The sequence below is a fragment of the Atractosteus spatula genome, chromosome 6, assembly GCF_055471065.1.
Source record: "Atractosteus spatula isolate fAtrSpa1 chromosome 6, fAtrSpa1.hap1, whole genome shotgun sequence".
In the NCBI taxonomy this organism is placed as follows: Eukaryota; Metazoa; Chordata; class Actinopteri; order Semionotiformes; family Lepisosteidae; genus Atractosteus; species Atractosteus spatula.
Window position 1 is genome coordinate 21,392,062 of NC_142711.1, and position 144,179 is coordinate 21,536,240.

A 144,179-nucleotide genomic window follows, 5' to 3' on the forward strand; every position below is an offset into this window, starting at 1 on the left:
AGTTTCTACTTCTCCATTATCAAAGTATGTATGAAAATGTTTGGCTCATTATGGAACTCCTTTGGTATTTAGTGGGGTTTCTCTTGAGCATTCTTACTGTATGTTTCCTGTTCAAACGCAGGAAGCTCGGTTATAATTGCGAATTTAAATTTCCTTTTAATTTTGGTGATGTCTGCTCACAAATCAAATCTTGTCTATACTTAAACTATATGGGTTGGAGAGTTTCACTCCTGTACCGTTACGGCATTAGTTTGAACACCTTACTTTTTCTGCTTTTCTAAAATGGTGTCATGCTCGGTTACTTTCATCATGGTAAAGCTCATTGGAATTGTCCAACTTTTCTATGCCGCTGCATTGAACGTTAAACAAATTTTAACAGCCTTTCTTTGCTTACATTAAATAAAAGAAAAACATGTTTTAACAACCCAACATTATTTCAAAGGAAAACATTGCATTGTTTAACACTTAATGTAAGAACTTAGATTTAATACTCGGTGAGTTAAGCATTATAGTAAAAGTAGACCAGTTGTCTTCAGTTTTCTGTTTAGAAATGAAAAGTAATTGGGAGGTGTGGAATTGAAACATAATTGAGGATATAATACTAATAATGTTTTCTTTTAATCTCAGTTACACATTCAACTTTTCAAATTCGAAGTGTTAAACTATTAGGTGTGCAGTATGTTAGGATGTTCATTTTTAGCATACTAATTAGGTGATCTAATCCAATGATTTCCAACTTTTTTCCCTGCAACACTGTGGATGAAATGTTTATCCTTGTCAAGAAACTATTTTCTGACTAGAAATTTCATTAACTTAAAATAGGGTAGTACAGTACAGGCCATCTCAATGCACTTCAAATAAAAAAATAAAAGTAGACACTAATGTTACCTTTAAAACATTAAATATCGATTGAAAACACAATTTTGTGACCCTGTATTGGATAAAAGTTAGAAAATGGATGGATAGCGAAGATGGTTAATTCCCCGTTAATGAAATGGGTAGGCCTCCATGCTTTATGATCTTTGTAACTTGCTTGCCTTTCGTCATGTCATACTAATCACATGTCTTTGTAACACAATATGTACAGTACGTGGGTTGCTGTGAACTGCAGCAACAGAGCAATCTTACTTTACATTGGATATTCTTGGAAACATAAGAAAAACTGCAAACAAGTAGAAGTTTGCAACTCATTTGATTTGTAGTAGCTGACTGAATCTGGAGGGGACTCATTCAGCCATTTCTTGAAGGAAGCCAAGGTATTGACTTTGACAGTGCAGTTTTGTCACTTGTTCCAGACTTGGACAACCCTTTGTATGAAGTGTTTTCCATCTTCTGCTTTAAATGCATCTCCCCTTAATTTCTTTTTGCATACTGTAGTTTGTGTAACACCGATTCTGAAAACGTCCATTACATTGTTTTTTGCCTTTGATGGTTTAGAATACCTCATCTCTTCCACATCACCCTTGTTCAAGACTGGGGAAAAAAATCAGTTCTTTAGGTATATCAGTGACAATACGTTTGAGCCTGGGAATGTACTTTTCTTAATTAGGTCTTACTAGTTTTATTTGGAAACGATAAATGTAGCGACTTGTGGTCTGTTTACTGCGATATCATAGGTTAGTTGGGAGCAACTCTTTCTTGCTCAGGCATTGCATTATTAAAGATTTTGAAATCGAAAATAACTTTTTAACCCAATGCTTATTCAAGTTGTCAAATACATTTCACAGCCATTTGACAGTCTTTCTTATCAGTGGTGCTGTTCTGTGTGTTGTAACAGTGCTTGGGGCACACTGTAAATTGAACAGTTCCTTTTCTGTCATGTTTACCAACGTGCAAATAACTTATGCCATTTGCAGTGCTCTTCTGGGGTTGCCCCAATGTCCCTACGTTTAGGTCCATAAACTGTAAAACAATGCCTGTAAATTCTGATTAATCAGAAAGTAATGCTAAAATATCAACTTCTACAATATATATGTAATGTTCTGGATGGGGTGTGACATTGGGTGTGACCTGGAGTACATTCAATTAGCAGAGCACTACAGAGCATCACATAATAGGCAAGAAAACTCCCAGTCCTGAGTTCCTTGTCCACAAACATCTAAGCGATGAGCTTGTTTCTTAAACGGTCTTAATATTGCTTAAAATGTAAATATTATACACTGATACTAATGTTCTTTTTTAGAACTTAATTTTGTTTTGGTTCTGTCTGAAAGGTTTTTATCTGAATAAGGCCAGCCTGGGCCTCATTGCCATTTGCCTCAGATTTTTGTTACAGCTTTTTTCTGTCTCCTTCATATTTTCTGCACCATTACCTGTCATTCCATTGCACTTAGTCCGGGCCAAATTCTTTTCCAACTACAGTCATTGAGTGCTTTGAATATCCATGCTTCTGTTTGCTTTCTTGGTAAAATAAAACGGCAGATCCCTTGTAAAGTAATTCTGGCATGCATACAGTATATTGGCTAGATGGTTCAAATAAGCAAGAAGAATTATAACTTTTTCATAAACTAAGTTGTTGCACAATCTGAAGTATTGGTGCTCTTTGTCAGCCTGTATAGAAAACCCCACTGGAAACTGTAACTGATAATTAAGCCGGACTTCAAATTCTTTGCATCTTTATGCTCGCAGAGATTATTGAAAAGTATACCTCTCGGTGATACTGTATCTCTATTTCAGCAGGTGTCTTATTGGAAAAAGCACTACATCCAGAAATACTGGAAGAATGTTTTTCCAGCAGCTGTATAGGCCATTGTCTCTTTGGCTATATGGTAAGCAATCACATATCAGCTGTGTCTTCTTTCGAAGTAGTCCAGCTAGGAATTTGAGCTGATGACTTTATTTCCTGTTGCTTCCAAATGTCTTTTCAGCCTTTTACAGTTCTAAGCTCATTTACAACACGGAGAACATATTGTACATTGTCCATGGAGTTAGCACTCCAGGTCTGGAATTGAACCCAGGGCCCCAGCACTGTGAGCCAGTCTGCTACCAATGCCACCGCAAACAGTCTAGTGCTTTGAAGAACATTGACCTACTCCACCGTTTCCTCTAGCCAGCTGTCAGCTGCTGGTATTGCTTCTTACACTGTTCTCGTTTGCATGGGGGGTCCCAATCAAGATATTACTGGTGTGTTTTCTGAGACCAGTGTGCTCTGAATATTAATATGTGGCTTGTTTCTTCTCGCATGTATATAGGTTTGTCTTCATATTTGGCAAGCATTGGTACATTTCCTACAACTAATTTGGCATTACTTTTGTTATTAAATGCTTATTGCCGGGCTTATAAAACACACAAGTGAAAATTTCTAGAAGAAAAGCTACATTTGGATCGAAACTGCTTTTTTCAAAAAGCACTTGCTTTTTGCTCTTGGTGTAGAGGAAGTGGTTAATATGTCAAAACACTGCTGCAGAATTGGTGGGTTATGGCTATTGAACGTTGCAGGGTTATTAACTTCCCCTTTCAACAGCCTGCACTTGAATACAGAAGATAACACACCAGCTGCCTCGTCTGGTCCTGTTACTTTCCCTTATGAACCTGACCGTTAATCCCCACAGCAGGGAGCTCACCCTGAGTGAGCCGCCAGAGAGCAGCAGCCCCGAGAGACAAAGTGGAGACTACTGTTGGTTCAAATGGTCGGTCACTTTTCACTTTCTACGTCATCTCATTTTTCAGCATGGTGCGACACTGTCAATACATGGAGTATTTTAGAAGCAATCTTATTTTCGGTCTGGATGGTTAAGCCCCTCTAAATAGTGGAAAATAGTACAAGAAAGGTGAGCTGAAGACGAGCAATACCCTTCCCTTTAAAATGTGCAGTATTTGGCAATCAGTTTCTTTTTATATTCTGAACCTAACACGCGATTATCAGGGCTAAGGCTTTGGAAAGGGGACCGATTCGGCTCTTAAATAGTAATGTAAGGTCACATCTGGCTGTCAAGCCATTGGTGGTTGTTGTTAAATAGCAAGCTGGGGAAACCCTGGCTGACAACCAACCCATTCAGCCCAACAAGGTAGAATCTATCTATGTTGAATCTTGGCCACTGTACTGTAGTGAGGTTGCCCAGATTCAACCAGCAACACCGTGATTACCCTTTAAGCAGGTGCCTTTACGTGTTGAGCTGCTGCTTGATGTTATTTTACTTTTGTTTCCTTGAGTGTTTTCGGGGCATTTCAAAACCAGCCTAGAAAGCCCCTTTGAACATTCCCTGTGCCTTCTCCTGTGGGCTTCGTATCCTGAAGGCTGTATTGTCAGTCCGTCTACAGTACCCATTTATACACTGTCATCTAAAAAAACCACTGGGGCTTCTGTGTCAGGGGAAGGACAGGAACTGTCCTGCTTGATAAGTGTTGCAGAGGACTGACCTGTAACGGAACCACTAAGTCAGGGGTGTCCCTGCAGCATTGGAACTCCCGGCTTTAATTGTGCCTGCCCAGGTGTTTGCTGGTTCTCACAGACTTGCAGCCTTCACAAATGTGGTGAGAGTAGAGTAGTGTCATTTTGAACAAGTCAACACCACCCTGCTGTACTCAATCGTGCATTTTCAGCAACGTGGTTTTTCTGTGCGCTCTTGTCAGGGCTGATGTTGGCTTGTAAGAAGAACAAGTATTTTTGATAACGGTCGACTTTTGCACTTAAACATTCAAGGAACTGGGCTTTAAACGTTTGGTTGCAGATCTAATGGCAATATTTTTGATTGGTTTAAGTATTTGTTCTTAATGAAAACCTATGTCACGTAAATGTACCTATTGAACCATTTAGCTTCTTGAACAAATATTTTCACTGACATTGAAGGCAAGGAATCAGTCATTTTCTGAAAACAGCAGGCAAACAGATGTAGAAGCATTTTCAGATACTATTGGCTCTTTGCCATGAGCCTTAAAGCTTACAGATTTGGATGAGGCAGGAGACTGCAGTATTGGAAAATTGGGTCATGGAGTAAAATATCAAGGTCTTTTATAACTACGTTGGCTCTTTCCTACAGAGGATGTGGATGAGAGAATATGAGGGTTGCAGAGGTATTGACCAACAGAAGACGCAGGAGAGCATGGAAAATACTGGGAAGGTTTTAGGTTAATTGAGAACACTTCGCCTGAGATTTTGCAGTTCACCAGACCCATTCTGCCACTGCCCTACAAGGTAATCAGATCTTCTGTTATTGTTCCTTGCTCAGGTACTGTATGCACAGTAAGTTCTAATTTACTCTTCAAAGTTCACGTTCACCAGAGCCTAACACTTTGTAAACAGGCTTGTCTCAGCCTTTTTCATTACTTTGCTGAACCTGCCAACCCTGCGCTTTTAATCCAAACAGTTAATGAACGATTTAAATTTAAAAACTACATTTGCAGAAGAGGTGAAAGTGGGGGAACTGCATCAGCATGAAAGCTGTAACGGAGAGGTTAATTCCATGCTGAATAGTGAGAAAGTATGAGGCACTGTTTCTGCTGTGAAGAAGCTCAAGAAATGTCCACAACTCACTGGAGAGTTGATATCTAGTTGTTCGTTTTTTATATACAGTATTACTGGAGGTAAAAGATTTAAGACCGCTTATGGATCAATTCTTATTAAAGTTCAGAAACTGCTGTACAGTAATTAAAAATTAAAGATCTCAGTTTAACATAGTTACTTGGCAGTTAAGTCCTTTTGAACTTGGGTGGTCTATAATTTGAATTGCGGTAATAATCCTGAAGTCTTTCTGGTGCTACAACAGTGTTGACTGAGTATCGTTCATTGTATTAATATAGGTATTTTGAAAATTAGGATCACCCTTTACAGAAATCAGGGTTTAAAAGTTTACCCATAACATTTTTGAATATCTCCAGCTAGTCAAGTGTAGTTGGCAGTGAAAACCTTTGATTTCAGAAAAGAAAAAATGTCAGTTTGTTCTGCAGGAAACTTGTGTGGGCTTTGCCTTATTACAATAAGAATGCTGTTACTTTTAAGAGCTCCTTTGTCTGTAAACATGAATGAATACGCCTTTACTTTTTTTTTAAGAACCTAATTTGCAGACTGCGTTTGTTTATTGAGTAAAACTTGCTTAAATGCATATAGTAATCCAATTAGAGTTCTACACATGACTTCACGCATTCATAGAAGTTTTCACATTTCAGAAGATTGTGGTGGAAAGTGAAATGCTTTCTTAGTTTGCCTTGATCATAGGAAGTATTTTAATCAAGTGCTTTGAGTTTCTTTCTAATCATTTTTTTTCAAATGCCTTTATCAGTATATTGGAATACCAGCCCTTAAATGGGAATTTGGACAGTCATGTTTGCTGACAGCTCTAGCAGTAGACGCCCTTGTTTATGAAGTCTTACAGTATTCATGAAGTAGTTCTTGATTCAAGCATTTGAATACTCTTACTGCTGGAAAAAATAGCCAATTATGGATGTATGCATGTGCTCTGAAAAGTTTGCTTAAGTTTTTTTGTGCTCTGACCAAACTACCCTGATCTCAGTAACTGCAATGGTGAAAGCCTTAGTTTAGGAAGTGATGCACTTATTGAATCAACAGAGTACTGCAAGTTCATTTTGAAGTTGTGTGTAATAAAAAAACGACTATGCTGCTCTGGAATTTTTTTTGTTGCAACAAAACTCTGGTGTGGTATTTTGGCATAGACAATGTCTCAGCTGTGTTTTCAACAAACAGCTGTTCTACATTTGAAGGCAAATCTAAAAACCATGATTCTCAAAGTTCCCAAACACTTAATCTTATTTGGTTTCATTCCCCCACCCCCAATGTTGCTTGGCCTCATCTTACTTTTGATGTTTATCATCTGATTAATCATTGAATTGAAGGTCTTGTCTGGGACACTCTTCTAGATTAACTTTTCATTTTCCACAGACATTTAGAGTTAGCCTATTCATGGGATTTCAGCTTTGATTTCCTTTTCAGTTACCCTCCAGAGCTTTGTTTTGCCTTGGTGGTTGAGCAGAAGATGTGGGCGCTCAGCGATTAATACATTGGTGTTGACGTTTTTATTTTTGTGATATTGCTAGCGAAGTAAATGTGTAGCAGATCGTAATTAGTTCTAAAAAATGTGCAACTGCTCTAGAAAACTTAAATATCGTTTTGCCTTTATCTTGTAAAAATTTGTATACACTGTATATATGCATATATAAAATTAGCATAAGGTTAGTGTTTCCCCTCTGGAGGATAACACCTGAGACTCTACATCGTGGGAAGGAAAGATGGAATTTATACTTTGGTGTTGTGCACCATAGCATGTTAAACTTTTCCCAAATGTTCCAACAGGATATTGTGCTGAGATTTTTACATTACGCAATGGACATAAAGAAGCTCTTTGCTTTTGTGAAATCCCTCTTCGCTCCGCTAAACAAATTAGTTCCATCCTTTCAGCTGAATATGATCATTTTGTTTCTGCAGGAAACCGCAGGCATTCTTACTCTGCTATTCGGTTTTTCCGTAATTTTTACTTGGTGCTCTTTCCATCACTGGACTTACTCCATCACCAACTGTTGGTCCTTTTAACAATGTGACTGTTGAGGTCACGTATGAATTACATATTGGTATAATTTTTCAGATTTGACAAATCCAGTATGTGATAAAGGTTAAAGCTTTTCTGAGAAATAGTATCTGAGTAAATTCTACAAATACACATTTAATAAAATTCACAATCCTTGTTCTATGGTATGGTGCCTCATATACTATAAACAGTATTTTGTTCACTTTAACATACTAGATGAGAGTCCTGTATTGAGCATATGGTGTGTTTTGTTTAGCAGAGGTACAGTATGTATGACTGGAAGAGAGCTCCCCTGTTCCACTCTTTGTAATATAGAGTCTTTGGGCTGACTGTTTTGTAGGACGGTTTGCTGATTGGGCACAAAGAACTAGTTTTTTTTTTTCTAGAAAACCAAAAATCCTTTGGATAGAAAGGCATGGACCCGAGACGGAGTTTGGAATGTAACTCTTCTCAAGGAGCAGATCATTCTTTTAGAATTGTCCCGTGTTGGGAAGGGAGGAAATTGGATGGGGATGTCTTTTGCTGTAGTACCTGTTAAGTGGCCTTGTACAGTATATTTTTAAATCAATTTTTATTAGTGTTTCTGTGATAATTTATCCGTCGGGCAACCTCTTTGAATGGTTTTTCCTCAGCTCAAAACCAGGGCAGAGCAACTTTATTTCTGAAGTCACTTATTCTTAGGCTTAGACCAGTTTAGATGTTCCAGCAGCAGATATGCTCAAATTGGAAATAAACAGTAGAAGGGTGCACTTAATCTTTTGTCTTCATTTTTCTTAAAAGTGCAGATTGTCATTAATTATTTTTTCCATGAGCACTTCGTGGTCAAATGGGGTCTAATTGCTGTTTTTGACAATATGGGTGTCAGGCTAGTTTATAGGCAGGCTATTTTGGCTGAAGTTAATGGCTGGGATGCTAATGTTTTGTGAGGGTGAGCGACCCTATATCTCAATCGTTTGAGAAGCATCTTATCTATCTTCAAGCAGATCATCAGCCTGGCAAGCAAGATAAAATGCTACACCATAGTGTCAGGGGCTAGCTACAGTCTTAGGTACAAGAGGAGAAATTTGAGAAAACCAGAAGGCAAGATAAGACTTGCACAGATAAGGTGTAAGAGGGCTTTCTAAAGATGAAAGAGCATGTGTAAGCAATGTGAACATTTTCTTGTTCATCTAACCCCGACACCCCTTCTCTGAGCAGTAGGCTGGCACTGACATCTGCAGTCCCCCCCTCACGCCTGCACCTGCTGAGCACTGAGTTTCAAGTTTCCCTGTTTTGAATAAAAGGCAGCAACAGGCAAACTGAAACAATGCTGGTCTTGTGTAGAATAACTGGGATCCCCCAAAAAATGCTGGATCAGTATGTGCTGTTTTTATTCTGCCATGCTTTTGCTTGTTCTTTTGTAGAATTTAACATAGAAGGGCAATTCCAGAATCCCTGCCTCCCCCAAAAAAACAAACAGTTCTGGTCTTATGAGTTGAGACATGACAAGCTTTCTTGCCCCTCCTCAATAACTACTTTGTAGATGCTGTTCTGTATGATTAGACGGATACTGGACATCCTAATCTTACTCTACCCCTTCCCAGTAGTGCTTGCCCAAGTTTGCACTGCAGTATGGACCTCTTGATCCCTATTGGCAAGTGACGCAGTTTAGACTGAAATATGAATCTATAGTACAAGATGTAATACTCGTTCTGCTGTGCTCAGGCCTGAGGATACGGGCTCCATATACAGTACACCGTGAGCACATACTGGTTTTTAAGCTATGTTCCATATAGAATCATTAATATAGCTCCATTTGTTTGTGCCTGAAACGTCTAGTAATCAATGTACTGTGAAATGTCCTGCTAGATGTTTGAGGGAGGAGCCTTGATTTTGTAACTTGTTTATTAGGTACATCTTGAATGCAGCAGGGTGGTCTGTTGAAGAATGTTGTAAATAAGCCACAAAAGTTATTAATGCATGGGTGTTGTAAGCATAAGTGTGTCCTTTTAAAAGTCTTAAGATCTCAGATTGGAGATGAAAATTCCTCCTTTTTTGAGAAGGAAAGCTTATATACTATGTTTTGTTATTTTAAGAGGGTGTTCGTTTGAAATATTTAAGAACACATTATACCCAATACCAGCTTAGGCATAAGCAGTTTATGAAAGTTCGACAAAAACATAACCTTTTGGTCTGGAAATGGAGATCATGTTACATTAGTGATTTGCTGTGAACTTTGTGGTAGGGGAATAACTGATTTATTTTACAAGATTAGTTCCGTTGGCATCTATAATTAGTGCAAATTAGGAGGCCGTAATCCAGATGCTTGTGCTGGTTTTAATACAAATAAAACAAGATATAGAAGCAAGGCATGTATTATGTAGAGCACTAAAAAAAAATCAATGGTTTTGTTTTGTCAAAAATTTGCTTACCAGGGTTTAGTGTGTGCAGAGTGGATTGTTCTTAAATTATAAGCATTCCTTAAACTATGTAGCTAATGACTGCAGATCTTCATTGCTTGATTCTTTGAATTTCTGAAGGAACCCAAAAGAGGTGCATCTGTCGCAGCGACTCGATTCAACGTGCAAGACCTGATTCAATGGAGTCAATTATAACCATATTGATTCTACTGTATATTGGTTTCAGTGGTTTTGATTGAGTTGAGAAACTGCCAATGGTAGAAAATGTAGATAAAATGCCGAGATTGTGGGCCAGGGCCAGCCCTAGATCTAGGGGGCCCTAGGCAAGGCCTTGGAAAGGTCCCTCCAGATCACGATTTGCACAGACACTATCGGCTCCCAGCATGACCTTATTTTACAAGTAAAGGTTTATTCCAGGCTGGAAAGAGAAGAAAAGAAATGTCTCAGCTGTGGAGCCCCCCACCAAGAAGGCCCCACAGCCGAAACTGTTTTTCTTCTCTCTTCAGCCTGGAATAAACCTTTACTTGATCCTTTGCAGCCTACGCATGCTGACGCAGCCACCTACTTGAACTCCTTCAACCTTATTTTACTATGTAGAACAATTCAATTCTAGTGTATAACTAAAAAAAACGTTTAACCAGCTTTGAAGAACACAGCTTACAAACAGGAACACGAGGCATATCTTTTACTAAGAACTACAGTAACTTGTTGTTTGTTTTGTTTTTTTTTTACTCCCTTCCCATGCGGGAATCCATTTTTGGAAGTGGGCATATCCCTAAATTAAGTCTCTCTCTGGATTGGTTGAGTGGTCTGGTTTTAAATGCCGGTACGGGATGTCCCGAGAGGGTGTCTGAAGAGAGGCGTAAGAAGAAACGGTGGAAAAACGTGATGTCGGATTTGTTTTCTTAGCAGTGGTGTAGGGTTGGGATTGTTGTGGCACCAGTGTTTTTTTTATTTTAGTTTTCCCATTATAGCTTAGTTTAGTCTAGTGTAGAAAGATGGCTTGCGGAAGACCTTTGGCTTTGCCGCCCTTTTCTCGGGAGACGGGTTTAGTGGGTAATGGGGTTGTAGAACAGTGTAGTGGGGTTTTTTTGTTCTCTTACCCCCGTGTTTTTTTTACTTTCTAGCATTTTCCGCCATCCTACACGTAGTTGTGTGTATTCCCGTCAGTTAAACCCTGGCTCATATTGGGGCTGTAACAGTAATATATTGTAACATTGAAAGTAATAAAAAGGAACATTAATAACAATGTTAAACTGAGTCGGTTACGCAAAATTACTGAAACCTTTGAAGAAATATTTAGTTCTGCAAATCCTGAAATTAAGAAATAAAAAAAGTGCACTCAATAACAAGGGAGGTGAAATCAGTATGGCGGAGCAGAAGTTTTTTATAAAGTTCTTATAAATCTATTAATATATTTTCGACCTCTGGTACAATATATTTTAATCCACTTGAGCTCTGAAAAGCTCCTCTCTGTTCCTGCTGCTGTCACTGGGAGAGATTTGCCATCCGAAGGGCTCCAGGCTTAGTTCACAATAACGCCATGTAATGAAATACAGGAGAAACTGCAAGGAAAGTGATGCGTTTCAATGCCAATTATGTATAATTGCTGAATAGTCTTTTGTACTGTACATTTGCTTTCATACTTTGGTTTAGCCGGGCAACGCTAATTTTTAGCCACACTGCATGTATACGGTTGTGGGTTAATTTTTAGTAAAAACACCTAAACTAGTCTACTGTACGTGTCGAGCCTGAAAATGTGGCACATCCATGTAACTAGCGTACAGGAGATCTTACAGGCTCAAAGCCACATGAAATACAAGTTCTTGCATTATTCCAATGACTTGATTTGGTGTACCTCTGCTTTGAGATGGCTTATGCTGCTCTTTTATGAAAGTTGGGGGAAAAAATTGTCATCTCGTAGAAATTATCCACCCAAATAATTGTTCGAGCCATCTGGCCTGCACTCCGATTAGACATGCGGATCTACTGTAGCTGAATGCCATTGCGGCTGTGCGAACATGAACACCTGCTTTATCTAATGATTCCCAAATAATATACAGTATGTATGTTATTTAACACTCGCTACCACACAGCAGTATGTCCAAGAATAGATTGAGTTTGAAATTCAGTTTATCAATTGTACTGATACAAGCTATAGTTGGCATGTACAGTTCTAGTTCCGATGAGAATCCAAGATTCTGGACCAGCTTTACATTCTGTCAGGATTAACTTTTCACCTTAATGCCCCGAGTTCCAGCAGTGTGTTAGTTTGCGTCTTATCTTTCATCACTACTTTGTCCTAAATCTGAATAATACAACACAGAAGAACTACTGTATTTGCATGTATTTTCAACAATTTGAAAACTAATTTTCCATCCGTTCCTCTTGATAATGCAGTCGCAATGCGGCAGATAGTTGATCCTGTTGGTGTTGACTTGGTCAAGTACAGTAAGGTTGCCACTTGTTCTTGGGGCATAAGAGACGTTCCTGATCTTCTAGATGTAAGTTCTGTCCTACCCAGTATCGGTACGGAAGGTCCCATGTTTTTCAAATGTAACATTGGCAACTGTATTACCAGGATCAAATTCATTAATGGTAGTGTGATCTGGATCAATACTACCCCCTCTGATCGACAATAGGGCTCCATTGAGCAGCGTTTACCCTGCATTTTTTGAGCTGGATTAAGTGCTATTGAAGCATTTGATCTTGATCAGAAATGAAGGTGTAAATCCAGCTTTTACAATAATTGGTAGTCCTACTGATGGAAATAATTTTTAGCATATCCTGATAAATGCCAATACAATAGAGAAAATAAACGGTAAAAACACACTAAAGGGTCTTTAAGCTAAATATTACCATATTAAAAGGTCAGTCTTTGACCCTATAAAATTAACTGACTTTGAAGACATCAGTCATGCCCCATGCGTCCCTGCGCCTCAGGAATTTTAATCAAATTGGCAATTTTTTTTAAAGTTAATTTGAGCACTCCGTTTTCTGTTCTGCAAGTGGCTGTAAAAGTGGTCTAGCCTGAAGTAAAAAAAGGGTATCATTTAGTTAATGCCCATTCACAGTGTTGTGATCTGGTACTTTTGCCTCAGCATATGAGGCTTGCATAAATGTCGGAGCCGTATTGGTATGAACAAAGCTAAGACAACAGGCTAAAACTTTACTCAATTCTTCAAAAGGGATATTTTTCTGTGGTTTCAGTGCAATACTGTTTTAGTGGATGTTCCAAAATGAGTACTGATCTATGATTTATTTTTAACTGTTCTAATATTCAGACAAGTTTCACTACTATAGTATGGGTATACTAGATGGGTATTGCTATTCAGAAACGTGAAAGGCATGTTATTCCTGTAGTTTCGAATCTGCATTAACAACTGAAAGAACATGAAAAGAGTCACTGATTCATTCTAGAACAATGGTGTAAATGTTACAAAATGTCATTAAATATTTTAATATTTAGTATTCCCTATTTGCGTCACTGCAGTTGTTTTCTCCATTGAATGGTATGCTTCAGTGGGGGTTTCAAACCATCATGTTCCGAAAAATTTATGGATTCTTCCATTTTCTCCAGATCTGAATGGTTGCATCTGCTCTGTTGGATTTCAGATCAAAGTTTTGTGGTAAGCAGTTCAATGGTTCTTGAAGTCTTAACTTTAACTGTATTATCAGTACTGTTTGCAAGAAGTAAGAATGCATAAAATATATATATATATTCATTACATTGAACATACTTTGAAGAGGGCATTACTTTTAATTGTTGCTTCATAGTCTGCAGTTCATCTGTGCTGGAGTTTTATATGAGTACTGTTAATAATACACTAGGTGTCACTGTATGTCGAGGAAATACTGTATCTCTGTTGACCAGGCATTTTGTCAGTGAACCGCTTTAAAAGACTGATCAAGTCCAAGGGGTCAGCTGTACTGAACTTCAACATATACTGGTCTGTAGTCCAGTAAAAGCTCTTACCTGTTTTCATTTTTTTCATTTGTTTGTAAATGCAAGATTATCAAATTGTTTTGTTGAGGTGTTGCCAGAAGCTGTTTTGGGGCTCTTACAATTTCATGAAGCTTTGGGCTTACAAAGGCCACTCCAATATTGGAGAGCATTCGCATTTCTACTTATGAGCAATCATGCAATTTAAGTACTGCTTTTGTTCCCTTCTTTTATTTCACTTAGCTGTGCTCCCTGATGAATTAGTAATGGTTTTTGTTTACGGCAACCTTTGATGACTGGTCAAGTGATGTCGTGAGAATTTTCTGGACTGCAATGTTTAATAGCTCAGTATGGTTAATTAAAATTAGTTTCTTTAAAGTACTTTCTGAAACAACAAATTTGTGAAAGTTTGAATAATGAATAAAGCTTCAACAGTGTCTGTGGAATATGGATCTAGATGAAGACTGCTGTAACTGGCATTTAGAGGCGGTCTTGTTCATTTATATTCCAGCACTTCTCTGGTTGTTTATCTGATTATTCCAAGTTTGTCTAAGAATGTCCTTATATGCTCCTACAATTAACTTGTTCCAAATTACTACCATTGAAATCTCCGTAGTTGTTGTTGTTGTTGTTGTTGTTCCAAGTGGGGGAGATCAAAAGGCATACTGTATACAACACAAGCTAAAACGCATTTCTCTTTATGTGATCCTGCTAATAGCATATCAATGACCCATCACTGCATCATCTCTCAAGAAGCAGCATGAACTTTGAGTTGGTTTAGATCCAGAAAATACCATTCCTGCATTTTAAACGCATGCACTAAAATTGCAACTAACATCACTCGCATGCAGGTTGGCAGTCTGTTTGCTGTTTGCTTTTAGCAGCACTTAAGAATTCCCAGGGCTCTCTCGCACACATGCACACAGCCTTATACAGTATACTGTGCTTGTCCTATTAGGTTAAAGCCCACTGTGTGACTTTGGCAGGATGTTGAGAAATAAACCAAAAATTATTACGCATGAAAATATGGAGCCCTACAGTAGTTCACTTCCCCTAGAGGGTGTTGGCCCAGAGAATTATCTAAAATATCTTGCTTTGTGGTGCAACTATGGTGTTCTTGTAGGATAGACAGCATTAGTTAAAGCTTATGACACTAATGGAAGAATAAATGTCATTAACAAGAACTTTTGTAATTTCCTCCATTTAGCTGGACCAAAAAGTTGTTGCACACCAATAGTATTTTAGAAATTAAGACTTTTTAAAGTGTGACTTCATCTAAAAAGAATCTTGACTGCAGAACAATGCACTCTGCTACAATTCTGCCACTTCAGTAAATTGGGTTACATCTCTGGGGTTGTGGATTTAGTGTCTTCAGCGTGTAACAAAGAGAACGGTGAGATTAAATAGAATCTGTGTATGAAGATAGATTTAAGATGGATATTGTGATTTTTTTTAAATCACAAATCGGCAAAATGTGATCTGGTGAATAAGAACAACAATATCCAAGTCTTTGCTGTATCAGCCTCCTGTGTAGTACTACAGTAGGTCATGAGGTCTGCCATTACCGTTGCTTTGGGGATTGATTAGCAATCGTGGGATTGTTATTTTGAGTAAAGTTCAAGACTTTTTGGGGGTTTGTGCAAACAATTTTTAAATTTTTGTTAAAGACTTAAAAGTACACTTTTTTTACGCACTTTGGGGATTTCCCTTAAATGATGAGCTTGGCCAAGAAAATAATACAGTATACAAGAAACCATACATTCTGTTGAGGGTTTAAGTGCTTGAGAGCATGCTGAAAATCTATTTTGTTTATATTATATTTATTCCAATGAAAATTAAGTTTACAAATCTACCAGCAATTTCTATGTGACTGTTTTCCCTCTGGAATCTGGGCTTCATGTTCAGCCAGTATTGTCACCCCAGATTATATTCAGTAAATGTTTGGTATAGCTCTAGTTTCCTCCCACCTTCCACAGACATGCTGGCTTGGTTCATTGGAGTATCCAAATTGTCCTGTGGTGGAATAGCAGTTTGTCCAGGAAGCAATCCAGGCTTGTACCCAGTGCAGGACAAAACTCCCAAATAGGATGTACTTTAGGTTGCATATGTGAATATGCACCTTTTGGTAACATATGGAATGCTTTTGGTAATGTTCAAGGGACCAGTTTAACTCCTGGGATGTTCTTTTACAAAAGAAGGAACATACTGTTGGTACTGTAGAGTGACCTTATTTTTGACTAAAAATGGAAGCAGTGGTTTGATTGGGGGGAAATACAGCTCTTCAGTTCAATTCAATTCAGGGTAATATGAAATCTCCCTCCTAATGCTAAAGAAATACAGTGCGAACTCTTGTTCTTTTTGATGTATTCACTACAGAATGTGTTGTCTGAGAACTTTATGATGAAAGCCCACACTGCTAATGATGCTTTTAGAACAATCTTTCTCATCGTCCGCTGGAAAGAAGCCCCTCCAGCTTCCTGTCCTTTGTCAGGCCTAGTTCGCCGTGTTCCTGAATATTGACATCACACTTCCTTGATCTCTTCTCCATCTGCCGTGTGTAGCTTTATGCCTGGCTTTTTTTTTCTAGCCCCCTTTGAAGTGTCAGGGCTTGTTTTTATCTTTCTTTGTCAGTTAATTGTGAAGGTTGCGCTCACTCAAGTGTTCAGCAAGTGATGTAGCTAAACAGTAGAACTCCCAGTTTCTGGTCCTTGAGGTAAAGCAGTTCTGTAGTGGGCCACACATTAGATCATTTAAAATCAAAATGAATGTTTCATAAAGCAGTTTGGATTCTGATTATTTTCTGTTGGAAGGCATAGTGTTCTGGCATGTACATGCGTTACAACTCTAAGTGTCATGGTTCCTGATTTAACTACAATATGTACTTAGTTTTCATTACTCTTGTGTAAATTCATACCAAAATGTTTTCTTATGAGGAAACTCTGGGAAAAAAAGATGGGAAAGCATAGTAAAGCTTTTGTATTGATATGTTGAGTGCAGATCGATGAGTGAAATGAGCTATTCCAGGGTCAGACGAGGACTTAACAGTACCTACACTTTCCTACAAGACACTTTATTGTGAAGTGACTTCCTGACTTTTAGTGACAGGTGCTTCATGCAAGTTTTCTGTCCGAGCATTGTTCTGTTGTCAAAGGTCTTGGGACATCTGTAAAAATATTCTTTGACAGAATTGACAAATTGTTTTAGCAGGTTATATACAGTATGTAATTTCTGTCTCTTCCACAAATATATCTGTGGTTGGCATTTCATTCCACGACTGGAAAACAGTGTTAAAATATATACAGATCCATAATAGAATGGACAGCTGTCACAACTTTAATTTAAGGGTTAAATATTTGTTTTAGATTTGCAAAACCCTCCAATGGACTGTCATAGACAGCCTAAATTCTTTAAAAATTAACAAGGTCTGCAATTTCAGCAAGTGTATGAGTGTTCCTACTATAGGATGAATATAATGCAGCTTAACTTGTTTCTCTTCAGTTGTGTAAAAACAAAATGCAACCTTGTAGTCTAATATGTAAGTATGTTCTGCTTTAGGTTTTAAAGCTTGTGTTATTAGTGTGGTTTGGAGTAGGCTATTTGGGAGAAAGGGGAGCTGAAGAGAACTGCAGTCCGAGTTTGTTGTTATAACAGCTGATTTGATCCCTCGGAGTTTCAGAAGCTATTTATGGCAGATTTGCTGATATCAAAGCTCCACAGTTCAGCCCATAAATGGTTGGCCCTGTATGAGGTTACCACGCTGCATTTGGCCTTCAGTCCTCCGAGGTGGAAGTGAGCCTGCAGTTTGTTGTGTCGGGAGACAGTGCAGGACGGGAATTTAGACATTTGGAGTTGAAAACGGCAGAAGGCGAGCCGAGCTGTATGTGACATTCTGTGAAAGACTTTGGGGAAACTTTTTTATAGAAGCCTGAAGAGCAAGCACCTGGAACTTTAGCTCTCCCCCAGTCCTTTCAGTTTGGGCACCATCAACCCCCCCACCCCACCCCCAACTCGTTCTGATTTATTTTACCCAGCAGTGCTATCGGAAAGCACCGTTCTAAATTTATCAGGCCCTGAATCATCTTTGCAGATGTAGCTGCCAGGCATTGCTTCTGAGAGACCATGTTGTGGTATTGGCGCTCCGATTGATATCACTTGTGTCCTTTTAGCCTCCTGAAGAGTGACCTTCTCTGAAAAGGCCCGAGGAGTACAGGAAGGAGTTTGCCTTTTTTTCCCCACTTTGCAATTTTAAAGAGAAGAAACTCATGCTGATGCAACTTTCATAACCCCATTGAAACCTTTTCTTGTTTTTCCCATGTGTAAATCAACAGAGTAAGTACCACTTTTTTATCTTTTTTTTTTTATTGAACCAATTCTAGTAAATATTTCTTAACTTTCTGTGCAGCAAGAGCATTTATTTCTTAAGCTGTTTTTTGTGTCTGGAGGAGGGATATGCTGTAGGTTGAAGTTGTCCTAAGTGTTTTCAAGTGTCTCATGATAAATTGTTTGGCTTTCTGATGTGTTTTTGTGTTCACTGTCAGTACAAGAGATGTTAAAACAACTAGCATTTTAATTTTTAAATGTATCTCGCCATTCCTGCAGGCTAGATGCTTTGTGCTGTATATTAAGTTTTGAAATGGCAATTGTCAGCATGTAAATCGATTAACTGTATTCATCTTTGGTATTGCACATTTTTTTCCTCACTGTGCTGGTTGTAGAGATTCCTTATTGAAGATCAAAAATTGAACTCCAACAGTAGTTCTGTTAAAATGGATTTCTAAATTTGTACAAATGGGATGAACCAAGTCTTTTTCTATTCAGATGTGTGCACGGTTTTTATTTTTATGACGCAGAAATGTACAATGTTGTAAAATGGCTTGTTCACTTTTTTTGGGTCAATGTAGAAAGCCCCTTTGAAACTGCCAACAATTATGAATTAACGTTTGTGATGCCAATCCTTGAAGATCGTACCAGTGAACTATCTGAAAGTCAGTTTCACCTTTCTGCCATGCTTTCTTGTGATCTTATCCCCACGTCCGAGATCCAATCTGAGAACCCCTTACAAAACATCCTTTTCCTTTATCACCTCGAGCTCTGTAAGGTGCTGCTGGAGCTCTGAATGATCTCCAGTGTGAGACTGGAAGAGGTGCGTTATTGTCGTGTAAAACCATATCTGGGGTTAGGAAATGCAAAAATTGATGTCCTAAACCCTTGAACTGAGAGGTACATTAAAGCCTTTAACTTGAAACAAATACTGTATGAAGAATGTGGATATGAGAGGACTGATTTTTATGGAGAAGACATGGATTCAAAGGTCAATATTAATAGTCAGCTCAGAAGAGCAAATGGGCTTAAAATTAAAGGGCTAGCTCTTCTATTGAAATGGTGTTTCCTTTCATGCCGTTATCCTAAAATACAGCCTAACAGGTTACAGGAGTCTCTATTGCAGCTATGAATAGAAATGTGTTGTGTCCCTAATGAAGAAATTGAGTTGGATCTTTGCAATTAACTATTTTTAGGCTTAAACACACTGAGCAAGAGGAGGTGAAATTAATTTAGTGTGAGACCGGTGGACTGTCGTGGGCAAACGAGAGGAGAGGGTGGGGTGGGGGAAGAGGTGGTTTGTACTTCATTTTAATGTGGTCAGTGTGCAAGGAAGTTCCCACTTACCAATGATTGTTTTTAAAATCCCTGCCTTTAGCCTAATTTGACCCTTTTAAAAGTAGTTTTAATATAAGCTCTCAGCTAACTTAAAATAGAACAAAACAGTTTATATAGTGCTTCTAAATAGTCTGTTTAAATGAGTGGCTTGTAGGAGCCCATGATGTGTTGAGGCCTGATCTTGTAGCCGTTTGTACTATAACTGCCTTATCAAGATGTAGGCGCTCGAATAGCTTCAAATTGGTTAAGTTGGTTACACCTAAAGACGAATACTTGATTGTTCAGCATTGTTTACCAAATTTTCCTGCAGTAATGTCACTTTTTTTCTAACTTGGGTTTGGGCAATCTCTTATTGCCTTTTATCTTTAAGATTTAACACTGGTTTTAATGAAAGCAATGATAAGTGCAGGCAGTGTTATTTCTACTGCGGAAACCTGAACCTTAAGTCAAGTCTACAGAAAAGATTCATGAACCACAATTTCTTCAACTTGCATATACTGTATACTACAGTTGATTTGCCATTTACCAGAATGTTTATTTAAATTGGCCTCCCTATGTGCTACCAAGTTAAGCTTAACTGGTTGACAAGTTAATCTGAATTTGAGAAACAAGTCCAGTTTTTCCTGATAGGATTACAAGTGAATTCTCCAGTTACGTGGTCATTGTGGATAACCCACAAAATAAACCTCTGCTTTGAACTTAAAAGAAGCTGTTTAGATACATTTTTCAGCAATGACTTGGAATACTGTAGATTATCTGTAGGTGTTTCCCAGTTAATTCTAGGAGGACTAAAATGATCCATTTTAAATGAGGGGCGAATGAAGGTGATTTGCTAAGTTTCTTAGCAATTTTCAAGTTGTGTACTGTAGGCCTAGGTATTAATATTTTCATTGCGGTCAACTACAGTAATTATGCTGTCAAATATAAAGTACTTTAAGATTACTGATAAGAGGATGTAATTCCAGTTTTGCATTTTGTGGTTGAACGGTAACAGGAAATAATCCAACAGTGTCTTGAAGGTACTGTATCAAAAGGAAGCAGCTTCAAAAACATAACAGGTTAGTTTCAGACTCCCATGACCTCCATACATGTTTTTTTTTCCCCTCTTTCAGACCAGGAATGGTTTCTCGTCTTTTGCTGAACTATTTCCAGGGCAGTATGTTCTTATCAGTAATAATGAATAAATTGTAATGAAAATAATGGTAAAAGTTTTCTTCATTTTAGGACAAATTAGGCTGGCAAAACACTTCTCATTTGTCTAGAAAGGGATCAAAGCTGTTATTTAGTGGTCTATGTTTTCTTTTTCCCAATGGTGCATTTTTAATAGAAGGAAAAACTTAGCAATTGATTTTTTTTTTTTTAGTTTTGCTTAGTTCATTGCATTGTAAAAGACATTTAATGGGAAGAGCTGAGCACAAATAGTTCAATGTCAACTGAATTTCACTCATTCTGCTTTTGAAACGTTTCCAAATCCTGTCTGGAAGTTGAGGGTGGAGTTGATTTGAACCAGTGATGTTTTACCGCAAGCTGCCCTTCTTGTCCATCACTATGGGACAAGATTCTCGTTTTCATACAAGAATGTTTTGCTCAACCCTTTGGCTGCTTTCCTTTAATTCTGTAAAGTAGGCTCGATGAAGGCAAGATGCTTAATGTCCGCAAGAAGCAGTGTTCTAGAATGCTTGGATCAGTTGGTTAGGCCATTGTGTAGATGTGGGTGTTAAATTGTCAGCTGATAAATTCTCGGCCTGTTGCGTATCTGCAATCTGATCCATTGTAGCTGTGAAAAGAGATCTGCACTTGGGCATTGCCTCATTGAGCAGATGTCCTGCGATGAGAGGCTTCAGTTCACTGCTTGGCAAAGTGCTGGGGTGAAGCTCTTTTAGCCCTGATGTTAAAAAGTTTAGATTAAAAAGGGTAAAGTACAGAAGGGTACACCAAAGACATCACAATTTTTAAGGCCCTCTAGGTTGTTGATGCCATTGTTGCTTAATATGGTTTGTATTCCTGTTGAAACAGGGGAGGGGGGGAATAAGGCAACAAATTCTCCTAAAAAGTAAAAAACTGTTGGCAACAAATAGGCCTTACAGAGCCAGACCATTAATACTGTAGCTGTGAACTGTGATGGGTCAAAGTTGGAAAATGTGTACTGCTAGTAATCTTTTTTTTTTTCCCTGCTGAAATCATAGCTTGATTGCAGCACTTTAACTTTCTGCTGATTTTTTTAATTGGAATCCTTTCACTTATTTTTGGAATGAAGCTACTCTGTCCTGTCCTGCAAATTGGGCACCGTTTTTGATCAAATACTGCTGTGATGTCCAATGTAAAGAGTACAAGAATTAGAACTCTATGCTCTCATACAGTTAAATGTTGTTTAACTGTTTAGGGCTAGATATTGTTAAGGAAATTCAGAGACATGCACAGTTCTCTAAAGGAAACGTGTTTAAGAATAATCCTGAGGCCCACAGTGTCTTATTGTGTTGGATATAAAGAGTAACTGAAGTATATTTTAAAAGAAATCATGTATGTTTATCAGTCTACAGTATATATGCATTACATGTATGAGTACACTTTATGGGGGCTTTTCTGCTTTTGTATTTTGCAAGATTAATTCTGGACTTGATATTGAGCAACAGTGACTGACGGTGGGTAGAAGTTTAAGGAGCCACGGATATCTGTTCTTCTTGCCAGTGGCTGTGAAGAATAGCAATACAAGAAATCTCCGCGTCTCCATGTCTTGGAATTCTTTGCTCTTTGAACTGCGATATTGTGGCGTTGTTCTTGAATGCGGCAGGAGAGGTTGGCTTAACACCCTCTTGTTTGGCTGCTTTCCAGCAGAAACATTCATATTGGTAACCCCAGAAATAGATGGGGGGGGGCATCCTTGAAACTCCAGATGCTTTTTCTATATTTAAGTAGTGGTAGCCAAGACAAAGGAGCTGGCAGTAACAGATTTTTGAACTGCAAATGTTTGCTAAAGGTAATGCAGTGGGGGGAGGGGGGGAGTTCTTACAGTTGCGCAAGTTAGTTCTTGCTTGGATTTTTACTTTTGGTCTTTTCCAATTAAGCATTGTTATTTTCTTGGAAGGGCATTATTTAAAAGCTGCAGTAGTCTAGTGCTTGAATAATCGATATGCTTCCTAGATCAGGGTTTCTTTATTACAGCTTTCCTTTAACATGGAGTTAATTAAATTTTCACTCTCTCATTTACGCTTTTGGACCATGGGTCTTTGATGTGAAATAAGTCTGTTAATACCTATATTTCCTTCACAGTTTCTGTAAAGCCTGCAGTGTGAAGGTACTTGCTATTTCAGTCTCCTTATGAATTTATGTAGTTTCCTGCCAGGCGGATCAGAATACGGTGACCAACCAGCTAAAGAGGAAGGGGGTAAGCCATCTGATGCCTCAGCTTGACATGACTCTCCTGGCTTGAGCCCCAACTGAATTGTTGCGTTGAATAATTACAAGTGACGTGTGTTTCTGAAGGGTTTAACGGGACTGAGCTGGGAAAATCCATGACCGCTGCTGGCCACTGGAAGTCTGGGGCTTTTCCTCAGTGGGTGGCAGACATGTTGGAGGATTTCAGTTTATTTTGCTGCTCCATGTGTTTGTGGTGTGGGTCAGTAGGAATTAGCGGTTTCTAGGCTATCTCCTAACAAGTGCAGCCAAGTTGTTTTTGCTGGGTCTGACTTAGTGAACCATTTTACAAGGACTACTGCAAATGATTTTTTTCTGCAGCGGCTTCCCCATGTATTAGGTTCAGAAAATGCAAGTATGAAGGACGTGTATGTTAAGCCCATTGTGTGTGTTTTCTTTGAATAATGTAGCATATTTTTCAAAGTTAATCAAACTTAGTGACTTTAACGGAATTGAGAATGATTCAATAAGCAAACTGCAAAGAAATGTTAGTGGTTTTTTATTGCTTTGTAAATGCAAAACTTCTGAAACATGCTTTTTAATTATTCTTGCCCCTGGTTATTCTGTATTTCCTCCTATTCACTGTTACAACTTGCTTTCTTATTGTATTTGTGGTATTCATAGATTAAAAAAATCTTTGCTTATTTACAAAATGACACATTTTGTAAAGTGCTACTTGTGAATGGTCTGGTTTATCATGATTTAAACTCTACTAAAGCTATAGGACAGGAAGTGTCCATATGCAATTTCTAACATACTTCTCAATTCATAGCATTGAGATGGAAGTCAGTGTTGAGACAATAGAGATATATATGTATAAAGCCACCTTTTAAAGAACTTGCTCTTTTTTTCACACTGACTTTTGCTTCCAAAAAATAACTGTCATTTCCGAATGGTCTGAGAGTAGTAAAGTGCGAGTATTGTCTGGTCACTAACTGGAGTCCTTAGACGTAGCCAGAGTTGTCCTCAGAGGAGCATGGAAAATTTACTTAAAATAATTAAATTGCTGTGTCTAAGCATATTGGGGAATCTTTAATAATATGCTGTGCATAAAGATTAATTGCTTACACATTTTTAGAAAACAAATGTATTTTGGACTCTAGGCATGTGCTGTGCTACACATCTCAGAATCTCGTAAATCGCATTATCATGTTGGATTAGAATGTGTAAAGAAAAGTGCTTCTCTTGGGGAATTTGTTTTTCTTGCATAGACATAGAAAAACAAGTAGGAATGTCAGCATGCTAGACATGGCTAATGACTGTTTTCTTACTCCAGGTTAGAACATCTATAAGAGGGAATGTTTGTAGGTGAGAGGACTATTACGGAACTGTGATCATTATATATTTTCTACTGTAATTTTGAAACGTTCTAGCCAAAATAGTTTACTGATTTCAGGAAAGGAGACTATAGTATGAAGGAGACCATGTAAGACATCTAGAATGGGACAGGCTGTATATGGAATTCTGTAGAGAATGAATGTAAATGGTTGAGAATATATTGGGTTGTACCCAAAGTAAACAAAAACAAGTGGTTTACGGTCTCAAGAAAAATGAGAAGCAAATGGGATCGAGTTTGTGATAATACTGGAGATTTACAAGCAACTAATGAAGGTATTAAGAAGCCAAAGGGGAAGAAAGATGTTTTAATATTGGGGGGGAAAAAAACAAGTAAGGATTAAGTAAAAATGGATCTATGATAAGGGGAAGCTTGTAGAAAGGGAAGTGGCTGATGTATTAAAGGAGTTCTCAGGTTTTTACCAAAGAAGAAATTGAACAGACAAGCTTTGTCTATTAAATAGTATTGTCATTAAAGAGGTGAAGGTGGTCTAGAAGAAACACTTATTCAGGGCAGTTGTATTATGCTAATCCTAGTTAAGGAAAAGATCTTATTCCTAAAACCAATTAGAAAACAAGTCATCAAACATTCATTGACTGGGGTAATACCCAGTGACTGGAATGCTCAGTCAACATGCCCATTTGTAAAAGTGTCGAAACTGAACCAAGTAATAGACCAATAGTTTTACTTTTTATTATACATCGGATAATCAAAACAATTAGAACCAAGATAGAGGACCATCTATATGGGGGACAAATGCTAGGGGATAGTAAGCATGGATTCAGAAAAGGTCAGTCTTGCTTAACTAATTTGTTCAAGCAACGGTAGTACTGGACTAACAAAGTGCAAAATGGTATTCTAAGATTTTTGGAAATTTGTTTCATAAAGTTCTCAAATTAAAGGTGGCATTTAAGGAGTTTTCAAATTGAAGGCATTCAAGGTGTGTTTAGGGTAAATTGTAAATGGACAGGAAACTGTACTGATGTGGCGCATCAATGGGACTTGTATTCAGACCAAAGCTTTTCCTGATTCTTGTCAATGGTCAAGATTCTGTTATAGTTAAACTTTTAAAGTTGGCAGATGTCAAAATATGAAGAGTAGCAAATGCTGAAGTTACCAAGGAAGTTCAAAATGGTTGGTATTCAGCAATTGCACTTGGACCAATCTAGCAGATTTTAATATAGAGGGAGTATTGCATGTATAGTAAGTAGCACTCTTCTAGACAATTTTGGAAAGCAAAAAAAGGTAGTGTTTAGAATTGATGGATGTTATTAAAACTATACTATAAACTAGTAACACCTCATTTAGAACGTGCAGTTTTGGTCACCATATTGCAAGATTGTTAATATTGCTCCTCCAGAATCAGTCCAGATAAGAGACCCAGTGCACTCCTAGGCTTAAAGAAATGTCTTGCACTAAGTAAATTCGAACTTGTCTAGTCTTGTGAAGGCTATGCAGGAAATCATATTAAATGTTCTCAAAGGTATTGACATGGTCAACCCGATGGACTTCTTCAGAATCAACAGTGAAATATGAAACTAAAGGGATGTAAATTTAAAACTGAAAATGATTTTTTACACCAGGGTTTGTAGGACAGTCTATTATGATGTTGAAGCTGATGCCCTTGTCTTCCTTCAAGAAATAGTTGGATGAAATCTTCAGATCAGATCAGTTAGGTAGAAGGAATTGAATGAGCTTCATACACCACACAGCCTACATTTTTTAAACTTTTAGCTTCTCTTGCCATTTTGTTCATAACAGATTGATGCAAAAATACTACATCATTCCAAGTCCCTTTAGTAAGGAAGTTGATTGGACATACATGTAGGTAATGGTGATCTAACCTATTAGATGAGATGAATACAGAAATAAACAATACCCATACACTTTATCAAGTTTTGTACCATCTGTGTAGAGCCAAATCTTCTAGGGAGGTTTTTCCATAGGCAACCCTAATGGACGTCCACAATTGTGATGGCGACAGAACGATCTGCTCATTGTTTTGTACACTAGACCAGGCAATGAGGAGGTCCTTGTGTGATGCTCTATCCTGGAGTGTTGAGTTGCTACGGAACTCCACTTGGAGTGATTTATGGTACTCTGACTGCACAGTGCCCCATTGCTCAAGACTGCATTTCCTACAGGATCAGCCAGACGTGACAACATCTGAGCAGGACAACACACGTCCTTGTGCTGCTTGTGAAACAACTGCTTCCTTGAGAGATGAGAATGTGACAGCTATGCTATGAATGCCCAGTCCACCATACTTAAACCCTGTTGAACTTTTAGAGGAGGTTGTGTTGATGGGGTAATGGGATGATGTGTGGTATCTAGGGCTCATAGGCCAGTGAACAGGCAGGAGCTTGTCCATTTTCTGTGAGAAGGAACGTACAGAATCCCACAAGACGGCATCTGCAACCTGGTGCAAAGCAGTTGGAAATTCTAATAGTCGCCACAAGCTGCTGTTACTTTTCCAGTAGACCCCCTATTGGTCAACCATGTCGATGACAAATGTTAATCTGCATAATTGCTTGTCATGTCTCTTCAATAAAATATCAGTAGACCAACTGTAAAAGGAACAATTCAACTGTTTTGAATTACAGCTATTAGTGGTTTATTTTGGTACCTCTTATTTATTGCCAAAGAGTCAAATCTTTTTAAAAGAAATCAGTAACTTCATTTATGGCAAGTTGAAATTTGTACTGAGAAATGTATTTGTTTTAATGTAAATAGTTTGGTACATTTGAAGATAATGTTTATGGCTCATAGTCTAGGGGACCTGCACTAAACATACAATCTTTAAAAAATCTCATGTTGGAGAAAAGTACGTCCTGTGATTAGTAGGTCATTATAATACCGTACAAAGGATGTTCAAAAACATCAACAAAGTGTTTTTTCAAAACAAGTAGAGATTTTCTGAAGCACTAACTCTCATTTTAACACATTGATTCAATAACGTATAGCCCAGCTACGACTCTGGATGCTGTAAGTATTTAATATAGCAGGAGTTAGTGACTGTTAAAAGAAATAAAACATTATGAAAATCTTCAAAAGCTGATTGCAATCTGGAGAGTCCAGCTGAAGTCGGGATAGCATACTGTACATTAATGAAAGAGCTTAGCTGAAGATCCTTGATGTACTGCATGCAAATTAGGGATCATGAATGTGTTACAAAGCATTCATTTGACTTATTTTAACCAAAGTGATTTGCAGAGGTTACTACCTCCAGTATTTTTTCTTTATATGTTTTTGGTGCCCATTTGTAGATTGAGTACAGCACCTTGATCTGGGGTCAAGCACCTGACATGATTCAGGTTGCATTACACTTGACATTTCTCAAAAATGAGAAAGGCATATGATATCTTTTGGAATAGGGTTAATAATTCTTTAACAAAGGATATTTAGGCAATCTAATCTTATGTCAAATTTTAAATTTATAATCTATTGGTCATGATTTTGAAGATCTCATTGTTCTATATACTGTACATGCAGTATGAATGCAACAGTAATGGAACTGTAGTTCAGGGTTTCTCAGGTCCATGGGTACTAGGAATGCAGCCCATTTTCTGTGTCTCCTTAAGCTCGGCACCTGAGAAAGCTCTAAATGGAGCTAATTAAGGGTTATCTAGACTGATTTTTATCCGTTCTCCACAGCCTTAAGCGGTGGAGAAATTAGAGACCCAGGACATTCCAGGATTTCAGAACCACAGTATTGGAGTTGGCAACCTTTTTTGTTCCTTTAATGTATGTGGCAGCTTTACTACAAAATGAATTGTAAGTCGTGCAAACGTGATCCAAGGTCTAGTTTTGATGTACTGGCGCAAGGTTTTAAAAAGAAATGGTCGGAAATCTGCATTTTCTTTAATATAGTGAAAAGGTACAGGTATTTGTTACCGAGTTTTTCATATTTGAAATTCAAATGCATCTTACCCATTACTGGAAGATTAATAAACTCAATAAAAGGACAAGCATTTCCTACTTCAAGTCACTGCTTTTTAGTAACGCGGTATCGGTACTGCCTATAGAAAAGGCAGGGCTGATAAAACTTTCTTAAGAGCCCCAGTTGTACGAGCTGCCAGCAGTTGAGCAATGAGGTCGAAGGCTGTTGTAATACAAGAGTAATACTAGCCTGCATTTCGACCAAACACAATATGGTCTTGGTGATGGAGCTCTGCTATAGTGTGTTCCCTCTGCCCGGCACACAACACTTGGAAAAGCTGCCCTGCCTCAGCCTGCTCTTGCTGCTTCTCCTAATAAAGGCACGTCTGGGAAAAACAGTGGCAAGAGCGACGTGTTAAGCCTCCAGCTGTCAGACCTAGAGGCAGAGGTCTGTGTGGTGGGAGCTGGATTTGAGGTGAGTTGGCTACAGCCAGCTGTTTCCTGAAAACTTGTTGATGGCATAGTTGAATCGCATGAGATATATACACACCTTGGCAGTGGTTGCTTTGCAAACATCATTGTTCCTTCTATATAACACTTGTGGAGTCCTGAAATTCCGGCATGTAGGGCAACTGCTCTTCTGCATTGCGGGGAATCTGCAAGAACTAAATTATAAAGGGTAGGCTAAGTACTGTATAATAGCTGAATTTATGGTAATGCGATATAAATATGGATACAGTACATAGGGTTCAGGTTATTCTTAGATATAGTTAAGATTGCGTCATATGCCTTCCCCCTTTTGATGTGCTTTATTTCTGTAGCTGTTTTGTAACTCCTTCCTTGTGGTGGATTAGTCTAACCTTGAAAGCACACTGTAATATATTACAGCACAAAACCTATGAATATACCGATGAGTCCCTGCATGTCTTAAATTATCCCTGAAAGTGGCAGTAATAGAGAGAACTTGATAGTTCTGTTCTGTGGTTGGCTTTTTAAGTGGGTTATATTTTTACTGGTTTATTTTGATTCTAGTTACCTGCTGTCTTGGACTTAGACTGTTTTGAGAAACTGCAGACATATTGTAGGGCCCCTGGTGGTGCTGTTTATGAAGCAGAAGCCTGTTGCAAAGTCATCTGGAGGTTTAGTATTTTGCTATTGTTTTGGACATCAGAGCTGTTTAGTCCACAAGAAAGAACATGGGTCCATTTATTTCAGCATGGAAAGTAATCCATAGTGAAGTGCTTTCCTCCGAGGTAATCTTTATACTGTATTATGTATGCAGAATATTGAGCAGACTAACAAGCCATTCTCAAAGTAACAAGATTACAGTTTCTTCATAGAATTGAATTTGCAACAGTGTATATCACAAAGTTGTGCTGAACTTTTAAGCCTTTAATGAGTTCATATTGTAGAAGATGTACAAATCTTATTGGAGATTATTGATCACATCTGTTGTCGATCTCTGCAATGGTCAGTTTTTGTAATTGTCTATTTCTTTGAGCTGATTTTGGAATTGTGCTCTGCTGGATGAAACCTGCCTTGTTCTGTAGCACATTTGTGGTTTTATGTTTGTGACTTAATTTTAAACAATTGTTCTTTACTCCTTTCCCTTAATTATTAAGAGGAAACAGTCGTAATCCAGTGTAGACTGAATTTATTGTAAAGAAAGGCGTTTGCTCTGGAATGAAATGAAAGTTTTGTCGGGAGCCATCTGAATTAGTGTCATCTAAATCCAGTTACTGAAAGAGGTTTTAAGTGGGGATACTCCAGCTGGCCCTTACTAAGATTCTTGCATCACTAAGATTCTGCTTTGAAGGCAATATACTTAGGGTGTTGACCTACTTTCAAGCTATTTCAATTTTTTACCTTTAAATGCCTGTACAGTATTTCAGAAACTGAAGAATAAATCTTTATGCTTTACAATGTCAAGGTTAATTTTTGTCTAAGTCTCAGGTCATCTCTTTATGTAAACCAAAACACTAGTTGAAATGAAGACCATCTTTGCGTGGGGGGGGAAAACTTGTTCAAGTGCTTTTTTGACACTTCAGAAATGTTTTTATATGACTACTTTCACAGAGGAACCCAGGTAATGAGTACATCTTCCGAATGGGTTTGTTTACCTGTACCATTTTTTCATGTGCAAAAACGAATTTGAGGATGAAAATGTGACAAAAAAGGCTTGTCGATTTTTGTTTGTATAGTCTCTGTGCAACAGGAACATTTTGTGTATTGTGTGCCAAGCCTGGCATGAATGAATGTTGTATAGTGCATAATCACAGGTGAAGTTCAGGTCTTTTTTTATCTCTGCTAAACATACAATCTTAAAAAAATCTCATTTTGCAAAGCAAAATCTTTTTTTTTGTCTGGCTTCTGTTTGCTGAATGGCACTGATTATTTTATGCAACTTTTCTCCTCTTGCATCAAAATACTTTTTATCGCTTTGTGAAAATTAGTCTTTTCTTAAAGTACAACTGTGAAGGTTTGCAGCCAAAATTTCCCTTTGCTTGTGTGAGGTGAGGTTTCATACTGAGTTTACATGTCTTAAAGTACTGATTGCCAGCTAAACAGTCTGTCACAATTCTTGCTCCTTTAGATGTTGCACTTTTGTATATTCTGTATCCAAACCTAGACATATCCTGGGTTTAAGACCAAGTTGACACACTGGCTTAAGAGGAATATATTACTGGCAGCCTAATTACTTTCGCAGTGGGTTTCAAAGATGAGAAATGCATAGTTTTGGCCAACGGGATTCAGTATGTGCTTTGCCAAGGGAACAGATTTTCGTGTCTGGCTCAACATGCCTTCTGAGAGCTTTTTTGAAGTGAGAATGATATGGATTACAAATGTTACTTGCCAGTTTTCCAGTAATACCTTGTACCCCAATATACAACAGAAAAGCATTCAACTACAAACTGCAAGTGGTGTTTCTAATTTGTTTTGTCTACTTGTTTGTAGTTTTACTATTCAGCACTCTATTCCAACATTACTAAGCAAGGAATTGTCCAAGGCGTCATGGACAGGGAAGAGAAATGCTTGCTGACCAGCATTTAATTACAGTATGTTATGAATTTTGTTTCAAGCAATTTAAGAAGTGCTCAAACGTATCATACTTAAAAATGTATTGATGTTTTCGCAGCCTAGGAAACTTTTCTGTAATCTGTCTGGGGGGAAGCATGTTAAGATTTGTGTACCAGATTTGTTTTATTCCATGTCTTTTCTCTTGTAATGATGGTCCAGTTCCCCCATCTCATCATCTCCCAGCTGCATGGTACTTGTATTCCTTTTTGATAAAAAATAATGGCCATTGTTTTTACAAATTTATACATCTTGGTATACAATTGTAGACTCGGAAGCCCTTGACTTCCTTCTTCAGTTCCAAGGGTGAGCTGCTGTCTGAACAGGGTAGACAGTCCTCCGGTGGATGGTTTTCTTTGAGGACCTCAAGCACCTTGCAGCCTTAAAGCCTCCAGCTGTACTGACTGCCTCCATGCTGACACTCTCGCTTTCTCACTCACATTGCTAATCGCAGTGTTGTGTCCTGCCAGAAGACCTGCTGAATGTAGGCATGACATCTCCTGGCATTGATGACAGCAGCTCACTGCTCTAGAGCTGTGTGGAATGGCAGACTCGACCCAGTTCTCGGAGCCTCTGTAGCCTCTATAGTTCAAATCTAGGATTGCAGTGAGATTGTGTAGTATCTGTTTTTCCTCCCTAAGATGGCAAAAGCGTCAGGACACTGAAAACTGTGTTGTCTTAAAATGTAATGTAAATGGACGCTTCCTGTGACCATTATTTCAGGGATTACTGACTTAAATTTTAAAGCACCAAGAGTCAGGATATCTATTGTTAAGTCGTATCAGAGTTCATTTTTGTTCAAAGCACTATGGCATCTATTAATACTCATGATTTGAGGTGAACTTAATGTAAGCCAATTGTTTTACCACACCACTGGATACATGAGTGATAAAGATTAGAGATGGATGGGAATTCTTACCTCTGCAGTTATTTGCCTTTCAGACAGTTAAGATTTATTTTTATTCCTTTTGTAGGGTGGATAGATTATATTGGAAATTTCTTATGACCGCTTTAGGGGGGAAAAAGCATTTTACAGCAGGATGGTTTTCCACAAGGGCTGTTTTTTCATTTTATCCACTTTATGCAAACCCCTGTTAGCACAGCAGTGACTAAGTTTAGCTCTTACTTTATCTGTAAGCATAGATGCATATATGTGGCATATAGTAATATCAAATCGGTGTACACCATTTCATGAACAGTCTTTCATGGTTGTAAGGCATTAGCTATTAGTCCAGCCCCTTCTGTTGACTCTACAAGTAATTAGTCTCGTCTGATTCAGGGTCATCTCAATGTCAGAGTAGCCCTCGCCTTCTTTTCTTTTAAGCCTTACACTAGGGGGGGAAAAAAAGATTAGAAAAGGACTTATACAAACAGAGACAGATAAGAGATTAAATGCATCTTTTTTTTTACCGCAATCGTGAATGTTTAGCATTTATAGTGTTAATAGGTTGTTTTTAATAACATCTTTTATCTCAAAAGAATCCCAAAACACTTGAAAGGTGAGGAGGGACTCTTTTCATCCACCACTGTAACGCAGCTGCTACAGTTAACCGGCGACGGCTGATAACGCGCATAGTTTCCCATAAGGTGTACAGTGCAGCAGTGCATTCCACAGTTAATGTACTGCTTAGCAGACCTTTCATCTGGTTTATTTTGAGCTTGGGATTGGTGGGTGTTTGCCTATTTGTAGCAACAATAAAAAGCTTTAATGAGTGTCTGTTTTTAAACCAGAAATTTCCCTTAGTATGAAGGTAGTAGGACATGGATGCTTTTATAGCTGCTGACAAGGGTTATGCATGCACGCCGTCTGCCAGAAGGTACGGGGTCACAGGGAGCTAGCATGCTGTTCGCTTGCAGAGGTAAACAGTATACGACCTCTTAGTCAGCCAGTCAAGTTGCACGTTGCCTTATTAGGGTAGGCTGCTGGGAACGGAGGCTAGGGACAGTCTCTGCCGGTTTGCAGCTAATGGAGCTGGAACCTTACAGCTCTCTGCGCCCCTGAGAGGTATCCCGCTACTGGCACTGTTTCCAAAGCAGTCCCAGAATATGCAACTCTCAAGGCCTTCTCTCTAATGGCAGCTAAGATATTGCCATCTGCCCTTTGTACTGTATTTTTCTTTGACGTTGGTTATGTTTTAAGTTAATCCGACTTGAAGTCGCAAACTAATTGTGACTGTAGGGTGCACTGTGCTTTCCTTTATCAACAGCTGGACAGGCTTCATCTGGGTTCGTGTATTTGACATTCTGTCATCAGTTCATAGACCAAGACCTCTGGTACCAAGAGAGTTTGCCGGGAAGTGCTTTCTCCATTTGGAAAACAGTTTTGTTTTGAGAAGGTTTCTCTTCTGTTCTAAAGTCTGGTTTAGTGATTTAATTTCAGTTTCTAGTATACAAATTTACATTTTCAGAACCTTTTTAAACTCTTAAGCAAACTTAGTGTTTTCTTAAACCAGTAAAAAGGCATTGCTTTAAGTACAGTAAGGCTATTTTTAAAGGGCTTGAGTTAAGCCATTGTTGTATGTGCTAGGACAATCTGAGCTCCACTGTAGTGTGTGTGTGTGTGTGTGTGTGTGGTACATCTTCTAACCACTTCTTCCAGCCTACCTGGCAATTAACAGGCACAAGACAGGGTATACCCCAGACAGGGCTTCAGTCCATCGCAGGGCAGATGTGTAATGTGGTACATATCCAACTTAAAAGACGATTGCCACAAGAAATGTCATTAATCTTCAAAATCTACAGTAGCAAAGACTTTTCAAAACTGAAGTTGTTCATTTTGTATTAAATAATATTCATCGCCCCACTGAAAATTTTAAATGGTTTTTGTTGAAGAGCATTCTTGGCTTCGTCTTTGTTAGGTTGAAGTTCTTGGTTTTCAACAGTGGCAACCTTGTCTTTCCAAACCTGCACTTTGAAGGAGCCTTTTCCCCATGTTTTTTTGTGTAAAGCTTTATTGATTTTTATGCTTTTTGTGCACAATTCCCACCACACAACGGTGTATCACCACTTATCCCATCAGTTTTTGTTCTGTCCTGTTGGTAAATGGTACAAGATGAAAGTACTCAGTATTGAAATTTCAATTGGATTATCAGTGCCTGCCTTGTCTTGAGACCATTTAGTTGTCCGCAAGAGAACAGACCCTTGTGCAAATAAGCAGCCGTGTGCTTTTCTCTACTTTGATCAGGAAACACATTCTAAAATGACTGAAGGTATTTTCCACACATCATATTCAGCACTGATTGCAGCAGGCTGTGCATTTCGTTTCCATCGTTTCAAAAACGATGGCAGTTTTTTGTGAAATAGTTGTCCTTAAAGTTTGCCATATTTTATGTTTGCCGTTTTTAAATAACATTTTCTCAGAATGTCAAAATGTTTCTCATTCCATTTTGAGGTGCCTTTACAATTGTGGTGTAGTCACAATCTACTCTGTATATTTGCCAAAGCCTGTGATCTTTGTTATTAGCTAAGCTTGTAATATTTGCTAATTTATCATTTTCAGCATTTTTACTGTTGTCATGAAGAGAGGACCTAACTCATGTTGACATATATATATATATGCATACTTCTGGGTATTTTATTAATAAGTTTGCTATTCATATTTTTGCTAGTGTAATGAAGAAGAATGTACAGAATGAAAATTGTATTTCCCAGAATATTTTTCTACGTTTGACTGGGAATGATTATGAGTAAATGTTACAGCCAGGAATCTGGTTGGTCAGCCCCTTTCTCGAAAGTTTGAGTGCCTTTTGTTTCAAAAAGCCAGAATTTGTTTTCCCCACTGAACCTTGTGGAATAATTCTAATATTTTCTGCAGAACAATTGCTTTAAATGGAATGTACTGAATGCACTTTCGTAGAAGTGCTGGTCATGGTCATTTAATTGTATTAAATTTTAGAAAGCCAGTTACTGAATGTGGCACATCTCTTTATGCAAGTAGTTTTTTTTTCCCCCAAGTTGTTTGAGCCACAGTTTTGCTTTATGGTAGTTTTTCAGACTAATCAACCCTGCTCTAGAAGTTAAGTAAAAGTTGCTGTGCAATGACAGATTTTTAGATCTTTATTCTCTTTCAATGGTGCAATTGGAGTTATATATAGAGGTAAGATTAGTATGATTTTCCTCTGGAGAGATTCTTACAATATGTGGAATTCTCTTCCCAAGACCACACTCCCTCCTGTACCATTCCTATGTGGAATACCAGTATTGATTGTAGCTACAGTGCTAAGGGATTGGCATAGCAGTGTAGTGGTCTGGAATTTTGGGTTCCCAGACAGTGTTGTGTGTTCTTCATTGGGTTAACAGGCACTTGTGACAGATGATGTACTGCAGGTCTCTACTGTATCTAAAACAGACTTGAAAATTGTTATAGCTCGCGCTAATCTGGGTTTACCCAAAATAGTGTTCCTTTGAGAGCCTGCTGGCCCATGTTTTAACTTGTTTTTTACATTTCAGATGTTGCTTTTTTTATGTATGTGAATATACCATTTGATCAAGTCTTCTTTTAAGATTGCTAGACCTATTAGTCAATGCAAATAACTCGGTAAGATGGAAAATCCTATAGAGGTAATTGTAGATCCCCCTCAGATGTGAGCTGGCAGCGAATCTGTGTCTGTGGATGCATGGCCTAGATTAGATCACAGCAGAAGTGATTTCTAAGCCTGTCACTTCTAATAAGTTCCATCAGTATCTACTTGACCTTTTTTGACGTCAGTGAGTCAAACACTGCCATTTTTCTAGCGAGGATGGCAAATTATACTGTACGTTCTTTTCTGTTTTGTCAATATACACTTGCAGTTTAGACCCTTAAGCATGGATGTTATATTTCAAATAGATTTGTTTGTCCTAGCAGTAAATCTGTAGGAGCATGTTCTATGGTGAAAAGTGTAACTCTCAGCTTTTTTCGTATGGGGTTCTAGATGTTTGGACAAGCTGACCTTATCCCTGTCTGAGAACAGTTACTGTAGTTGTCATACCCCACTTTCCCTGTGAGGAAGCATTTCTGACCAAGTGGGTCACGAACTGTTCTCCATGGGGCTCGAATTGGGAGAGGGCCTGCACATTCGATTCTAAGATCAGTTTAACAGTAGTTGCATCTCGCAAGTTGAACGTAGCTGGGCACTCACCCACAGCTATCATTGTGGGCTTGCATGTTCTTAGAAGTACTGTATATATATTTTTATATATATACTTACTACTCCAGGTGCACCATAAACTGTGGAAAAGCTCATAGAAGAACCTGCTTCAAAATGAACCACTTAGCACTCACTTTCCAAGTAGTATTTTCATTTAAACGTTTGCAAAATTTAGGAATATTGTCTTGTTTCCAACTAAATTAGGGCATAGTTTAGATAATCACTTATTACGATACAGGAGAAAAGGTCCTGGTAAAAAGTATATCATTAAAGGTTTTCTTTTTAGGGAAAGACCAGTTTCTTTTGTTTGTTCATTCTCTTCAAAAGCTAAAATCATTCCAAGTAAATTTATTAAATACAGTAGCTACCTTCAGTTGTGAATCTGAGGGATCTGAAACATGGTCAACAAGCATGGCTTGTATTGGAATATCTCGGACCATTAAAAGGGTCCATTGCTTTCTTTTCAGTTTAACTCACATGTTGTCCATAAATCAAGACTTTTAACGGTGTGCTTTTTTGGCTTCTCCTGGGGTAGGCAAAGTATTTAGCATAATGATACGATTAGTCAGAGCCCAGTCCTCTGGCAGCCTGGGAGCTGATTTTGCGTTCTCTCTGAGCACTCCTTGCACTTTTTTTTTCTGATTACTTAGAGATGAGTGGAATTTCTTGTCCATTAGAGAAGATTGTTTCTCTTCTTTATTTGAGGAGCTGTGCCTCTGTTGCGCTGCGGTACTGTACCTCATCCAAGGGAGCAGATGTTGTGACTTCTTGCCCACAGATTTGCGGCAGTTTGGCGATTCGGGCTCTTGAACGCCCTCATCAAATCTGTTTTAACATTTTCTTGTGCCTAATTTTCGCCTGTAATCTGATTACCAGCCTGAGCTGCTTTAGCATGCAGCCTATTGCGATGCATGCACTGTATTCCCTGAGCCCATCGATAGCTTGACAGCTTCAGTCTGTTCAGGACTGCTAGTAGGAATCTCTACACACTGCCTTGTATGCAGGCCTTGTGCTGCATCTATACTGGTTGACGACTAGCTGCTACCTCTTTTCCTGTTGTTGGCATTTTCTCCCTTATTGCAACAATGTTCAGGAACCCCTGGATCTCTAATTACGTCGGAGCTATGAAGTATTGTGGACAAGGTAAGTGACCTGATGGTATGCTATTCAGAAACGCAATGTTTCCACTGTCCTTGCATTATGTAGTTTGAAATTCCAAGGACGCAGTTGAAAGGTAATGAATGAAATCGAGGGATAAGGATTTTCGTCTGTGAGTTTAAAATGCAAAACGATTAATGAGTAATTCAGGGAGTCAAAAGGATGTTGTCTACAATAGCAGCTTTGATATTTGCATTGAGTTTTTATTTTTACTAGCATTTCAACTTGCTTGATATTTACAACAGGTGTCAGCATACTTCATGCACATTAATAAAAACAACCGCAATGTAATTCTCAAGCTTAATTCATCGGTGGAAGTCCACAAAAAATGTAATTTCAGTATATGGTAATGGCTTGCCTGAATGAGATGAATCACTTTATATTGTTTTTATTTGTCACTGGATTTTTTTTTTTCCTGGCAGCTCTATGGGGAAATTTTTGCCTTATTCTCAAGATAGGTTTTGAATTTGTAACACTAAGAAATACAGCATTTTGCTTTGGAGCGATTACAGTAATTTAGTTTAAATTCTAACTGCAGAACATCCTTCTTTAGTATATTTTTAGAAATTTCTATTTCTGGGAGCTAGGCATTTGGATAATCATCCTCTATCACCTAGCTTATTGACTATAAAGAATTCAGACATGTTCAGCATCTGTCTGCAAATAACTCTCCCTTTATATTGGTTAAAATCTACTGCAGCTGAACTGTTTACTTGTAGGTTGTTGTGGCATCTGTTCCTGTGTAAATTTGGTGAGGGATTTTTTTTTAAAAATAATGGAAATGCATATTTGGTAACCCTTTGAAAACAACAATTAGACTGTTTTATAGACCTCTTCAGTGTTACTTTAACAATTGTTTTACCTTGAATACTTAGACTTTGACAATTGCATATGAACATGATTTTATGCTAAGTATTATTTGCAATAAGTTTTTGTCAGACCTTGAAAATTTGTTAACGTTCCTCAATTTGCACATTACTGAAAAAAATAAGGAAATGATCTGTTCTTTAATGTACATTTTTATATTTGTGCATCATGTGTCCTGTTGCATCACATTTTTAGAACAGGACAATTAAATTCTATAATAGGAGCTAGATTTTATGCTACCTTCTAATTTGACAGTTCTTAAACCTTAAAATACTACATACCATGTAGGATAGGCATTAAACATAGGATTTATGCTTAATTCCGTTACTCTTGTGAGTTTATTATAAAATATCCTAAGAAATCTCCTAGAAAGCATTATATACCCAATTCAATTTTTCCATTTCAGCTACGGCAGTAAATTAGACACAAACATAATGTGTGTGCATGTACTGTAAAGGTATGATTTCCACTGTAGATTACGTAGTGAGATATTTGGAGATGACAAATTTTCAGTTAATTTCAGGCACCTTATACAAAATATTAGCACCTCTTAACACTGGAATCTTTCACCCTACCGTAATTATGGGACACATAAGAGAAAAGTACCCAGTATAATTCATGCTTTTTGTAACCTGCGGCTGAGGGGGATGATTCCAATGGTGTTTATTCACATTGGAATACTGTACCTATTACTGTAGTTTTACGTTCCCTAGTTGGAATGTTTAATGTATATAAAAAGTCTGTTAGAGTCTTAGAAATTTCTTGCATGCCTTTAGCACTGCTATAAATTCTGCTGAGGCCTGTGTCTGATTAGGCCCTCTTACAATTCCCCTTATGTTGCACAGGCCCATAACCAAAAAAAATATTCCCTGAGGAACATGATTCTTGTATGCACATGCAGTTTATTTTGAAGTTGTGAACTAAAAATAATTTTGCGTGAAGATGCAACAACATGGCCATTTTTATAGTATATTGAAAATGGAAATATTAGTATATTATGAAAATGTCATTTCTAAAACTATCAATTTTCTGATTTTGTCAGGTATGAACATCAAAACAGTATTAAATAAAATTTCAATTACTTTAATGTCCTCAATCTTCTTTACAGTTGTCTGTCAATTAGAATTGCTTTATCAGCTGTGGAGCTGAATTCGGAGGGGGATTTCTTCCGAATGAGCAATGTTTTTGGAGGATATTTCTTGCAGCTGAAATAACACTATATATGAAAATATATCCAGATGAGCATTTTGTAAAAGAGGTTTCTCTGACTTTTAGTGAAGACGTGATATGAACAGCACTAATATCTATAATTAACATTTTAAATGAATGTCTTCTGTTTTTTTGACTACTGATGTTCCCTAAGCTGAATACACCTCAGTTCATGCGATTACCAATTCATAAGTGGAAACACCCGTTCATAAGGAAAATAAATTAAGCAGATGGCTAACTTTGTCTACCTTTATACGTCAGTAGAAGCCACATGAAGCTCTGATAATGGCTAATGTTACAGTATGTTAGGCAACCAATTGGTATTAGTTTGCCAAACTTTTCAAACCGGATCCTTGCCTGCGTTTGTTGAACGATTTGGTTAATTTTACTTTAGGCGAGTACTTGTTTTTTTCTGGCTTCACAGCAGTGGAAATAAAAACATTCTTCAACTCTGGATAAACCCAGACATTCTTTCAGATAAACACTGGATACTCACTTCTCAGTATATTGCAAACTGTTGAATATACAATGGCTAGAATTAAGACAAATCCTACAATGCAGTCTTGAGAATGGATTTTTACAGCTGTTAGAAATATCTGCCTCTTGAAATCGGTGAATACACATACATATAGAATACACTGTATTAGCATTACGTGAGCTTTGTATTAAATTGAAAATTCAATGAAAACATTTGGTTGCCAAGAATCAATGGTGAAAAACAATACAACAGCTTTCCGTTATCTTATGACTAAAGTGCGTACTGTATGCTCTTTGATTTGTACCTGACGTGGTTGAAGTCATTTTAGCATAGACTGGAGCAGAGATCTCCACCTGTCTTGGGTTCAGTAGCTGGATAAGTGTCTTTTCACAAATAGAGCCTGTAGTTGGACAGTTCGATTAACACCACCAGCACTTGGCCTGCACTACTATTGTGACGCAGGGGAGGAATGACTGAGTAAAAGCACAAAGCAATCAAAGTGTTTGAATGGAAACCTTCCATAGCTAGCCCAACTTGAGCTGGTTATTTTCCTTCCAGTAGAGTTATTCACAGCCAGCAGTCTTTCCTCCTCCCGACCTCCCCCTCAACTTTAGTAATTTGATCCGTATAACAAATCTGTACATAAGGTACAATTAAGGTAACAGCTGAAGCAAAGTGTTGATACACAAGCTGGTTGTCAATGCTGAGGTTCCATGATGTTAACAGAATGAATTATATGAATGTTAATGTGAATTGAGCTGATTATCAAGTATGTGCCTTTCTAGGTTTGAATAAAAATGATCTTTAGCAATTTATTGAATTGGTGGGTTTCTCTGATCATCACAGTACCTCTAACATCCATTGATTAGAGGGGCAAATCAACACTGCCGGTCTTAAATTATTTTCCTTTGAACTGCTGTATGATTTTCTCCTGCCTGACTTACAGTAAAGCAGTAAACTATCAGATCTGTTAGCATGTTACGTTTTTTATTATAACAGCTAAGCTGTAAAAAAACATTTTTTAATTTTACTTCCCACCCAGGATAACTCCATGGATAATTACTGGATAATAGTTTTCTTCTCCAACTCAACACCTAAAATAACAGTGGAAAGGCCTGCCTTACCAATTCTCTAATCTGCAACAGTATTTAATGTATTTGTTAATTTATGTAATCTTTTTTTATTTATAGGTTTTGGAAGTGAGACTCCAGTCAAACTTGGGAAGCCAAGACTATTTCAGAAGAGAGCATTAAGGTGAGCATTTGATAACCATTCTGAAGCAGCGAGAGGACTGTTTACAGATGAGAGAAAGTCCTCCTTTTGCAAAGCTGTTTTTGGAGTTTTTCTTTTCCTATGACATTTGTAGAAATAGGAAAAAGTACAGGTTTATGCCATGCTGAACAGAGGAGAAAAGAGACAACGTTTCGGCTGTGGAGCCTTCTTCGGATGTGAGCCTTCTGGTCACACCCAAAGAAGGCTCCACAGCCGAAACGTTTCTTCTCTTTTCAGCAGGGAATAAACCTTTTATTTGTTCCTTTGCAGTCTACGCATGCTGACGCAGCTACCTACGGTACTTGAACTATTTGTAGAAAAATCCTTACATCCATTGTCTATAAAACACTATACTGTAAGTTTTTTCCCCTTTTTCACAACATAGTGTGCTGTTAAAAAATATGTAATCATATAGATTGGATCTGCTTAATTAAGGTGGTTTATTTTGTAGAAAAATAACTTAAACAGATCTTATATTGGTGACACTTCTCAATTTAACCACATGAAGCTGTTCATATATTTCTGTGCCATTCTTTTACTTCCTTGCTAGCTTTGTGTTCCCAGTGAAATCCATCTTTCTGTTGATATACTGTAGCATCATTTACTTGATATGCTCCTGTTGCCAGTGCTTTTTTTCCATTAAAGATGCTCTAGGATCTCATTCTTTGCATTCATCTGAATGTGTGAACTACTTGAGGGTCAATGACTTATTTCCTTCTTTAGCTCACTAATCTCATTTGAGAGGATCTGTCTACATCCAGCACCTCTTAAAGAGACTATGTCCGGTACCCATAGGCTGGCTATTCTGAATGTTCAGGCCTCTTGCCTAAACATGCCTTAATTCAAAGATGCAGTTAGGTTCTTAGTTTCAACTGTTTTGCATGAAGTTTAAATGTTTATGCATAGTACTGATCTATTAGTCGATCAATTACTGATCTATATTTGACAGACATTCAGTTTTTAATTTGGTTAATGCTGGTATTCAAAGCAAGCAGAAGTCAAAGTATTCATTCACAGCTTGCACCTCATCTTGTAAGGTATTAAACTTGTATGGTGAGGTAAAATCTTAAGGTACTCCAGACAGACACATTTAAATTTATCATTTTTATTCATTGAAGTAGTGTAGGATGTTTGATTAAAACTGCCCTCACTTCAGCATTCTTCCAAACCTAATTTTAATATTGTTCACCGTCATGATTGCAGGTAGTTCATTCTGTTTGACCCAAGGTGAATATATGGCCTTAATTGCGTAGATGGTTGGAAACGGGATGAGATTTTGAAGTTGCCTCCTAAATTGAAACAACAAATTAAATACTTTGCCATTATAAAAATGTGCATTATTAGCATTCACAAATTTAAGACTTTACAGTAGCTGTTCAGTATTACCTGTAATGTTCAGAGTGAACAACTGATGTTACTAATTTGAAAAGGGAGCATTCCTGTAACTTAGTTGATTTTGTCTCAAAAGATGTAATGGTTTAAGGTATGGTACTTAAATGACCTAATATCCCTTCTGTTTAATGGCAATATTAAGACCCCATCCTGTTTTAGTATCCCAAAGAAGTCATGTGATCACCCCCAAATTGGTCACATTTGTATTTAAAGCCACAGGACCTACTTAATGGGAAATGGGTGAAATTTTGACTCATGGTCACTTGCATGTTAAATGGAATGCGGAGTGGATAAACTGTAAGTTGTTCAGAGAGACATTGAAATGGATGCCCCACCTTACTTCATCGCTCAGTTAAACCATCAAAACTTGATACAGCATTGTCCTGATGTTGGAACCAGATAATCTAAACTTCATAATGTAATCTGGTTAGCAGTAATGTGGATATCCACACTTACGGTAATTTCTCATGATCTTGGTGTACATGACCTTAGGAATACAGGAATTATTTTTTATTGATATGATTTTGAGAAGTATGCTAATGATGTAGAAAGACTAATTTGTCCATGGGAATGCCATTAACTTTTCTTTTTATTATACAAATGAAAGCTCCAAAGTGGGGGAAAAAAAACATACTTTTAATCATTCAGAACTTGTAGCACTGGCTTAGCAGATTTACAACCCAAGCATATATTTAGTTCCTTAAATAACTTCAAAGGATCAGATAAGCTAATAAGCTTTAAAAAATAATGATCAGCTTTTAATTCACCACTGCCAGAAAATACTGTGGATTTTCCCATTTGCGAAAGTGTCTAAAGGAGCTTTGTTACCCATCCATTCACTTTTCAAAGTGTATGTTTCTGTGAAGCACACAACACGCTGCAAATATATGATTCTAACCACTTCTTAGAGTTTATTCGCTGTTCTCTTGTCCTTCATTTTCAGTTTTCAGAAAGAATTTTCTTTTGAAGACAAAGAAGAATTTGCAAAGACTACCAGAGATATTGATGCTAATATTTTGGCTGTCCTTCCAAAAGGTGAGTTAACCTTTTCTACTACTGTAGTAAAGAACGTGAATGGAATGGTATGTACAGTAGCATCAAGCATTGGGTTAGTAAAGATTGAAGAATGCAGAGTTAGGGCACCTAGAACTTTTCTATATGTTTCACTTTGGATTATGGGATCAAACTAGTTACGTATTTGATGCCAGTTTATAGAGCCCGTTTAGACTGTGTAAGGTTGTTGGTTGATGTTTTTCAGTTTGGGTCTTGCAGTACCATACGAGAAGGGAAGGAGACGTTTCAAAGGAGAGCTGGCTGTGCAGCTCTATTTAAAGCTGTAAACTTGGATTTTCATCAATCACCTGTTCGCTGTCCGTTAGCACTTTGTAGTTACCTCATTCTTTTGGAGTTAACTTGTAAAGTAACAAGGTTAGTCAGGGGCATTACACTGTTCCTATCTTGGTCTTAAGCAGGCTGTAACTGAAACACTAAGTTAGGTAGATGTTATGAATAATCTGCCATGCCTGGCATTTACTTGAAATTGGTACATTTTATTTTTGTGTATCTTGTGTAATTAAGCATTTTGGTGTCTTTAACATCCATTACTATGCACCTCTGACTTGTGGTTAAGAAAGAAAACCACCGTTAGGAGGGGTAGGAAGTGTGAAGACCACATTGTTTACTACTGTACTTGCAAAGATCACAGCAAAACTATTTTAACCATTTCAAATTTTGCTTTTTTAAGCCAAAAATGTTAGCTACAAATTTCTTAGCCAAAATGTTTTCTATTATAAATAACGGAAATTCCCCATGCATCTTTCAGAGAAAGGTCAAAGATGCCAAAGGAGCTCGAGATTAGAGAAATAATGAAAGATGCTAAGCCTATTTTTGCAAAAATAACAGAAAGCAGTAGCCTAACTTTAGTAAACAAAATAAACAACATTTTCTGGTAAAATTCATTATATCCAGACCATGTTTGCATTCTAGTATACAGAATCCTAAACCACAATAAATTCTGAAAAAAATTCTTAATGAATATTAAAGGTTACTTTTAGACCTTTGTCGATTTGTCTTAATAGAACTTTGTTTAAATGAAACGTAGTTAATGCATTTTTAAATGCAGAAGAGAAATGTCTCACTGAGTAGCCAATTAGAAGATGAGCTTGAAGTAATTTGCAAAATGGTGTTTACAATTGTCACATTTTCAGTAGACTGATGTAAGCGTCTTGCACATTTTTATTTGCATTTAAACATTTAATTTCAGTACTCTATATATACCGCTAAAAATGCTTCCAACCAAAATATTAATTATGGCTTCAATGCAAACAGGTAGTCACTCCCCCCCTCCCCCCCAGTCTTTGTGTTTTACCTTTACATACTAACAATTGCTGGTGCACTGCATCTTTCTGACTTCTCTCTAGTCCGTGGTCTTCAAATATTTGCTGTTATAAATAATGTTTTGGAAGTGTTAGGGTCAATTCCATGAATCACCTTAAGCCTTATACAGTACCACTTTCTTGACATGTGTAAAAACATTGTTTGATACATTACTTTTTTTTTAGATTAAGTTGCCAGTAGTGTCAACAAGCAAATCTTTTTCAAAGTAGCCAGCAGCTTGGGTGTCTGTTTTATGAAAACCAACGTTGTTTGTTTTCCCACCCTGATGCACTTTTAGTTCCATGATTTTACAAAGCCTGCCTGATTTTATCTGAGGCTTGCTATGATGTATGGTACCTTACTGTATTGTGAGGTGACAAACTACATTGTATTTAATAAAATGCGGTTAACCCTGATTACCCTAATTGAAACCGAAATAGTAGAACCTTTTTAAAAACCTACTTGTTTCTGATTAGGTAAAAGAGAAAGATTTCATCTTCAGCCTACAAACCTTTTAATCCAAATTTGCTTTTTGCTCAAATTTGTTTGCGACACATTGTAAATGTATAGCCACCTAAGATGTACGGTAGATGATGCTCTTGCACTGTTCTGGCTGAGACTCGGTTTAGAATCAATCATGAGATATCAGGTTCAGATGTTACTAAGAACATTTGCCAGGTCTTTTGCTTTCCTCTATCTTTCTTCAGTGATCTAGCTACCAAATACTCAAAACAAAACTCCCCTAACTCTTAATACCTTGTCAAGCATTTTTCAGGGAAAATAATGAAAATGTATGTAGTTAATGTGTTTTTATGACCTGGCAGCACTGCATGTTGTGCTCAGTATGGGTGGTTTTCTAGGTTGAATACAAGTGTTTTGTATTTTGTGCTGTCCAATATTCTTTACTGCAGCAGTTACTGCATTGGCCTACATAAACTTAGTTTGGAATTACACCAGTGCAGTTTGTGTTCTGGGTCATGTGTGGTTTTTTTTTTGCAGATAAAACTACAGGTTCAAAGCATATGATGCAATGATAAGGATCAGATTCTGTAGATGCATCATAGGATATTTTAATTCCAATAATAAAGCAAGTAGTCCAAATGTGTAGGATTTGTATTAAGGAAACAAGAAGTGTAATGTTTAATGTTTAAAAGAAGTGTAATGTAAAACTTAGTCATTGATATAGAATACACTTCCTTATTTGATACTTCGCTACCATTATAGTAAAACCACCTCTGTCTCGCAAGCTCCTTTGAGAATTATGTCCTGTATATAGAATAGGAATTGTCAAAGCGTTTGCATAAAAAATGCATATTTACTAATGTCCTTAAAGGTCAATGTTTTTTTTAATCTACATTATGCCAGTTGATGTCACATTCAAACTATTTACTTTTTATAGTTATTAAACATGCTTATGAACATTGCTTAGTTTAGCTTGGCTGTTTTCATACATCTTTCTCTGGTAATCTTAAGATCTTTGCCTCATATTTTTTTGGTTACTAAGCTGTTTGGAAATACAAGAGAAGGTATTTTTTTCTGTTTTTTTTAGTTCACACAGAGAGGGGAGAACTTCAAACATGCAGCTGCTGTGTAATGTTTAGAGCCTGTACTGAAGGTTCTAGAACTCTGACCATGAATCTAGATGAGCCAAGTGTGAATCAGTTATTCTTTTTCAATGTAGCCCTTTCAAAAGAAGATTTGTAAATCTTACGTGTGCATTTTAGTTATTTCTGTTTTGCTTGTCTGGAATGATTCCTGAGCACAAACAGTACAAGTTTAGAACAGAGCCATTATTTTGTCAGTTTAATTCTATCAGGTGTGGGTAGATCTAAGGTTGCTCTAAGGAGTCAATCTCACCTCAACTTAAAATGCTGACAAAATCCTGCTTGTCAACACTTTTTTTTGGTTTTGTTTTCACTTTTTGGTTCAGTGAAGTTGCAACAGATTTGCATCTTACATTTATTGTTAAGTCCCTAACACTTATACCTAGGGCGGAGCGGTGGCTCTGTGGCTAAGGATCTGTGCCTGTGACTGGAAGGTTGCCGGTTCAAATCCCACGGCCGGCAGAGGAATCCTACTCCGTTGGGCCCCTGAGCAAGGCCCTTAACCCTAACTGCTCCAGGGGCGCCGTACAATAGCAGACCCTGCGCTCTGACCCCAAGCTTCTCCTGTCTGTGTGTCTGTGTCTCCATGGAGAAAAGCTGGGGTATGCGAAAAGACGAATTCCTAATGCAAGAAATTGTATAGGGCTAATAAAGAAACATTATTATTATTATTATTATTATTAAAGTCTCTTTTGTATGTACATAATGACAGTGGTTCCTGGAAATGAGAAATGAATGCTGTTCTAATTTTACTAGCAGTCTTCTTTTATGTATTCATTCATTGGTGTGCCGGTTATAACCCTAAAAGGGACAACAGTTCTTAAAATTCACAGGAACCTTCAAAGAGCAGTTACATCTTACTTTTTTAATGCAATGTTTTCTTATTGTTGAATAAAGCATGAAACATACTGGATAATGTATAGTGAAATGCTTAAGTGACACCTGACATTCACCTTCAGAAACATGGCTCCAGTTGGGCTGGGATGAGTGGGAAATTTTAGTACAAGCCTTTTGTCTGTACAGCTTTTTTCTTGACTAGCCTTTTCTGTTTCATGTGTTTATGATGGCTTTATGTGCATCAGGTGACTGTCAGAAAAGGCTGTTTATTAAAATTGCATCTTTAACCAGAATGGTTTTGCCGTTTTGAAATTTTTTTAAATAGAATTAGCAATGGTTATGTATATAATCAGCTGTGCAACCTCAGTCTTGTTTCCTAAAAAAAGTTTCAGTTACACCATTTATGCTTTACTGAAATACGATAATCATACACATTTTCTTATTTTATATATGATTTCTCTTTTTCCTTCTATCAGTTTCAGAACTAAGGAAACGTTTTGAACCCGACTGCTCAGCTGTGTTGGAAATGAACAGGTAATAACTGTTAGATTTAATCAAGAGCAGAATTGATGCAAACAAATGCTAGAAATCTTAGAGTAATGAAGCATTACCTGAAAGTCATACTGTACTGATCTAGGAATGTTTGGAGTGTTTTTCACTTTTACTGATGTTCATGGTTTGCAGTTACTGACGGTGCCCTTGTTTAAATGCCTCTATAGGAAAGAGAGAATTGCCAGGCGGTTAGAGGGGATCGAGAGCGACTCCCAGCCAGTGCTGTTACAGAGCTGTGCTGGGTTAGTGTCTCATCGCCTGCTTGAAGAAGACACCCCACGATACACTCGGGCCTCTGATCTCTGCAGTCCATGCGCAGGTACTGTAAGCACAGAGGTCGGGGTGGAAAATCTTTGATAACCGTGCCAGTTTTGAATAACATGATAGCTTCAGAAGCCATGTTCTTTGCAGCACTGTAGAAATATTTTAAGTGCACCACTTGACAAAACATGTTTTTAATGTTGTTTCATTGCTTTTTTGCCAACCAATATTATCAATGAGAAGATTCTGATCGTACTTGACAATTTTCCTGTTTGGAAAAACAAACAATATGCAGCATACAGCTGATCTAAATTAAGGAGTCATTGGTCTTGCAGTAATACAGCTAAGAAATGATCACAAAGTGTTGATTGACATGAAATGCATGGACTATTTCACAGCAAAATTTACTGATCTACAGTACATACTGTATCCCTCATTTCCAATCACAGCAGCACAGTACTCTGAGTATTCTGTCACTGGGCATACAGAGCAGGACATTGTGACATTTAGGGCAGCCTTTGTGCTTTTTCATTCATTCTCTCATGTTCACCCCCTAACGTTCAATGAGGTTGAGGTCAACTGACTGACACAATTTTACGATCTTTCTTCGTTCTGATGCATGTAGGTTGCCTGACAATTTACTGGGTCATTATCACTCACAAACAAGCTCTTCAGCTAAAAGTGGCTGAACTGGGAATATTGCAAAGTTGCATACAGATTCACTCGGTTTGTGTCAGTTTTCAGTGCATTAAAATAAAAAATGTGAGCAACACCACAGTTGAGTAGTAAAGGATAATTCTCATTTTTAATCCGAGCGATCAGTTGTGATCACTTTCAACCGAGTGATAGATTTCGGAGTTTGACTAAAGCTTTGTTTTTTTTTTTTAAATCCTGCTAGTAGTGAGAAGGTTTAGTAAGGAAGAACTCGAGATCCCAGAGACCACCCAGGTCACTGCTTCAGAGAGGATGTCCAGAGCTAGATGTCGACCTGAGCCTCAAGCGTGCCTCACGGAGTCGACGTATAGCTCCGGAGCCCTGGACACCGCGGGCCTGGAGTCCAAGGCTGAGAGGATAGCCAGGTACAAGGCGGAAAGGAGGCGCCAGTTGGCTGAGCGGTACGGCATCTCTCTGGACCAGGAGCTGGACGTGGACTACTCGTCCCGGTACGCACGTGTGCGGAAGGAGTCCGACCCGGCTGAGAGGCGCCCCCCGGCGGAGCTCAACAAGCAGCAGCAGCAGCAGCAGCAGCACCAGCGAGACGAGGAGGATTTGAGCTCCCTGTACAGCACCCGAACGGGACTTGCAAGAGAGTCGAAACAACCGGTGCCCTCCGGAGCAAATGCTTCCCGAGAGGTGGCGGCGGACGGCTTCTCAGACCGGGAGAAGGCGATGAATCTGGAGAATTACAGGCGGGCCCAAGACAGGAGTGCCAAGGCAGGGCTGTATGATCAGTCATCCTTTGCGGATATTTCCACCTCTGCCAAGGTGCCAGGAAAGGAGCTCTCCCTTACTGGGGTGCCAAGCTCTCCTCAAGGTGGACGCCGCTCCTCCCTTCCATCTCCAAAGCATGGCATATCTCCTGGCGACCTCTTCATTGAGCAACAAGCCCACAACATTCTCCACAGACAAGGGTGAGTGCTGTGAAACGGAAACCTTCTGGGTGCCACAGTGGAGATTGTGACTTGTTATAACCAAATCGCTTTCTCCAGTTAATATTTTCTTGGCCTGTGTAATATCTGGTTAGATGCACTGTTCCATTTTAATTATTTGCTAGCTCAATATTTCATTTAAAAAAAAGGGTCATCCTTATAAGGCTTTCCAGTGCAGTGCAGATTGATCTGAGGTAACTGCAATGAAATTGCATTGAATGTAGTGAAAGTTGGGTCAATGATTGTGCTTTATTGCATGCCTGCTGCAAGTCTTTCATACAGTTTAACAGCACTTTGTCATGCAATTCCATAAAACATCAGAATATTTCAGTATGCCTATGTGGACAGCGGGGATTGCTCAAATTCTTTATAATGTGTGGTGTCTGTTTATCTAAAGGGAATTAATAGGTAAAATTTTCTTCTAGGGTTCACTTTACTTTTCAGTCGTTAAAAGACTGAGTGAAAGAGTGAGGAGTTTAGTTCCACTAATTTCCTTTGACCTTATTGCAGGCAAGTTCAGTAGGGCAAAAGGGGAACAAAAACTGACTGAGCAGACTGGAGGCATTAGTGTCATGAAGTCAAGTCTGGCAGCTGCCGCTTTCACTGTGTGGATTTCCTTGATACCACGATTACAGTTAGCTCTTCAGACTTCATTAATCACCAGAATTTAATTAGAAACAGTTTTAAAATGTTAAATTCAGTCACTTAGAGTCTTGCATCCAAAAGTGTTTGACATGACAATTCTCTCTCCTTATTGTCATTGTAAAAGTAAGCCTTTAAAGGATTATTACTACCTTATCTGTGATCCATTGTTTTAACAGTTTTTTAAATCACAAATTTTGCAAAACATCAAAGCTCTGCAGGGATATGCTCTTTTTAAAGCATTGCATGTATACTAATTTAGTGTACAGTTGAGGTTCCAATGTTAAAAAAAAAAATGCCAATCTGCCATGGAACAGTTGTGGACACATGCTTCTTGACTTGTATCCTACCAAGCTGGTCTTGAGTTTCAAAACTTGGCAGCTTTGTAGGGGTCAGGTTTCACAGCATACCATGTAAGTTATCACTGGGACTGAAACAATTACAGCAACTAGTCCACAGCTGGTCTTGATAAAATTCAGCATTAGCTCATAAATTAAAGCATAATATTATAAATCCATCTCCCAAATTTTGTTACTAACAAATGAAGCTTGGAGAAAAGACGACTCTCTTCTTAAATATGTGCCTCCTTCAGTATGTATGGCATTCAGATGTTTTTTCATAGTTTAAGACTCTGGTCTGGAGGTCAGATGACAGGATTAAGTGTTCAGACTCACCCACTGACATGCAAAGTTCAGGTGTCTCTTGGTGCATACTGCATATGAGTTAGTATGTCATATTTGATGACAAGCATGTCTGGTAATAAATAAATGCTTTTAATGCCCAATAAAGATTAGTGTTTCCTGAAAGGGAGAGTGTTGGTGTGCCCCCAGTTTCTGTAGTGTTGCTGTTTTTTTCCATCTTTGGCTTTGTGTTTACCTAAGCTGTCTTTTACCACATTCCTGTGTAGCCCTGTGGTAAAACCAAAGAGCGATTGGTTTCTTCAGAAAGATTCAGAAGGCGAGACACAATCTCTTATCAACTGGCCCTCCAGGTATTATGGGTTGTGTGGATTTCTAATCCTTCAATCATTCCTAACAAGAGGTCTGCTAACTTTTACCAAGTCCATAACATCACACCCTGAATGAGAAAATGAGCTCTAATAAACCTTAGCAACTTTTATGCACTTAATTTGTGTACCATTTTAAGTGATTTTACAAATGAATAGTTTCCTTTTAAAGTTTTTCTAAAAATACTAATTTTCCAGCTTACAGTTTGACAGTTTTCCTAGTTAGAATACACACCTTATTTATAAATCACTTATGCTTCTTGCATCTTCAATTACTTTGTTGTTTTTTTATGCCATTGTTGGAAAAATAAGCTCCTAGTCGAACAGGAGCAGCCTAAATAATAGTTAAAGCTGTGCTGTAAGGCTCTATTTTATGGTTGCCTGCCCTGTAATCATATTATACCAGACAATCTAAAGTAAAGACAGGCATCCTTACTTTAGGGGGGGGACAAGCCCAAAAGAATAACTTAGTTGATCAAGTCTCCACATTTATTTTATGAACTTTCTGCATGGCCACTGTGCAGTTAAATGCTTGTCAGTGGGTCTCAAATTCCTTGCATTTGAAATTAAATTCCCATAGTTGGCTGCTTCTGCTGACTGTTTAATGCTCACAAAGAGGAGGATTGTCTGGATGCAGTCGAGTCAGGGAGCAGCCCACTTCCACTTCCTCGAGCTAAACCACCAGCCTTCATGCCAGTTGAGCTGCAGTCTTGTGGCATACCACCAGAAAATCACTGTCAACCTTCTTAACTAGAGCACTTGGGTATGAACGTTTGGCAGCTGGATGTGTGTTTGTATGTGTGCAGTTTTGGTTTTGTATTAAGTGTGTTATCTATTCTAGTGTCAAGGCCTTTTTTTTTTTTTGCTTGGGAGGGAAATACTATTTTGCCCCAAAAAACTCCTGTGAAGAAATAAAGCAGTGAAGCAAACCATTTTGATATTAAATAGGTTTCTCCATGCAGTTTTCTCTTTCCGAGGCCTTGCATGAATAGTTACCAGCAAGTCTGTTATTTAATTATTGCTAGAAGTTCTTGTTGTTTGTTAGCATAGGTGTAATTAGATTTATAGATGTTCAGTAAGCTGAAGTGCTACTTTTATCACTTTATTAGAGAATCCACAGAAACTGCTTACCAACGTACACTGAAACGCTTCAGGGTAGGAAATCTAAAGAAATGATCTCCCTGTATATACTGTATTGTTTGCATCTTAGTTATTCTCCGTTAATGATTTCTAGTGTTCAGCAGCCATATGAAAAAGAAAAATAACCACAACCTCTGGTGGATACTTCATTCAGATACCTTGGATGGTAAGGACTGTGAAATAGTGTAAACATACTGGACAAGGCAACATATTAAACTACTGTAGATAATAGCTTTAGAAAGAGCTCCATCTGTAATTAGGCAGAATAGAAGCAATGGGTCTTAATTTGTATGAGTCAGATGCTGTTTGCTAAAGAGAGTACAGATACCAGTTTTGCCTTGGTCAGACTTAACTGATATTTAAATAGCAGATGTTCTCTATCTGAAATTCGTAGACAAGAGGAGGTGTATTTTAGGTGCACTGTTCTTAAGAGTAGACGCCTGCATTCTATTGTATGCAAAATTAGTCTTTTATTAGTAAAAGATGCCTAGTTGCTAACATTTTGGTTAGACCTTCCTCAGTTTTAAAACTGTCAGTTCAGTCCTCTTAGGCATGCTACTCTACTGTATATTGGTTAATTGTTTTTTGTTAAATATTCATTAACATAATCATTATTGATTGAAAGTAGATTGAACTCTTATTTGTTTAGTGATTCAAATATGGAGTATATTGATAAAGAAATCTCTTGTTATTCTTGCCCCAAATGTGGGTCAAAGTTAGTCTTTTTTCATTCACTACTAAATTACTTAAATTGCAAGGCACGAGTTTCTGAATTTGTACTGTATGTCTACATACTGTATCTCTGAAAGAAAGTCCTTGTAAAACCCACAGTAGTTTTCGTCTAGTGGGTGTGTTAAAGTTATGATTCTATTCTTAAAATGTATAAGACTTATTTGTTGTTGTTTTGTATTCTGCTGCTTTTCAGCAGTTGGGCCATGATCTTTCTCGGGAAGCTGTGGGAGAGTTGACCATCTGACCCAGTAAAACCAATTATCAGCTTTTTCCTTAAGATACAGTAAATGAATTGGCTCTCATTCTCTGGGAAGCTGTTCTTTGTCTTAGCTGTATATCTGTTTTGAGAACAAGCTGACCTTGTGACATTATCACAAGGAATAAATGCATATTTATTCATTTATTGGATATTCAAGGAGTGTTTAGGGTTATTGTCGTTACATCATTATATATAATACAAATGTATATCCGATAAGCCTTCTAGCACTAGGTAATGTGAAAGCAAAATTGTGATATTGTATAGCATCTGTTGATCCTTCTGCAATACAAATGTCTCTATTGCCCAAATATGTGTACATGTGTATGTATAGCATAGAAAGAGTGAAGATTGTTTATCTTAAGAATCCAAGGCTAATCTTTGGAAATGGGGAATGAATCGGTAACTAATGGAGGTAATGCAAATGGGGAAGTCATTAAAGGGCAGAGGGAACCCAGTTTCCCCATTTTCTTTTGGACAGCACTTTACAAATGTGTCCATTAGGCTGGGCCAGGTTACGTTTGAAAGGAACACCTAAGTCATACTCTTTTGTATTTCCAGTATTCACAATGGAGTACTTTTTGTTTTATAGCAAATTTGAAAAATGGATGAATTTGAGGAAGTTTCAGTTAGTAACTCAGGCTATTAAATTGTTCAGATACTTCCCTCAGAACAACAGGAATGATTGCTGGAATCATTTGAGTTTGTTTACAGAGCTGCTTGAAGTATCTGAAGAGCAGATGTCTGAATGTGCTCATCACACGTGAGAGACAAGCTAAGAATAAGCTTTATCCTTGTCCAGGGTATCTTGGCATTATAAGGCTGTTTTGTTTATCAGGCTTAATGTTACTTCACTGGCTTCTTTTCCCCCTCTGAACTTCTTTGGAATTTCTTTTGAAGCTGTATTCCACAAAGAGGAGAAACAATCAGGTTTTTAATCTTAAGGCTGTAAAAAATAAATTATAAAGGAACAAGTTGGTTAATTCCACACTGAAAAGTGGTAAAGGAAAGCATGGATTTGTTGTGGAGCCTCCTTCACACCCTACTTTTCTATTTGTAATTAACTCTACTTGTTCCCACAGATTGCACACTGTCACAGCTCGAACCCCTTTAAATTTTAGTCGATCAAGGTAAATTATATTGCTTACAGAAAAACAAAAGGGATTAAGAAGCTAAAACTAAATCTGCAACTTCCTACAACTACTGTTAAGGCTGAGTATTTAAGTACCCAGGTATTAAATAAAAAAAGACTTCCACTAAAAATCGCTGTCACATGTAGAGCGTGCTAATAAGATGATCCAAATAAATTGCATCCTAATTCTAATCTGTTGTAGGTATTCCAATGATTAGGATGTGTGTATTTTTTATGGTCTTGTGGGATGCTTTCCGATACTTCCTTGAGCATTAATACTGTATATGAATGTGTGCAGAATTTGTGTGAGTGCATTGTGGGTGTAATAACTCCCATGGTGCCAAAAGCTGCTATTAATTCGGTTTCTTGATATCAGGCTACTAACAGTTTTCCTTGCTCTCCTTTCCCACGTGTTCTACATCCTTAACTTCTCTGTAAAAATGTTTTTTTTTTGCTTAATTTTGTTGTATAGTCATCTCACTGATTTCATTGCAGGAAGGATGATCTTTTAGCAAATAATGGCACTAAACAGTTCTGGGGATTCTTTGGCAAAGCTATTAGAGGCGTGTTCACAATTTCTTTTCTGTGGATAATGGGTGGGGAAGAAAGGTCTCCCAGATCTTGGCCGAGTGTTTACTATCTGGTACTAAAGAATTTTAATCCTTCTTTTTTCTTAAAGAATTAAAGTTAGAGAGAGACTGGCGAAAGAGGAAGGTGTGCGAGGAAGCCCGGAACTTGTCAAAGAAACGGCAGCTTCCAGGAGACATCCGCAGGTGTCCGCTCATTACATGCGTGTTCATGACTCCTCCGCTTTCGATAGGGTGGCCCAAGCTCACCCGAGCCCTGCTCGCCAGCCGGCCTACGGATTCGTCCAGCCTGCTGGCCAGGCTCAGAGTGCCAAGTCTGTAACAGCAAGGGAGACGGAAGGAGGCGGTTGTCAACGCAGTCCCTCGCTCCCAGTTAGCTCTGCGACAAAAGCAGAGGGCACCCGTGAGGAGGAGCCTGATGGATGGTTCAGTGGAGAATATAGCCATGGGCGCCAGCCAGATGATAAGCAGACAGTCAGGACCGAGGGCCTCCTGAAGAGCAGGAAGGCAGTCCTGCCTTCAGAAATCCGCAAGAGGGAGAAGAATCGGGAGGAATTTCACAGCCCGCGAGACGACGAAGAACCCGGAGTCTCTTCCCACTCCGCGCACAGGCGACACGCTGATTGGGAAGAAGTCGGGTCTCCATGGCAGGCGGTCGATTACCAGAGCAGAACAAAAGAAGGCCCGCAGAAAAGCGATGCTGCCGCATATCATCAAAAGGCATCGGCACTGGCTCCAGCAAGGCACCGGAGTCCGGGCCAGGAGGTGTCCACAGCCAAGCACAAGATGCTGACCCGTTCGATGTCGGACTTTGGGGTGGCGCCGGGGATGCCGGTCTTCAAAAATCTAGAACCGGATCCAAACCGAGAGATGGTGTTCTACGGTTCTGAAAGTAGTGTGCCAAATGGAGACCTCAGTGCAGTAGATACAAGGGTGTCTGTTGCACAGCTCCGCCACAATTACCTGGAAAGTGCCAATGCCAACAAGAAGCAAGAACTGTAGGTGGTATTTTGGAATACTGACCCCTTTTCTTGATTTTAAATGTGATTTGCACGGTCCTAATGAGTAGGCTTTCATGAAATGATTTAAAAATCAGAACAATGTGCTGCCTTGACCGTACAAGACACCCTGAAGCTTAGCTCACTGCCAGCGTTTCGGGGAACGGGCTAATTATTAAAATGGTGTTTGTGTCCTAATCCTGCCGCGTCTGCTTCTCACCTAAATGAGTAACAAAACTTGTAGCTGGAATGTGTGCAGAATACATCCATGCATGGTGTTGGCATGTGGTGCGATTATTACCACACTAATTTAAAAAATCTGGGCTTGGGTTGCAGAAGGGAACAACCTCTGCTTTTTTAAATTGCTTCATCACTATCCTCTTTCTCCCGTCTCTCTCTCTCTTGTCTTCTCATCATTTCTTTCTCACGTGCTTAAAGGGAGACTAAGGTAGAGCTGGCAACATCGGGTCTCGATTCGGCTGGCAAAGCTGAACGGGAAAGGGGCACCCGGAGGCCAAGGCGCTATATTTCCCCGGGAGAAAGTAGAAAGACCTCTGAGAGGTTTAGGACTCAGCCTATCACTTCAGCAGAGCGTCTGGAGACAGATAGGTAGGCTTCATGGGAAAAGGTTGGCAGTGGAGGGGTCTGCCTTGAATGATGTTGCGCTTTCCGAGTTGAGGACGGGTAGCTCAAGTACTAGAGGAGAGCTCCCAGTCTGTGCTTTTATCATGGCTGCCCTCTTAAATACCAGTCAATGCAACTGAGTGGCCCTTCCTCACAAGGGGAATGAGACTGAAAATACATTGCTTTTGTTTGGTTGTTGGATAGTTCTGGACACAGTGCTTCTCACCCATCCCTGGTCTCATTCGTCTTGAAAAGGGAAAACTATTTGACATGCTTTTCATGTCATTGTCATGCATTTTCAAATAGCCCACTGCTATGCGTATAAGGTGGTGGTGAATTATGAACATGTTTAACAGAAAGGTTTGTGTTTTCTCAAGAGACTAAGTAAGAAAAGGTCCATTAACAACAGACTGGAAGCTCGGTGCACAACAGGCCCATGTGATCACGCTTCATGAATCACCCATTGTTGTTTACTCTTGGCGTGCTGGTCCTACCCTGGTCTGAAAGCTAAAACAGTAGAACAGTTCTAGTGCCAATACTGTAGGTCTCGAAACACATCAGTAACACTGTTTCCATCTTATTTCCTAATCATCCATTTGTTTTTATTTCCATTCATGGGAAAGCTACTGCTTTTAAACTTTTCAGCCAGTGATGGATCTTGTATATTTTAACTTAACTGCTTTTCATTTACAGGTCATGTCTGAGTCCTGAGCTACAGAATACTGAAGGCAAGTGCTATTATATTTCTTGTCTTATGTCCCTTTTTTGCTGTATGTGTTTGTCGATTCCATTCCTTCCTTGAAATATCCTAAAACTTTGAAACCTAACAGTGAACATGATCGTACACATGTAATGCGAGGTGATTTCTGAGTATGAGGCCATGTTGAACTTTGTTCCTGGAGGAAACTAAGAGAACCCAGAACTAGTCTTTTGGGGTAACTAATCAAATTAATACAAATAAATTGAGCAGAATAAAATACCCTTTTCAATACTTTCAAACTAATACCCTGGGGTTTTTGGTAGCTCCGGTATAGCCTTTTTTTTATAACTTCTTGGTATTTGATGCAAAACTACTGTATATGAGACTGCCGGATTCAAATCTTTTGAAGTTAAATGCACCACTTTATTTTTTACCTAATGTGAATATTGTGTACTCTGCCTCAGCCGAGTATATTAACTGGATCCTAGGTGGATAGCTACACTGTCTGGTGCTTCTTCTGACTTTTCCCAACAACATTTTAAAAGCTTAATATCTGTTCACTCTCGTTCCTGCATAGTACAAAGTGACACATTTTTATTTTCAGAATTTATGGGACAATCCCTGAAGGGACTTGCAAAAAAACACAGCACACAAAAAATCCAAGGGAATTCCGTTTTAAAATAAAATATTTCAACCATGTAACTCGCACTTTCTTAAATGCAAGCATAAAAAAATTGATGGGAAGGTTGAGGGGGAAAAAATGATTTCAGCACATTCACAATTACAATTTGGGAGAGCAAAAACCAAAACATCAGTATTACCATGATAACACAGCATATGAGGGATACAACTATATGCCGTTATTTGCCAGGAGAAATAATAGCTTTTAGTGGGGGTTCTCGAATCCTTTTCTAGCTTTATAGCATAGTGTGTAATTCTGTAAGTTTGATTTTGTCATCTTCTCCTGGCAAGAGTACTTTCCTTCTTCCTGAATTTCATCTCATCCTTTTTGTTTTTCAGTGGATGAAGAGAAGTTGGATGAACGAGCAAAGCTGAGTGTAGCTGCCAAGAGGTCACTTTTCAGGGTATCGGCTGTGGTTTTTATTTTTTTCACTGCTGCCAAGGTTGTTTGCCACAAGGCTGGGGTGTGAGCATTTACCTTTCGTTTGATCCCACTGAGCTGTAATGACATCTGGTTTTGTGGCACATCTGTGTAGTCCTGTGAGGAGAGCGATCACCTCCCCTCCCTGTTCTACATTCCTACATCCTGACTCACTTTGATTCCAAACGTCCCACTTTCCGAATGTGCGAGACAGCCAGATGGGACTGTCTTTTTAATGTGGCTGCACTGTGCATGCCTTGTGTGCATTAACACTTGTGCCCAACTGTTATCGTTCTAAAGATTGTACAGAATCCGCCTGTGTGATTCAATAACTCTTCAAGAATGTTTTGGTAAATGGAAATCCTCAATTTCCATTTTTTTTTTAGTTTGATTGATTGGCAAAGGTTTTTATATGACCAGCTGCTGTGTATGTCATCAGGCGTCATTGAGTAGTGTATTAAATGTCTCCATCAACCTGTCATCGCTCTCGCATCAGGAATTGGAAAAAAGCGTTGAAGCGTCGGCCGGACCTAAACCGCGTTCCCGGAACGCCGCGGTGGAAAGGAGGCTGAGACGTGCCCAGGATCGCTCACGCACGCAACCCGTCACCACCGAGGAAGTCGTCATTGCAGCAACGTAGGTGAAGGGTTTGTCTAAGGCACAATTCAGGTCGATCTTGATGCATATGTCTGAGTTCTAAACAGTTGTTGGATCCCAAATATAAGCACATTGCCTTACTCATAAAGAAAACTTAGGGCTACACAAAGCTGGATAGGATTATATTTAGTCCGATTTAAAGGCAATAGTGTTCATGAGCATTCATAGGCTGTCAACGCTTGTGACTGGAGATTACCAACAACACCCAAAACAAACATCTGTTGAGGGATCAGAGTGACTGCAGGCTGAAATGTACAGGCTGTTTCAGCGAGATATTGGCAAAATCCAGATGCTGACAACACAACGGCACCCCTGGGGAAAGCGTGGAAATAGTGATGATGAAGGGTTTTCCTCAAGGCAGGCCTCAGGCCTTGAAATTCATTGATCCTGCAAACTTTTCTACACATTTCACGTTTGCCAGTTTTTTTTGCCCCCATTTTCACTTGTATTCATTTCTTAACGTTTTGATCGGTTTTTCATTGCGGTTAACCATTGCTGGTTGGGCTTTACTGTACATTTAAATTAAGAAAAGCCACATAAAATTTACATGTGCTCGGAAAGAAAAGGCCAGTGACCAACTGACAGTCTGTAAAATGTGTCCAATGCATCTCCGCCTATCTCCTAATTGTTTTGACTTATGTTTTTTTTTCCATTTGCTCTCTCCCAATCTTTGTGGCGTAAAGTGTACCTGCTTCGTCCTCACAAACTGTGACTGTCCACACCACAGTCGCCAGAATCCCTAGCCCCACTGTAGTAAGCACTTCTGTGCACAGCACCAGGTACTTGAGTGTGTGCATGCCAAGTGAAGCCTGTGCACTAACTCGACTAATACAAAGCGTTCCAGCCACGAATTTTGGCCTTGTGCTTGGATGCCCAGCACTTTTTGAAAAATAGTCTTCTAACATGCTCTATTCAACATAAGGGACAAGACTTCATAAAACCTTGTTTCTACAATAAATAAGTGAAGACGTTTACCCATACGATAGTTAACATGTCGTCTTTTTATGTTAAATTATTAATGAATGCAGCTCGAAGTCCCAAGGTCAGGTGTTGCTTAGATTGTAATAAACACTGCATATTCATAATTTTGCTTGATCTGTAGTGAGGTTTAAGATTCTGGAAATTAAGGGTATTAAAATAGATCATTCAGAAACTGGAGTAAATAAGAAGCTCATTTAAATCTTAATTTTAATTACATCGAGACATCCTTTTAAATAAGCCAGCACCACTGAAATGACTTTTTACTTTGTCAAGCTTTTTTTAATTCAGGTAAATGAACCTTCTGATTTATTTTCAATATTTCAAATTAATTTTAAAAATTGAGAGCACAAAATATTCCAGGGAAGAGTGTTTCCATGTGATCATGGGAAAGCTTTGTGTAATAGCTCAGATTTCCTGGTCTTTTATGGTTTGTTTAAACCCATTGCAATTAGACCCTGGTGCAGTCCATCACTACAACCAAGTGGTGGTGAATGCCAGTTCTCAGTTACTGGACTCTGTTGATATTCATTTGATTCATTGCAACATTTAATTGTTTTTTGCTTTTTTAAATTGATTGATTTACAGTATGTCCACATAAACACCCCTAATGGTTTTTGCTTTGTTGAGTATTGCCAGCTCTATCCGACACCGAGGCCTGTATATAGAGCTGTTTTCATTGTGAGTTAACTTGTAAGAAGACTGCTCAGGTATGGCTCAGCCAACTTGTGTGATGTGTTAGACTCTATAAGTGCAAAATCACTGGTTTGAATTTCAGCCGTTATTAAATGTTAGTGGGATTCTCCAGAGTAAATAAAGGCGAATTGTAGAAAAGAAATGCTGAAAAGCAGAAAAGAAAAACATTTCAGCTGTGGGGAGAATGAGGGAGGAGGGATATTTCTGTTCTTTCTCTCGTTCTCCTTTGGAGCTTAAGGTAGCTGCACAGCTGAAACATGTTTCCACCTTTCAGGGTGGAATTAACCTCTACCTGTTGCTTTACAGCCAGCACACCGAGTCTGACCTCAGACTTTTCCCAGGTTTCAGCGCATAGGCAATTTCCATTAAGATATTACAGTAAACGTACATTTGACATTTGGTTAATGTAGTGCACATAATCTACTTAAATGTTAGCTTTCTTTTAATATCAGTGTCTAGCAGATAACAGCCCCTGTAATAACACTGTGGGTGGAACTGCAATTCTTTTATTCAAAAATGAAAAACAAGTGTTCACACATTCTCATTGTCCCTGCAGTCTGCTAAGGATACATGCATTAGACCGGTTTAATACATGCTGATTTAGTATGTATCGTTTGACTCAACAGATTGGGACTTGGGAATGAAGCGAAGTCATTGAGTGCCCTTACTGTTGGTGTCATTTGACACCAGCTAGGGTCTCAGGTTTTTAAGTTGGCCAACAGTTCCTCAACATCGTGTACTGTAGGAACAGTCCTGTGGCTGACTGGGCACTTGTGAGGGTGCAGTTTTAAGTCCTCCTTAAGCTCATCAATGCTGTGGGTTCCCAGTGTTCCCTGGAACCCTGCGGAGTGAGTGGGGGCGGGGGGGGGTTGAGGTCGATGCCCTGAGAGCTCCTGTCTCCAAATTAGGATTTTGTAACTCCAAATATGGAAGTTGAATGACAACTCAAACTAAATTATGTGGGTTAAACCTTCCTTAAATAAGTTAGCATTTAAGCAGCTAACACTTTAAATTCCTTCTCTATTCCACATTTCAATATCTTTAGTATCTTGCTTCAGACAGGCCCCTAGAGCATAGGTAGAGCATTTTACAGTTGTCTTGGACCAGTCTTCAAGACTGTTTTTGATGTCAAGATTGATCAAACTGTGAAAGTACAATTCAGAAGCTCTGAACAGCAATGGGGGAGAGCTAAGTAGGAGGCTGTATTTTAAATAGTTACTGAGTAAAATCTACGGTCGATATAAACCTTTTAATGGCCTTTAGTTTTAATTATTTGCAAAATTAGTGTTTCTGTGGTATGTTATTTTTCATGTTCTCCAAGCTTGGGTGTGTAACAGTATTTGGTAGTACTGTGTTCATATGAAGTGGAAAGAGTTAAGTTGGAATCCCAACAGGTTTATTTTAGGGAACTTATTTCTGGTCTTGAGCTTAAAAACCATGGTAGCAGTTTACAGACACAAAGGAGAGTTCTTTAGCCCTTGTTTCAAAGAGCCACTTTCATTTTAAAGGTCTGGGGTGAATTTGACACCTGAAGAAACATTCCTGAATTTTGCTTTATTTAAAAATAATCTAAGATTTTAATGTTTCAGAGGTTTTTGTTATAGTTGGTCAAAGATGGCTTTTTTAATCTCCTACTCATGTTAGCAAAATGAACTTATCAGAAATTCAATATTTTGAATACGTGCAAGCTGATGTAATGACTCAACATTAATTTTACTGTGCTTTAGTGCTGTTTATTGAGAGTTCTTGGAGCTTTCTTTCAGCTACATGGCGCCACCTGCTGTTTTTGTAGTTTGAAAAGGTCTTAAACAGGATGACAGCCATTACGCAGTATCTAGTATTAAATCTAGTTTTGGGTAAAGGCTGCCTTGTGGCATTTTTATTTATTTGCATAAATGGATCTTGTGGAACTCTGCACTTGGAATTAATCCGCTCCATATACTGTACCCACACACCTGCCCTGATTAGAGACATTATCTAAAATCTTGGCAAAAATCATTAGAACTTTGCAAGTCAGTCAAAAAAAACTATACGGGTTATTCAGCAGCAACATTCACTACATGAGGAGACTAATTTGAAATGAGCAACAAAATGCTGGTTGTCTCCTTGTGAGAAACAAACATTGTATCATTTTAATTTAATTAACTGTTGTATCGCGAACCATATGTATTTGCTTAAACAAGCCTTGCTGCAGGATGCTGCTCCCTCAAATCACGGATGTAGTAGCAATCCCCACAGGCTTTGTCAAAGAAACCACAATTGAGGAGTTTGTAAGCATTGTAGTCCGTCATGGTTTAGTAAAACATTGCTCACTGTGGCTACCTGTGATTCAGAATTAGAAGCGTTATACTGAAAAGGTAACAGTCATAAAGACAGGCTAGTACTGTTACCTTTACATGATTAAGTCTTAATTATATCATTGTCTACTTGTGTAAGCAGTGTTTTCAGGCATTTTCTGCCTCAGTGCTCTGGCATATGTAGTAGTTTATTAAATGAAATAATACCCTACAATGGTGAGCCATAAGAATTCGTCTTAAGGGTAGAACCCAATCACATCCCTAGCAATGTACGGTAGTTAGGGGTCAGTTACACTCTCACAATGTCTTCTGTAAGACAGAGATACTGTATGGGCATGCTTTGACATCCACCTTGTGTATAGTATCATTTACTTCACACCCTTTGTTGTTGCTGTGTTTGTACACTTTCTTCAAATAACGTAACTGAAACAGGTGTTGCTTCTATCTGCAAATGGAGCCGAAACAAAAGAGATTGCAGGCAAACTCCTAGAGCCTAAGATCATCTCTTGTAATGTAGACTATTCTGTTGAATGTATTTTTTTTTCCCCTAACACGCATCCAGTAACTTTGGTTTATCCTCCAGCTTGCAAGCATCTTCACACCAGAGCGCTTTACCACGAGAGCAGGCGAGGGAGACCGGGGAAACCAAGAAAACCAGCGACGAGCAGGAGTCGGAGGAGCCCGACCTGTCCACTCTCAGCCTGGCTGAGAAGATGGCTCTCTTCAACCGCCTGGCACAGCCTGCCACCAAAGTGGTGTCCAGGGCCAGGACTGACATCCGGCAGAGGAGAGCCAACGCCCGCTACCAGACGCAGCCCATCACCCTGGGAGAGGTGGAGCAGGTACACAGCCCCAAACTGGAGCCCTCTCCGACACAGACTTCTATTTTGCCTGATAGGAGAGAAAAATACTGACAGGCTACGTGCAGTTTGTGATACAGTTCTGTTACTGTTGATAACACTTAACTGTTGGTGTTTTTTGGCAAAAATTTCATACTCTTGTTCCCAGGAGAGTGACTGTTGTTTTGGAAACTCCCAACTTGTGTGGTGTAAGAACAATTTCCTGTTGAAACTGGAGTGGGGACCTGCTTGGCTTTTTTTTCCTCCCTGCAAAGGAAATGAAGCCCTCGGGCCGTTGGGACCAATTCAGCCAGCTCCCTCCCCTTCCCGTTCTCAAGTTTCAACAAGGAATTGTCAAGTTATGGTTTTTCCTCAGAACTGTGAACAATACGGTAAAACCACATCTCTTACAAAACACAAGTGGATCCAAATGAAACGTGAGATATCTTAACCAAGGGAAAGCTTGTTCATAACAAACGTGAAGCAGGAGGAATAAGTTCCTCAGGATTTTCCTGCTGTGAAGGAGTTGAGGGGTGGCTCACTCTTCTGCATTGTGCTTGTAATTTAAATACTTGTGCTTTCTCCCATGAATAAATATTGAAATCGGTTAAAACCATCTTGGCAGGGGGCACTTAGACCAAAGTATTTGGGAATGGGTCAAGCAAATTAGTTTCTCCCATTAATTCTTCATATAGTATCTTTGTACCGACCCTGTTTCATGGCAAACATGTTAAACGTTTATCATTTGGTTTATTTGTGTTAATGTACTGTAGTTCAGAGCGTGCAAGTGTTAGTTTCCTCCAAAGACAGATTAGCTTCGGAAGCCGCCTGACATTTTCTAATGCCTTTGCATTCCCTTTTTTAAATAAGCAAAGTGAGAAAACCAATGTCCATAAATGACCAAAGAATATCTCTGGTGCAGGAACTAGTACCTAAAAGCCCTTCTCCACCGACCAGTGAAACTTCTGAACACCTGCAGAGAACGTTATGCTCTGTTCACGTAAGGCTCGACGTCCCTTGGAGCCACTTGCATGTAGTGCTGTTGCATATAGTACTGTGACTGAACTGCTTGTTTTGTTTTTTACTGTATAGCAGCAGTGTAAGTTATCTCAGCAGTTTGTGCTTACACTGTGTTCTTTTTTTGCCAAAATCATGCTTGCGTGTGACTTTTTCCCCAAGTATTGAATAAGATTATATTAAAAATAAGGATATTATATATCCTATATATATATTAGTGCAAACTAAATTGATCCTTAATCAGATGTGTACTGATTAAACAGTTTGCTTCTAATACCTGTGCTGCTCAAAGTGTTTCTTAAATTGAAAATAGCCATGATTGTTGGTTTAAATTAGACTTTTCATGACTGCCAATTATGTCATATACACAGGGTGTGCCATGGTTCTTCTGTAGATATTTGTGTACAGGCCCAATAGATTTAACCAAGTATTGTAAATATATCGAAACAATCACAGCAAATATGAATTAAAAATGATGGTCCAACAATCTGTATTCAGTATGGAACATGTTACTGTCAAAATGGGAACTTTACGGCATTAGGTTAGGTTATGGGCTTCTTGAGTTAACACTTCTTGCTTTAGTACAGACCCAGACAGCCTCTGGGCATAATGCGGTGGGGAAGCTTCACCACTCTTCCTGTACAGCTGCCACCAGCCAGAGAAGGTTGACTGGTCACAGTTTCGTCTGTTGATTTGATGCTGGTGTGTTGGTTCCACAGATCTTCATTTGGAGTAGGTTCAGAAGAGGTTAGCCAAGGCAAAACCTTGACGTAACTTTTTTTTGTTGTGCCGCTGTAATCCTAGTACTACATAGCCTTGCAATCAACACATTGGATGTGCTGGATTGGTTTATGGAATGGAAAAACTGTTGGCTTAAGGACTTCATCAATGTATCTCTAAGTAGTAAGGTTGGCCATGATTTGCTCCAAAGGTGTCCTCATTAAGCAAGATTCCTCCCCACATCACCATTACCCTGCACAGCCAGTGGACATTAACAATGCAACAGCAGCGTAAAACTCACCATGTCCTTAGAAATGTTTTCCTCAAGGTGTGTCAAATAACATTAAGTGAGTATAACTCTGCCACCTCTTCAGATAACCTCTGGCCCACAGAAGATGGTTTTGCCTCTAATCTGTCAGGCTTTCAAACATGCAGATCATTTTCGGGCTGATGTAAGAGTCATTTCTTCCTGGAGATTTGTCAGCTGCAGCCGCTGCTGTTTGAAAACAATTGTGCAGATGGATCAAAGGGATGTGATAATCCTGGCCCCAGTACAGTGACCCTCTTCCTTCCAGGATGAAGCCCTTCTTTTCCCCACTCAGGGCTGGTTTCCTGGTTTCTCTGGATCAGTGTGCTCTATTTTTATAGCAAAATGTTTTACAGGCAGTTCAATTTTGGTCATGCTGATGGGAGCTACATAGTAGTCATTGCTTGAGGGGGATATTATTTTCCTTTTATTAATAAGAATGTTTTCTTAAATGGCAGTTTTATACAGAATCATCTTTTTCTCAGTATGTTGTTGTCCCAGGGAACAGTAACAACTGATGTACAGTGTCAAGGTGTTTTATGTTGGAACTAAAATATATGAAGCAAGATTAAAATACTTCAGTCAACGAATATGGGATTACTATCTACAAAGTAAATAGTTTTCAAAAAGAGTGGTAAAACAAAGACTTTCATTTCTTGTGTGCATCAGTATACATCTGTGCATGAACTGATAAATGTTGCACCCATTATGCATCTGTTTTGAATGAGAAAAAAGAGCTGATCAGAATCACAGGAGAAAACTTTGATTAGCTTTCCTGTTTTTCTTTTTTGATCAGGATGTATACTGTGCTCAAAAACCCAATGTGTGCAGGACAAAGCTACCCAAAAGGTTTATTTTGTACTTTTGAATAACTAGGCAGAGTGTATTAGTGCATGAGTTAAGGTTTCAGTGATTGAAGTAGGCTTGCTTTCTTTTTGCCCAGTCTGTAATAGCTGATCTGCAGAGAGACTAGATAACAGTACAGTGAATACTGAAAGTTCACAACCCACAGCACCTGTGGAACATTTCCTTTTGAGCTTTCCTTTCCTTAATAAAACACCAACCATCTCTTTCCTCTCCCACCTTTTCCTGTGTTACCATATTGCCAAAACAACAGACGTTCCTAGCTAACTTGAAACAGTGAAATTTTCCTTATTCAGTTTGAGTAATCCAGTAATCCATCCTAATTCCTGAACAAGAACAATTGTCTATTGAGTGAAACATTCCTGGATTTAGATGCAGTGTAATGAGAGAACTAGAAATATGAATTTCTAAAAGTACATATACTATATTTAGTAATTATCTGTTTTATTCAAGATGCGCTTTACCCATAAAGTGCATGATAATTTTTAAATACCATTTAAAAGATTGTTTTAAAACCTGTTTTTTGAGGTTTTGCTAACTTGCTGAAGAGGGTTTGTAAAGTCAACTGTATTTGCAGTGCATGCTGCAAAGTGAATGGGGAAAAAATCATGTTTACTTCTATTCAAACTAAAATCTAGCATAAAAACAAAAACAATGATGTTAAGGTGTTCCCTAAAGGGCAGAGTGATTTAAATCTTTTTTTTTAATATTTAAAGAGAACATAGGGAAACAGAATGGAGAAATGGAAGCTTGTATAAAGCAACTGGTTTGTGTTGTGTAGGTTTCCAGTAGAATGTAGTAGGGGCAAATGGCACAGGAGGAGAAGCGGACCAGGACAAAGAGTGCTGATCTCGCCAGCTGCAATTTTTTTCGAATCCATCTGAAAACCTGATCTAATCCAAACTTCACATGGAGACAGGATTTCTCGATCGATATAATGTTTTGTGAAATATAGATTTCTCAATTTGTGTGGGTTGGTAACTTTATCATCTACTTGGAACATCTTTCTTTGTTCGGAAAGATAAGGATCGCTTGAGATAGCATCATGTTACAATAAATCAAAGTATAAGATAAGGCAACAACCAAAAAATTAATATTAAATATTACATTGAAGATGGGGTTGTGTGCTCATCATACATGTTAAACAGTCTGGAAGACACTTCAGTTGTCTAAACCAGGTCCATACCTTTCCTTATAAGCACCTGTTGGATGCTTCTCTCAGCGTTGTTGTGACCCGCAGAGATGATGAGCATGGCTTACGAGAACATTTTATTTAAAAAAAAAAACAGCTCTCGGCTTGATCAACAGGATGTAAAATGAGTCACTGTGATGCGAATTTGATTACTCAGCATGATGAAGTGGCATTCGATCTTGATGCTAAATCACAGTTACTCTCTGAAGTGGCACAGTTACTCTCTGATTGTTAATGAAAGCTGAAATGTTTTGTCAATTTTGCCTTCCACAGCTGCAGAATGGAGGAGGTGGAAAGCTAGGACCTTTGCCAGCGTCAATTGTGAAGTCGGTAGCGGCGGCAACTTCTCAGGCAGCCGCAGTGTCAACCGTCCACGCAGGGGATATACACCGGGGGAAGCCTACGGCTGCCGCCGAGAGCTCTCTGCCCTCCGCGGGCGAGTCTCCTGAGAGAGCAGCTCCCAGGTACCACAGCCCTGCAGCTCCGCCTTTCACAGAGCAGCAGCAGCAGCAGGCAGCAGAAATCAAAGGCGTGTTTCACAGCTACTCAGCTGCTGGGCAGCGACAGGAAGAGGCAACAGGAGCAGCACGAGAAGAAAGCAGCAGCAGCAGCTACAGAAGAAAACACGGCTCTCCAAACGGAGACGGCAGGCAACTAGGACCCCTGCAGCCAGGTGGGAGCGAGTGGGATGTGGACATCCGGCCCCTGAGGCACAGCCCTCCCAGAAGAAGCAGCAGGGAGCAGCTCAGCCCCGACACCTCGCCGGCAGCCGAGCCCCGGAGCCTCTTGAAGACAGACAGCGCCGTTCTTCAGGAGCGGCAGGAGGCCAGGGGGGTCCTGAAGGAGAGGCACCCCCAACGGGAGCTGTTTGAGTCTGAGAGTGTCCAAAAATCCAGGGCAGCTGTCTCGGGTGAGTGGTCTGGGCTGTGCCTCCATCTGTTTTGGCTTAGAAAACCGTTTACTGTAGGTATACAAGTATCATTTGTAGTGTGCATAATGGATTTCTTTTATTACATTTATATCAAGATGAACGGTTGTGACCTTGACTTGCTGCAGGGAGCTTTGCTGTCCAAGATAGGATATTGAAGTAATTTCTTGCACTCTTTTTCTCACCTGAGGTACAAGCAGTGCTGTTCTGTTTGATTAATTGCCGTCTCTGACATGGCTTGGTGCAGTTTAACAACAAAGGGAAGCAGACAAAAAGTCACTAAAATGCATAAAGCTGTTATTCAGGTATATGTTTTTGTGACTGTCATCGTGGTTGTGCGTCAGCCTTATTTAAAGATTTTTTTTCAAAACGTAAAGGCATTTCCTGTAGTAGTGTCTGTTACAGCTACGATGCAGAAGTCTGTGGTTGTCGGCTTTCCCTTATTTGTCAGAGCAGACACTATGGTTTTCCTGTTTGGTGCTCACTTTTGACGGCAACAATGACTCTCAGCATTTGACCTTTTCCTAACGTGCTCGCGCATGTAATACAAAAGAAAAAACATTTGTTTGCGCAGAGCAGCATCTTGGAGAATTAAGCTTTATGTGCTACAGGAGGGGAAAGGAGTAGAAACATGCAGGACAATATGGTTTTAACCCCAATACCGAAATCTAGCCTATTTAAATAGCTGCTTAGGAGTTCTCATTCCATCTTATGAAAGTCAGGCTGACAATTAGGAATGCAAGCCACTGGATCTCATAAAACACGTGCTGAGGCACCTCTAAACTGCAGCCTCTTTTTTCTGCTTTGTGCACCGATTGTACATACAGTACTCCGCTGCTTGACAGTTATGTATTGGTGTGCACATCTTCTAACGCCGTCCTGTGTCATGTGCGTCCGCGTGCAGAGCTGCTGGAACCCAGTGCTTCCCTCCGAGTCGGCGCTGCAACAGCAAGGAGTGTCTCTCAGTCTTTCAATGTGCTGCCCTCAATACTGCAGCCTTCAGAGCTGAGCGAAGGCGCAGGCAACAGCATCCACTCGGAGCTCCCCTCTGCCAAGGAACACGAGCCTGACAGGAGCGAGGAGCTTTCCGACACCATGACGACTAAACAGTTGTCCATCAAAGAGAGGTAATTCAATTTTGAGTTCTCGATCTTTTTCAGCGGATATTCCAGCTGCATTCCCAGTAGTTTTGCTTACATGCAGTTCCTTTTATGTGTGTCTGTTTCCTGCATATTGTCATTCACATAGAGTGCTCTGTGATCTTTGCACACATTGAAGGGCTGTGGACTTCACTGTCCCTTTTTTATTCGTTTTAATTATGCTTTTATACCTCTTGAAAATTGGAGAAAATCTGCTATGTAAATAACTAGTTTAGTTTTGATTCGTTTTTTTATATAATTTGTTTTTCAATTGATGATAAGGATGTGAGGATTTTTTCCTGTTGTAATCTCCAGTAAGTGAATGGTGCTCACCTTGATTCTCATTGTGAGAATGTAGGTTGCATTTGTGGTTTTGACAGGAGTTAAGGGGGTTTATTTTAGGAAACAGTGCTGTGAGTTAACACCGGTTGTTCAAGGAGAGGCAGCAGGAGTGTTTTAACCTCATTCTGTTGCAAGTTGGGAAGAAATTAGGTTGCTTCATTGTTTCTGGTGTGCTTCAAAAAACAGCTCTTTCATTCACTATTAAAACTTTACGTCTTCATAAAATGAATGACCTTTCCTATGTTCACATCAATTGCCATCATTGAAAAGGAAAAGTTTGACATTGAATGAAATTGAAAATGTTTGCAATAGAATATTTTTTCCAAAGTGATAGAGTGCTTTATGAGAAATTGACATACATGTTTGTCAAGAGATTTTATCAAATGACTGTAGGTAAACATTTTTGTAAGTGATTTAGCAGAGGAGTGTTTAAATGACCATAGGTCGTGTATTGTAAAGTATGAGTCCAATTAGGATATTCTATTATTGCGTGGTTAAAAATAAATGGGGGGGGAAGTAACTGCTATGCATTTTCCCTTGGAATCTGTCAGAGCTCATAGCTGTTTGTCTGTACACAAGAATAAACTATTCCAGTGAAATGACGAATCAAGACAGAATTTTACGGATTTTAAAATTTGAGTTAAAGCTTTTAAAGCAGTGCAAAGACATATTAAGAATGTAGTAGCCATTTATCCAAGGCACTGTCTATCCAAATATTACAGAAATCTAAAATACTTCATACCAGATGTTTAATGTCATGCTTTTTCATGTGCTTAAGTATTTTTTGTTGTTCTTTTGCAGTTCTGAATTACTTTAGGCTTTTTCACCAGTAAATGAACAGTTTTTTTTGCTCTGTCTCCTAAGGTGCAAAAATAAGGTGTATGTCTTACCCTACAGTAATGAGTGTCATCAGTATTTTAGAGATGTTCATTTTTGCACCAGTCACTCTTGACTCTTCATTCAACGTGCAACATTTTGTGTATTCGAACAGGCTGGTGTTTGTCCTGGCCAACTGGAGTACTTTTAATGACCTGGGAACTGTAATCAGTGAGGTCATACAGTAACAAGCAAAAGTACATACTAGCTGGTGTTTTTTTTAGTCTTTGTGGCAAGTTTCTCCAGTAGTCAATTTATTGCGTTTGTATCTAAGTGGACCTTGCAATGCAAAACTACTGCAAAACAAAAAAAATAAGAAAACATTAATCTGAAAAACATAGTTAGTACAATACAAGTACAACATAAAGTTCACAGATGAGATCAGTCCCATCCACTTCAGCTGCTTGTAGCAAACTGACTTGAGAATATTATCCACCTCAACAGATGCCAAGAGTCATCCCTGGCAAGTCAAACTTGCAAAAGAGAATCTTTAAACATTTTTTACATAAATTGCGTTCATGTTTATATTTGGTGTAGCCCAGAAATAACCAGTATGTTTTCAAGATGAGAATATGAGCTTCTCCTTTTAAGTCTGTAAGTAGTCGCCTAATGTATACGTCAGTCTTCCAAAACAGATCCACTTTCTGTGTTGACTGGAAATCCTTTAAATTTCCTTGATGTGGTATTCTGACTTGTGCACTGATGGTTATTCATATCGTAAGTAAAGCTATCTAACAGTTCTGTTGCCAATTTGTAAATGCATAATAGAAAAAAAAGCTAAGATGTTAACATTGAATGTTTTCCTTTTTTTCCCCCCCAAATTAAGTACAAAGGCACTTTGTTGCAGAAAGTAATTATTCTGCCTCTGACTACCTTATGAGTGTCTTCTGTTTCCATTTACCATAAACGACCGGCGCTGTGTATAAACACTGTCAAACAGCTATGAATTGAAGCCCAGCGAGGCATTCGGTGAAAATTAAGGCCACATATTCTTCCTTCTTAGGCTGGCTCTGCTAAAGAAGAGTGGGGAGGAAGACTGGAGAAACAGGATCAACAAGAAGCAGGATGTTGTCCGAGTGGCCGTTGCAGAGCATCACGTGCAGCTTTGGGAGGTTGAGCAGAGCTTCAAAAAGAAGGTAACCTGACTTGTTGCAGCAAGTGGATAATCAAACCTCCTTAACACCTCTACTAAAAAATAAGCCCATCTGCATGACTAAGGAAAGCTGATTGTTGCTATTGAGCTGACTCCTATTGAAAATCTTTTAAAACCCACGCAAAGCTCTGTATGGAATTGTTGTACACAGGCTTACCATATGTACCTTTAGTTAAAGTTCTTTGTGCATTAAATAGGTCATAAGATGCTGCTTCTCCCTCTTTATTTAGTCTTTATTGGCTTCCTAAAGTTCTGCACTGCTTCCTATATTACAGTAGGTAGTTCTTTGATGTACTGTACTTTCAAAGTTCATTTTTTTGCTATGTATTGCAAGGCAACATATAAAATTTAAGAGTACATAGGTTGCATGTACAGCAGTTGCATTTAATAAATGCAAGTAAAATAAAATCTGTTTCAAATTGATGGGGCAAATTCTGCAACTTGGGTAAACATAAAAGACTTGATCACGTATACTAAACCTGGTTTGAGGGCATGATCAGTATCTGATGACCATGGGACATGAACAGTGGGAGTATAAGGTTGCGGAGATACTATAAGGCAGACTCCATCAGATGCAACAGATCATACACCAACACATTGCATATTCTGGAGTTTTTGTGCCTGTAACCCTTAATTTACATTAGTAGTAACGAGGTTGAGTCCACCTTTTAAATGTGCTCAGTGAGCCCAGGGGGAGAGGGGTTTAATTGCAATGTTAAGAAGTCTTGGTTTGAAATAAATCTCTTTGTGCCTTTGCCAGGAACAAAGTGTTACTTCTCAGACTGATTTGTCAATACAGTACGAGTTACTGATACCAGAGCAGGATGTCTGGTCACTCCGTCTCGGCAAGTAAGCTTTCGGCAGACGAGCTTTAAGGCTAGGCTAGAGTTCACACATCATACCGTTGTTTTTCTTCCAAATATCCAGTGTACAGGTAATACTTACCAATCATTGAGAACACGGCATGACAGATACTACAACCATTTGGAAATAGTACAGCATAAGAAATCTGATGACATACTGTACGTGATTAACTTTAAATACCCAGTCATATTTACAAAACGTATGTTTTTGCTTGTTTTACCCATTCAGGTCTTGTATAACATTACGCCAGTACTGTATCATATTACATATTACTGTTATCATATTTGGAAAGGCTCAGTGTAAACACCAAGCAGAATCCCAAGACTGTAAATATTTGTGGACCAGTGTTCTCTATATCAAAAACTGCTGAAAGATTGCCCCTTCCACAGATTGAAGTGTCAGAAGCTTTAGTGTAGAAAAGGGCAATGCAGCGATGCAGCTTTCAGTAATGGAATACCCAAGGGAATTTGCTTTTTTTAAAACTTGTCCGTATTTTGTTTGCTTGCCACTTTGTATTGTACAGTAATGAATAACATGGAGGAAATGTAATGCTGGTTTCTTGGATCTTTTTTACGAAGTAGCAAGACATCGCAGTTCAGATTTTTGCCGACAACAGGTTTATAAGATTTTCCTTGAGCATAGTCATTCGACATCTGCATCTGTTTCTCTGTCTAGCCTTTTTTCCAGTGAAAGTTGTATGGTTGTTTTGATAAGGTGGTGCATTCAAGGATAAGAAACCTGAGAAATTGCCTTATTAATATACACTGTACCACTACTGCACTGTTTTGATGTCGTAGCATAGTTGACCAGGTAGTTTACCCTTTTTGTATATTGACTGCCGTTATGGGAAGAAATATACTTTTTAAATATTGCCCAGTGATGAATAGCATGCAGTCAATATAGTAACATTGATTTATTTTTTCAGTTTTACGGATCTGTCCTTTAAAGTAGCAAGATGTCTGACTAACAATTAATTGTTAGGGCAAGTATCCAGCTCATTCCTGGTGTATCCAACTGTATTAGTCGTGGGAGGTGGGTTTTATTCCAGGAATTCCTGGGGGCAGCTTTACTGCTCAAGTACACTAAGCTTTATATCTGTTGTGGTGGGGTGAAGAAAGTTTTTGTGCTGCATGAGCACTGAGGTCAGGGACTGAGGTTTATTTGAAATACTAGTCAATAGAAATGTTGAAATTGTTTGAAAATATTGATATACAGGTAGTACATGGGATGTCTAGATAGATGCCTAGATCTCTTTGCAGCCTCACCAGAAAGCCATTTTAAATTGTGTAGCTGTGAAAACCTGTTGTAGCCTTACCATTCAGCGTTCCCTGAAACCAGTATGACAACAGTACATGGTGGCTTGTTTGAACCTGGTAATGAAGTCCCAGAACCGAAATGTTTTTTCTAGGTGGAAGTGGGTACTGTGACGCAGTTTCACTTTCTGAAACCCGAGGGAACAGCATGCTACCCTCAAGCTATTGACTGCCACATCAAATGATAACCAATCCTGTTTTACAATATCAGTAAGGACCAATTGCATTTTAAAAATCTGGTACGTTGTGTGGATTTCATACGGAGGTTTCAGACATAATGGAAGCTCACATTGTAAAGATGGTTGTTTACTGTTTAGAATTCTTTTCTTTGGATTGGTAGTAGGACCTCCCCATGCATTAACTTTGTATAGTACACTCCTACCATAGCTATCCACCATGTTAATATTTGAACATAATGGTAATCCTTCATGTTTCAGCTCTCATTCCCCTAGCAGTAAATCAACCAGTAAATAACATCTCTTGTGACTCTTGAGAATTGTATTTTCAGACTTACTACGCCATTACTTGGGTTTACTGTTTCCACAGGTCCTGGGCTTTGCACATTATGTACGTTATTGCACATTGATAGAAATGCTGCTTGAAAGGACTGTCTATTTGATCCAGCATTACAAGACTGGCAGACCTTAGGCTTAGTACTGCACACAGTAGTAAAACGGATTGCAACACAATTTGTGGTTGATTTATGGTATCCGTCAAAATGAATGTTTTGAAGATACTGTACTTTCAAGGATCATCTTTGGGTTCTGTTCTGTAATCGGCTCCATAGGATTTTCTGTAGTGCTTTTAAAAATGTGTATTGTTGCAGTACTGACATTTCACAGGTGATAAGTGTGGAATACTAATTAGAATGTATGGAATCGTCTGAATTTCAATGTATTTTGTGCTTGTCCTGTTAATTATTAAAAAAAAATAAAGCAGGTGTCTTTCCACAGCTGATGCTTTTTAAGGATGAAACTCCCTTGGAGGTTATCAAAGCAAAACTATACATTATAAAAAATGTCTTGTAGTACTATATGTATAGTTAAAATCCTTACAACACGCATACATACATAGGGGCGGTGCGATGGCTCTGTGGCTAAGGATCTGTGCCAGTGGCTGGAAGGTTGCTGGTTCGTATCCCGCGGCCGGCAGAGGAATCCTACTCCGTTGGGCCCCTGAGCAAGGCCCTTCACCCCAACTGCTCCAGGGGCGCTGTATAAATGGCTGACCCTGCGCTCTGACCCCAGGCTTCTCTCCCTGTCTGTGTGTCTCATGGAGAGCAAGCTGGGGTATCCGAATAGACAAATTCCTAATGCAAGAAATTGTATAGGGCTAATAAAGTGATCTTATCTTGTATAGAAACCTTTAACCCATTGGCTGTTACCATATAATTTAAGAATTCTCTTTCAGGAACCATCTACAAAGTGGATTTTAATCCAGGTTCATATTTCGGTCACGGGGCAGTCTTAACACTGTCTTTGTCTTTTATGAAGTGGATTATTCTCCTAAGGAGGTTTCAATAAATGCCACTAGTGATGTTGACTAGATCATGGTAACTTTCAGTAGGTTAAATGTTGTTTCAGGAGTATTCCTTTTCAACCAGATGCAAAAATGTTTCTGGGAAAACTGTTCGTTTTTCATGATTTTGGAATATTATGCAATAATCCATTAATAAAAAAAACTCCTACTATACTTTTTTTCCCCAAAGGTGGCTAAAAGTGGCTGTTTCAAGGGCATCATTAGCAGCATGCTAAGAGATTTACATTATCTACAGTGCATTGCTGCACAGATAATTCACCTTTTAATATAACCTGTTCTGTGAACCACCAGTGTGTAATGGGGTTGAGAATTGTGCCATGTCACCTTTGGCCTGTCACATGGAAGTTAGTGCATTTCAAATGCAGTAGGTAATTATCCTTTTTAAGCCTGGGAGATCAGATCATTCACTTACAGTACAGTAAGTCTGTTTTGTGGGGAAAAAATTATACGTTTAAAATTTCTGATGAGCACGATACATAAGCTTTGAAGTAAGCAACGTCTAATTGTATTTCACATTTCCACAAACGTGAATGTTGCAGTTTTAGGGTTACTGGGGGAGGTTTGATTTCCACTTTCTAGAAGTCTTCCATGATTTTGTTTTATGTGCTTTCTGTATTTTAAATTGTAAGCAACTTATCTTCACTTTATCAGCTTCCTATCTCTATTTCTGACCCGTCTCCATTATTATTATTATTTTATTATTATTATTATTATTTTGGTGGTACTATAATTGAAGAATTTTAGAAAATTTCTTTAAAATATTTAAAATTAAATATGCTTGACAATTTAGGTTTTAATTTTGTCAGAGCTACCAGCTTTAAAAGCCACCAGATGAACTTTGGTGGTTATTAAATATGATTAACTTGAGAGGAAATTTAAATGCAGTTTTTGTCGGATGGAAGCATTGTAGTTTAACAGTAGTACTGTAGGTCAACTTATCTCCAAAGTGTTTTTCCTGTAAGATAATCATGTTTATTATATCTTCATATCTAGTTTATTATACAACACAAACTGGAGTAAAAGTATCCGTCCGATTGAACTAGTCTACAGCAAAATATATGAACAAGTTGAAAAATGTTCAGTGTAAAGGTAGACCCGAGCAATGCTTCGCTTTTGTTTCTGATCTGTCTTTCCATGTTCCTAGAATGCTTTCAGCTTTGTTTCATGCATCTGTCTTTTGTCTGTCTCTGTACGGTTTTATTTTAATTTCAATAAATTAAATTTCCAAACTCTGCATGGAAAGTGTAATTCTATACAGTTCCTCAGTCCTGCAAGCTATAAATGTAAAATAAAAGGACTCACTAGTCTTTTGAAAAGTACGGTACTGTGTGGCCAAAAAACTTGGGGCAGTGGGTTGTGAATAACAAGGCCTGTTGATTTGTTTAGTGATCAATATCAAATTAGATATGAAGTGGTTACATCTTTTCGGTAAGTAACTTAAAACTTCTAAAGTCCCTTACACTTCTTACTACACGCACCCTTTAAACCCCTAGTACTTCTCTGCTTTTGGGCTACCTGTGTGGCTTCATGCCAGGAGTTTAAACTCTGGTCATTGTGTAGTTTAAAAGGCAAAATTGTTTTCTCAAAATATTATTGAAATGTTTTTTTTTTCCCCAACTGGTATAAATGAACTTGGTGCAATCTGATACACTACTGTAGGCACGATCACCGTTGCGGTTGTTGTGAAGTGGTTAAAAAGACCACCGTCAAATTTTTTTTCGTTTTCATCGATATGTTCAGACAAACCCCTCTTGCCTGACCGCAGGTGTGGTTCTCATTCATTATATGAAGCCATCAAAACATCACGAGCAACATCGGGAGGAAACGGGAATTGCTGTAATAAAATCAAATGGTTAAAACCCGGAAATGTACTGAACATTTTTTTTTTTTTGAGAGAACACAAAACCATCTGGTCAAACAAGACGAGTAGCTTGTCTTAATAGAATCCTTTTAGTCTCCATGCAACTGATTCCACGAGTAAGATTAGTCTTGCCTCTGTTTAATTCTCTATGCCTGCAGAATGTTAGGTGCTCTTTTAAAGCTTATGTTGGACAGCATGGATGCACTCAGATGTTTATAGCTTTTTTCCATGCTGTATAAATGAGGCTTTCTGATCTTGTTGGGGAAAAAACTCTAATTTTCCACTTCTGTTATAGGACGATTTGGTAAGTTTAATTTTAAACTTTTAAAGTTTTAAAACTTTAGCCATAGAGATACCAGTGAGTTCTTAAGACTTTCTCATTTCTCCTATTAGAGTGGCCGTTAGACTCCAGAAAAACTAAATCCAGAAAGGGGACTTGTACTCTGCCGGTGAAATTTATCAACTAGTAAATGGAATGCTAGATGTTCATCGCTAGGGTCGTGATTATGATTTTGTCTCATGAAATGAGGAATTAACCTGCATGTTTAAAGGAAATATTAAGAAATATGAGGTATTAAAAGAGGAAAAAAATGCTGAAAACAAGAAGGTGCTCTTTATTTACCTTTTGTTTTATCTTGTTTTAAGCCAATAAGTTTAGCCAGGTGTAGCAACTTGAAAATCCCTGTTTGTTTTTCTGCAGCCTTATGGCCCAAATGTGTTGTGGTTGACCACTTAAATTACAAGCATGTCTACTTTTTTGTGTTATGCCCAAGCATTTTAGTGGGAAGATGTCTGAATGTGAGAACTCAGCCTTTGAAACATGCATGAGGTCACTTGTTTAAGTTCTAGCAACTGGAGACTCTAAAAAGCCTTCACTGGGCAGTGGTGATGGTTGTACCTGTCCTTAAACAACTATTTGCAATATTTTCCATTTGTTTCAACTTATAGGAGGAAGGGGTGATAATTGACGGCAGTGCTGTCACTGATCAGCTCTGGGTAAGCTTGAATATGTAATAGTAGGAGTAATGTTGTGAACTATCGATAGATCATAAGCTGTTTTGGACTTCTGTTTATACTGTATGTGTATCCTCTTGTATTTTTACTGTCAGTGACATGATTAGATGAAATGCCTAGTTTTCCTTCAATAAGCTTTAGGTTGGTGTATCATAATGTTAAATATAATATGGTCAATGACTGCTTCTTTTTTCTAAGCATACACATGGGAGTACACAATAATTTCCCTGTTGCTCACTTATTATTGGTACACTATAAACTAAATGCATGCATTGTGTGGAATGTGTGAGGTGTGTATTCAGTTTTGTTCATGCTACACTCCTAACTAAGTATTAAGATATCGGACTCCCTGAAAACACAAAAGGACATTTGTATTAAAGGGAGTGTTAATATGGTGATAGGCGATCAAAGACGGGAGTCTTTGATTGGAGTGTGGCGATGATTTTGTTCTCGTGTATCCTCTCCTCTCTAACTCTTGCTTTCTCTGCTTCCGTCTGTGTGTGTCTGCGTCCGTTTTCCTTCTGGCTTCGCTTTTGCTCCTGTCTATAGGAACCTGTCTATGCTTCTACTTATTCTCCTCCTCCTATACCTACTGGCCATAAATGTCAGTATGTTGTACCTTATAACCAGGTGAGGAAAGAGCCGCATGGGCTGTCAAGTGTTTAGTCTTTGACTCGACTGCCTGTGTGCCTGCCGAGTGGCTCTGGTTAGCTCCTGACATGCCTTTCTCTGTAGTTTTGCTTCATGCAAGTTGATATCAGACTCCTCAATTAAAAACAAAAAAACTTCCAGACTGGTTATTTAAATGTCATAACACTGTATGCAACTCTTTTCAAATAACGCCAAAAGCTAAGAAATGTTGCCTTAAATTAGATCCTTCTGTTGGTAATTTGCATTATTAGCTTCTTGTTGAAGTGCTACAGTAACATTAATAAAACCATAAGCTTATCAAGTTTTTTTTTCCCTCTTAATAAATCTTTATTAGCTTTTTAGTAGATTATAGCATTTACTAACATTTTAATATGTGGCTGATATAGCTTGTTTTCTTTTGGATGGTTGTGGTGACCAATACACTGTGTTGGCATGTTGGCTCCCTTGATTTAAAATAGCCATCATCGGTTGCAGTAATGAATGTGTAAAAACCTGATAGCATTCTTAATCTCAAGCCGTTAGATAATGCTTTTAATCAGAATTAGATATTAAGAATTGGAATTGGTTATGCTTCTTAAGTAAAAGTCTGGCCATGTTTTGCCCTAGTTACCGTGGAGTGACGTAAAATCAATACTTTAGGTCCTAACTCTTGTTTTTCTTTCGCTCTGCATTATCTGCAAAATCAAAATAACTGATGAAAATGGTTATTTTGATTTGTATAAAGTTGCAGATAAAAGTGTAGGAATGTAGGAAAACAAAAGCTGTATGTAAGTTCCATTATATAGTTTTATACTGTATAATGCATAATTCCATCAGCACTGATGTTACGGTTCTGTGCTCTTTTTTTAAATTGTATGCTCTTAGCTTTCTGAGTTGTAGAAGATGTTTTTCCACTTCCCCCTAAGTAAATAGTAAGCATGTCTTTGGTCTGCTTGGTTTTTGGCCATCCAGTTTTCCGATTTTTGTTTTTCATTAAACCATTTAAACCTTATAGTGAAATCTTTATTATGTTTTAGTGTTTTCTGAATTGAAATTACAATTTTATTATTGCGGTGTATGGTTTTAGATAGAAATATGGAGAGAGGATTCAGAGGATTTGTATTTGTAATGAAGAATTGGGTGCAGTATTGCATATAAAAAAAATGGAGCATATGGAAGGCTTTGTTCTGTTTGGCTGTAGAGTTACTTCCTCTTCTGTGCCGAGGAAGTTCACACGATTCTGCAGTATGAAGTGCCGGCAGATGCTTTCACGTCTGTGGTACAGGCTTGAGAACCACTTTAAAGAAGTGGGGCCCTTGTCGTCGAGGCCTCGGTGCGGCCGCAGTCTGCTCCTGTGAAGGGCCTCTGAGGGACTGCTTTGACCTCTGCCTGCTCCCTTCCCTCACTCCTTTTCTCTCTGCTCTCTCTCTCTTTCCTCTTGGTTGTTCTTCCCTGAAGGTCAGTCCTCCCAGCGTTAGGGAGTCCAGCCCCCTGCAGGCGGATGAGCGTCACCCATGGCGATGGAAGGTGAAACGCACAGGCCTCACAGCATCCCCTTTGAGTGTGATGGATTAACAGCACCTAACCCTCTTAGTTTACAGAGCACGCCCCTGAAGGAGGAACACCTACTGTGTGTGTGTGGCATTTTTACAAAGCAAAAAAGTCCTGAAAGCATAACACTTGTTACATTTGTGTATTTTTTGTGGTTGTTTTTTTTTTTTAGTGAAACCTTTAATAGCTTTATATTTCTGTGCATGTCGTGGTGTTTGACTTTAATCTTGAAGCCTTCTTTACAGTACAGTCTGCAGTACCCATCAGCTGTTGGGGCTTCTGTTTTTGCATTTGTCAGTAGCAGTACACCGTGCAGAATGTGGAAAATACATTATGTACAGTCCTCTAGGATAAATAGTTTACCGTGAAGGAGTGTGAAAATAACTTGTTTAATGAGCTTGAACCATGCAGACATTGGAGTATACGTCAACTCTGAGTGTATTGAGAATTAAATTATGTAAACTTGTCTGAGGACTTCTGCGTTGTGCACCATCATAAGTGTTATGTGGCTGTCCAACATAATTTTTACAATACCTTCTGCTTTTTGTTTTCTATATTGTCAGAAATGTTTTTCGTTCACCTCAGAACATTTTAGTAGAATGTAGAACTTGCAGCGGGGAGATCTGATTTTTTTTTATTTCCTATAGTTAAATCTTTGGGTTCAAGCTAAATCTAATGCTGGTGAAATGGACATGGTGGTAGATCAAAGAAAGGAGGATTTGAAAAGCTCTTTTGGGGTGCTGTAGAAGAATTGAAATGAGATTAGTTTGAGCCCTTTATTATGCAGCTCTGTGTCCTTCAAGGCTTCCATGAGTCCTGTTGGCATTTCCCATCTTCGCCTCACTTGTTCATGTAGTAATTGAGTAAATTTGCTTTGCCAATTCAAATCGTGTCAAAAATGAAAAGCAAGAATACCAAGAAAAACAAAACCGTAATGCAGGCACATGTTGGAAGTATAATTCCTCTACGGAGCAAAATAAGAACAGTGTCCACTGAGAGAGAAATGTACTGTAGATAGAAATAATTGGTTACAGTGAAAATGAAAGGCTGTTGATCAGAGTGCAGTATCGGATGATAACATGAAGTTAATGCAAATGAAAGATACAGTACTGTTTAAACAGAATACACTTACGGTAGATTTTAAATTCATTCCCAACTGAGAATCGTTCATTACCAAAACCCCACATAATGATTCCTTCCCCTCAGGTCCTACGACTCTGTAACTGTGTGGTGTGCAGTACTGATGTGTTTTCACAAAATAATCTCATTCTGTGCAGAGAATAGTCCAGAGAAGGCAGTTACTAGCGAAACGAGATAAACTTGTGCTTTTTTTCTTTTTCCTCATTATTCTAATTAACATGAATAATATTTTTGGATTAGTAGATATGAGCAAAATCTTCTAAATGTTTATGAAAGTCAACATCAAATAAAAGAGCAATTATTCTATCTGGTTATTTTTCGGTAAGAGGGATAACATCAATTTTTATGCATTATTTAGCTTGTATACTGTAACTGTTTAAGCCTGAATCTTACAGGCTTAGATGGATGTAATTTTTTGGTGGAAATTTAAAAAGGCCATAGCTTTGCGTGTGTGTATACATTTCTTGTGTTGTGTTCAGGCATATTTACCAGAGTCCATTGCTTGTGGATTTGTCATTCTGCATCTCTTCTGCGTTAAGGTCGGGTGTCTTGCCTGATGGTCTTTAAGCAGGGGGTTTTAATTACTCTGTCATTTTTAATCAGAGAATGGGAGAGGAGATTGAAGCCCAAATGACAATTGAAGAGAGGAAGCAGCTCATTTCTGCCCGGGAGGAGGCCTGGAAAACTAAGGGCAAGGGGGCAGCTAATGACTCCACCCAGTTCACTGTTGCAGCGCGGATGGTCAAGAAAGGTCAGAGGACACTGCTTTTCTTTAAACGTCTCTTACCCAAGAGCATTCCTGCTGCCCTGTTGTACAAGTTTAACATTGATGAGGGGTCCCCTGCTATGATCCTCGAGAGCTTCAGTCTTTTTTTTTTCCCCTGAGCTTGGCAAAATGGATAATGTGATAAAACTAGATTATACTGCATGTCTGTTTTTTTTTACCCATCTGAAGGATGTTGGATCACTTAACCGCTAGCAAGTCTTGATTGAGTGTACAGTGGTGTGGCAACCCCTTGTTTCTTGGTCGGTAAATGTGCGTTACAGATTGTGTATTTCATACTCGATGAATGGAATTAGTGTCTTGTACATATACTGTGCAGTCATGTGGCTATCATTTTTGTGCTGTTTTCCTTTTTGAGAATATGGAACTAAACAGAATCCTTAAGATCTTTGTTTTTCTGACTTAAATGATAAAGTAGTTTAATGATGAAATAGGATGTCTGTTGTTCCATGCGCTCAGTTGTATTTTCAGATCGCATGATGGAACCGACAGCTCTTTCTCAAAGTTTGGGGAAAAATGGTGGATTTATACGAGTACACTTTTCAAGTGCATCTCATAAATAAGGCATTTTTTCAAGCTTTTTGTTCACTGAAGCAATCCAAAAATTATATTTTTAGAATTTTGTTTACATATAGAGTGCGCAATATTAGGTTGTCGGGTAGTGTGTTTTTTGCAATTCCTCTCCCTATGATATTCATTTCTGAATTTTATTTCTGCTGCAGGCTTGGCGTCCCCTTCTGCAATAAGTCCGGTGGTGTCACCTGTCTCAACCAGAGTGAAGAGCAATGCAGCTGCTATGTTGAAACCTCAGGAGGGTAAGCAGTCGGAAGATACCCAATTTTCATTTCCATATAAAGCCATTGACTTACTTTAATTAAAGGCAATGAAGCATCCAGAAAAACCACTTACACCTACTGTACATCAAATTCAGAGTTATCATAAAAAATATTTTGTACACTCGCAGTTTGTTAGCCTTGATGTACTGTAGATGAATTAATTATGATTAACGTTCAGCATTAACAAGATTAATCAACAGGTGGGTCTACTGTGCAAGTCACAAGCTGGTCGTGCCTGTGGCCACCACCGGAAGCAATGCAGGCTGTACATCTGCTACACGTGCTTTGAATCAAGTTGCAATTGCTGTCTTGTAGGAATCTGTTCCATTCCTCTTGTAGAGCCTGGACAAGCTAGTGCCTGTTCACTGGTTTCCAAGCCCTGGATGGGGCTCAAGTCTAGGAATAGGGCATGCATAGATTATTTATTATTCCATGAGCTGCATGAGGATGTGCGTTGTGTCCTGCTGAAATACATACAGTACATCAGGATGAGACCATGTGTAGAGCAGCAAATGAGTTTTCAGGACTTGGCCAATGAAACTGTATTAAGGCATTGATCGCTTGGAGGTACCATTCTATAACGTCTAAATCAGTGGTTCCCAACATTGGTCCTGAACACAATCCTCTGCTGCTTTTCATTGCAGCTGAGCTCACAATCTCCAGTGGTAATTGAGGTCTTAGTTAATCTGCTTCCTTGTTTAGGCTTGCATATACTGTAACTTGTTTGTTTTTGAGCATTAAACGTTCCCTATTTCAACAGTGCTGTTTCTCATATCTTAACACAGCCTGCATTCTATTTGCTTGCTTTTATTTCTGGTTATTAATACTTGATCAATTTATGATGAACAGACACAGGTGCGGAAGACACTGTAGCAGATGCTCTCACAACGGTCTTATTTCTTCTGCTGAGGTCCAGTTGGTTATATTTCAGGCAAAATGCATGAATGAGGGCAATTCTGAAACTCAGGATTTGGTACAGGGATGATACCAATTACACCTCCCTTTTTGCCTTTATAAGAGCTGATAAAATTCCAAACGCGTCCCAAATAGAAATTAGCCTTACAACTTGTTTTAGTTCCAGCCAAGCTCTCGGTTCCATACTCTAAATGAACCCTTTATTGAGTTAATAGGGTTAATTTAGAAGTAGCTCATCTCTGCCTGGGAAAAGGCCTGGAACACCAAGGGAAATGAGGCAGTTAATGATTTCAAATCTTAAACATGTTGGAGGTTGCCTTTCAACTATTGTATTTAATAAATCACAAACTTATACTCAAAATGAGCAGAAACAAAACTGCTGCTTGTTAGTAGAATTAAGGCTTCAGTTAGGCAATTAAGCTCAATGAATTCAATTAATTCCTACTGGTGTGTGGTTCTGGTCTTGACCAGGACTGGGAATCCCTGGTCCACAGTCTTAATTCATCATTGAAAAGATCTTGGCTCAATTTTTGGCCATTGTACCTTTTAGGTGTTATTGGCACAATGGCACAAAAGCAGTTTTCTTGATAAGTGGGTCATGTTGGATCCTTGGAGTATTTTTTTCATTGATTTTTTTTTTCACCAGGCTTGGCCTTCAGCAGGTTAAATAACCTCATAGCCTTTGACCCATCAACTGTTCTGGTGATTTAACATTTATGCACAAAGTCACTCAAGTGTATCTTGGTGAGTCATGAATGTAAATCAATCAAAAAGACACCAAGAATATTTGATCAATGTCCAAAATCCATATACTTTATTTTTTAAATGCGGATGTGTAGTTGGATGTTCCTTTTGATGCTATAGTTGAAGCATAAGAGTCTTGGATTTAGTTTGATTCTTGGTTATTTCCTAGTTAATCTACTATAAAGTATGTAATACGTTGCTGGAAATAACTGCATTTCAATTTTGGTTTATTTTCTCACTGAATTAACTTTACTTTTTCCTTTTTTTCTATTTTATAAGAAATGGAGGAAACACCCGAAACAACAGCAAGTGTGTTTCTATCTTTCTCTTGATATTGTATGATTTGTTTTAGGTGTCTTTGGTGTGTTGTCTGTAACTTGGTATTGTACATTTAGTGCATATATAATTTGTATAGTTTTATGAACTAATGTAGAGGTATATAGATTTTTTTGCTCTTCTCTTAAAGATATTGAAGCCAGACCAGATATCCACTTGGAATCAGACAGAAAGCTTGATAAACTGGAGTCTTTCTTGGGGCGACTCAACAACAAAGGTAAGTGTTGTATTTAAAGTTAAGGAAAAAGAGTGTGTGTGTATACACATGTGTATATAGTACACTACATAGCTTGCTCATATCCAAAAAACAGCTTAAAACAAATAAGCATTTTAGATTTCATAAACTATTCTAAAGGCATTCATTTCTAGTCTTTGATAGTTTACTTTACTGGATTAGAGAAACCAACACAACTTTGAACCACAGTGGAAAAACAATTTAATTTTTCTGCCTAGTCTTAACTCTAAGGGATATTTTACTTCAGATTTAGCCTCTGGTAAACATATTTTATAAGATGGTATGAGAAACTCTATGCTTTGTTTTTCATAGCATTGAAAAGAACATTTTAAGACCACTTTAATTACTTTTTGCCTTTAGATTGTAGTTTTGGGATATTGATGGATTGCTTATCCTGGGTTTCCTTTTTTCCTTGGCTTGGATCAGTGGCTAGCTCACAGGAGGCAACACTCTCGGTGACTGAGAAGACAGTGAAGGAAGTGATGACATTAGACGACGAAATATTCTCCAAATTCTACCGTCATCTCTCTGATTTCCCCCATATGTCCAGCAGGATTGAGATCGATGATGATTTTGATGACATCTTTGGTACTCAAGCACCAAAGTAAGCAAAACCTTTCATATATTTTTTTCAACAATGTACAGTGTATGTGTAATGCTTAATTCTTGTAATAAAAGCTGTATAGCAAAAGTAATGCTGGGAGTTTGAGAACATATGCAAGCTTTGAATCATACTGTGTGCAACTTTGGGGGGGGGGGGGAGAAATGTTTATAAACTTTGCATATTTTAATTATCCTAAATTGATTTTTTTTTTTACTCCACTGTCATCCGAGAAGCAGAATTGATCCATTTTTTTCTTACTACATTTTCTTCATTTTGCACTCTCCAATGGATTGAGATCCAAATGAAAACTGTCAGCACGCTTGAGATTGATTATTCTGAGGGAACGGTTTTCAGCATCGCTGTTAAAAATGTGCATTGAGCTACAGTAATAGCTCAACCTCCAGAAACTAATCCAACAGAAAATTCAGTGGGAAAATAATCGTCAAATCCATTTGTAGCTGAATGAATGTGCTTCCAACCATAACAAACTTCAGGATTACATTTGACTAAGCTATGGGAACAATATTCTTACAGCGCTTAACCCTTTAGGGAGCTACCTAGTTTCATCTTTCACTTCTGCCTTTTCATTCAGTTTCATTCTTAGTTTTTACCTTTTCCCATCTTCCTCCCATGATGTACAAATTCTGTGCATTATGGTAGCTCCAGGAATTAGGTAGGAGATCCAGGTTTCTGCCTCCTGCTGTTAATGCCCTCTCTACCCCACAGGCTAACCTCCGCCATGGTAGAGCATAAGCGTGCAGTGAGGCCCATGCGCAACGTCCAGTCCTCCAAAAACCCGCTGAAGCTGCTGGCTGCCCGGGATGACATCCGCCATGAGTACACTGAGCAGCGGCTCAACGTTGCCTTCTTGGAATCCAAGAGGATGAAAGCGGAAAAAAGTAAGATTGGTGCTTTCGGCACTCTTGTGATAAACCAAGTGGTGGATTTGTTAGGACACCGAAAATTGGGGACGTGGCACTTGTTCGAATGTTTGGCGATATGTGGCTGCCTGATGTTAGAAATGAAGGCATTGTGCTCCAGGGAGTGGGGTGCCATGAGTGCTTGGTCATTTAAGGTCCCCTGGCAGTATTAGAAAGCTTAAGGATTATAAGTTTGCTGTTCTGGCTACGTTTGTCTTTGGCCTTACACTTCAGCCTCCATAAGGCTCTAAAGAGATCTTCCTAAAGCTTTTGGTGAAACAGTTTCTCATCTCTTCACCTGATATGGTGTGCAGTGGCTACCATGCATCTCCCAAGTGGGTTCTTTGAATGGGTTCCCTTCCCATGTAAAGTCTCCTGGCGGATTGCAAAGCAAAGAGCTACAGTTCATGAATGAATGGCTTGTGTGCCTTTGAGTGAGCCACTATATAGGCCTTTTTATGGGTTTTGTTTTTGTTTGCATTTTCCAACTCGCATTTTATGGCTATAAATAAACATTGTTGGATGGCACTGGTATACAGTATGTTTGCGAACTTGTTAGAGCGGTCCTTTAAGCAATTTAGAATAGAAATCTTTTGTGCAACATGGAATTTTTAACTTTCTTGCGAGGTTCTTACCTTTTGCAGCCAGAATAAAATGTACAGTACAGGTATGAGAGCCCACAAAGCGGAAATCTGTCACATCTTTCCTTATAGAATAAGTAAATTGATGAGACAATTTTAAGTATCTATAGATTATAGAGTAAGCAGACATTTTTAGAATATTAGAACCTGTTAGACTTTCTCCATGTACTCAAGGCTTATTTTTGTTGGAGGAAGCAGCCTGTAAGAGAGGTGAAGTGTTCATGACACTGTTATCTAATCCTTTTAGCTTAATACCTTTAACCAGGAAAATGTTCATTGCTAGAGGCCCTCATTATCAAGAATGGCTTGGCAAGTGAGGAGAAACTCAATGTGAAGTGAAATCTTCAAAGAAAAAAAGTCTGTGTGCTAAACTCCATGTTGAAACCTTCTACTCTGCAGTCCAGAAGAGGCTGAAATCAATGAGAATCATTTGATTAAAGAACCAGCTATTCAATTATTTGATTACATAGCTTCAATCTCTGTCCATTGCAAACACGTCCGTTTTACAGTCAGGTCAACATTAAGTGTTCTATAAAAATCTGAAACTTCCAGAAGTTTTTAAAAAGGTTTCTTACTGTATTTTTCAGTGAACAAGAATTCAGGATACTCTGAGGTGGCATTAGCTGGCCTGGCAAGTAAAGAGAATTTCAGCAGTGTCAGCCTTCGGAGTGTTAACATCACCGAGCAGATGTCCAACAACAGCGCTGTGCCATACAAGAAACTCATGCTGATGCAGGTCAAAGGTAATTGTTACACAATGTGATCTTGTGTTAAGTGTGTTTTAAGCCTGAATGTCCCAACACTCTGTTGCAAACTGCTTCAGATGTACATTGTGGAGAGGGACAGGTTTGCTGGTTTGTTCTCTAATGGTTTGGAGATGAATAACATTTTAAAGATCACCGTCCAAGCAGTGCAGAATACATCTCCATGTTATCTCCTTGTCATCTCCACCAACTTGAAGTCTGTCTGTCTGTCAACTTGAAGTGAAATGTAGTTTTAAAGCCCAGGCTTGTTCTGCCACAGGATAATATCTGCCCCCATATTGCACAAACTGTTGGACAGTATTTTCAGTAGCAACAGGTTCCATCCACTTCTTCCACAGCCAGCTGGTGGTGCAGATTTATCTCCGATTCGGTGCACTAGGTACAAAATGGAGCACCATTTTCACCGCCTAGTGAGCCTGCTGATGATTCCAGAGCTGCTTGTCAACATATGGAATAACAGTTCGCACTAAAAAGGGGCTCATGCTTCCCACTCATCAATGTTTTTGGTGGCTTAACTTTGATTAACTTTGTGCCTGGCATTTACACCCCCTGTGTAATGTTATGGGGACCAAGATGCAGAACCTACAGTAAACTCTTGAATGGTTGAGGCATGTACACCGTTTGAATAATTCTTCATCTTTTTGTCAATTTATTAAGTGGGATGTCCTATTTTTTTATGTCCTATTCCTAGTCCCATGTCTGATTATAATCCTTCTATGCAATGCCATGCGTTTTTGGAGGCAGTATATTAAGGAACTTATTGGCCCTGCCAATAGTTTAGTTTTGCAGGGGAATTTCTTAGGAAATCCTGCTCAGCAGGCTGCTACCACTGTGACTAAAGCAGACTTGTTTATATTGGTTTTCATCCATATGGAGTTATGGAATCTATTTTTATCCAACATCCACTTTTTTCCCCAACTTCTGTGTATTAAACTTTTTTTGCTATCCAGCTCTGTACAGGAACCACGCCTTTCAATTTGATTTTATTTTTGTCCAGATTGATTCATTCTGGCTTAATACTCAAAATCCAGTAAGGCATGGTGGCTTAGAAGCAACATGTCACTCATATCAATTTATTTACAATGTTTTAATGCAATTCATGTGAGAAGAATCCTAATTGCTTAGATTCCAAATTGCTTTAGGTATGGTGACTGAGCTCTGTGAAGAATAGTACCAGTGGAAGTGTATCATTCTTTTCTGTTTGGAAATAGGTAGGCGGCATGTGCAGACGAGACTGGTTGAGCCACGAGCATCATCGCTGAACAGTGGAGATTGTTTCCTGCTGGTGACACCTCATCACTGCTTCATTTGGATAGGAGAGTTTGCCAACGTCATTGAAAAAGCTAAAGTAAGTTATTTTCTGTACTCTTGTTCTTTGACAGTGTGGCTAGAATAACGACTTTTTAAAATAAAATGTGCTTACGCGTACATGGGAAATTCTCAATTTTAACTCAGTATGTACAGTACAGCAAGCTTCAGTCTGTAATCTGCTTTTGGTCCGAATTGAAAGTGGAGAAATGCAGGTTTCAGGGACTCACAGTTTGAGGAAAGATGGGACATTGGGCTGCTCTAGCTGCAGCTCATCCCCATGGCTTTGTCGGTTGTGCTCAATGGCAAAGCAGAAAATAGCTGTATCGTTCACCACAGTGCTGGTTAAAAAATGGAAAGTGTGCAAGTTCTCTTGGAGAGTGGGTGTTCAGAACTGAGATGCTCCTGTCGAACAATTGTGAGCAACGGCAGTTGTTGCATCCCTTTTTCAGTAGTTCTGTTCCGAATTCCTCTGTGAAACATTCTTCAAGAATAGTATGGCTTACGTTTACATGAGATTTGAGTTATACCACATAAAGGGTTTCAGACCCCATGATATACAGTATAAGGGTTTTTGCAATTTGTAGGGGATTTTCTTAGGAAATCCTGATCAGCAGGATACTACTATGACTAAAGCAGACTTGTTTATATTGGAGCGATTCATAAGCTGTTCACTTTATTCAGTTGAGGTTTGCAAACATGTGAAATTGCAACATGTTTGCAAGGCACAATATGCTATTTTTATGTGGAAAGGCACATTGGATATTTAAAATTGGGGAAATTATTTGCATATATGCAAATCGTTTATTTGCTGAATGTTCAGTGCTAGACTATTTTACAATGTTTCAGTTGTGAGTAGTGAGTGCTGAACATTTGTTCAAGAAGGAAGTGTTAAGTTTTCTATTTGAAGTGCAGGAGTTAATTCTGAGGCAGGAATAATGTTATTACAATGAAGGAAATGGCCTGCTTGGACACAGCGGCAGGAAGCTACTACTGATCCACATGATATCCTTTTGTTCAAAACAGGCTCTGGCTTGGCGCACTTGGTATTTGTGAGGACCGGGAATATCATTAGTATCGGGCCTGTTGTCAGTATTTTTTTTAATTCTGTTTAAGTGGTTGGTGGCGATGTTCGTGGTAGAACGTATGCAAATGTGAATAATTTAGTAACAAAAGGGGCAGGAAGCAATTAATGAACATGTTGAAAGTTTCTCCAGTTTGTCTGCTCAAGTTAATGAGGATCTAGGGTGATAAAATGGTTGAATCACTTTTCCCCGTCTCCATTTCCGCCTTAGGCTTCAGAGCTTGCTACATTCATCCAGACTAAACGGGACCTGGGTTGTAGAGCAAACTATGTCCAAATCATCGAGGAGGGAATTAATACTCACAGTCATGCAGCAAGGGAGTTTTGGAATCTTTTAGGAGGGCAGACCAATTACCAGTGTAAGTGGTGTTTTGATTTGTTTATTGGATGTCATTTATATATATACACAGACACAAAGCCTTCTAAACAAAATGTTATTGCAGTTCAGCAATGACCTAAAATATTGCTGTTGCTTTCGAGTTCCAGATCTATGCCACCTTCTCCCACAACAAAGTCCTGAATAATTAAGTCTGTGAAATCACTTTTTGTTCTACTATGGTCCAAGAATGTGTGAAATGCATTAACTTTTCGCTCTCGTAAGAGTTCCAAAAGCCTTCATCCTTTCTTCGCTTGTGTCCTGTAGCGGCTGGAAGTCCAGAGGAGGATGAGCTGTACGAAAGTGCCATAGTTGAGACCAACTGTATTTATCGCCTTGTGGATGATAAGCTGGTCCCCGACGATGACTACTGGGGGAAGGTGCCCCGTTGCACTCTGCTGGACTCCAAAGAGGTCTGTAGTTGACTTTCACGCGTCTACCCAGAGCTGACCACCCTTAAAAAAAAAAAAAAGAAAGGTTTGCAAAATAAAGCCTAGTCACATTTTTAACAAAAAAAATGAAGTGAGCATCTGTTTAATAGACTTGAAGAAGAGGAAAAAATTACAACCACTTTTTATGAAAGCAGGCATTGATAGCCCTGGTATGATTAAGTCTGATTGTGAATTTTTATACAGGACTTGGTCAGTTTTGTTTCCCCCCCCCCCCCCCCCCCCCTGCTCAGCTTAAGTGCTGATTTAATAGCCTTAAAGAACTGAGTGTTGGATTGTGCTCCTGATATTCTTTTTGGAAATACTGTATGTGCCTTATGCCACCTCAGTGGCCCTTTGTTTTGTGAAGACAATAGCAGATGGCAGGATTAGCACCCCTTCATTACTGTAGGATATGGTAGGAGCTTGTGCTTATGTGCGTTTGAAATACTGCAATATGTAAACAAGAAAAGTTTCTCCGCGTTTTGAACCTCCAAGTACAAAAAACACAAGCCTTCAAGTAGGCACATTGATTTGTTTCCAAAGGTGCTGGTTTTCGACTTTGGCAGTGAGGTGTACGTGTGGCATGGGAAGGAGGTCACACTGGCTCAGAGGAAGGTGGCGTTCCAGCTGGCAAAGTACCTCTGGAACGGCACCTTTGACTACACCAACTGCGACATCAATCCCCTGGACCCTGGAGAATGCAACTCTCTCATACCAAGGTTGGGGAATATCCTTTCTTCTTTTCTGGACAGTGTACGTCAGGAAGACTGTTGGGCCCTTTCACTCACACACTGTATACAGTGGAGAGGGCCTCTTGCCCTGTCCTTCAATAGAATGTTTTTATGGAAATCTGTAGGTTTGATAACAATGGACTCCCCACCACATTAGATGGCTCATATCCCCATCGTGTTCTCCTCATGGATGAGTAACCTCAATAAAACAGTTCCGATTTACTAGGTACAGTAGCTGATTGAACTTGTGAAGTGTTATGTTTAAGAGGTGGTGTCGTCTGATAATTAAGATTACAATAACATGGCTCGTAATTTGTTTTGTTTGCTGAAATGTATTTTTAAGGGTTAAATGTCTGTATGTATTAACAATATAAATAATTACAAACTACCCTTTTATCATACTTATTGATAATTTAAAAGGGTATTAAAAAGCATACTTTAAATGTTGAGTCTATTATTTTCCAAATATTGTAACTGATGCTTTTTTTCAGGAAAGGGCAGGGGCGTCCTGACTGGGCCATCTTTGGCAGACTTACAGAGCACAATGAAACCACTTTATTTAAGGAAAAGTTTTTGGACTGGACCGATTCAAAAAAAGCACCACCAAAGAATGGAAGTGAGCAAGTCGGTGAACAGAAGGTAATTCTGAAAAACGATCTCTTAATACTGCAAAGCACTAGAATACATTTTCGAGTGTTAGATTTTATTAAATTTAGGGTTTGTAAGAAATATGAAAATTTAACATGGTTTATGGTCCATTTTAGTGTCCATCCATCAAAAGGGCAACAGAAATGTATCATGTAATTAGAGACCAATAAGTCTCTTGATAATTGTCTGTCAGAGAACATTTAGTATGGATTAGAAATATATGCCTTTCTTAACATGTTAGAGTTCTTTGAACAAACTTCTGCAGTAATGTGATCAAACAGAGCATACGACATGGTATATTAAGATTTTTAGGAAGCTGTTGATAAGGTTAATCGTTATTCATCTTCTATCAAATTTCTTGGAAATATATTTGCATTAAGAACTGGTTAATGTGTAGAAAAGGGGGGAATGTGTAATTTTTTAAGTACTGCATGAATATATATTTGGAACAGTGCCTTTCATGCTTTACCATGTAGAAACTAGGTCATTAATATAAATTAGTCAAGTATTTAGATGATGCCCAAATAAGAGGATTAGCAAACATGTTGAAGCTGCAAAGTAGACAACCGGTAGATTACATTTAATTATAGACAAGTACAAAGCGTCGTATGCAGGTATTAAAAACATAGAAAATGTAAATAGTCTATATAGTCAAAATCCTAGAATTTAAATAAGGGGAAATGATTGAAAAACAAACTGATGTTCTGGAGTCAGTCAAAATATTTTCTCAGGCTCCAAGGAATGTCATGCAGTATATTGACAAGATAAAATTACATCTTTTTAGTCATGAAATAAATTCCCTTGTCATCCATTATTATCTGCGCCTTTTAAATCTTTATAATTAAGTGAAGCACAAATAGAGAACACATGGAAACTACATGGAAGTAGTTTTTCCTGGGATTCAAGAAACGATGGGACTAAGATCCAATTCTCAGCAATTATATAGGCTATGTGGGCCACATGTCAGCCTCACAAAAGAAAGATTGCTATCTTTATTGGATTCTTATGTTTTAACAGGCATTATGTAGATGGTCATGACTTTAGTTTGGCCATACTGTACACCTCCGTATTATAAGGCATGGAATCTTGATCAGTCCACAACGACCCTTGAAGCAAGGTGTCAGCTTTTGGCACCTGACATTCCTTACATTGTCACTGGAGCACTTTGTTTGTATGTACAATCTATGTTACAGTGCAGTGTATGGGTAAGGTCCCTATGCATGATCAAATTAAGTTCTTAATTTCCAAATTGCAATGGCCACCCTTGCAAGAGGCAGACGTCTAGTGACTTCTTTGTTTTTCAGAAAATCTCCAGGCCAAAAATTAAATCTGTTCTCTGTGTTGTTTTTTCATCATGACAGGAGCAACAAGGGCATGAGTGCAAACCCTATGATGCACTGCTCATGCTACCGGTGCTGCAAACCCCAGTCAGCACGGTGCTGGATGGCTTGAACTTAGGACGTGGGTACGGGCTTGTGGAAGGTGAGGACAGGAGGCACTTTGAGATCAGCACGCAGTCGGTGGACGTGTGGCATATCCTGGAGTTTGATTACAGCCGACTGCCAAAGCAGAGCATCGGACAGTTCCATGAAGGAGACACGTATGTGGTGAAGTGGAAGTACATGGTGAGCACAGCAGGTTAGTCCAAACTCTCCTCTTTCCAGCTCCACAGGGTTCTGATCATGGCAGGGGGATTGATTGCATGTGAAGTACCTAAATCTGGTGAATCTGTATTGCAGCTTTTCTTCAGTTTCAAGAGCTTTATTTTTTTTTGGTTTCACTTTCTGTGCAATTACTTAACTAGAACCTCTGTGAATATAATATCGACAAATAGCATGAATGAAGTCATAGCTGTTTTCTTGTTGATCCGTGAATAGTTTAGTGAATTCAAGGATCATAATTGGAGTTATCCAGTAATGGAACAAATCTGTGTTTGAATCTTCTGGTAGTGCTTTCCTTGTTTAATAATTCAGAATGTATTACTAACACTGTTATATTTTATAGCAAATGTATTTGTTTAAGCACATTTAGTTTGGTGCTTCACAGATGCCTAACATTGTCTCCTGGCTAAATTATGTTCATTGTTTGTGAACTGTTCTGGCCTAACAGATTTATAAAGTAATGCTAAGGGAATGATTACTGTTTGAGTTCAGACTCACTAACTCCTTTTTTTGTTTGGGAATGCAAGGAGAAGATCAACAGAGTTGTTCATGTGAAGTAGGGAGGAAATCGGAGTGTTATTGACCATGTTCTTGCTTTCCAGAATGTGCCATGACCAAATTTTTAGAGTGTTTTTTTACAAATACTACATCCAGATTTGACATGAAGCAGGGGAAGTGCTTTCTTTACTTTTTGTTCAACTAATATTTATCCAAAAAGTAAACTTGGCTGGGTAATACATTTTCTTAACTTTGTTGTGAGAAGGTTGGTTTATAGTTCGTTTCGCTGCAAAAGGCACTAGTGGTGAAGAGTAACACTACAAATTGCAGTAAACACTACAAGTATGTTATAAAACACTAACTTTGATAGATGGAGGCAGAAAGGGTTTGGTATAACAGCCGTGATCAGCCTGATTTCTCTCTATTTATGGCATTTAAATGTGTGCAGTGCTGATTTCTGTGCGGTTGCCATGGGATGTTGAACCAACGCAGATACAGTACAGACTGAGGGAGGCTGTCGTTTTCTTTTTCTGCCAGTAACTGAAGTAAAATTCAGTGCTGCTCAGTGAATGCTAGTAGAGTCAGGCAAAGAAAGTTCTACAAACAAAAACAGGTCAAGAACAGCCCCATCCCAGTATGTTACTCATGTTCTAGGTACACACTGTTTGGTGTTCTGTCACATCCAGACCACTTTAAGATCTAGCTATGGGCAAATGTCTACCTGCAATTGTATTTCAGTCAGCAAATTCATTATCTTCTTTCTTATGGCTCAGATGCAGAGCAGCAAAGGAGTTAAAGAGCTGAATTAAATGCATTATACCTTAATTTTCACCTTGGTATGGTATCTAATACAAGACATTTTAAGCTAATGAGGATCGTTTGTAACTGTGCGTCTGGACAGTAGTCTTGCATCAGTAGTGAGACGATACTACTAATTGTGGATCGTCCAGTATCTGATGCTCCGTAAATACCTGTGTAAAACTGCAAGGCGGGGCTGTTGTTGCAGTGGGGAAGAGGCAGAACCCAGAGCAGGTGCGAAGCGCCGCAGCAGGAAAAGAGAAGTGTGCCTACTTCTTCTGGCAGGGCCGCAACTCCACCGTGAGCGAGAAGGGCACGTCCGCGCTGATGACCGTGGAGCTGGATGAGGAGAGGGGGGCTCAGGTAACGTCTCCTCTTAGCCTTCTGATAATGGTGTCAAGGCCCCCCGTGCCTTTCGGTAAATGCCTAGGATAACTCTCTTGGTTTGTGCTTTTCTGGTATGAAATCCTTGTGTTCCTGAAGCGTTTCTGCGATTTATACAGTGTTGAAATATATTTTGTCATGCATAATAACTGGTGCTAAAATATAGTGGTCATATCACAATTTACCAATGGACAGGACTAGAGTAAATGGGAATCGGCCCATTCCACTTTTTGTTTTCTTTTTCTGTCCAGTCTGTGCTGCTTCAAGTGTGTGTCATGTACTGAATGTCTTCCCTTCACTGAGTTTCCTCCTGTGTATCTGCCTCCTCCTCAACCCTCAGGTCCAGGTGCAGCAGGGCAAAGAGCCCCCTTGTTTCCTGCAGTGCTTCAGCGGTGGGATGATTGTGCATTCTGGGAAGAGGGAAGAGGAAGAAGAAAATACGCAAAGTAAGCATTGTTCGTGTTGAACTGACTTGTTTTTTTTTACTTGGGGGTATTGTTTCACATCGGTGAATTTCTGGAAATTCTCCGAACAGCGGGAAATGGGTGTGGAATACAAACAAAAACATTGTCAATAAAGTTATGTTTTCTGGCTTGACATTTCCTATCAGTGTCGTGATGGTTGTAATCTAATTATGGCTTTACTGCTGAATCTTGGTTTACTTAAAGAGTCTAAAATTGTCAGGTATGATTCCTAATGTGCTTTTGATCTCTTACTTAATTTTTACTTTCACATTACATGGTTTATCTTGGTTGAAAGAATTGAAATGCTTGCAAAACTGTATTCCTTATTTTTCTATTTTGGGCTCACTTTACTATATTGGGATATCCATTACCTCCAAGTCATAATCTATAGATCTGCGAATTTGTGGCTTTGTATAGCTTCTAGTGTGGTTTGCCTTCACTAAACCTGCCCCGAGTGACACAGTAGGCTTAAAAGCAATGTTAATGTGAACATAATGTTTGAAGTTATAGTATAGTAATATAGCTCTATACTGGCCATAGTAACAGTCTTGCAAGTCTCACAGGTCACCCATAAATCTTCAGTTTTAAACACTTATGAGTTTGGAGCAATTTAGTCTGCTAATGTTTGGTGAGGAATGGCCATCAAGTGTCCATAAGAGCTGCATGGCATTGGTATTTTCATAACCTGCTTAGATGGTTAAAATGAAATTGCACTGTATTTGGATGCTCACGAGTTAAGTGAACTACTGTATAAACCATACTTCTGGCTCTCTATGGCCAGGGTAGGCCTGCTGGTCTGTACGGTACATGCTTATCTACTGTATGTGCATTTAAAAACAATGTTTAGCCTTGTAAATGTTTTAATCACACGATGAACTTCAAAGGATGCAGAAGCTTCACATTTGTTTAATTTTGCTCCCCTGCTGTGCATGAATTCTCCACACAATAGCTTCATGACTATAATTTTCCACAAGTTCCTCTCAGGAAATTAAAGGCTTCAGGATGCACAATAAGATTTCTGTTGGTCGGTTCAGTTTTGTTTAGATTATCTGCTGATTTTTGTTTTAATGCCTCCCCGTACATTTTCCTAATACAGCCGAGTGATCCGTTTCAACCCGTCTAGTTATGGAATACCTTAAACGGCATTCTTTGCTTTTGTAGTATTGCATGTCCTTCTTTGTACTTTAGAAGGAAAATGCTAAATGTGTAGCTCCAGAAACTTCTGAGTAAAGCACAATGAAAGACTTTGTGGCAGCCTGCAGTGTATATTACTGGTTGTGCTGGTGTGCAAGAAAGCACAGTTTTGACGGTGCTGTTGTATTCCGGCAGATGACTGGCGGTTGTACTGTGTACGAGGAGAGATCCCGGTGGAGGGTAACTTGCTGGAGGTGGCGTGTCACTGTAGCAGCCTGCGTTCCCGGACATCCATGATCCTCCTCAACATAAACAGAGCCGTTATCTATCTTTGGCACGGATGCAAGGCTCAGCCCCACACCAAGGAAGTGGGGAGGACTGCAGCCAACAAGATAAAAGAACAGTGAGTTCTGCTGTTTGAGCAGAAGGAAATGTTTGAAAAATTGTTGTAGAGCTGCCCTTTGTTTTGTCTTCTAACTTGCTGCTGTCCTCATCTTCATTGCTGTTCTCATTGCGATCGAACCCACAGAAATGCAACACTTGGCAGATGCAGAACAATGCAACAAGATATTTAGTATTCGTTTTATGTACAAACATTTTAATAGCTAATATAAAACAATATAGGCTCATCCTGTGACCTGTGTTTGCAGATGTCCGTTAGAAGCTGGGTTGCACAGTAGCAGTAAAGTGACCATACACGAGTGTGACGAGGGGTCAGAGCCTGTTGGTTTCTGGGAAGCACTTGGAAGACGAGATCGCAAAGCATACGACTGCATGTTGCAAGGTATCACTGATCTTAAAAGCTGAACTGAAGTGGTGATTTTAGCTCATTAGCCTGTCTGCCTCCTATCAGCAGTAGCTCAAACAGGCCTCTGCTCAGTAGTTTGGGCCAGATGATGCTTGATGTGGTTTCTCTTGTGTGAATAAGTTGATGGCACACTGGAATTTCCCAAACGACACCTCCGTTTCTCTCTGGTTTTGGACGGTTTTATTCTTCAGGTGTCACGTGCATTCTCCCTCCATTTGATCTCTTAGCTCTGCAGTAAGCAGTCTGCCTGAAGTATGAAAAGAAACAAACATGGCTTAAATGTGCCCCTGTAAGGCCATCTTGGCCTCGCTCATTCTGATACAAAGATTGGGGATGGCAGGGATTTCACATTTCTAAAGCTGCAGAGCATTGAATTAAAAACTGGTGGTTACAATTTGCTTTCAAAAAAGGTGGCTGATTGAACTGGTGAATGCAAACTTCGGCAGCATAGCTGAATGCTCATTAATACTTTTATGATTAATACCCCAGGCAAACTTCTTAGTGTTTTGATCAATCATTAATGTACAGTATATAGTCTTTGGTTGTTTTGGTTTTTGTTTACTGGTGCATGGTGCAATACAATTAAAATGGTTTGTGATGTGACTTTTTTTCAGATCCGGGTAAATTCAACTTTACACCACGACTGTTCCAGTTGAGCAGCTCCTCGGGGGAGTTTGTTGCTACTGAGTTTTTTTACCCTGCCAGAGAGCCAGAGCTGGTGAACTCTCTGCCCTTCCTGCAGGAGGACCTCTACACTGCCCCACAACCAGGTACTGCGCCTCTCTAGCTCCTCACGGGGTCAAGCGGGATCTGGAAAGCCTGTCACAACAGAGGTATATAGAAATTCTCTTCAGAGGCTGTTGAATTTGTTTTGTTGTAGTGGTACAGAGCTACTGTACTGCTCATCAGGCGCACTGTGGTGAGACTTGTTCCTGCAGACTCTTTTTCTTGCTGTATTTGGACTTAAACCAACCCTGAAGACCAATGTTGTCTTTATTCAAAAAACTGGCAGGATGAGATTCTTGACTAATGAAAACCAAATGAGCTAGATGACCTGAGAGACTCTCTCTCTTGTTTGTAGGATCAGATTTTATTTTGACTTACTCTTCTTAGTGGAGGCTGTACTGAGTGGAGAGTAACTTTGCTAGAGCTTGCTCATTCTGCTCATGCCCTTTGTTCCATTTGTGCTCCAGCCCTGTTCCTGGTCGACAATCATCACGAAGTGTACCTGTGGCAGGGCTGGTGGCCCCAGGACAGTGAGAACACCGGCTCGGCCCGGATCCGCTGGGATGCCGACAGGAAGTGTGCTATGGAGACAGTGCTGCAGTACTGCAGAGGTACTGTGCAGGAGGGGCAAAGTAAGAGATGTCTTACTTCAGGCACAGCCGGACATCACATATCTGTGCTTCTCCAAGAGAAATGAATTACAATAAAATGTATATGTTCTAGGTAGAAGAAATTAAATTGGAATTGCTGGTAATGAGATGAATGCATTGAGTTACTGTATATTCATTTTTATCATAGTTGTTAAATAAGTTTAAAATGTGAAGTGCTAAACTAGAAACACCAGAAAGAATCATCATATGCTGATGGAATTTTCTTGTGAAATGTGGCGTTTGGACCCTGTTTTTTCCGTGGGGGTAATGCTGGGATGTCGTCTCGCGGCACATATTAGTCAGGGATTCAAATGAAAGGACAAACTACGATAACGGATGGCCCTGTTGAGTGCCTCTGTGGGGCTGTTGTGCAGGAATCGTATTGATTAATAATGAAGCCAAAACCAAAGCATTCTGAAACACTCCATATGGAGGGTATGGGGCATTGAGTTTGTAGGCTCTTAAACTATGCCACCAGCTTAATCAAGAGCCATCAGAAATATGTGGACTTTAATCTTCACCGGTGTTGCCACATTTTTCCTCAGTATAGTTAATTTCTTCCAGTGAATAATTTTTTTAGAAGCATTGCATTTTTTCCTTTTAAAACAAAGTCTTTAGTATTCTTTTTAACAAAGCTATAGGAGTGGGGAGGTTAGGTACTTAAGGGAATCTACTGTAGGTCTTACCATTATTATTTCAGCTTAAGCCCTGTCTGTGACTGCTCCTGACTTTATTCTATCCCTTTGATGGAATTTGTGACATTGATATTCATGCCATCCTGAGCAAAATGGTAAAACCTTTTTGTGCTCGGTCCTTTGTGTAAGATGAAATCCAGTAGGTTAGTTCGCCCCATCATCTCTCAGAAATTGTTTAGGCTGACATAAATTATTAATATAAGGTGTTTAGGAAGTGATGTGGAAACTTTTTTTGGTTTTTACCTCTTTTAGAAAAGAAAGAGAAGAAGCCCCCAAAATCGTACCTGATCCACGCAGGGCTGGAGCCCCTCACCTTCACGAACATGTTCCCCAGCTGGGAGCACCGGGAGGACATTGCTGAGATCACCGAGAGGGTAAGCACAGCTCCCACTTCCCTGGCCCAGAACACGGGCAGATATAAGCCACGTTCATGGTATTAGCATTACTATCGTGCCCCTGTACACACCATGTACAGTATTTATTATTGCCCATGCTACCTTTAGTGAATTTGAGAAATTTTAGAATAGAAAAATTTAGAGAACAGATACAGTAGGGTCTCAATATCTACGGATTTATTAAAAAATGTACCCATTTGAGATTCGGTCTAGCTGAAGGTGTCTTGTATGGAAGAAAAGAAGAGTGGGATAAAACAGGTGAAGTTTAGGATCTAGAAGACTAAGATTGTGAGAGGGCTCTAGCCAGTGAGCGAGCCTCTGCCTGTCCCCTGCCCAATTACCCACTACCCTGCATCTGCATCTCAACGTGGTCTCGTTTTTGTGTTGTGAGGAACTCTCTCGGTTCCGTGTCTGGAGCAGGGGGAAAGACCGTTTCACTGCTCCTATCATTACAATGGGATATCTTAACCATCGAGGCAGAGAGTACATGCTGGACACAGAGGGGGGGGTTTGTGTTTTTCAGCTGAATACTATAAGTTTGTGATTACTATTCTTTTAGTTGGTTAGTGTTATAAAGTATATGTAAAAGTAAGGCCACTTCAGTACTTCCTTTATCATATAAGGGAGGGTTGCTTATGTCGTTTAACCATACATACTATAAAGTGTAGAAATTGAGATACCCTGTAGTATAGGGTGAACTTGGTTGGCTATTCGCGATGGTTCTCTTCACTGGACCCTTGCAGATGTCGAGATCCCGCTGTGATTATCTAAGTATGATCAAAGGAGATGAATAAATAAGTAAAATTTTCCTTTAACATTTAAACAAAGGCTATTAGCAATCTTTATTCAAGATTGTATTCGGTAAGAAGCATAAGTGAGAATAGGAATAAGTAATAGGTTTATTCCATGTTGAAAAGAGAAGAAAGAAAACACAACGTTTTGGCTGTGGAGCCTTCTTCGGGTGTAAGCTGAGGGAAATAGAAGTGATAATATATGTACATAATTACCATGTGACTTTGTGTGGTATGTTGTAATTCATTTAGGCATTTTGATTGGTTCTGCACAATGTTATGAGCCCATGAATCGCGTGATGAGCCCTTTCCGACTTCACAGGAGGCAGAGGTGTCCAATCAGATCATCCTGGTGGAGGATGTGCTGGCGCGCCTCTGTCAGACCACGTACCCCCTGGCTGAGCTGCAGGCCAGGCCCCTGCCTGAGGGAGTGGACCCCCTCAAGCTGGAGATCTACCTGTCCGACGAAGACTTTGAGGTGAGAGGCCGCCCTCTCCTCCTGCTCTGCCACGCAGCTGGCCGATGGCAAGGGACTTGCCTGCCCGGTTTCAGGAGGAGTTTATTTTTCTTGTCCTGCTTCCGTTTTGTCCAAATGTTTTCGTCTGCCGATTAATTCATGTCAATAATGATTTAAAGTCAAGGAAACAAATGGGGCAATTTATTGTTCATTTTTTCCCCCTGTTTAAATTAACAAGATATATTTTAAAAATCAAAATCTTTGTTTTCTACCCATTTAAAAGAAGTAAAAAAACATGTTAACGAATAGAAGGGTGCTCAGGACTGACGCCAGAAAGTCAGTTTGCTGGATTTGATGACTCCAAAGTTTGCTTAAATCTTTGAGATATTGCAGCGAGATGGGATTTGTAAGAATTTATTTTTAAATCTTGAGCGCATCAAAGTATATAATATGTAAAGAAATCTGTAGTTGTTCCACCATAATCAACACTTCCTTTATATGTGCCTCTTCGTCTTAATAAGTACAGTATACAGTACCATACTGATAAGCTGCAACAATGTTTTGTGAAACGGTATCAATCATTTCAGTTTAATGGGGAATTTGAGACTTCGGTCTATATTGTATGCCAAAATAAATAAAAACTAGCAAAGGAAGATTGATCCCATATCCAGTACGAATTAATGGGCTGGTGGACGAAGTGTACTTTTGCTTGCTGACAACTTCTGCAGAAGCACGTTTAAGCATTTAAGCTTTGATGCGCTGATGTAGCACAGATTTGTAGTAAAACGAGTATTCAGTTCTTCCTGATCTGGAGGGAATTCTTGCTGTTCATAACGTGACCATCAGAAAAGGTATATTGTGTGGTGGAAATGTCCTGAATTTAGCACAATTTGGAGATGTGGTGGTTTGGAATGCACAGTAATCTGTTCTGGAATTACTCTTGAGCTTTTCTTTATTCCTGGGTAGTCTTGATACAATAGAGGTTACATAAGGGTAAGAATTACTGAAGCTGTCAGGCTAGGCAGGGAAGACCTAACCTGTCAGAATGTTGTTTTAAAAAAAATGAAACCAAGGTTAACTGTTCACTTCACTTCTAGGGTGTAGGGGCTTCTGGGAAGGTGAGTGCCATGCACGTGCACACTGGTGGCTCACAGCGTCTTCACTTTTTCAGAAATGACAGGACTCCTCAGCTTTCTCTCACACTGGCCAGAACAATGTCCTGTGCTTGTGTGTCTTAGCCACTTTGCCACTTTTCTCAAGCAAAGAAATCAAGTGTCTAAATGTGCACGGGTCTATGACTCACTACTTTTACACAAAACTTTGAATTTTGAACTTTTTCGACTGTATATTGCTTTTTGAAAATAGTGTATTATGTTCACACACCTTTTTACAATTTGAAAGGTTCTTTCATAAACTCAGCTGATGCTCTGTTTGATATTTCCAGCACAAGCATGGTACCCTTTGTCTTCTCACTTGTAATGTCTCCCAACAAATACTGTAGGTCTTGAATCAGTTTATTAACCAGGAAGTTCAAGGGCTTAAGCCTTCCTCACGTGGCAGCTACTGTAAATATTGAGCCATCTCGCTATATAGCAAATTTCCTTACATATTGGGCTCTACATTTGACTACAATATGCAAGTCTTCTGTATTTTTAGCAGGATTTGGAATGTTAGAAAGTTGGATGGAAATTTGTCGTTTTGAGCTGATACTTTCTAAGCACTTTACAGTCTGATTCACCTTTTAAATCAAAAGTATTCTACCACTTGCTATATCAAAGGAACTCTGTAGAAATAACACCAGTACATAGTGCACATGTGAGGAATGTTTAATAGAATTGATTTCTAAACCTGTGGAGGCTAGGGGTTGCAAGGTTGGGGAAAAATGTTATCATGCACAAATAAGCTGTTCTTCACCATGTGCTGGCTTCATCTTAATACATGTAATAAAATGTATTTTCAGACTGCGTTAGAATTGACGAGAGAGGAGTTTGATGCACTGCCAGGCTGGAAGCAGGTGAACTTGAAGAAAGCCAAAGGCCTGTTTTAGGCAGAATGCGGATCTGATGAGCGATTGTACTGGACCTGCCACTGAGATCACTTTATTCACCCTTCGGACCAGCGGGCGCGAGGAGTCTCTCCCCACGTCCCTTGGAGATCTAGGAAGAAATGAAATGATCAAGGATTCTGGTGTACTTGCCTGTTGTAGAGTTTTTGTTTTCCCAATATTATGTTTAGGAGAACCCTCAATATTATTTCTTGAGTGGATTTGTCAGGTTCAGATCAGGCAATGCTTTTGTATGCATAGTCCTTACATGCACTTAAAATAAGCAGCTGTCCCTATGACGGTTGCAAGATATCACTTGGACACATACTGCCTATGAATTTTGATATGGTTCTCTTCATAAGGTGTTACTTTGTGTGTGTTTGTGCATTATACAGAATCTATATTTATATAAACACCTTATAGAAAAAAATACAATGTATTCACTTTGAAGGGTTTGTGTCATATGTTGATTAGGAAAAAATGCTTGTATTAAAATGGAAATACATGCCACATTCTTTTTTTTATGCATTCTGAAATATTTGGTGTTATCAACAGGTAACACATTGTGTCCTCTGTAATCTTTCAGGTGCTAAGCTCAAAGAAAATTTTTAAAGGCATGGAATTCAGAGGAAAGAAATACATTCTTTCTATATAAATTCAAACAATGTATAGTGCCTTGCTTTTGTGTACAGTTTATATACAGAAAGATACTAGTCTGCATTTTGAAGACTTTTTCTTTTGTGATAAAATTAGAAAAATAAACACTGAGAAATGAAAATAAAAAGCTTCTTTTTGGTTATTGAAATGCTAGAATGTATTGACTTGTGCAAAATATATCATTTATTAAAATATTAGTCTCTATGTTCAAATAAAGGGAAAGATAATGGCAGAAAGATTACAGTGATCGCTGGTATCTTTCCTGTATGTGCAAGTATTTTTGTCAACCTGCCTTCTTCGAAAGGCAAGAGCATTACTGTCTTATTTATTATTGCTTTTTTTTTACTCTTAATCACCAGGTTAAGGGGAGTCCTTACCATGACCCCAATGTCTATAGCACCATTAGGAAAAATCTTTGTGTTGAAGTGAATACCCAGCTAGAGCCAGTATTACAGCAAGTAATCATTCTGAACACTTTTAGAGGGTAAAAATACTAAAGACCATTCTTTACATTTACATTATGCTGTATCTGAAGGTATCTTAAGGTCATTATTAAAGGATACAATTACCTACCTTTATAGCATAACCAGAGGGGGAAGCTGTTTAATGGAGTGTTTATAATAGTTGGGCGCCTTTATGTGGGGAAATTACTTTAACAGCAGGGTTATGTTATCTGAGCTACAATGACCAGTAATTTAAATGATGAGCCATTGAGAAGAATTGTGGAAAATGTCATTCAAATTAAATTTGTTGATAGGGTAGTTTTAAAATGATCACAACCTTGTGCAGTCAAATCAATATTATTATTAACCAATGCACTTTATTGAGTTTGTTTTTTCTGAATAAAAATAGACTCCTAAAGATGGTGATATTGCCAATACTATGTCTGGTATTATAAATTATTTATTTCTCAAGTGGTTGCAGATAGCAATCTTGAGACAAATCTGGGATATTACATTGGAGTCTGAGTCTGCACAGGCAGACTTGATGTAATATACAGTACTTTGTTTCACCAGTATAAAACCTATGTTTTGTAACAGCTGGATCATGGGAGCCTTATTGGTTCACATACTTTTAAAGGTTCACATTGTAAACATAAACCTAAAGCTTTCACTTTCACATTTTTCTATTAGATTGTCATTTGAAAATAATCCAACCTTTGATTTACCCAGAATTCATCTACTTTTTTTAAGATGGTTTCTTATTGAAATCATTTTAAAATTCTGATCGTCTTAATTTTGTTCTGCTGTTCTAACGTCCTGGTGCGTGTCATGTATGCTTTTCTCCAGCAGGGGACGCTGCAAGCCCTGTTATCACTGTGCTGTTTTCTGCAAGTGTGAGCATTTCACTTTTGTTTTTGCCCAGTGCATTGGCAGCAGCTGCATCATTCCTTTATCTTGCTGTTTGTGTAAGACTTGGTTTGAAAGAAAACTAGTTGTGCATCTGCTGTAAATTTTCTTAAGGAAATGACCCTTCAAAATGTATCAACATTGTTGCATATGTGTATGTTCTTCTCTGTTTACACTCTGGTTACACTCTTTTCCAAAGAGTATCAATGTGTGTAATTGTAGGTTTCTTTTTCCATTAAATAACATTAATTTCAATCAAATGCAACTTGGTTTCTGACCTGCCATGAACTGTAATTGAGGCACATTCACCTACATTTCCTACTGCCTTTCTGCATTTTGAATACCTGAATTACATCCCTTTGTTTCAATCGGTTTTTAAGCTTAATATTTTTTGTATGACCTACTTTTCTGTCCAGAATTTTTTTCCTCACTCTTTTGAACTTTCCATCATTGTCTGAAACTTTGTAGCTCACACAGCACTGAAATGTTGGTACTGTAGGTACTGTACCTGTGACATAATTGACTTGTATGGACATGGTACGGAAGACAAGGGACTGGCCTGAGAGACCTTATAATCAAAATTTTATGCAAATAAACCTTACACAATTTCTTCATCCGTCACTTATAGTAACGCTTCATGTTGTGTTGGTAAGAACATTGTCTAGTTTCAGAAACTGTCTTTTTCTGACGTATAAAGATGGAAATTCCTGAAGATGGATAATGTAAGGAAGTATGGGGCATAAAGAACGTCAAATGAATCAGATGCCTCATTTTGTAACAGTCTTTTTCCAAGTTGAAGATGCAAAAATGCTAAATGTCTAAATGTTAAAATTAATTGTTCCTGTATAGCTTTAATGTAGAATATTTGGGGCACTTCTAATAAATCTATAAACCTCACTTCAAGTAAACAGTTTCTCTTAATTACTGTATAGGCTTCATAAGTATAAAGTCAAATGCGAAGCGTTATTCTGATGATTGGTTCCTTAAAGGTTTATTATGACACAGCCAGCTGTTGAAATGTGACCCCTCCAGGAAACTACAGTGGTGGCATCCAAAAGAAGAGCACCTTTTTAGACGACTAGGAGGTGCAATTTATCACTTCAAGTGTACTGGTAAATTTGGCAAAGGTACTGTATCTGTCTGAAGATATTTTACAGTTTATCTCTATATAACTGCTTTTAAATTAATCATCCCATCATTGAATGTTACAACACTTCCCCAGTCTCAAAATCGAGGTGAAATACAGGAGCTGAATCCCACGTGAACCGTGACGCAGCACGACTGACGCAGCACGACGGCCACTCGAGTGTTTCGGCACAGCTTTCTCTTCTGGTTTGTGTCCTGCCCAAGGTTCCCTACAGCTCAACTGGGACGGCAAAATCACCTCTGTGGGTGTAATGGATCTATAGACACTGTCTCTTGACCCAAATATTCTTTTCAAGTTGGAACATAGGCTTTGAGTAAATGTCAAATACTGTACAGTGTGTGTGAGAGAGCAAGTGCTCAGGCTAGATACATTTGAATGGAACGGAAGCTTTCAGGGACTGGGTTCCTACAGGCTGCCCAAGTACACTGGACACAGACAATGGGGTGGAGGTCAGGCAGTGTATGTTCTTGAAATAAAACGTTGATTTTGATGCAATTTATTTTGATACCAATTTATTTTTATAATTTCATTCGTAATTTATTCGGTGTAGATTAAATCCTTTGTCGAGCCACATCAAATCATATTTTTCAACTTTAAGCATAGATACTACTTTTCTTTTACAGAATAAATTGTTAACTTTTTTCAGGTTAAAGGTAGTAAATTTCAAAGGCAGACTGAAACTTGCAGATATACTATTTTATTTTAATATTACGATATTGTTTTCAAACAGTCTTTCCAGTAGAATTTAATGCTTGATGCAATTTATCCAGGTCTGATGAGACCAGCCAAAATGCTAAAATATAATTATAAAGGTCTCTTGTCATTACTAGTCTCATTGTGTTGTGTATTCTATGAGTCTCAGAGGCTCAACCAAGCAATGGGATATTATGTATTTATTTATATGACCTTTAAAGGTCAAATATGTCTAAAGCACAACCCATTATTCAAAACATGTAAAAGCTGCAAATGTCCTCTTGTTTGAAGCTGAACTAAAGGTGCAGCACACATTAAAATAAAGTTCAGACTTGATATTTTAAAACTCGAGCATTCCTGTCCAAATGTATATTCAGGCAATCTATATGTTTATTACTTTGATTTGTTTCAGACACTTTCTCAGGGTACATGCCAGAGTACAGTACATGTACAAAATTGATATGCCAGGCCTGCATTTAATTTTTTAGGCATGATATGGAATTTCCCTGTATCTTTTCAGATAAACTGTCTGAGCATGTCTGACTGGATTTTTCCATTAAAGTAAGCCACGGGAATACAGACAAACGTATCTTTAGCAATGGGTGCGACTGCTTTTAAAGCCTTTTTAAACTGGGAAACTGGATAATGTTCAGCACAGTAATAATGGAGAACAGACCACTGAAATAATAAGTTACTAAAACCCACTGCAGGGGTTCCAGTAGCTTCAGTAAACACCTGTGTGTTCAGATTAAAAACTTGACCTAAACAATTAAGATACAGTACGTTTATGTCATTTGTTGTTTTTATTCCAGAAGCTCTCTGAAGGCTCCTCCTAAGGATCAGAGATGCCATTACAAAAACCCTCCAATGTCTAGTGGCCCTACAGCATGTGCCCAAGGTTTAAAGGTTTGTGGAAGTCTGGACCAAGCTACTCGGCCATGTTATTGAGGCCAGTTCCCTGGCTTCTTTCTAGAAGTAGCTGCACATAATACTTAGATCAAACAGCACCTAATAATGAGCTAGATGGGCTGAATGGCTTCTTCTCATTTAAAATCTTTCTTATTTTCAGGCTTGTGACTGGGACATGAAGGGGTTGACATGGGAGATATAGTACTGTGCTGTAACTGATTGAGCACCTGCGATATGTGTAGAAGTGCCTCTAATACTAGCCCAGCTGATATAAGGCCGGTAATTAAGCTACTGTATCACCATGGTGTCATACTGCCCAGTAACTCCTGATCATGAAAGAAGAACATCTTACAGTACTTCAGTAATGACGCAGTCTTCTGGAGTCCCACATGACAGACTCCTGTTCCACACATGCACTGGGCTGGTGAGCAAGAATATGAGGCTACTATTCTATACAGGATCTTGAACGCAACCCCACTCTGCACATAGGGCATGATGCTTTCTAAAGTCCTTGAATTCTCAAGTGCAGGCAGTAGACATTCAAATAAATGCATTTATATGGATTAAGTACTTACTAATGAATAAAAACAGATAAGTGCTCAGTGTTCAGACTGGGATAATGTAGTTAGTACAGTACCATAGATATTTATACTAGAACCACTTCTCTTTTTATGATTTCTATTTAGACTTCCTGGCAGACCTTGTAAACTAGTCAAGGTTGCAGAAGATTACAAAGTAGAAAGGTTAGAAAATACTATAGCAGCTGCAAAGGAAAGAATAACAAGAATTCAAGACTTGACAAAAATGTGGCAGATATTTGGTAGACAAGTGCAGAGTGTTAGAAGATTTGCACTTCTGTACACAAAGGGTGGGTTGATGATGACCAGCCATACCATTGAAGCCCATGCCATTGCTTATTCTTTTATTCATACAGTGCCTCTAAGAGCAAACCTCTCAGAAATGCTTTGCCATACATAAAAAGCACATTCTGCAAAAGAAAAATGTTGATAAAGCCAAAATCAAACCAAATACAGAGGATTAAAATCAGGAAAAAAAAGCTGTTGTTTTTTTTTTACTGTGTCATTGTACTCTTTCAGGCAAGAAATCTCTGGACTATAGGAAATCCTGATAGTTTCAGAATTTGCCATTTTCAAACTAAAAAAAAAAGATGTATTGATTTTGGGGAGATGTACGGATCTGAAGTTCTTACAGCAACACATTGTAATTTAATTCAGAATGCTCTTTTTTACAGCCACTGCTTGCTCCTGTAAAGAATGCTTGTCTGCAAAAAACTTGGTGTCCAAGGCTCAGAAGAAAATCACAGGACAGTATTTCTTTTAGCCTTTTAGCTGGTGTCAGCACTTTTTTTCTTTTTTCTTATCCTGACAGCAACATCAAGAAAACTTTCCACATAAAGTTTTTTTTTCTTGTAGGAACTACAAATAAAAGCATGAAGTGCATTACATGAAATCATTTAAGGTTCTTTTCAGCTTGTCAAGAACACAAGAAATTGCCCTGCAAATGTGATGTGCTCTAAAGGTGGGGTTTAAGCCTGAGCTGGCTTGGATGCGTCGCTTGTTATTCAGCCTTGGTTTAGCTGACACAGCACAGGCCTGTGTCAATGACAGTAACGCCACATGTTTTTTATTAAATACTAAAGGGAAAGGAACTTTACAAAACTTTTGTAAATTCAGCCTGTCAAATCAACATCGTAACGTTCAATATGGGAATTCTTTGAAAATAGGAGCTCTTGACTTGCATTTGTATACAGTAAGTAAGGCAGAATATGCAATGTGCAATCAAAGTTGAATTTTTACAGTCAGTGCAGCCAAAATAGAATAGCAGCTGGGATCGTTGTTATACGATATGCGGAGGGAAGTTTTGCTTTTGTTTCAAATCTAATGATTTTTCCATGAAAAGTGGGGCAAAAAATCAAATGAATAAATGAAAAAAAACCCTAAAACACCAAAATGTTACCATGTGTTTTCTGAACAGTAAATTTGGAATTTGCTTCACCATTCGGTAACACAAACGGTCGGACCCGATTGAGACTTCACAAGAGGCATTGCAAGAGCCTGAGGAACAGAACCAATGTGTACACATGGAATTAGCTGGGAATGGCATGGGGGTGCAGTGTTCAGCTCACGGCGTTGAGGTTCTGGGTTCAGTTCCAGGTCTGGGGTACTGTCTGCGTGGAGTTTGCATGTTCTCCCCGCGGTCGTGTGGGTTTCCTCCCACAGTCCAAAGACACACTATACGCCCCCTACTTCCACAGGTTAATTGGCTTCTGGGAAAACTGTCCTGGCAAAAAAATGGTAATCCGTAATTGCTGATGATGTTTGATTAACAGACAAGATATTACACCCCCTCTACTGAGCATATACTTTTGTTTCCTGGTATAACACATCTTAACAAGAGGACAGAGCAAATAAAAGAATAACCGTCGAAATACGTGCCATACCAAATGCAATCTCTTTCCATCTTAAGAGCAAGAGTTCACATGATAGCACATCAAATTAAAGATTTTTTTCCCCAAAAAGTGTCTATTGTGGGACAATATTCAGGAAGCTGCTAGAAATTATAATCTGCCATCTTAAATAAAAAAATACAGGTCCTTTACTTGTCTTATAAAGCGTTATACCTCTATTATTATTATTATTATTATTATTTTATGCATCAACATCATTTTTTATAATTATAACCTGTATTAAGCTATGAATTTAATTCCAATAGAATTATTTATTGGTTGTATCCTAAAAAAAAGTTGGCAGAGATATCCAAAAATGATAATGGAATTACTACTCATATAGCCTGTATATTTTTTGTAAATAGGCTACAGGCAGTTTTGATATTCATCTCAACTTAAGTCCTACAACATTTACCGATGTAATCATTCTTGTGAGGCAAGACTCTTCTGTAATTGAGGCGTACATACAGTAGAATGTACTGTAGCCTAAGGAACTGGCTTTTTTATGACCATTTACCTGTTCGTCTGCCGCTAGTTGTGACTAAGTTATGAAGCGATGTACTCTCTTTAGCTGCCTCCCTAAATTCTTTCTCTTTTTTTCTTCCTTTTTTCTGAAGGCATGCTCTCCTGCTTCTGTGACTGAACCATATATATATATACAACAAAGAATAGGCATGTTAGCTGTTTATATCAAATACAAAAAGACTGGCTTGTTTACTCAGTTAACTAAATTTTCTTAAGGAACTCTCAAATCTAGATAGCTACTGTAAGTAGCCATGCAGACAGTAACGTGGAGAGTTTGTCGGTCTGCAAACAGAGTAGGTGAATGAAAATAGTCTCTTAAACACAAAGTGCTCAATACGACACCCTTGGTGTGTTACTTTTGTACAGTCCTTCTGAAAAATCTGTGTCTCTTCTCACCGTTCAAAATTGTTTAACACGACCTCCACAGGTGTAGAAGCCTACCTTGCTTATTGCTGCTTTTTTTTTCTCAACGTTTTACAACGAACAGGAGGCGGGCACTTGTGCTCGGATGAGATCAATTAGGTCTAACATTTTTTTTTTCCTAATGAGCAATCCGTACTAAATACAAAAGCAGAATCGTCAAAAAAATGAAATTGGTTGGAGTTTTCTTCTACAAGTAAAAAAGGGCACTTGGGCCAATGAGGGTAAAGGGCCAGGGGCTTGAGCCTCTGTAGCCACCCTGTTCTGCACATCCCTGCTGTACAGAGCCAATACTTTCAGTTTTGCATTCACCATCACAGGGAAATAACAGAATCTCCAACTTTGTTATGATGTGACAGCTGTCTGCTACAAGAACTGTAAGTTCATCTTCCAACACAATAGACTATTCTAATATGTATTGATTCTTGGAGCCTAGATTTAAAAACTGATTTTCCTAAAACCACTCCTTAGAATTGACAGGATTTATATTCTTTTAGTCACTTTCATGGTTTCATGTCAGAAGCATTTGACCCTTGTGCTAGTCTGACGGATAGGCCTGTGGAGAAGATACAGACACTTTGTTCCTCTAGAGAAGTAGCTTATCGTAATGAATAATTCAACTGGTAGGTGGGAAACATATTGTACATTTAAAAGCCTTTGCAGTTCACCAAGTCTAGTTAACTGAAACGGAGCTCTTTTTGTAGCAGGCTGTGCTCTGTAGGTTACTAAATATACTGTAAGTGCTTTAAAGCCAAGCATATGTTAGGAGTACATTCTTGTTCAGAAGCCAAAAAACATCTTAACATCACTCTCAAGCTGATTTGTAAAAGCCTAACAATTTCTTTAAGAATTTCTGCCTGAGTGCAGGCATGTAAATAAATTATATGAGAGAAAAAAAGATGAACGGAACAAAGAAAAATCAAACAGTTGTTTCACTACCTGATGGGAACCTCCAGGTGAATAGATCAGCACTCTCTCTGGACCAAAGTGAAAAATTCCTCATCTGCGTCAAAGGTATGTCTATGCTTTGACAGATGTTGGTCTTGAGGGGGTTGGTGTGGTGCAGTGGCTCTGTGGCTAAGGACCTGCATCAATGGCTCGAAGGTTCCCGTGGCCGGCAGAGGAATTCTACTCCGTTGGGCCCCTGAGCAAGGCCCTTAACCCCAACTGCTCCAGGGGTGCCGTATAAATGGCTGACCCTGCGCTCTGAACCTAGCTTCTCTCCCTGTGTGTGTGTCATATAGAGCAAGTTGGGGTATGAGAAAAGACAGATTGGTCAATAAAGTGATCTTATCTTTAACACAATGCACATGTGTCAGGAGCAAAAGTGGGATTAACATTAAGATGTGCCTTGGAAAATGAAGTCCATTGTATACAGTGAGCAGATACTCAACTGTCTGAATCTACAGGTAAATAGAATTTAAAAAGGTATTGCATATGCTTTTATCCATTGCTATTAGCTGTTTCCAGTGGAGCTTTGTGTTAATAGTGTTAAATTTAAAAGCTGTTATCTCTGGAAACAGATACTGTATGGTTAAGGTTAAAACAATATTTTTCCATAACATTCATTTTTGGGTGGGATCCAGCCTCACTTTTCCCCCAGAAGAGCCAAGAAATATTATACAGATTGGCATGCTAAAAATGATAAAAACAATTCCTTTTATGAATGATTGTGAGTCTTTCATAATATGAACTGTGATTTTTTTTTTAATTGCTGCTGCCTTTAGAAATTACACTGATGAAACTTTTCCTGTTCCTAGAGTCAGAAAGCCACTTCAAAACATTCAGGCATAACTGATTTATGTGAAATAAATTCCCCTAAAGAGACATTTTTGCAGCTCTTTAGTTACTAAGTTGTATTTATTAACCTTAATTTATTTTCTATTCTATAGGAATGAGCAAAATCCCAGTGGAGTTATGCTTGGATGGAGCATGGGTCTGTGTTCTTGCCAGAACATGTTTACACATACCTGTACACATATGTTATTCTGTCCAGTCTACCTACCACACACCTGGTGTAGCACTGTGTAGGGTTGCAAGAACCTAATCTACAGGAGTGAGAAAAGGTATCTCATGAAACCTAAACAGCATAGATAGAGTTTTCCTGTGGCAAGAGGCCTGGCATAGTGGAGTTCACTGCTATCTATGGAGTGGCACGTATCGTGTTCTGACCATGATAGACCATGACACATACTGTACTGTATGTGTTAGCTGAGGTATAGCCAGGATTCAATCACAGTGACTTAAGGGTATTCTGGCTTCACAGGCACACCTTGCCTATGATCCAGACAATCAGGGAAGTCCACTGCAATGAAAGGCTGGGTCTCTTTCCAGAGGAGAATTCAGCATAGACAAGGTTTCAAGGGGTTTACAGCCCCTCATCTTGAACAGGCTCATGCAAACTCAGCCCTGTTACACAGACAGTGTATTTCTCTTTGTTCTCAATTATAGGAAATTGTAGAGAATGCCCTCTAGGACATCAAAGTAGGTCTTTATCCCCAAGGCAAATGAACGATACTGGCTTCTGTATGTTTCTGCTTACAGATAATTTCCAGCACTTCAGCACAGAGAAGGGGAAAGGGTGCTTCAATCTCAAATTAGTTCATAGCTTCCAATGAAGTAAGGAAGCTAACAGTCACTTTGTATTCCCTTGTCAAGTAAATATTTCATTTCAGTGAAATGAAATATTCAACTGAAATGGGAATTTAGAATGAATGTCTGCTTTTTTATAGTTTAAGTTACCAAACATGAACATGCTCCATGCTTTCATGGGATGTCAGCCCAATCCCCAAGATGACCGAGCAATTAAGTCCTCATGGCATCGTAAGAGATAAGAGAAACTACAGTATGATTCGTAACAAAATCACATGTACAAGGTGAGATTTTAACAGTTTATATAAATACTGATGAATAAATTCATTGTTCTACTAATCTACCCTATATGTGGTTTAAGTATAGTATGTGGTTTAAAGAGCATCACATTTGACAGAGGTCTGCTAAAATGATATTCCAAGTTTGTTTGTGCATTGCCTGATGAGGGGAGCTGCCCTGAATTTTCCAAAATGTTCCTTTATGTAAATATTATACAGAATTCATGATTCTGTAAATAATTTGGAGAGCTCCCGATTTCTCCTGTCCTGTCCTGTCCTCTCCTGTGTTCTTCTGCTTTAACACGTACAGTACAGTACTTGCTCCTTCTCTTCACTCTCCTGTTCCTTCCCTGTTGTGATGGAACCACCAGCCAAGGAACATCAGGACGCTGCACTCTGTCTGATGGTATAAGCATTTGCCTTTCTACTGGTCCTAAACCGCTCAACAAAAAAAGTTAAGTGGAGCTGAGCCCTATTGTCCTGACAAAATGCATTCTCAGCAAATATAACAAAATAATATAGGGCTGTGAAGATTAAAGATCTCTCCAAGCCCATTGTCTCTCATTTCACCTCTGATGGCCATGACCACTCTAATCTCTCCGTCTGTGTTCTCAGAGACGGTTTTCTGAACTCATACATCAGAAAGACTACAAAACCGAAATTATCCTGCAGCTAGGATTACACCTTCCCCCTTCTCTTAACAACAGAGTACTTTTCTTCTAAATTCTCTCTATTCCTTGCAGGCTTCATTTCACACCTCTCTACACCTATCCTGACTTCACACCTCCTGATTGGCCTTTCCTTCTGTCCCCTGCTCCCGCCTCTCGCTCCTCCTCTCTCCCAGCTTTTGTTCTCCTGCTACATTACCTTTGCTTACTGCCCTGTCTTTCTCACACCTGAAGAAGGCTCCATGGCCGAAACATTGTGTTTTCTTTCTTCTTTTTTCAGCATGGAATAAACCTATTACTTGTTCCATAACAAAATAATGTTAAATATCTTTCCTTATTTGTCCAAATTCCTGAAAGGTTAAATGCGTTGCACTTGTTTACCAAACATATGCATTCTGGGTGGTCTGTTTAAATGAATTATATAATGTAAATATGCAACCTGTCATTTTGGAGATGAAACACAATTGCTCTTCCTGGAAGGGCCTTTAATGCATCATAGGTCATGGCTTTGACAAGATGAGCAAACATTAAAAAAAGGCCAAAAAAGCATTATTACTCCCTGTGAAGTAGTATAGACTGATATTGTGTTGTTGGTTGTGTTGTTTTCTTCCTTGAGCTCATATATTTTTCTCAATGGCTGTATAATCCAATTCATTCCATCTGCCCTAGAGGTCTCAAGGTCACATCCTTTTGCATTTTACTTTATACTCTTTTACTTTTATTTAAACATACAATATATTTGCTTCATTAGTCACAGACAGTTAAGGCACATTTGGAAACAGATCAGAGACAGATGTCCTGCTCAGGATTCAAGATTCTAAAGTTTTTGCTTTTTCTTTGTCTCTCTTCAGATAAGAAATTCTGAGAAGCAATAGAGGCCAAGCCATCAAAGTAATGCTAACACCTCCATAACATACAGTAGTGCCAACAGAAAGTCTTCATGCTAGAGCTCGAGGGAAAATTCTTGAAAGTCTTGAATCCTTTTGTCAGCCTTTTTTTGGAGATACGGAACAGTTCTGTTATGAAGTCAGACCAGAAGGCAATAAAAATGCATGTGAGACTGTGTTCTTATTTTTACCACAACATCTCGACCTTCAGTGACTTTTCACACAATTGTGCACAGTGGTCTCATCTGTTGATGTGAAGCTCATAAGGGACTGGAGCTGAGCTGGAACAGCACTCGGTCTTCTTGCCGAGATCCAGACAGAATACAGTTGCATCTGCTTTTTTGCGAGAAGTGAGTTTCCCATCATAACAGACACAGGCTGTAGTCCAAACTACACACAAAAAAGTTTAAAATCATAAGGGAAGACTCAATCAAACTCAGTCCCAGCTGCCATCCAAAATCATATTCACAACACAAGTCAAGAGTGTTTTTACACCTCAATAAATAATGATGGAATGCATTTGATTTTCAAGAACATATTCAGATTCTGTTTTAATTATTGGTTTATTAAGCCACCTATAACCTGTCAGATTAATATCCATAAAACCCATCAGGTTTTAGAAGCAGGACGAAAGTCCTGTAAATTGATGATACGCATCATGTAATGACATTACTCAAGTCATTAAATGTATAGAATAAATTATTTGTCTGACATTTTTATACTGTATATTTGGAATCTCCAGGTGTTTTTGCAGTGCCCACCCAATTTGGAATAGCCAAATGATGAGCTACAATAGCCAATTGGCTTTCAGCTACAAACCATGACATTGCACACGGGAGAGTGAGGGAGTGTAGGCATACGTCTCTAACTCACTTATATTTTAACTCACTCATCTACCTCACATTTGTCTTTTAACATTACACCACAGTCCACTACAGGAGTCCCTCACCAACGGCTCTACAAGGCTGCAAGTGCCCAGGTGGCCTCAGTGGTCACTTCGTGACCCAAACCTAAAGAGCTCCTGACTGACTAATCTCACATTTGGCAGAGAGCTGCCACTTGGGGAGTCTCATATCTGTCAGTAGCTGACATGGCCCAGGTTTGAAACCATCAGCCGGTGCTCTGAAATTAAAAATTTTACTTTCCATTTGGTACTTTAGCTCCACTGCAGCTGGGAGCCTGGGGAAAAGATGTAGCCTTGCTGGAGTACTACTTTAACTTCAAGATGGTTCATTCACTGAATATCGCACTATCATGTTGGCATCAAGTGCACAATAGTGACAAATGACCAGGGGCTTCCTCTACATTGATTCTAGGTTGATGAAATCAAAGGTCGTTGATCACAAAGACCACATTGAGAGACCTGTGTTGTTCCTCACATTTCTCCTATAGTTGATGAGTAGAGAAGGTCATATTTTTTATAACCACACGAGTTTCTGGGAGGAGACTTTGAGCAAGTGGGAAGAGATGACTGAGGTATACTGTCTGTGATCTTTCCTCAAGGTGATCCTTCTGTAACTCAGGAGAAAAGAACAAATATCAGGAGTCAGGAAGGCAGCCCTTGGGTAAGTAGAAGGTATGAGACTAGAAGGAGGTATAGTAATAGTAGGAGGATCCAGAACTGGAAGGATCCATTTATACTGAATGAAAAGTAAGAGTATAAAGAAAGACCTTTTGAATATCAGCAATATCAGAATAGAAAGGGAGAAAACCACCCATTGAAATTAAAGATGACTGGAATGGTGGGAGTGGACTGAAAAGGGAGATGAAGGTAGGGAAAAAAGATGATGGGAGCTGTCAGAGGAAACCGACTAGACTAGAATGTGATTAGATTATGATGATTGTGTTTATAACAGTTTAAAACGTCATTAATGAATGGATAATGCAGCTGTTTTCTCATAAGTAATCTTTTAATAATTGCAGCACTGTACATTAACACTAGGGAACACTTGCCAGTGCAGAATACTATGAAACGGTACTTCTATACTGTGTAAGGTACGCATATAAAATACTATGTAAGGGCTTTTGGTTATCTTACTAAGCCAATTCAATATTATTGTAGTATAAGTTTCCATGTGGGTTTTAAAATGGTCTTTTTTTCTATATTTAAAAAAGAACATTTAATTTAAATAAAATCAGTTTTAATCCTGATATATTTTTTTTCCCCTCTTCACTGTTTTGTAACTAAGCAACACCTCAGGAATTGAAAAGTTATATCTCTGTGTCCTGGATAAATAATTTATGCTCAGATAAATTAATAAACTGCAAAGATACCTAAAGCATTTATAAAGAGCAATTACGAGCAAGGACACCACGTCCTCTTCACCAGAGTACTTAAATCAAGGAGAAGTATAATAAGATAAACTACAGTGTGATTATTAACAAAATCACATGTACAAAGAAAGATTTTAACAGTTTATATAAATACTGATGCATAAATCCATTGTTCTACTAATCTACTGTATACTGTATAAGTATAGTATGTGGTTTAAAGAGCATCACATTTGACAGAGGTCTGCTTAAATTATATTCCAAGTATTCCAATTGTGCATTGCCTTATGAGGGGACCTTCCCTGAATTATCCCAAATGTTCCTTTATGTAAATATTATACAGAATTCATGATTCTGTTCAATTTGATTTTATTTTTTGCAACACTTATCATTATGTGTTTTGCACAATTCATATTTTTCAGTTCAATTTTGCTAAGTCACTTAGGATAAAGATGTCATCTAAATAATAATAAGAAGAAGAAATGTAATGACATTGATTGACAAAGTTTATCATTAAAAAAAAAGAAAATACTGTGCACATAGATAATCACTTTGACTTACAGGAGAATTGTTCATACATTGTCAGAACAATGATCTCCGATTCCTGACCTGCCAGTCTGTTTGTGCACCTTGGACTTACCCTGTGATTGTTCAGGATGCCTGCTTCCCAGATGACAAAACGTTAATCAGCGCATCCTGTTTTCCTGATTGGCCCGTCCACCTGCCAGGGAGCTGGTGTTACTACACCATCCAAACATGCTGCAGTCCACGCTCCTTATCCATGAAACACCAACAGTGGAAAAGTGCCCCCTATCGAAATATATAAATACAATGTGTTTATGTGATTATGAACCAGGAAAAATTAAATGGACATTTCCCCTTCTTCTGGTTCAGAATATCAGCAGGTTTTTGTGACTTCATTCCCAAAGGAATGACCACATTATAGTCTGTCTCTTCTTGCAACACAGCCCATTCAGTCATCTCATCTCATCTTAAATATGTAGCTCATTAGTGCTTTCTCTTCTGATGTTTTTCTTTTATTTTGTGAAGCACAAGGCCAATATGTTCTGGATCCGCATTTTATGAATGGAATAACAAAATAAAATGTATGTTTATTTCAGAGATTGCTAGGTTTACAGTTATACAATTTGTTAGTCTGTTACAACACATCTATACTGTGTGTGCACAAAGAAAATCATAATCACAACACAATTCAGCACAATGGCATCACAATTCAATCATGGTGCTAAAAACCTTTCTCTGTTTACTTTTTTATACAGCTCCTGCTTTGCAACAGTCTAATCAGTCCACATCCAGAAGTTTCTGTTTAAGCAAGCAATTAACATAAAATATGAATCTCTACATACAGTAGTATTTCTCAAATCATTCCCCATTCCACCTCTTGTGGGTTCAGCAATGTGGTTTATTGACTGCACTATACTCCCGATCAACAGGATTTTCTTTTCACTAATAAATCTTTTGAGGAAGCTCATCATGAATTGTGAAATTCTATGAAGAAACAGATGGTACTTAATGAAGCACTAAGTGATTTTAATGCAATTAACATTTAATCCTGGAAAATACCCCTTTTAGTGCTTCAATATTGTTTCAACAGGGACCCAAGGGAATAGTCTGCATCTCAGTTGTTTCACAGTGTCACACAATTACAAGACTAAGGTGGATAACCCTGTTCCCACACCATTCTCGAGTTCATAGAAAACAGCCTATGAGCAGTCACTAATGAGTGATACCACACCTCAGTGAAAGAGTGCAGCTGGAGACTGGTGAGACATAACACTGATACCCACAGGAGCCCAAACAGCACATGGAGGAAAGAAACTTTTTATACAAATTGGAGACACAATTGGAGAGTTGCAAAAACATTCTAATGTTTCCATCCATCCATCCATTTTCTAACGACTTTAACCAAGCAATGGGCGCAAGCCAGGATACACCTTGAATGGGACATCAGTCTGTCAGGGGAAGATAGACATGCAGTACACATTCACACCAAGGCCAGTTTTTCCAGAAGCTTATTATCCCACCTGTATATTTTTGGACTATGGGACAAAATCTGAGTACCTAGAGAAAACGCATGTGAACACGGGGAGATCTTTCAAACTCCATACAGGGCCCCGGTATTGTGGGGCAGCAATTCTAACCACTGTGCCACCTGTTCTCATAATGTTCTAATCAGTCTAATTGCTTATGATACCAAATCGACCTCTCACAACATGTATTAAAGGGGTTATCTTAACCCTTAGGAATTATAAATCAGAGGAGGCCATTCAGCTCATCTAGCAAGTTTGGTAATTAGCAGTTATTTGATCCAAGGATCTCATCCACCCATTTATTGAATGGCTTCAACCACATGGTTGGGTAGCTTGTTCCATATTCATTTAACCCTTTGAGTAAAGACATGCCTCCTATTCTCTCTTCTAAATGCACTTCCATGCACTGTAGTTTCCTCTTGTATCGTTGTTCATGCATACTGTACACTGTGCGTGCAAAACCTTGCACTTGTCTACTTTAAATGTCATCTTCAGGTGACAAAATATAATCTATTGATTCTTCAGTATTAACTCTCCTCATATTTGGTATCAGCACACTTCATTGCTTATGCTAACTATACCAAAATCTAGATCATTGATAGAAATTAGGAATAGCAGTGGTCCATGTACTGTACTTCCCTGTGGTATGCCACTAACTACATCAAAAGCCTTTTAGAAAACTCAATTCTTCATGTCATGTGCTCTGTATGTGTCCATTACTGTTTTTGTGTGTTCATAGAATTCTAAAAAGATGATCAGGCAAGCGATAGGGACATTTCTTTATTTTTATTTGGTTAATGTTCAATGGACACATACGCTACTGAAAATGAAAGGGTAGGGAGGGATTAGCTTTCCAGTGATTTTTCAGCTCTCAGAGACCTGCAGCCTGGGGCCTCCATGTGCTGTGGCGAGTGAGGGACACACCTTTTGTCCAATTGCCCGTGACCACTGAAGCTCCAGCACAGGGCTACATAGCCTGTGAGGTGTAAAAAGACGATTTGGAAGGTAGGCAATCTTCTTCAGGTGTGCAATGATGCAGATTGGTATTGAGGCATGAAGAACACAATCAGCTAGTCATGTGGGTATAACATAAGTATTTTAAAATTGTGATTAAAAACAAAAACAAAACCCAAGACCTTTTACAGCATTAGAGCACAGACAGTGCTCAGTCTTTAAAAGCCATCACCATACAGTATATACAGTACATACAGTACTTGTAACCATATATAAATCAGAACTGTAATAAAAACATGCATGTCCACATATTTTAAATTGCATTCAGGCAGAACCAGCTATCATGAATTCAGTTAAAATGTTTATATTTAAGACAACTCACAGGTTCAAAACACCAATGGCCTCCGGTGTAACTTAATGAAAGCACAGCAGTAGTTATTAAATTCTTCATACCAGTTAAGAACATAAAGGCCATAATAGCAGGCAATGATGGAACGGATGCTTTAGATACTTAGATACACTGCTTTGCTTTCAGATACTCTATCCAGAATCCATTCAGTCAATTCTGGGATCGAGGTCACGTTTGTCAGCGTTGTTTATTGTTACCCATCACTTCTTCTTTGTTGTGCACTTTCCTGGACCCTGCTCATCTTCACAACAGGGTTTGAAAACCTCATTTCTTCTGCCCCACGGCAATGCCATTTCTATTCTCAGTATCTAGAAAAAAGCATAAAACTGATAAAGGAACAAGTAATAGGTTTATTCCATGCTGAAAAAAAGAAGAAAGAGAACACAACGTTTCGGCCGTGGAGCCTTCTTCAGGTGTGAGAGAGACAGGGCAGTAGGCAAAGGTAAAGTAGCGGGAGAACAAAGGTTGGGAGGGAGGAGGAGTGAGAGGCGGGAGCCGGGGACAGAAAGAGAGGCCAATCAAGAGGTGTGAAGTCAGAATGGGTGCAGAGAGGTGTGAAATGAAACTTCCAATGAATGGAGAAAATTTAAAAGAACAGTAGTCTGTCGTTAAGGGAAGGGAGAAGGTGTGATCCTAGCTGCAGAATAATTTTAGTTTCGGTGGTCTTTCTGATGTATGAGTTTGGAAAACCGTCTTTGAGAACACAGACGGAGAGATTAGAGTGGTCGTGGCCGTCAGAGGTGAAATGAGAAACAATGGGCTTGGAGAGATCTTTAATCTTTACAGCCCTGACGTGTTCTCTGAAACGGTCTCCGAGTCTCCTTCCTGTTTCTCCAATGTAGATGGAGTTCTTGAGTTCTTCCTGCACCATTTCACCAACTTCCACCCGTCCCTCAAATATACGATTAACATATCTTCCACTACTCTTCCGTTTCTAGACATCCACTTGTCTATCAACTACCCCCGACTGTCCACTTCAGTTTATTACAAACCCACGGATTCACACAGCTACCTCCTGTACAGCTCATTTCACCCCAACCACACTAAAAACTCTCTTCCTTTTTCACAGTTCCTTAGGTTACGACGATTATGCAGCGACGACATCGACTTCGAGAACCAAGCCCTCGAAATGTACTCATTTTTCATCAACAGAGGATACCCCAGCAGTGTGATTGACAGGGCCCTTGCCCGAGCCAAAAACACCCCCCGGACCATCAACCCGATCAGGAACTCCCGCCGTAACAACCGCATTCCTCTGGTGCTTCCTTACCACCCTAACACACTTCCTATCCCCAGGACCATTAACCACAACTTTTCCATCCTACAGGATGATCCCTCCATTGGGGCCCTCTTTTCTGATCGCCCTATTATCTCATATCGCCGACCACCTAATCTGCGTAACCTCCTTTTTCACAGCTCCCTTGACCGCCCTCAACAACCATCCACACCAGGCACTTTCCCTTGCAACAGAGCTCGCTGTATCACCTGCAAATACACAGCCACCACCACACTCATTCAAGGCCCCTCAGGACAATTCCGGATCACCCAGACAGCATCTTGTACCTCCAGCAACCTTGTTTACTGTATCTCTTGCAGTAAATGCCCAGCCATCTACATTGGAGAAACAGGAAGGAGACTCGGAGACCGTTTCAGAGAACACGTCAGGGCTGTAAAGATTAAAGATCTCTCCAAGCCCATTGTTTCTCATTTCACCTCTGACGGCCACGACCACTCTAATCTCTCCGTCTGTGTTCTCAAAGACGGTTTTCCAAACTCATACATCAGAAAGACCACCGAAACTAAAATTATTCTGCAGCTAGGATCACACCTTCTCCCTTCCCTTAACGACAGACTACTGTTCTTTTAAATTTTCTCCATTCATTGGAAGTTTCATTTCACACCTCTCTGCACCCATTCTGACTTCACACCTCTTGATTGGCCTCTCTTTCTGTCCCCTGCTCCCGCCTCTCACTCCTCCTCCCTCCCAACCTTTGTTCTCCCGCTACTTTACCTTTGCCTACTGCCCTGTCTCTCTCACACCTGAAGAAGGCTCCACGGCCGAAACGTTGTGTTCTCTTTCTTCTTTTTTTCAGCATGGAATAAACCTATTACTTGTTCCTTTGCAGCCTACGCATGCTGACGCAGCTACCCACCTGAACTAAAACTGATAAACTCTTACAATCCATAAAAATGATTAAAGTACCTATTTTTGCTAAATCAGTACATTTCCACAACTGTAGTTGATTTTCTGTGTAAATGAAAACCATGCGATGTTCCATAAATATTTCCAGCTTGCAAATGCAGGAAATGAAAATTGTAATGGAAAAGAAAAGTTGAGAATAAATTCCCAGATCAGATATTGTACCAGCTATATTTCACTCTGATTATAATTTGGATGCTGGGGAGCATACCTGTGTGCAATTAAAATGGCTGATAATGGCTGATATAAACCAGGGCTGCAACAGCACATTATTACAATACATTGTAAATGTTTCCCTTCTGTAAAAACACACAATCAAAATCCATACCGTTCAGAGCCCAGTGCAGTCCCCAAAAACAACAAAGATCTGTTCAAAGGCCTTACAAGAATGTTGGTATTTGATCTTTATTTTACATTTTCATGGTGCACCGTTTCGGTCAATGATGTACTAAATCTTTCCCTCAAGACTATGCCTTGTGATGAAGTGATTACAAAGTCATTATGTCCTTATGCAATTTAGCTAAATGGAATGATACTGACTAGTATCCTAATAAAAGAAAATGATTTTCAATTAAGTTGATTACTGGGATCACAAACAATTACCATTTTAGTTTGGGAAGCTGAAGATGCTGTTTACCGTGTGCTTATAGAAGGCTAGGGCTCATGCCTTATATGATGTATTAAAATGATTCAGAAGTGTCTCAAAAATACTTTTGCCTCTTCCTCCTGGATATGCAATAAAAACCTATCTGAGGAATACTAGTCAACAACAAAATCAGTTACATCTGGGCCAAACAGTGTTCCTGTCTCAAAAAGATTCAATCTGTGTCTTCCACATGACTCAATCAGTAAAGGTGCTCTCTTTAAGTGCAGGGTGAGCCCTATGGCCCTGATGTTACCAGTTTGAATGTGGGTCACCAATGATCTGGGACTATGAATCTCCAGGAAGCAGAGAATAATTGGCAGACAGACAATCACGATGGACGGGGTTTCTTGGTTTTCAATAATTTTCAATTTAGAAATTGAAAGATGAATAGCTATGACAGGTCAGTATGTTGGGAGTGTGTGTCTGCAGGTACTCATTCTCCCCATGAAGCATAGTCATTGAAAATGGAAGCCAAATCTTACACAACTGCCCATTCCAAATTTGGTGGGTGTGTGATTACTGATCAGCGTTGAGTCACGTTGAGTCAGAAATGCTTTAAGTCCTGGAAGCTGCTGTTCCTTTTTCCTGCTGCCTGTGGCCACATCATTGGCGTGCACATTGGCTGCCAGTGTTGGGGTGAGGGGATCTGGCAGATGCGTTCTCTGTTTTATCAAACACAATGGGCTCCTGTCACCAGGACGACTGACCATGATTCGAATGAGCTACATCGAATCCTACACCTGACAGAAAAGCTTTGCTGTTTTCAGTCCTGTATCACAGCGTGAAAAAGGTCATAGCGTAAGAGATGTTCATCACATCGGATATTTTTAAGTTGAGTTCATCTCTTGTCGCTGGTATGTGAGTTGCATTATTTCCCTGATTTGAAATGTAATCTGATTTGCATATTCAGTGCTGTGGAAATGTTGTTCTTGTCTTTTGCCAACTTGTGCCATTACCAGTGAAACATGTTATAAGCTCCTGGTGATAATTACCTGAACTGCAACCATGTGGCATTCTTAGTGATTTCATTTTTTATGTGAGGCAGTGCCCTTCTCTGCAGTGTCACTCCTGTGAAGTAATGTATTTGGCCAAAACTAAAGCATAATCCTTAACTCTCTGGGACAGTGAAAAACTCACCTGACCTTACCAAAGAAAGCAATCAGGTGTAACCATATGACATTGCAGCTGCTTAAAGATGTTATTGACTATCAGTATGCTATTGAATAGCATTAACACATCTTAATTTTTTATTAAAAATTTGTATTGGCATTTATGTTCACTTATATACTGTACCCACCCAGTTTGGAATTGTTCTTTTTCAATGGAAAGAAAAAGAATAGGTAGTTTACCTTGTGACAGATTCATTGCATTGCCATACATGAGAGTTGGAGGACAAGGGTGTCTTTCATTGATGAAACTAGTACAATGAACTACAGCCTCACAAAGCTCTTTAAAGGAGTCCTTGTTTTGCAAACTGCAGACAGAACCCTGCCCTGTTAATACCCACAATACCCTTGGTGGTCCTGTTACATTGCTGTGGCCCTCTTTCAGCTGTGTTCCACCAGATGGTTCTAGGCCACAGCTAGCTAGAGACATGGTCCAAGCTTGAATCAGCAACATCTGGACCATTAGACTGAATGAGTGCTCATTATCATGATTCAGTTCTCAATCACGACGGTGCTCTTGTTAAACAGTTAAGGAAATGCAGTTCCACCAATTGGTAATTCTCCCACTGCCATTCACATGCCTGTGATTCTATCTGTGCATCCTGTGAATGTGGTTCAGTTCAGTTTATTGTCATATGCACAAGTGCAATGAAATGCGTATTTGCATGTATGCTCCAATACAAAGCACACAAATACGTTAAGAAAATACCAAAAGCTTTAACACAGAACAGCAGCAGCAACAACAGCAAGTTAAATAACATACAGTACATCTTAGGAAAAAAAACACATCAGTGTGAGCCAGTGGTAGGGGTAGAGTTCAGTAATCTGACAGCTTGTGAGAAGAAACTGTCTCTGAACCTGCACATATGTGCCCTTATGGTCCTATCATGCTTACCAGAGGGAAGGGGGGAGAAAAATGAGAAACCAGGATGACTGGTATCCTTAGCGATACTTCCAGCTGTCCTGAGACAACGAGTTGTAAAAATGTCTAAAATAAAGGGGAACTGCACTGCAGTGATGGACTGGGCTGACCTGATCACCCCCTGTAATGCCTTCCAGTCAGACAACGAGCTGCTGCCAAACCCCACTGTAATACCACATGACAGCACACCTGTAAAATGTGGTAAGGACAGTTGAAGATAGACCAGTCCCACTTACTCAAACACATTTTTCCCATACATCAGAAGACTGGCATTCTTTCATGATCTAATGAATGTATCCAAAGCTGTTTACAAAATGGGAAAAATAAGTCATTCTTGATACACCCACAGAATGTAAAAATAGGAAAAACCACATCTTCACTCTTTCTAGCCTACAGTATATTCCTCCCTTTCATCTAAAAATATTTCTGAAAAACACTGTCAGGCCTAGTAATGGGAGCACTGCTAATTCCTGAACCCTACTGTCACATTAAGCTCCTGATGTGCCTTTGTTTGTATTTCAGGTGAAGCTGATTAATTCCCCACACCTGTGTGACATTCTGAAATGCTGCCCTTCTAAAATTGTTTAAAGACCCAAGCATACAGAACCTAGCTCAGAGCAGCAGGCTGTCCAAAATCATCTTCGAAAACCTTTCTAAATGTTGGGTGACAGTGCCATGGTTAAAGAATGTCAGAGGTAATGTCCTCCGGTAAAACTATGAAGGGAGATATTGTCAGGCTGTGGAACAGGCACAGTGTCAGCCTAAACAGACGGAGCACAGAAGCCTGGGGTGACCCCCAGCTGGGTGTTAAGGCTGAGAGGGTTAGGAAAACAGCCTTAACTCTTCCTTTTGCTGAAAAGGCCTTGAAGCATGATAAGGCATACAGTTGGGACACAGGTTTGACATAAACCAAGGCTGAGATTTTTTCACATCATTCAGTATTACAACATTTTCTTTCAAAAACACCAAATTTCTACTTTATTTCAGAAATGGATAACCTCACAGATACCAGATGCAATATAGTAAAAATGTAGTAGCCTGATCATGAACATTTAACAGTGCAGATCAGATAGTGTGTCACAGTACTAAAACAGGATATAAAGTACAGTAGAATTAGTGTGTAGTCTTGGTTCTCAGCCACTTTATAGAACTGTATTGTACCATTATATAGCATATAATTTTGCTTAACACAAGCAAAAGGTCAAACTCTGGAGAGACAGCGCCCCAGAAATTAAACCCAGGGCCTCAGCTCTGTAAGGAAACAATGCAGATGTCTGCAAACCCTTGCAAATACTGTATATATCTTTAAAATATCTTTAAAACATATTATGTTTTTATTCTGTATCTTTAAAACGTTTGACACAGGATTTTTATACAGTATACGTGTGTGGTAATGGACTTTAACATACTGTAGCATAATGAGAACATTTGTTCAGAAACCTAATTCTACATCATTTTAAATCAGAGGCTGAGGCAATTTAATGGTCATGTGCTAGAGTAGTGATCAGGTATTATAGCCTACCACAGCATCTAGCTATTTCAAATTTGCTAGAACCCGTTTCCCTGCACCGGCTGTCGGGTCCCTTAGAACCACCAGCGCACCCACAGACCAACACGAAACAGATTTGTTTTTAGTCCTCCGGCTGTTAAGTTTTTTTTTTAAATGAAGGTATCCACAACAAACACATACACACACAAAAAAAATAACTTAGCACTATAGTCCTCAGCCAACAGAAGAGCAGGAGAAAAGAGAAAACTTAGGGCCCATTCTTTGCAGGCCAAAAAAATGTAAAACAGCACCACTTTTCACAAATCGGCCCAGTCCAATCATCTAGGCATGCTTCCTGCTTCCACATCAAAGAAGAAACACTCACAGTCCTTCAGTACTCTCTCACCTCCTCTTCAGTCCCCACAGTCCAATTCTACGTCTTCCATCATGATTCCTCTGTCCTGGCTGTAAGCCACAGTACAGGGCAAGGGGAAAAAAGAGAGCGCCTGAGCCTGACATCCACTGGCGGAAGCTTAAACATCCTCTTTCTGGCCACATCTCCGAGTCTGGAATGAGGGACGGGAGTGTCTGGGTGATCACAGCAGGAAAGGCAGACATAAACAAGTGGGGGATGTTATATCAGCACACGGTGTAGGGTTTGCAGTTATGATGTTGCTATCTAAATGTTTTGACACCGTGTTACGGCATTAGTGAGTGTTGATGGCTCACAGCCATTTTGTTCGGAAGGTCTGAAATACGGTGAATAAAGGGCAGGTGTGTGCCAAACCCTCTCTGCCTTTTTGCAGTAGAACATTGCTGACAAAGATGGAACATTTACCCCCACCGCCTCCCTCTTTTCCAGTTACCTGTGCAGCTGGCTGCACACAGGTGACCAGGCGTCACGGAGTGTCTCTCCTTCATTTCTCTCTTCTCTCTAACCCTCTCTGCTCCAGGTCCTGTCTCACCCTGCTCAGTACCCCCACACTTCTGATGTGTTGCCTGTGACTGTGTGGTCATTAACGGGTGTCTAGGCAAACAGTGTGTCGTTCGATCTGTGATGATTGTCATCTGCTGTAGGGCAGGCAAATCTTAAAGAGAGAAGGAAACAGATATAATTATATGCAAAAACTCAAGGAAACGTAACCCCCTAAACCACAACCTTATGCCAAACCCCCCACTTCAGGCAATTCCTTGACATTAGTAGTTCCCTCTAAGTGCTTATTTATCTGTGTGATTGATTTTAATGTTTGAAGCACTTCTGAAACACGTGGTATTTGTAAATTAAGCATGAAGACCACAGGGGCAGTAGAAATGATCTCTTCACAGGTGCACCACGTTTCAAAGAATTAGCCAAGAAATAGACCAGCTTCCACAAAGAGCCGAGTGAAAAAAGCAGTAGACTCATAGAGTATACTTCAGTGTCAACTAAGAAGTGCACTTAGTGTTTGCAGTAAAACACATTTGACTTTTGTTGTGATTACAAAAAAAATTGAGGCAACCGAAAGATTAATATCTCCTGGTACCGTGGCGTCTTTTAAACACTATTTTCTTCGTTATTATTATATAATTTCTCTCTATTATTTCTGTGTTAGCTCTCTCTCCAAAAGATACAGATGAATAACTTTATAATAAACCACAGTAACACAATCTTGTATAATGCAGTCATGTAATCCAGAAAATGATCTACTGTACCTGGTGAAAACATTCTACATTAAGGACACAGCTTGTTCCTTTGTTCTCCTTTGCACTATTAATTAGTGTAGTAGAAGTATACTGTACCTTCTTGTAATAATCATTATTCTCATGGTAAAATGGTCAACTCTTCTTCAAAAGGCAAGAGTTAAGGTTCTGTAATAAGTAATAATAATTATAATAATTGCTTACACTTATATAGCGCTTTTCTGGACACTCCACTCAAAGCGCTTTACAGGTAATGGGGACTCCCCTCCAACACCACCAATGTGCAGCCCCACCTGGATGATGCGACAGCAACCATAGTGCGCCAAAACGCTCACCACACACCAGCTATTAGTGGGGAGGAGAGCAGAGTAATGAAGCCAATTCATAGACGGGGATTATTAGGAGGCCATGATTGGTAAGGGCCAATGGGAAATTTGGCCAGGACACCGGGTTACACCCCTACTCTTTTCGAGAAACGCCCTGGGATTTTTTAATGACCACAGAGAATCAGGACCTCAGTTTTACATCTCATCCAAAGGACAGCGTCTGTTTACAGTATAGTGTCCCTGTCACTATACTGGGGCATTAGGACCCACATGGACTGCAGGGTGAGGGTGGCCCTGCTGGCCCCACCAACACCTCTTCCAGCAGCAACCTTAGTTTTTCCCAGGAGGTCTCCCATCCAGATACTGACCAGGCTCACACCTGCTGAGCTTCAGTGGGTTGCCAGTTGTGAGTTGCAGGGTGATATGGCTGCTGGCTGTATATATTGTAACGCTTACGGCCGACAGGTACTGTGTAAGAGCCGGCGTACCAGAGCAGGTGACGTCACCGCCCTTCCCTGTGATAGCAGGACTACAGCTACTGGGCTGAAGAGAGATCTCTCTTTAGCTCACGGGGCTAGGTCGCTGCAGAGAGACGCGGAAGTCCCGGGTTCGAGCCTCAGTCGGGATGGGGCCGACCTGATGCGGCAAGGGCGCCCGCCTGAGCCCCCGTTGCGTTACAATATACAGTACTGTGAAAGTGTGGTAAAGTGACACAAAATTATCCAATTTTCTTTTCTTTTTTTTTTTGCATTGGATCCAGAAATATCTGAATGTATGTCTCTGAATATAAAAGTAACTGAACTCTTTTTGTTCATTGACATATTTTTATCAATTCCATTCTTCATTCGTATTTTTTTTTTCCTAGAGTACATATTTTAAAATGCAAAGCACTTGTGAAACACGAAAACAAAAGCTGTCAAATATATATAATGTGGCTTAGTAACTGCTCTAAGAAATTGAACTTTTTTGGATCAATAACAGATTTTTTGAAAATTGCATTGAACACACCATTGGTCTAAGTTTTAGAAATACAGCACAGAGCGATACTTTACTGACAAATCTAATTGTTTACAGGGAATTCTAATGCTAAATTTGTTGTTTCCCTTTGGTATAAAATTATCTTCAATTACAGATCAGGCCTTGTGCTATCACTGCTGCCTTTATCGGAAGTAAGATCTCCTCGGAGAAGTGAAAAAGGAGATGGGATTTTCCTTCTAAGCATCCAAACGTGTGAAATCCACTCCCTGCTTGATTACAGGAAAAGTTTGGAATAATATCAAAACTATCTGATTAAAACACTACGCAAACGTTTTTGAAGTAAACTTGAGGTTTCAGTTGGGAGACTGAAAATGTGAAAATTTAGCTCTGTGATTGCATCTTTGATATAAAAACCTGAATCACCCCAAATTTCCTTCACTTAAACTGATAATTCTTGGCACCTCCCATCATCTAAGTAAAGCCAGTGCAGTAACCCTATCTGTGGATGTTCTGTACTGTAGCTGAATTTCGATCAAAACCAAAGAATTTAGGGGTGATATTTGATCCTGGCTTGACTTTTGACATGTGCAGAATATTATAAAAACTTCACTCTTTCATCTCAGAAATATTGCCAGACTATGTTGTCTTTGACTCTAACAGAAAAAGCTGGTCAACACATCTGTCTTTTCCAGAATTTCTAGAAGCATTGAATATCTAGTTCAAACAGTGGTCCAAGAAGATTTAGTGAAGAAATTATAGTTTCTGCTTTTCCTCTTGTAGTCCCCGCAAGAAATGTGTCCATTTAAAATGTGTCATTAAAAGGGGAAATTAGAAGCCAGACCTTCAGGCTCGACTAATGCCGAGGAGAATACGGTACGATACTCAGAGATTGAAGTGGAAACATAAACAAGAGCCACCGTACATTTTCAACCTGTGTCTGTGCATTCAGAAACCTCAGCCAGGCACAGTGTCCAATTTAATCCTGTGCAACCAGTAACATCTTTTAGAAGATGGTGATGATTCTCAGGTTGCTGCGATTATCGGCCAATGTGAGTGTGCAAGGAAAGAGAAGAGAAAGGAAAGAGAAAGTTTAAGTTGCCTAAGAGGATGAGCAAATTTAAACATTCATTAAATTCTGAAAAGGACAGTTTAATCTACAATACAGACAGCACAGGAGGACAGAGCAGTCGGACTGATACAAGGGACAGCGACTAATCCGTTCGTAAATTTTTAGATGCCATTCAACATATCGCTCCAAGGTTACAGTGCTCATAGTATTTGAAGCTTTCTGGAATGGCTTAGAAGTAGGAGGATTAAAGTACTGGATCACTTGCCTAATTTGCATTTTTTATTAGTTCTACCCAGCAAGTTGCTAAGGTATTAGGAATTGAGGTAAAATTACGAAACAGTTTAAGACATCTTCTGAGTAAGGTTTTGTACTGCTCTGAGAAATAATATCAATGTCTAGGCTCTTCAAGATATTTTTTATCCTGATTTTTCTGTGTTTTTGCCTGTTCTTATTTCTCTTCCTCTGTAATGTGAAATATTAAGTTTGGCATTTTGAATGTTAACAAAATGAGAGATAAAAGCTAAATGAGCAGAGGTTTCTGACTAGTACAGGAAATGATTAATATAGTTTTCTTACAGGAGACATAATTGTAATTGAAACAAAACAGTGGTATAATGACAGCAGGGCAAAATTCTTCATAGTCTTTTTGGTGCAGGAGTTGCCATTTTATTTTCACCAACTGTAGCATTAAGCTTGAAAGTGTTGCTGTTTCAGAGTTTATACCTTAATGAGTAGCAGGAACTCCACGTTTCCCAAAGATGGCAGGGAATTATCTTTTTCAAATACTGTATGATGTTTTAGATCAGTGTGCATGTGACCAAATAGTTTAATTAGGTGAAGATTTTATTTGTATTGTGGTTGAGCATCTTGACAGAAACAGCTCAGAACCTCAACCTACTGTACATCAATTAGAGAGCTGGTGTCAATTTTGGCCACTTATGATTTAGTGGATGTGTGGAGGTTAATTCACAACATCCATGCATTTTCTAACCACTTCATTCATCTCAGCATGTGTGACATTCTCAGACCAGGGTGTAAGATTGTGAGATATGGTTCCAATAAGTGAGCTATGCAATTATGTACCGTCGCAGCTGCTGGCTGGCGAATGATCTTCTGGTGTATTACTACGAAAGAGTAATTCAATATGGATTTTTGTGTGTGTTGTTGACGTTCATTTATTTGGCCAGGCAGCACTTGTTTAAACACAGGTTTAAATAGACAAATTAATAAAGGGTGTTTTTACTGGTGAAGTTGTTGTGACCTTTAAAGTAGTGATATTGTTCACTTGTAATAAACTGCTTCACCAGCTGGATGCTTTTAAAATTTTTGGGGGGTGTGACGCATGAGGTAAAGGATTAAACATTAAAAAACGATTATTTTCATTTTTTTCTTTGTACAGTATGTTACTACAGTATGTTTGTATTTTTCTATTCTTTTTTTTGTATATACAGTATGTACCATAAGCTGCTTAATTACTATTGGAAAATGTAATGTATTATTGTTTAACTTAACTGTTTACTAAACCCTATCTGTCTATGTAATCATTAGAGAAATCATGTCACTGTTTAATTTCAATTTAAATTCACAAAAATGAAAATGCATAAATAACACCGAGGCAACAGAATAGTACAGCCAGATCCCCAGGGGAGAAAATTGTGATAATTTCCATTATGGATACGGCTGCTGGGTGCTGTAAATGCCATATGCATCACAACACATTATCCATATCCAGGTGACTGTGTCATTTAACCTTGTGAATAAACCAGTGTGTATAATTAATGGCAAGCACAGGACTGAGACCTCTGTATTGAGCTCATCAGGATTCTCATCAGCTAAGTGGTATTTGAAAATGACTCAACCTGTTTTAATTAATAAAGTTCAGGTTGGCTTATATCAGCTCTTAATCTGTCTGCCTGTTTAAGTCAGTGGCTAATCATGCACATCATGAAAAGAGTACAACTGTAGGGAAAGAGGTGGAGGGGCCATTACCAATGCTCATAATTTTGGTTTCATGTACTTTTCATTACTGACGAGTTCATATAACAGCAGAGTAGTGATCTAGCCCTTTGGCAGATGAGCATTATTTCATATAACAAAATATTTTTTAAAAACCAATATAATTCAAAGATAAAACCTATGAATAAACTCTGCACAAGGGACTGTCTACATAAATCTCTCCCCTTCTTTTATCTTTAAGCCATGATACAATAATTTTATTTTGATTCTCCTATTCTGTGTGATTGATTTGAACTTACAGCTTTACTCTCTAAACTGTAGTAATGAAAATATTATAACCCCAAAGTTAAAGTATTATTCATGTCCATACGTGTACTGAAAAGTGCATATCAAGTCCTTTGTGTGTATGTTCTACATTGCAAATGGCAAATCATTAAAAATTAACACTATTATTAACCATTTTTATAACTAATATTTTTATTAGATCTCCCTGTTCTTGTTTGTAAAGAATACATTGCTGAATAATTGTTTATTTTCTTTACTTTACTTTAGTTTTTACATTGTGATTGTTTTCAACATTTGCCATATGAACTTTCCATAATCATTAATGATCGAGCTATATTTATATTTTGTGTTTTTTCTACTGAGTCTCCTTGATTTGCAATTTAAATGAAAAAAGCACAGAACATCAGGGATATTCAATGGCCGTTAAAATCAGACTCTGAAATACTGAATAATAAAGCTCAGGACTGAGACCTAACACTCTAAATGCATGTGAAAGAATGCCAATGTTACAAAGAAGAAAACAACTAATGCAATTGAAATGATTGTTGTTTCTGGATTAGAAATATGTTCTTTAATCACATTTAAAAAAAAGCAACAAATCATACAGGAGCTATCTAATAAATTGTGACAAACTTTTGCAAAGTTTACAGACTCTGAGGCTAAATGCTTTGGCAGATGTGGGGAAGAACTGAACGGACTTACAAGCTCAATCACTTTCAGATGCAGGGTAGTCAGCCAGACTTTTAGATACAGGAGAACAAGGCCATCAAAATCATTAAACCTCCAAATTAGTCCTTAGCTGTTCAAGAATGCTGTGCAAGAATGCTGTGCAAGAATGCTGTGCTAAGGATAGTGTGTTCTTTACTCTTGTCTCGTGTTTTTTTTATGCTGAACCTCTGGCAGACCCTCTTGGTACAACATGCACCAGGGATGTAACACAAATAGAAAAGCTAGAGAGAAAGAATATTGAGTAGTCTAATTCCAGCAAGGGAAGCACAGTACAGTGGCTTAGTGGTTAGCATTTCTGCCTCCCATCACTAGGGCCCTGGGTTGCTGTCTGCACAGAACTTGTATGTTCTCCCCATGTCGATGTGGGTTTCCTCCTGGTGCTCCAGATTCCTCCCATAGTCCAAAGACATGCTAATTGTAAGTAAGTTAAGAAGGGAGAGGCTTTAACCAAGCATCAGCTTACTCCATTCCCGAGACACATATTCCTAATGATACCAAAGATAAAAAATGCCTAACTTTAAAGTTACCAAAATATAATGATCTTTGTATCCTCAGTCTATGGCTTAATCACTATTATACTTAGTGCTTTCTTTATGAAGATGTCAGAAACACCTGAGAATTCAGAAAGGTGCACAAGCAGAGAACTCAAGACTAGTCAGCAAAACTAGGATTCAGACCACAGCTTCAGTTTGAGAACAGAGCCCCAAATAATGTGCAGGCAGATCTTAAATAGCCTGATTCACCTGCAATGGAAGTGGTTGCAAATTGTGCACAGGTGGAACAGGCTTCTGGTCTGATTGTATGACCATAACAACCATCTGACTGAGGTGTGGTGAGACTCCACTGGCACTCCATGCTGTAGAAATGTTAATTCTGGTTATGGCACAAACATGACAGTGCTAGTGTGACCTTATTTAAGAATATTATTCACAATGTTGTGTTACAGTACCAGCATCCCGCCACCAGAGGGCACCTATACAGTTATGGCCTACTTCATCCACTCTGGGGAGGCATAGGTTAACCACAACCTACTGTATGACCGCGCCTCCCCTTCAGCCTACTTAAACCCTGCTGTCTGTTTCTACCTTGCTCAGTATTGGGTTGTACCTGTTGAGTTACTGCACACATCAGGGCCTCCTGGGTACCTGCTCTTGACTGCTTCTTGGTTTATGGAGTTTAGGATTGCCTCCTCTTTGACCCTTATTTCTGGATCCTGTGTTGGGTATTGAAGGTTTGTCTCTCTTCTGGCTTTTGGACCTTTATGCTTATCCTTTTGATCATTAATTTGGAAGTTTCTAATCACCCAGTTTATGGCTTCCTTGTTATCTTGTTAACTGTGCAGGGTTCATCCTTTTTCTAAATTACTGGAGTCCAGTGTAACATGTTGGTCAGGATCTTACAAATAAGATATTGCTGCTCTGGAATACCCCAGAGAAGAGCAGCCAGATACATTCTTGGAATTAAGAGCATGTCCTGGGCTGACACTCTAAGTGGGCTGATAGACTAAAGTGACTGAGTCTTTTTAGTCTTCAACAGAGAACATTACTGATTCAAATGTTTAAAATCCTTAGGGTTGTTGATGCACTTAATCCAGTGAACTTGAACCTGTGAAACAAGACCCAGGAGATGTGTGGAAACTAAATGGAAGTGAAAGTAAAACCTGGAACAGGAGGCGGTAAGAACAGGTTTGTTTAAGTATGGAACATGCTACCCAGTCATGATGTTGAAACTGATGCTTATCTTTGTCAAGAAATGATAGGATGAAATTCTTAGATCAATTAGTTGTTAGCTGACAAGCTCTCCTTTGAAATCTTTCATAAAATGATTCATAACAAAACTTTTGCAGCAGCAAGACTCTTTCAACTAAATATAAAGGGTGCAGCAAAGTATTTTATTAAAATATCAAGCTAGAATTTGTGAATGTCTCATTCCCTTTTGTATGCCTTTATGTTCAAAATCGGCATTTTTTAAAATCTTGCATTACCAATTACATGGTGATTCTGTTGTAGAAGCTAAAAAATACTGGCTTAAATGGATAGTTAGATTTGCAGCTTTAATTTCCAGTGACCTGTATAAAATGCCAATCATGATTCTTCCTTCAGAAAAAGGAATTTAAGTTGTGCAGGTCTGTTTGTCTTCATGATGTGATACTTTATTGATCATTTGCCACAAGTTTTATTTGTTTGTACCATGATTAACTGCCAAGTTATTCACTTGGTGAATCTGTGGTCCAGCATACCTGTGAAGCTACAGCTAGAAGAAAAATGAAGGGTAAATGTTACTAAAGTAGAATGAAGAGAAATGCAGAATGACATTAGTTCAGCATTTGTCCCCTAGAGTTGTTGCACTGAGCCACAGTTTGCTGAGAACACTGGCTATTCTACAATTGCAAGGCCAGTACACAATACAATCTTGGTTCAAGGTAGAAAATATATTTTGGTCAGTGGAGTAAACGGATTACAACAGTTTACAGCACGGATTCAAACTTTGTGTTGGTGCATAATACTATAATGTAGGTTCACTGTCACTAATTTTGGTGGCTCCTTTATTGCCCTGCCTTGTACCAAGCATTTCCTGACATGGAGCCATTATAACATCCACACCCTCTCCCCTTGGTGACATAAGTGGTGATTATTTTAAAAATAATGCCCTGAGATAACTAATAAACTAATGTCACCACCAGAAAACACCAGAGCTGTTTTTCACTTCAGCCTTGCTTTCCTTTTGTGCACACTTTGGTAACTACTGCATGTTATTGTGCACCTTTTCATTGGAAATTGTAATCCAATTGTAAAGATCCAAGTGATTTTAAGAACTGAGGTGTAGGATAATGAAATGTACTTTTAAAAAAATTGCTAATTCATTTTCTATACTGTGTACAGTATATGTACTATAAGTATATGCTACAGTATGTTTGGTGTTTAATTATTCTTGTATAATTCTATTCTCATTTTTTGTCCCTGTATATAAATGGGGAAAGATGAATTTCTCTCTGCCTCATGTACTGCTGCTTGTACAGCACATTTTGTCTCTTGCTCTCTGCCCACCTCTGATTAGTACACACACCTGTTAACCATTAAAGAACAACAAACCCAGGTGAGACTGTACTTCACTCCTGTTCCTCCTTCCTCACTCACGGACATGGCTGGGGAAAAATAAGGGAGAATTGCTGCATGAATAGTGATTCTGTATACGTGTTCACACAATAGCTTAAAAACGTGCATTTCCAACTTCATGTAAGATTCAGGTTATGCAAAGATTTGCTGAACTGAACCATTATGTAACCAAAGGAGTGCTTCTATCCTTGTAAGACAGATTGAGGTCCCCTATCAGATAAAGGCTGGAAAGACAAAGTTATGCAGTGGAGCATGTTGACTTGGCATAATGTTACTTTGGCAATTAACAGACAGGTTGATGGCTGATCCAACTATCCAAAAGGGGTTCTACAAATAATGTGAGCTTGGATAAGTTTAATTGGTATGTCTTGAAGAGTTCAAAGAATTGCTCTGGAAGCTAAATTCCTTAACCTGATGCTTCTTATTGCCTTTAATGTGTTGAATCTGAATTGCAATGACTCTGTGATCTCAAAAGTGCCACCTTTGTTTCATCTGAGTTTGACTGACAGGTAGCACTGCAAGCAGATGGGTAAATTTGGGAGTAAGTAATGACTTAAGTAAAGATCAAAGATGTTCACAAATTTCTGAACTGGATTCAGATATTTGAATTCTGCAACCAAACTTTGTCCAGTATAACTGCCAGTAAAAGCTACACTATTATTAGAACTGAAACTCATTTTTTTATTAAGGTATTCTTTTATTCTTAATTCTTCATTTATATGGCCCTTTTCTGTAGGATGTTGGTGAAAAGAGAAATTCTGTATGATGTTCTATGGTCTCTTTTTGGTATGAATTATTGAGCAAGTGTTTCTACGTGAAGCAGAGCATGAACAGCAAGTTGTTCTTTCGAGGTGTCGGTGTTTGAATATGAAAGAAATGATCAGGATCAGTGCTGCAAGCAGTCTGTTAGTAATGATAAAGAGAAGTCAGGGTGTCCCTCTGAGTGTAAGAACCATACAAAATATGCCCTAAGGGTTTGCCTTTCATTACCAGAATCGAAATTAAGGGTCTCTATATAGCGTATTCAGCATACATTGGCACTTTCCAACATTATCATGCTTGCTGAATTATAAAGGTAATGTAATTCCATTTCCTTTATTAGCCCTGCTTGTGATCATATCTTTTGTTCTTAAAGCAAGCTTTTTTTATACATAACCTGTAGGTTGGCAGAATAAGAGTATCTGCAAATCGCAGCATATTGTGAAAATGATTATTTCTAGTGTCCACAACATGACAATCCCTCATCAAGGTTTCAAGCAACGAGCACTAACAAGTAGAAGCTGACATTGAAGGTACAGTATATCAGTCTCACAGAAAAGCTCTATGGGACTTTGCTGTTCTAATTTCTAACTCAGATTTTATTGACCTGAACAGGAAATTGTAGAAGCTGGAGCCTTATCACAAGAAGGGAGTTGTCGTGTTTACAAAGATCTTTAACTGCAAATGTGAAGTCGTGGTAAGAATATTTTAAACAAAGCTAGGAATTTTCTCTCCAAAAAATAAGTTATTCTTTATGGAAGTGCATTTAAAGCTGAGAACAGAGGGAACTTCTTTGTAGGTTTAGGGAGTACAGAACAAGCTGCCCAACTAGGTTTCCCAAGTTTCTTTCAAGAATTGGTTGGCTAAGATCCTTGATCAACTTACTATTCAGAAAAGATAACAATTTCTCTTTGAGAGACAACACTGATACCAAAGTGCTTCATCAATGGCATCAAATTCCTCAATGAAGATGCAAACAGTTCTTTGACAGTTCATTAGATACAAAATGAACAGAATCAGGTGCTATTTACCCATATTCTTTAAAAGCATTGAGAAAAGCTATACATATACCACTCGGATGGGTACTGTACTTCAAAAGAGTCTGAATTCTACTGATTTAGAATACAGACCAATCGGAAACCTGCAAAACCAATTAATACTTCTTTATTTAACAAGATAATCCAGTTGGTAATATTTTTAGTTAGTGAACAATTGTAATTACAGGAACACTTACAATTACATCTAAAGTTATGTTTCTAATATATGAAGCAAATTAGAAGAGCATCAAAATGAAAACTGTTATAGGAGGTAGTCGGCATGAATTCACATGGAAGTCCAATCCTCAGTCTGAGCTGTAGGAAAGCAGTGTGTAACAGTAATGTGTGTGCAAAAGCAGAAAGTTGGCACTGATAAAAGCAGTTATTCCAAACTAGAGTGAAGTCTTTTGTGGAGTACCAAATGGGTGAATTCTAGTACTGTTGCTAATCTACATTAATGATCTAGGCTCTGGCATAATCGGTAAACTTGTCAAATGAATGGAATCAAAGATAGTTTGAATTGCAATTCGAGTAATAGCAGCACAAGCAATAAAGGAGGACTCAAAGTTCATGCCTGGGCAAACGCATAGCAACTGATTTGTCATAGATACAGTAGGTGCAAGACATTATTTGTAGGAAGCAAGGATAAGCATTTCCAATATAAAAATGAAGCGGCAATCCATTTGATAGATCCAGATGGTAATGTGCTCTCAGCAGCCCAAAAACGCCAACAAAATGTTTAAATATGTTGCAAATAATGTAGGACTTAAAACAAGGAAAGTCAAAATTTCCTTGGGCATTCTGTTGTGCACTAGTTAAAGCTAATTTAAAAATATTGTGTTTGGAAGCAGCACAAAATAGTGCAATCCCTAGCCTAAGAGAATTTCATACCTGGAATGGGTAAGAGAACCGAATCTTATTAAACTGGAAAAGAGACAATTACCCCATATGAGGCAACGTGATGTTGGCATACAAAATCCTGAATAGCCCTGACCAGTCAATTCAGAGTGTTTCTGTTAAGATCAGAACTAATACTGTATAAGAACCCCAAAATACTAGTGGAAACTATAGGAGTAACTTAGACAATGCTTCTTTACTCAGAGTACTGTGGGTATAAAGAACCAGCTCCCTCTAGAAGATCAAGATCCTTTTAAGAAATGCTGTCAATAAACGGATTACTTGGATTACTAGAAGCCAGACAAACTGCATGTGTGGACTGGCCCCCTAGTGTTTATTACTGTTGTGAAATCACTTGGGTGCTCTGGCTCGGTTTTTCTTATATGGGACAGCCTAGAATCTATAAAATTGTACTTTTGCCAGTTTTCTGTGTGAAATGGATCTAAAGGCTGCATTTTGCATCTATTCAGTATCCTTCCATGAGCATCGGTTAAAGCCTTACATTAAGAACAGCAAAGCAGAACATGCTGTTCCTTTGTGGAGACAGTTGTAGAATTCCCCCACCCCCCCCCAATTACAAGACAACTCGTGATCAGTTCTAATAAAGCAGAGCAAAAAGAATCATGATTCAGTTTCAAGACTGAAGGTCATTGTTACATACTTGCTGTTCTCACTCCACTATGGTCCTAGAATGCTTAAATACTTTACACATTCTGATAGGTCTTGTTCCTGTAGCCTGGATTATTGAAGTGATTGAACTACTTACTGTATAGATCACAACTGCTAAATGTCAAGCCAGCATGGAAAGCCATTTGACCTGCCTGCAAGGTATTTAATGTCTGGAAACCTGAGTTTGAATCAGGCTTGGGTTATGAGTGCAAGGTGTTTGGCAGCTGTCACACAGTGGCTTCAGGCTCTGGCTGCAGGGCCTTTCATGTTCCAGTTTAAACATCATTTTTTTTTTTTGATGATTTTGCTTGAAA

At 38.9% G+C, this 144,179-nt stretch overlaps 1 protein-coding gene across 16 annotated transcripts; it reads left to right on the top strand.

Annotated features, from left to right (window-relative positions):
• Positions 1-17,925: 17,925 nt before the first annotated feature.
• Positions 17,926-106,448, top strand: svila (supervillin a). Of its 16 annotated transcripts, XM_088918266.1 has the most exons (43): positions 17,926-18,149; positions 41,214-41,277; positions 43,631-43,722; positions 47,981-48,038; positions 48,224-48,375; positions 49,216-49,948; positions 51,516-51,599; positions 55,554-56,459; positions 56,898-57,068; positions 57,777-57,811; positions 58,804-58,868; positions 59,382-59,521; positions 60,226-60,321; positions 64,097-64,355; positions 65,275-65,352; positions 68,726-69,362; positions 70,285-70,507; positions 72,741-72,873; positions 79,416-79,463; positions 80,031-80,111; positions 81,570-81,638; positions 83,406-83,553; positions 84,309-84,401; positions 86,548-86,634; positions 87,079-87,256; positions 87,983-88,155; positions 89,405-89,560; positions 90,793-90,929; positions 92,185-92,332; positions 92,617-92,762; positions 93,324-93,499; positions 94,003-94,150; positions 95,521-95,797; positions 97,325-97,479; positions 97,841-97,946; positions 99,294-99,501; positions 99,749-99,882; positions 100,521-100,676; positions 101,100-101,243; positions 102,230-102,351; positions 103,486-103,641; positions 104,718-104,738; positions 105,581-106,448. In XM_088918266.1, the coding sequence occupies exons 4-43, from the start codon at positions 48,031-48,033 to the stop codon at positions 105,665-105,667; spliced, it is 7,074 nt and encodes a 2,357-aa protein (XP_088774392.1). In that variant the 5' UTR covers positions 17,926-18,149; positions 41,214-41,277; positions 43,631-43,722; positions 47,981-48,030; the 3' UTR covers positions 105,668-106,448. The 16 variants fall into 16 exon arrangements, with proteins under 16 accessions (XP_088774392.1, XP_088774393.1, XP_088774395.1 ...); XM_088918267.1 differs by lacking the exon at positions 104,718-104,738; XM_088918269.1 differs by lacking the exon at positions 80,031-80,111.
• The last annotated feature ends 37,731 nt before the right edge of the window (positions 106,449-144,179 follow it).

Excerpts from the sequence above, each read along its gene's own strand:
- svila (XM_088918266.1), top strand. Across the intron at positions 81,639-83,405 it reads GTCACCCATGGCGATGGAAG|AGAATGGGAGAGGAGATTGA; the intron begins GTGAAACGCACA and ends ATTTTTAATCAG. Across the intron at positions 87,257-87,982 it reads TTTGGTACTCAAGCACCAAA|GCTAACCTCCGCCATGGTAG; the intron begins GTAAGCAAAACC and ends TCTACCCCACAG.